Source organism: Caretta caretta, chromosome 9 (assembly GCF_965140235.1).
Source record: "Caretta caretta isolate rCarCar2 chromosome 9, rCarCar1.hap1, whole genome shotgun sequence".
In the NCBI taxonomy this organism is placed as follows: Eukaryota; Metazoa; Chordata; order Testudines; family Cheloniidae; genus Caretta; species Caretta caretta.
Window position 1 is genome coordinate 41,598,389 of NC_134214.1, and position 144,179 is coordinate 41,742,567.

General features: G+C 42.1%; 3 protein-coding genes across 6 annotated transcripts in view; all 3 read left to right on the forward strand.

The window, feature by feature from the left end:
* Nucleotides 1-2,578: 2,578 nt before the first annotated feature.
* NMNAT3 (nicotinamide nucleotide adenylyltransferase 3) lies at nucleotides 2,579-77,989 on the forward strand. Of its 4 annotated transcripts, XR_007358412.2 has the most exons (7): nucleotides 2,593-2,681; nucleotides 15,865-16,040; nucleotides 31,784-31,935; nucleotides 57,293-57,476; nucleotides 65,511-65,620; nucleotides 67,848-68,077; nucleotides 76,455-76,541. XR_007358412.2 is itself a non-coding variant. In XM_048863872.2 (6 exons), exons 2-6 carry the CDS (start codon nucleotides 16,006-16,008, stop codon nucleotides 76,802-76,804), a joined length of 831 nt encoding a protein of 276 aa, XP_048719829.1. In that variant the 5' UTR covers nucleotides 2,593-2,681; nucleotides 15,865-16,005; the 3' UTR covers nucleotides 76,805-77,989. The 4 variants fall into 4 exon arrangements, 3 of the variants coding, with proteins under 3 accessions (XP_048719830.1, XP_048719829.1, XP_074988334.1); XM_048863872.2 differs by lacking the exon at nucleotides 67,848-68,077 and having other exon boundaries at nucleotides 76,455-77,989; XM_048863873.2 differs by lacking the exons at nucleotides 15,865-16,040; nucleotides 67,848-68,077 and having other exon boundaries at nucleotides 2,579-2,681; nucleotides 76,455-77,989.
* Nucleotides 77,990-81,185: 3,196 nt separating this feature from the next.
* On the forward strand, nucleotides 81,186-104,788 carry RBP1 (retinol binding protein 1). The gene is made up of 4 exons (XM_048863874.2): nucleotides 81,186-82,000; nucleotides 82,671-82,849; nucleotides 99,453-99,554; nucleotides 104,480-104,788. Exons 1-4 carry the CDS (start codon nucleotides 81,928-81,930, stop codon nucleotides 104,531-104,533), a joined length of 408 nt encoding a protein of 135 aa, XP_048719831.1. The 5' UTR covers nucleotides 81,186-81,927; the 3' UTR covers nucleotides 104,534-104,788.
* Nucleotides 104,789-135,660: 30,872 nt separating this feature from the next.
* RBP2 (retinol binding protein 2) overlaps nucleotides 135,661-144,179 on the forward strand; it is a 9,465-nt gene continuing 946 nt past the window's right edge. The window contains exons 1-3 of the mRNA XM_048864342.2: nucleotides 135,661-135,785; nucleotides 140,026-140,204; nucleotides 143,072-143,173. Of these exons, the coding sequence (XP_048720299.1) occupies nucleotides 135,713-135,785; nucleotides 140,026-140,204; nucleotides 143,072-143,173 (354 nt within the window). The 5' untranslated portion in view covers nucleotides 135,661-135,712. The remainder of the gene's footprint in view (nucleotides 135,786-140,025; nucleotides 140,205-143,071; nucleotides 143,174-144,179) is intronic.

Below are 144,179 nucleotides of genomic sequence, written 5' to 3' on the forward strand. Positions count from 1 at the left end.
AGGAAGATGTGGAAGGCAAGCACCTGCAGACAGCTGCAACCCTTGGAGAGGTGATGCGAGCCAGACCAAGGACAATCAAACTTGTCAAGTGGGCTGACTAGAGAAGAGCAGACAAGCACCTTCCTTTGGGAACACCCTCTTTGCAGCATTGGGACAACCCCCAGTCCAGAGAAAAGCAGCAAAAAGGACCAACGGGGACAGTCCCAGATTTTGAATCTGGGAGATTTGCATAAGAGGGAAGCTGTTATAAAAGTGAGGTGTCTTGCGGAGAACCCTAGGTTTTGTCTTGTCAGCATCGGAGCATTGATCTGGATCTACAGAAGCCCGGCTCCACCACTCCCCCATCTAACTCATCTGGCCAGTGACGTTAAGGGAAGCAACTCATTGGTAACAACAGCAAGACGGAGTGTGTTTGTATGTGAGTGCATGAGTGTGATACATATCATATGCATAGGATAGTGTTGATTATTACATGTACTACTAATAAATGTGGTGTTTTGCCTTATTAACCCTGAAAAGATCCTGTACAGTACTTTAAGTACAACAAGGTAACAAAAATTAAAATACTGAAAATTGATGCCCCCCCTCCAGCCACCAAGTCGCCGCTTGCCCCTCAGCCCCCCTCCCCCGCGGCCAGCTCACCTGCCCCCCCAGCCACTGGCCTCTTCACCACCCCGCCCGCCGGCTGGGTGTGGAGCGCTTACCTGGGGAAGCTCGTGTTTGGTGCTCAGGATTGGGGTGGGGATGTGGGGGGGTTCAGGAGTCAGGGCAGGGGGCTGGGGAGATGTGGGGGGGTGCAGGGCAGGGGGCGCAGGGGTCAGAGTGGACAGAGGGCTGGGGTCGTGGGCTGGGGTCATGGGCTGGGGTCATGGGGGTGCTCATGGCAGAGGCTGGAAGGGGTGTGCCCTGATTCTAGCCCCTTCCCCAAGGCCACGCTCCCTCCTCTTCTCCTCCTCCTCCCCGGAGCAGCAAGCATGCTGAGGCTCTGCTCTTCCCCCTCCCTCAAGAGGCAGCAGGGAGAGGGGGAGGGGAGGGAATGTAGCATGCTGGGGGAAGAGGCAGGGGAGGAGCCCCAGCTGCCAGCAGCATCAAGCTTCTGCCCCCACAGGAGAGAGCAGGGGGACGGAGAAGAGCGGGCCAGGCCGGGGCCCCTTTGGACCAGGCGCCAGTGACGCCATGGTAAATCCGGTATTGCTGCCACTGCCCGCCTGCCTGCTTGGCTCGCCATCCCCCCATCCCCCTCAGCTCACCTACTCGCCTCCCACCGCTGGCTCGCCTCCTCAGCCTCCCTCCCCCGCCGCCAGCTCACCTGACCCCCAGCCACTGGCCTCTTCACCACCCCACTCACCCGCCAGCCGGCCGTTGGCTTGCCCCATCCCGCCGCTTGCCTACATCCCCCGCGGGCCGCACAGTGAGCCCACGGGGGCCGCATGCAGCCCTGGGGCCACATGTTGCGCAGGCCTGCTCTAGACCGCCCTTACGAGCTGTGTATTTATGAAGTGTAAATGTTGCTGTAACCCTGATCCTGCTGACTAGGAAGGGAGGGAGGTGAACACCTTCCCCCAGAGAGAAACGTAAGAGGAACCAGGACTCCATTCCCCCCTTCCCCACATTCACATACGCAAAAAGACCTGTACGGCTGTGTTAGGGGGCCTTCGGGCAAAAACTCTCCACACCCAGCAAATGCTACAGTGCTGCTGATGTGGGATCTGTGAAGCAGCCAGAGCTGCTACCAAACTCTCTGCCTGGACTCTGATCTTCCCCATTGACTCTTGCTACATTTTGAGACATTGGCTTCTCTGGCCTTTTGGAGCACCCCAGGAGAGATAGGAGGCATTGCCTTTTTCTCCCCACCCATGTCATATTCAATCTACGCCATATAAAGGCAGAGGGTGTGGAAGGGTGAGGGAGGTTAAACTAGACTAGTAGCAAGTGGCTCCTTTCCTGTAGTACTTCAAACGTATAGCCAGCCCAATTACAAGGAGCAGAGAACTTCAGGGAAGTCCTGCCCCTTTCAAAGGTGACCTTTTGAGGGAACTTAAAGGGCTGGTAGCTCATTCAGAGGAGTCAAATCGCTCAGGTCATATATGGGATAAGTACAGTAGCCAAGAAAAGTGTCAGCTCTCATTCCTTGATGAGGGTGTGGGGCATTCCCTGGTGTTTGGGGTCTCCCTTGGCTTGTATGTGGGGGAATCTCCCCAGGGCTTGGCTGTGATCCTCTGGCATGAGAGCTCTTTTGGTATGTGGTGGGGGTGGGGGGCAGGTAACCCCTCTGGCTGCATATCTTGCTGTAGCAGTGGGTGTTCCCTGTAGGGATGGCTCCCTCCATAGCTGAGTGTATGAGGGGGTTCACTGGGGGAAGTGTGGCATGTGTATGGAGGGGAGGGCTCCTGGGGGAAATGGGGTCACGGGGGGGTTATACAGGAGGAAGGGCTCCCAGGGGTAGGGGGGGTCGCCGGGGGCTGAGATGTGTAAACGTGTGAGGGAGGTCACGACGCGGTTTTGAGGGGGGCAGAGCGCCCCGGGGGAGGTTAAGCAGCTCTCAGCGTTGCCCCCTCCCCCTCGGCTCCGGGCCCGCCCCGAGCCCCGCCTCTCAGCGGCCGGGCCGGAGGAAGGAGGCGGTGGCTGGGGGCGGGCTCGTCCAACGCGGCTGACGCTGACCCCGAGTCCCCGCGCAGCGGGTAAGGGAGGAAAGGGATGGAGGCAGCCCCTGGGGCCTGGCTAGGCCCAGGCCGGGCTCCCCCGACCGGGCGGGCTCTCATGCGCGCCAGGTCCCGGGTGACCTGCCTGCCCGCGCTTGCTGCGGGCTGCACCCACCCGCCCAGCCCCTGTATGTGCCGGCGGCGGGGATGGGCCTATCTCCGCGCTGACAGGGCCCGAGCGCTGCGGCCTCAGCGAGCTGCGACCCGCACCCCTGCGCCGCGGGCCCTGCCTAGGCGGGGGGCTGGTCAACGTCCGTTCAAAGTAACTTCCCGCCCGGGCCAGGCTCCGTTCCCGGCCAGCGGGACTCCGCCGCCCCGGCCATGTGAACGCCAGGCTGCTCGGGCCGGCACAGCATCTTCCTGGAAATCTGCGTGCGCACAAATTGGGAAACTGGAAACATCCCCACGCTGGGGTGGGGGCTATTTATGGGCATTATCCCCACCCTTCACATGCTTCCTCCACAGTGGCCTGTCTGTACTGTCCGTTGTCCTTTGTAAAGCAGGTGATTGCAGTGTCCATGATGCGGTTGGCTGTAATCCATAGGTTACCTAGCATGGCGAAGCCTGGTGGGTTGCTCTGTAGGGTCCGTGATCAGGTTTTGATTGTTGACCCTGCTGCTTTTCTTGCAGTCTCTGCCACTTGTGTTTTGGTGACGGTTTTGAGAGCTTTGGGCCCCTAACTAAATGGGATTCCTGAAATTAAGGTGGCATCTTGGTGGGAGAGGGGGTGATTGGAGACTTTCATAGTACATGCATCCAATCAAGTGTAGCTCACAAAAGCTTATGCTCAAATAAATTAGTTAGTCTCTAAGGTGCCACACATACTCCTTTTCTTTTTGTGGATATAGACTAACACGGCGGCTACTCTGAAACCTTTCATAGTCATGCAAGTCTGGGTTTGACCTCCAAATCACAGAACATCTATGAATCCACTGTCTGTGTAAGATCCTTCTTTGGTGTTTTGATTCATTCCTTGTCACCAGAAGAGTGGATGACAAATCTGGTTATCTACCTTTAATGTTGCTTTTCAAATTTCCATATGAAAAAATAAGAGATGCTTCCTTTAACTGTCTTTGTGTGCTGTATGGGCCTGTGTTTTATTTTTACAGAGAATAGGCAGGGATAACATGTAGCATTGTTGGATATGGATGGTGTCAGTTGATCTTTCTCTACCTGTCCGATCTGTGCTTAAGCCAGAGGAGAAGGAAAAGGAGAGTAGTTCTAGGGGGGGAAAAGATGTATGTGTAAGAGAAGGTAAGGATGTATGTCTGATGAAGGAGTAGGTGTTTGGTCTGTGTTGCTGTTTAAATCTGTTTTGGATTTTCAAATGAAGGAAGATTAATTGAATTCTATGTACTGTAAAAGGCAACGTTTACTATCATTTTTGGTTGTAGTATCAATCAAATCTTCACACCAAGATAAATGAACACAGGCCTTTAAATTAAACGAGTGTAGAGTATATTATATGGAGCTGCAAAATACAGCCAAAACATTTTCTTTAAAAAGGCACCTAAAATTAAAATCATGGACTGGCCTGGATAGCTGAGGATGGCTAGATACAATGTCAAAAAAGTAGGGCTTGGTAGCTGTCCACAAGAGAATGCCTGTGAAGAAAAGGGGGAAAAAAACAAAACAGATTGCTCAACTTTTCTGTTTTGATTTTCTTGCAATGTTTGGCTGTGCCTCCTTGCCTTCAGCTTTAAGAATGTCTGTTCTGTGAAGTACAACGATTTCTGCCTACTTTTACCACCAGTACTGATCCAGTGCTCAATTGTAGAAGAACATTGAATTGTGTGGGGTTCTGTCCTTTAGTGATTCAATAAGAGACAAAACAGAGACCCTGATTGCTTGTGGTCACTAAGTCCTCAATTCTCCAAACATGCATATGATTAAAGTTATTGACATGCCCAAGTGTTTACAGGATCGGAACCTACAGATCACATGGAACTTTTTATAAGAGTAGAGATGAAGACCTTAGTGTTTGGACCGAATTCCAACTTGGGTAATGACGTTCTTCACACTCAAATTTCCCCTGTAGTTACCACTGGATAATCAATTTTTGCTTAGTGTCCTATGTGGTTTTGTGTCTTTACTATGTGCTGTTAAATGACTACTGCATTCAACCCAAAGGGTGAGTAAAGTGAGCCTTATACACAGAGACTGTAAAATGCTCTGGGATCCTTCAGGATGAAAGGTGTTAATATAATTGTTACTACTTCAGAAGTGAACCTGTTAGCAGTTTTTACTTCTAATTATTTTATTATTATTTGTATTGTGATAGCAGCTGGGAGCCTCATTGGACCAGGACCTTGTTGTTCTAGATGCTGTACAGACAAAAAAAGACAGGACAAAAAGACAGTTCCTGCTCCAAAGAGCTTGCAATGTAACTATTGCTTATCTATAGTTAGGAGTGTTTTTAACTTTTTGTTAGACAGTTGTCTAGGCGGCAGGTAGTACAGATAGTAGAACCTCATTCTGGCTCCTATTTTTGGGGAGCAAGTGTAGTTTGAAAAATGAAAGTAAATGATTACTAAGCGCTGTTTTCCCTGCAATCTTTGTTTTTTCTTTTTTCTTTTCTAACAGTAAGTGAAAGTAAACACAACCAAGAATCAGAACTGGGAAAGTGAAGAGAAAGTCTTAAAGCTTCTTTCATTAAACAAGGGTACTCCACTAGGGAAGTAGATCTCATCATGGAATGGATCACCCAAACACCCCTGCGAGAACCGGCTTCCATACAGAAAAAGTAACCCAATTGATCGCACTCCCCTAGTTGTCTCCTTCCACCTCATACTAGAATGCTTTCAGGGTATCATTATGCAGTTACAACAACAACCCGTAGTTGAGGGTGATCACATCCTGAAAGAAATCTTTCTCAGCCTTCTTTCCCCTACCCCCCATTTCTGTCTTCAAACAACCTCCCTCCCTTAGCTTTGCCAAGGTCATCATCAGAAGCAAGCTCTCCACAGATTAGGACACACTGACTCAAAGTGGTGCCAGAACAACAGATGCAAAACATGCAGACATAGCAATACTGCTATGATGATCAGTACCATTGCCACTCTCCCCAACACACCTTTCAAGATCCATGAGTCCTACACTTGTCTATCAGAACGTGGTATATCTCATCCAGAACATCAAAAGCCACAACAACTTTGTGAGTGAAGCTAGACAATCACAGTGCTCTCAAATGAACTCATGAAAAAAATACATCCTATCACCTGTGAGCAAATCCTTTTCATGAAGTGATCACTTCATATCTAACTTCTCAGTTCTCACCTTCAAAGGAAAGCTACACAATGCCTTCAAATGATGAGCCTGGAACTTAAATTCATTATGCTCCTGGACATTAAAAACCATGGACTTGACAGAGACAGGTTTTATAGCTCATTACAACACTGTATAACACGCCCTACCACCTGCTAACCCTTAATTGCCCACTTCATTTTAAGTGGTCTCCTACCTACAGCATGTGTAGATCCCCTTATGCTTAAGAATCTGTCCCACCTTCTATTTAGTTTGGACACTTCGGTTACCTTTTCCGGACCTAAGGAAGAGCTCTGTGTAACTTGCAGTGTTGCCCATTCCACCAATATAAGTTGGTCCAATAAAAGACATCACCTCACCTACCTTGGTCTCGCTGAGGAAACACTCAAAATAGTAGTGGGGGGTGGGAATTGAAGGTTGCATGACGTAACTACATAGCACGCAGTGGACAGAGAATGGACTGGGACTCAGAAAACTTGGGTTCTATTCCTGACTTGGCCTCTGGCGTGCTAGGTGACCACTCCACGGCTCAGTTTCCCCATCTGTAAAATTGTGATAAGGACTCCTTTGTAAAATGCTTTGAGATGTACTGATGAAAAGTGCTAGATGAGACGATATATTCAAACAATATTGCATTTTTATAGTTTATATTATTAATATGTATCCCAATTAATTGAAAAAGTTTTAAATATTTAGCCTGGTATTTTAAAAGAAGCTAAGGGAATTTTAAAATACAATGAGAGTTGGGAACCTAAATTCCTTAGGCTCTTTTGAAAATCCCAACCTTAATTATCTTAGTCAGCAGTCTGTGTGCAAATGAGCACACCGGACAGGCAAGCAAAATACGTTAGAACATAGATATGCCACCAAAAGGAATTTTTTTTATGCCGAAATTGTTTTGAAGTCTCTGATCACTTTGATTATTATTTACTAGTTGAAATTCTAAACATATAGACTTGTGTGCATGAGGTGGGGGAAACAATTTAAACTGTTGATTTGAACAGCAGGCTTGATTTACAAAATACCTAGCCCTAGTGGGAAAACTTTTGCGTGTTTTATGTTTTTGCATGGTGCTCTGATTACCCAAAGTCTTAATCACAAATTTCCTATTAATTGTGATATGTTACTTTCAGGGTCACCTAGGTGTTATTGAATTTTGCAATTTTGTTTAAAATAGCAACAATAATATGTACAATATTAGCTCAGACTCTCAAGTCTGGTATCCTGCCTCTGGCAGCAGCCAATACTTGAAACTTTAGAGAGTGATGAGAAAACCCATAATGCACTTAGCAAATTGTACAGTTCTGTATATGGGAGAATAATTCCTCCTTGGTCGCTAGTGGTGGTCAGTTTCCACCATGGAGCATTAGAATGATAACCTTTCTTAGATTATCTTTTTTCCATTCTGTTTGAATTCTTTATTTCAGTAGAAGACACCAATTATTTGACTGGGAGACTTTTTTTTAATGACTATAAAGTAAATAGGCAAGACGTAGTTTCTCCCAGCAGAACAGGTGCGTTAGCATTATCTGATTTTTAAAGGCTGAGTTGTTAGATGAATTGATCTCTCTTCTGTGTGTCCACTGTGTTCCTAGCATCTATTATCATCCCTTTTTTTCCTTTTATTCCCCTTTTGGTCATCGTATTCAACTTATTCATAAGTGATCTGGAGAAAGGGGTAAACAGTGAGGTGGCAAAGTTTGCAGATGATACTAAACTGCTCAAGATAGTTAAGACCAAAGCAGACTGTGAAGAACTTCAAAAAGATCTCACAAAACTAAGTGATTGGGCAACAAAATGGCAAGTAAAATTTAATGTGGATAAATGTAAAGTAATGCACATTGGAAAAAATAACCCCAACTATACATACAATATGATGGGGGCTAATTTAGCTACAACTAATCAGGAGAAAGTTCTTGGAGTCATCATGGATAGTTCTCTGAAGATGTCCACGGAGTGTGCAGCGGCAGTCAAAAAAGCAAACGGGGTGATAGGAACCCTTAAAAAAGGGATTGAGAATAAGACAGAATATCTTATTGCCCTTATATAAATTCATGGTATGCCCACATCGTGAATACTGCATAGAGATGTGGTCTCCTCATCTCAAAAAAGATATATTGGCATTAGAAAAGGTTCAAAAGAGAGCAACTAAATGATTGGGGTTTGGAATGGGTCCCATATCAGGAGAGATTAAAGAAGCTAGCACTTTTCATCTTGGAAAAGAGGAGACTTAAGGGGGGATATGATAGAGGTATATAAAATCATGAGTGGTGTGGAGAAAGTGAATAAGGACAAGTTATTTACTTGTTCCCATAATATAAGAACTAGGGGCCACCAAATGAAATTAATGGGTATCACATTAAAAACAAAAGGAAGTTCTTCACTCAGCGCACATCAACCTGTGGAACTCCTTGCCTGAGGAGGTTGTGAAGGCTAGGACTATAACAGGGTTTAAAAGAGAACTGGATAAATTCATGGATGTTAAGTCCATTAATGGCTATTAGCCAGGATGGGTAAGGAATGGTGTCCCTAACCTGTGTTTGTCAGAGGGTGGAGATGGATGGCAGAAGAGAGATCACTAGATCATTACCTGTTAAGTTCACTTCCTCTGGGGCATTACCTGTTAAGTTCACTTCCTCTGGGGCACCTGGCATTGGCCACTGTCGGCAGACAGGATACTGGGCTGGATGGACCTTTGGTCTGACCCAGTATGGCCATTCTTATATTCTTATTCTTTTATCCATTTGTTGTTTCTTGTTGTATTCTTAGATTGTAAATTGTTTGGGGCAGCACATAGCACAGAGAGGCACTGGTCCATGACAGGGGCTTCCAGACACTTCAGTAATAGAAGCAATAAATAATAATAATAATAGGTATAAGACTTGATTTACCACAAAATATTCAGACGCTAATGCAATTGGCCTGTTTTTTCAGTGCCCCTCATGTTACTAATACTTTGCATAATATATTAATGTAATGCTTTCTTTTCCTATACAAGTGTTTGGTTACTACTGGCAATGCAGAGCTAGTTACCTATGTTCTTTCTAAGGAAGAAATTAGCAATTAAAATGACATCATGTTAATAAAAAACCTGAAATGTAAAATGTGAGCAAACACTTATCACATTTTGAAACTGGAAAGTGAGTGAAGAAAGCACTGGGTTTTTAAAAAGTTTTGGAGTATAGCGTCCCCTACGAAAATCTGTTGGAAATCCTATGTGTTACTGTGGGATTTTTGTGTGTGTGCTGATAGGATGTGGAACGTTTGCATATGGTTTCCTTGTTGAGTGTTCTTCAGTAGAAATTCCTGCTGCTTGCATTAGGTTGCTCCATGTTGTAGCTAGATTCACAGGCAAAGCTGGTTTGGGTTAGCTGTTGTGCTGCTTTACCATTTTTTAAGGCATTATTTGTAAGTAGTTTGTGCTTTCATAACTAATTTTGGCTTTACTAGTGCTTAAAATGGGGGCAGGGAGAAAGGAAGAGGCACAAAGCATCACAGATCTAGCAAAGTGAATAAATAAACTCAAGCCTGTTACTGAAAGATACACTTTACACTCTGTTTTAACAAAAATGCTGCTTCCAGATTGGAATAACCCCTCCACTTTTTTCAGACCACTTTAAGTACTGGCTTTCACCCAGGGGTGCTGGAAGGGGGTAAGGGGGCACATGGCCCCATCAGTTTTTACTGGCCGTAACGGCAAGCAATGGGAGAAGGGGGCGTAGAGGAGTGAATGGGGAGCAGGGTCATGAGCGGAAGAGCGGGTGCGGGGAGAAGGGCCGCATGGCGGGGGGCATGGTTTGGGTGCTGGCACTCCCCCCACTTTTAGGGAGTTTCTGCCGCTCCTGCTTTCACCCCTAATAAATGAATTTTGCTAACTCTAAAAGAATTACAAGTTAGGTAATAGAACTGTTTTATTTCTGAACTGACCATTCTGGTGGAATTGTGGAGGTTTTTAAAATTGAGCTTCTAGTGGTTTGAAAATGGAGATGCTACTTTGGCTAAATTGGCTGATCACTTGGCCTGGGAATACTGGCATTGCAGATTAGTCATGCATGTAACCTTTTCCTCAACATTAATGATTGCTAATTTCAGGGCACTGTTCAATTGTGTGCAATGAACAAACTTACGTTTAGGAGTCAAGATAGATCTCTCATTCAGTACCCTCTGTGGGCTTTGTTCTCTAGTCCTTGTGCAGGCAAAACTCTAATGCTGCAGGATAGGGAGCTAAGTGAGAAGAATAGAAGCAGCTCTGGTTTAAGTGGGTGGGAATATCAGGAATTGTTGCATAAGCTGCAACTTGTGCACAGACTCCTAGCATGGTTGGTTTGATTGTTTGATTTTTGTGAGGCTTCAAGAACAGCACAGGGTCTGCCTATGGGCAATGCGTAGTGGGATCCAGGAGTAACCAAACTGCTTACATTGCCACCAAATGTGTAGATCATGGAAAGGCCCTTGTGGCTAGCCTCGTTTGACTCCTTTCGTAGGTAATTATGGGTTAGTGAATTTCCTCTAGTTTTGTTAAGTAGATAAAGAAGTGAAACTGTGTAAGTATACAGTAATACACAACATACTCAAATTATATTGCATTTTTATATTGTATATAATTACAATAAAAGGCATAATTTTAAAAAGTAACAATTTATTAGAGCAAATGTGTGAAGTGTTCCATATCTTTACTGAAGAAAAAGCAGAAAGACCTTGAGGAGTTCCTTTTTAACACTGAAAACATAAATAATATAAATGAATTGCGATAAGGGAAATATGATCTTGACAAAGGCCCTGACATTGCATATGCTTTGAAACATATTTAGTGCTATGCGCATAAGTTCCTTGAATTCAGTGGGGCTTCTCTTGTAAATAAAGCTGCCCACCGGCATAAGATTTTGCAGGATCAGGCCTGAAATCAGGAAATTCAGATACTTGCAACTGCAGCACCCTCAAGTGAGTGCACCTGTGCAGTCCCATTAATGGAATGCAGGGGTCTGTGCTGGAATATCCCACTGTGGATTTGGTAGTTAATTAATTTTTGATGAATTATTTAATGTGTGAATTTTTGTGAGCGAATACAATATAACTAACATGGATTAGTTTTAGTACATATATGCAATGATTTTACGAACCACATTGGCTGTTATGAGTTGCTTTGTCGCTGTGTAATGTCAATGAAAATTTGCTAGTTTGGTGACTTTGATGTCAGTTCTTTGCAATGGCATAAAGAGGATAAATAACTTAATTTTTTTAGGTTTCAGAGTAACAGCCGTGTTAGTCTGTATTCGCAAAAAGAAAAGGAGTACTTGTGGCACCTTAGAGACTAACCAATATATTTGAACATGAGTTTTCGTGAGCTACAGCTGTAGCTCACGAAAGCTCATGCTCAAATAAATTGGTTAGTCTCTAAGGTGCCACAAGTACTCCTTTTCTTTTTGCGAATACAGACTAACACGGCTGTTACTCTGAAACCTCTCATCTATATAATTATTTATATTATGCTAATCACCAAGGTATCTAGGTGTGGATGCACTGGTAAATTTTCATAACAGTTATGCAGTACTGCTTTGGACAAAAGCACACGCTGGCAGGAATATATTAGCTTGAATATTTTTTGTTGTGGAGATTGTCCCATAATTTTATGGTATTAGGATGGGTTGATCACCGATTGGCAGTATTTTTAAGGGGGTTGTGTATATCAGGATTTTTAGTCAAATTTTCCTGTGAGGTTGTGGAAGGATCAATGAGATTTTATATTCTTTAGCCAACTTTATTGCCTAAAAACGTAGTTTGGGGACATATTACCTGCTGGTGTAAATCAGTGTAACTGAGCTGGCTTCAGTGAAGCTGCACTGATCTACACCATCTAAAGATTTGGCCCTTTAAGTTCATTAGGTAGGTTGTGATCTCACACCTGTACAAATCTAATTTTAGTGAAGTTACTCCAGATTTGCCCAGTGCAATACGATCAGAGTCCTGTCCTATGTCTCTAGAATTCAATTTTTTCTGGCTTGTCCAGAAAATTTAATGTAACGTAAGGGTCAAACTGGCCCTTACTGTGCAAGCATCAATGTCTTGTCCTTCAGTTTACTAACTTTACTGCATACTTGAAGGGTCATATATTAAACTGCACTTGCTCAGCACTGTATTGTACATTCCAATAATTAATGAGAAATGGGTTGAGTTACTGATTGTTTCAGCAGAATTTACTGTGATCATCTGTAACATCATCTATTATTGATGTATTGCAGGAATATAAGCAATACAAGAAGAACTCACATGGATTCCTTAATGAATGTTATAATCGTTGTTTTATCTTAAAAGCTATTTGATATGGAGAAAGTGTGTCCTCCACATTTCTAAAGACGTCAGCATATCTTGTTTGTGCAGCCACATGCTTTACCAGATTTCTCAAAGTGACCCTCTCAACTTGTTCATGCGTAAATTTGACCTGCTGTACCACATCTCTTGAAGGATCCTGATGTGCTTTATGAACGTACAGCCTTGCCTATAGTGTAGCCACTTTTTGAGTGTAAGGTGGCATTTGGGGACAAGTGGCACACAGTGATAGAGAATAGGGAATTTTGGCAGAAAACATCAGGGAAAACCCCCTATGTTAAGTGCCATGGGATTTTTATTGGCAAACAGGACCTAATTGGCAAGGACTCATTCTAAAGAACTATGGGATGGAACTTAATCTATCTGCTGTAATCTAGTAAGGTGTGAACCTGTTGTTCAAGACAGTTTAGGTATTTCAAGCTTGATTCTTATGCCTGGTATACACTAAGAGTTTGTCGGATTTAGCAGCGTTAAATCGCATTAAACCTGCACCCGTCCACACAATGAAGCCATTTTTTTCGACATAAAGGGCTTTTAAAACCGATTTCTGTACTCTTCCGCAACGAGGGGATTAGCGCTGAAATCGACATCGCCATTTTGAATTAGGGTTAGTGTGGATGCAATTCGAAGGTATTGGCCTCCGGGAGCTCGCCCACAGTGCACCATTGTGACCGCTCTGGACAGCGCTCTGAACTCGGATGCACTGGCCAGGTGTACAGGAAAAGCCCCGGGAACTTTTGAATCTCATTTCCTGTTTGGCCAGGCGAGCTCATCAGCACAGGTGACCATGCAGTCCGAGAATCGAAAAAGAGTTCCAGTATGGACTGAACAGGAGGTACTGGATCTGATCACTGTATGGGGAGAGGAATCTGTGCTATCAAGAAGATATGCTATGCCAAAACATTTCAAAAAATCTCTGAGGCCATGAGGGACAGAGGCTACAGCAGGGACGCAACACAGTTCCACGACATGAGCCTGCCCCAGTAACACCATGATCTCCAAATTGCTGGGGACCGCGGTTTTAGAGCAATGTGTGATCATGTCCTATCACCGTGCTTCCGTCGCCTCCTCGCCTGTTTTTTCAGGTGCTGGTTCTGCATAAACTGCATGAAAGTTAACTTTCGTAGTGTAGACATGGCCTTAGAGCACTAAGTTAACTGCTGCGGTGAGCTGAACGGGCTCCATGCTTGCTGTGCTATGGTGTCTGCTTGGGCAATCCAGGGAAAAGGCGTGAATTGATTGTCTGCTGTTGCTTTCACGGAGGGAGGGTTGACTGACGACATTTACCTATAACCACTTGCGACAAATTTTTGGCCCCATCAGGCATTGGGAGCTCAGCCCAGAATTCCAATGGGCAGCGGGGACTGCGGGAACTGTGGGATAACTACCCACAGTGCACCGATCGGAATGTCGATGCTTGCCATGGTACTGTGGATACACACCGCCGAATTAATGTGCTTAGTGTGGATGCATGCACTCGACTTTATAGGTTTCAGAGTAACAGCCGTGTTAGTCTGTATTCGCAAAAAGAAAAGGAGTACTTGTGGCACCTTAGAGACTAACCAATTTATTTGAGCATAAGCTTTTGTGAGCTACAGCTCACTTCATCTGAGTGAATTCATACCCCCAACATTTTTTCCATTCCTCCTCACAAAATTTGACTTGCTCATGCTGAATAACTATTTTTTATTTCAATTTTTTTTCTTATGCACACCATCATGGTCTAATTGGGCAAGTAGATTTTTGTGCGTGGGCTGGTAAATTTTCGGGATGGTTTTGCAAGGCTGCCCTACCTGCAAAGTAGTCCAAAAGAGTTACAGATAAATGTTAATTGTAACGAATCGTAACTTTTTGTGAAGTGATTTTTTGAACATCTGAATTGGAATGCCCTGAAAAGCACATTTTTGAATGAGTATACAAAACCGTTTACTGTGGCGATACTTGAGCCTGTATATAATAATGATCTCTTAGCAATATTGTTACTCTCAAGTTTGCATCCTTATTTTTCTCAGTCGTAAAATATAAAGGTGTTTTCATACTACAGAGCCATCAGAACCAAATTATCAAAGCTATAATATCATCATAGACAATAAAGTACTTTAAAAAATCCTTTTAAACCTCAAACATGACATGCATATCTCTTCCTCTGATCTGTTGCTTTAATTACCCTTATTTCACAAATGCAGTAGAAATATTTTTTTCTAGCATTCCCAAGGCACATTTATTTTATTTTATTTTTTTACTAATGGGATTTCAGGCTCCGAGACCTTGTGATGCTTTGAGGCACACACATCTCCTATATATGATACCTGGGCAGTAAGCAGCTGAATGGGCTTATGCTCTGCTGTCTTGCAGTTTTTAAGCAATGTAGCAGCAAATAACTTTAAGCATATCAAGATGGTTTTGAAGCCCAGCAGTTATTTGGAAAAAGAACTACATGGGAATGTAACCTTATCTTAAATGATTGCCATTTTTGTCATGCAGCAGAGCAGAATTGAATCTGGTTTGCTGTGCAGTAATTGTACAATCATAAAATGCTACCATGCAACTTAATATTTCTGTTTCTTGCTGAATAAAATGGTCTGGCTAGCTGATCTGCAAATGCCAGGCTTTGTTGTTTGCGTTGCCTCTCACCTTTTAGCACCAACGGTTTAAAAGAAAAGTTTTTCCAGTGACAAGCCATAATTTAAAAAACGATGGATGCATAATAGAGTATAACAGCTAGAGATTTTTTTAGGACACATTTGAATAGTTCTGTTTCCCAAATTTACTGTAGAAAAATAGTAGAGTGGATCGACACTATATATTGCAATTCTGTAGTCATACCACCCTGTGCTCTGGTCCTATATGTTTTAACCAACTAATCAGGGCCATGCCGGGGTGCGTATTTGGATGGGAAACATGGCCACACTTGTGAGTTAGAGTGCATTGAAGCAGCCCTGGGCACCCTAACTCACGACACGTCCACGCTGGCAAGGCACCTAGAGCGCCCGGTCTCCACGGCTGGAGCGCTCCTGGTAATCCACCTCGATGAGAAGCATAATGCTTGCTGCACCCCGGCTGGAGAGCCACAGCACTGGTGTGGACGCCCTGCTCTGTTAATGCACTCTGATCAACGTCCAGAAGTGTCCCACAATGCCTCTTCTAGCCACTCTGGTTATCACTTTGAACTCTTTTGCCCTGCCGTCAGGTGACCAACCGTCAGACCTGCCCTTTAAATTCTCTGGGAATTTTGAAAATCCCCTTCCTGTTTGCTGAGCAAGATTCTCAGCAAATATTTCCAGGTGACCATGCCTCCACGCGCCAGGTAATCCCAGTATGGAGCAATAGCAAGGTGCTGGACCTCATCAGTGTTTGGTGGGGAGGAAGCTGTCCAGTCCCAGCTGTGCTTCAGCCGTAGGAATTATGATACCTTCGGGCAGATATCAAGGGCCAAGATGGAAAGGGGCCATGACCGGGATGCACAACAGTGCAGGGTTAAAGTGAAGGAGCTGCGGAATGTCTACCTCAAAGCCCGCAAGGCAAACCGCAGCTCCCGTGCTGCCCCTGTGACCTGCTCTTTCTTCTGCAGAGAGCTGGAGGCAATACTTGGGGGCAACCCCACCTCCACCATGGACACTTCAGAGCCCAGTTCAACAAGGCAGGAGGAGGAGGAGGAAAGTGGGAGTGAGGGTGCTGAGGAGGAGGGAGACACCCCGGCATCCCTAGATGCATGCAGCCAGGAGCTGTTCTCAAGCCAGAAGGAAGGTAGGCAGTCGCAGCAGCTGGTGCCTGGGGAAGGATAAACACCAGAGGAGGTGCCTGCAAGTGGCTTTTATTTTGGGAAGGAAGTTGTTCGGTGCAGGCTCTTGGGGCGAGGAGGGTTAGGGCTGGATGTGGAATAGAGTGTTGATGTGCTCTCTCACATTGTGGTAATCTGTCTCAGTGATCTCTTCAAAGGTCTCATACAGAAGCTGGGCAACGTACTTGTGCAGGTTCCTTGGGAGAGCTACTGTGCTCCTTGTCCCAGTCAAGCTTAACAGTCCACGCCACTGTGCCGTGTGGGGCGGGGGGACCATTGCTGCACGCAGGCAAGCTGCAGGGCCAGGGCTGAAGCCGCATTGTAGTAGAAGACCCTCCCTTGCTTCCCAGGTCACCCTCAGCAGCGTGATATTTTCCAGGACGAACTCCTGTGGAAAATGTGGGTACAGTGTTCAGTTCAGCAGACCCCTGCAGCTGTTAGCTCTCCCCAAGGCACAGAGCCCCAGAGGACAGTATGGCAGTGAAACAGTCTGTCCCCCTTGACCCTGTGTTCTTACTCACCATTTGGGGCTCCTGTGGGTTATGTGGGCTTGCTTTGGGACAGACAAATTCTGCTTTTGGGTAGACTGTGCTTGTCTTTGGGTATGGGCGAATCATTGCTCTGTCTGGTGTGAACAATGCTGCGTCTGTTAAGTGTTGCATTTTGGGTTTACAGATGCAACCTTTAGATCTCGGCCATCCTTGTTCTTCCCGGCTGAAAGACTCCAAAGAATTAGGAAGAGGCCACGTAGAAGCAAAGAGGGCATGCTGCATGAAGTAATGCAGTAGTCTCTTAATGAAAATCAAAAAGTGCAGGAGTGGCAGGAGAGTGAAAGGAGGGTCCGCCAGCAGAATGCGGATTGCCGGCACCAAAGCATGGAGCAGCTGCTAAGCATTATGAAGTGCCAAGCGGACTCGATACAGGCACTCGTAGCAATGCAGGCAGAGCACTACCGCGTCCTCTTCCCCCCCCCCCCATGCAGCCCCCTCTGGAACCACCTCTCAGGTAGTTGAAAGCAGCTATCAAATCCCCTCTCATTCTTCTCTTTTGCAGACTAAACAATCCCAGTTCCCTCAGCCTCTCCTCATAAGTCATGTGTTCCAGACCCCTAATCATTTGTTGCCCTTCGCTGGACTCTCTCCAATTTATCCACATCCTTCTTGTACTGCGGGGCCCAAAACTGGACACAGTACTCCAAATGAGGCCTCACCAATGTCGAATAGAGGGGAACGATCACGTCCCTTGATCTGCTCGCTATGCCCCTACTTATACATCCCAAAATGCCATTGGCCTTCTTGGCAACAAGGGCACACTGCTGACTCATATCCAGCTTCTCGTCCACTGTCACCCCTAGGTCCTTTTCCGCAGAACTGCTGCCTAGCCATTCGGTCCCTAGTCTGTAGCTGTGCATTAGGTTCTTCCGTCCTAAGTGCAGGACCCTGCACTTATCCTTACTGAACCTCATCAGATTTCTTTTGGCCCAATCCTCCAATTTGTCTAGGTCCCTCTGTATCCTATCCCTGCCCTCCAGCGTATCTACCACTCCTCCCAGTTTAGTATCATCCGCAAATTTGCTGAGAGTGCAATCCACACCATCCTCCAGATCATTTATGAAGATATTGAACAAAACCGGCCCCAGGACCGACCCCTGGGGCACTCCACTTGACACCGGCTGCCAACTAGACATGGAGCCATTGATCACTACCTGTTGAGCCCGACAATCTAGCCAACTTTCTACCCACCTTATAGTGCATTCATCCAGCCCATACTTCTTTAACTTGCTGACAAGAATACTGTGGGAGACAGTGTCAAAAGCTTTGCTAAAGTCAAGAAACAATACATCCACTGCTTTCCCTTCATCCACAGAACCAGTAATATCATCATAGAAGGTGATTAGATTAGTCACCTTCCCTTGGTGAATCCATGCTGACTGTTCCTGATCACTTTCCTCTCATGTAAGTGCTTCAGGATTGATTCCTTGAGGACCTGCTCCATGATTTTTCCGGGGACTGAGGTGAGGCTGACTGGCCTGTAGTTCCCAGGATCCTCCTTCTTCCCTTTTTTAAAGATTGGCACTACATTAGCCTTTTTCCAGTCATCTGGGACTTCCCCCGTTCGCCACGAGTTTTCAAAGATAATGGCCAATGGCTCTGCAATCACAGCCGCCAATTCCTTTAGCACTCTCGGATGCAACTCGTCCGGCCCCATGGATTTGTGCACGTCCAGCTTTTCTAAATAGTCCCTAACAACCTCTTTCTCCACAGCGGGCTGGCCATCTACTCCCCATGTTGTGATGCTCAGCGCAGCAGTCTGGGAGCTGTCCTTGTTAGTGAAGACAGAGGCAAAAAAAGCAGAGAGCACATTAGCTTTTTCCACATCCTCTGTCACTAGGTTGCCTCCCTCATTCAGTAAGGGGCCCACACTTTCCTTGGCTTTCTTCTTGTTGCCAACATACCTGAAGAAACCCTTCTTGTTACTCTTGACATCTCTTGCTAGCTGCAGCTCCAGGTGCGATTTGGCCCTCCTGATTTCATTCCTACATGCCCAAGCAATATTTTTATACTCTTCCCTGGTCATATGTCCAACCTTCCACTTCTTGTGAGCTTCTTTTTTATGTTTAAGATCCGCTAGGATTTCACCGTTAAGCCAAGCTGGTCGCCTGCCATATTTACTATTCTTTCGACTCATCGGGATGGTTTGTCCCTGTAACCTCAACAGGGATTCCTTGAAATACAGCCAACTCTCCTGGACTCCTTTCCCCTTCATGTTAGTCCCCCAAGGGATCCTACCCATCCGTTCCCTGAGGGAGTCGAAGTCTGCTTTCCTGAAGTCCAGGGTCCGTATCCTGCTGCTTACCTTTCTTCCCTGTGTCAGGATCCTGAACTCAACCAACTCATGGTCACTGCCTCCCAGATTCCCGTCCACTTTTGCTTCCCCCACTAATTCTTCCCGGTTTGTGAGCAGCAGGTCAAGAAAAGCTCCCCCCCTAGTTGGCTCCTCTAGCACTTGCACCAGGAAATTGTCCCCTATGCTTTCCAAAAACTTCCTGGATTGTCTATGCACCGCTGTGTTGCTCTCCCAGCAGATATCAGGAAGATTAAAGTCACCCATGAGAACCAGGGCGTGCGATCTAGTGGCTTCTGCGAGTTGCCGGAAGAAAGCCTCGTCCACCTCATCCCCGTGGTCCGGTGGTCTATAGCAGACTCCCACCACTACATCACTCTTGTTGCTCACACTTCTAAACTTAATCCAGAGACACTCAGGTTTTTCTGCAGTTTCGTACCGGAGCTCTGAGCAGTCATACTGCTCCCTTACATACAGTGCTACTCCCCCACCTTTTCTGCCCTGCCTGTCCTTCCTGAACAGTTTATAACCATCCATGACAGTACTCCAGTCATGTGAGTTATCCCACCAAGTCTCTGTTATTCCAATCATGTCATAATTCCTTGACATCACCAGGACCTCCAGTTCTCCCTGCTTGTTTCCAAGGCTTTGTGCATTCGTATATAAGCACTTGAGATAACCTGCTGATCGCCCCTCATTCTCAGTATGAGGCAGGAGCCCTCCCCTCCCAGACGTTCCTGCCTGAACTTATGATCCATTTCCATTCAGGCCTAGAACCTTCTCAGTAGTTTCTAAAACAAGCACATTTGTTTTTCAGTTCTTTAGCTCCATCAGTACAGCTGACATACTCCCCGTTGGGGAAAAGGTAAATTGCCCAATCTTGCCTCGAATCTGGGAGATCAAATCCTTCCTTTTTATAATAGTAGTTAAAGTTAACATTTCCCTTGCATTTGATTCTCTCAGGAGCTTAGATGAAAAGGCAGTTAACACTCTTCATCCTGTTCCCTTTGCTATAACTCTGCTTGATTTTAAGCCTTTAGTTAATTAATGTCATACAGAAAGTTGTGCAAATGTGTGCTTTGTCTACACCTGAGAATAACCTCATCCAGCAGTCAGTGTAGCTATACAGGGGGTCCCTGGTATACATCTCTCACTTATCCGTTGTTTCTGATATCCATCGCTCATCAATAGGGGAACATGTTCCGATTTATGTTGGTCCTGATTTGCATATCTGTCGTTTGCACAGATCGGGACTGATATAACTTAGAACATGTTCCCCTCTTGTATAGTATAGTACTGTACTTGCGTCCACCGGCCACGGTCAAGGCTTATTACCTACGGAGAACGTTCTCCATGCTAATTAAGGAGACAGCCGGTGAAGGAAAGCCCAGTGTAAAGGAGTTTTGGAAGTCCTACAACATCTTGAATGTCGTGGAAAACGTTGCCGCGTCAATAGAAGAGGTCACTTCACAATGTATATATGGCATTTGGCGCTGTGCATGGCCAGATGCTGTCCACAGCTTTGTGGGATTTGATGTCATTCCTGCTCTCGAGCAAGAAATTGTCAAGTTGGCGAAGAATGTCGGCTTCGAGAAGGTGGAGGAGGAGGGTGTACAGGAATTGTTGTAGTCTCATGCTGAGCAAATGAGGAACTGATTGAGCTGGACCAATAATGGATATCCGAAAAAAGCAAGAATGATGATGACGTAGGGCAGGAAGCCAGGAGTCTGACAACAAAGAAATTCTCCCGTTTCTTTGGATTGCTGGATGAGATGATGGAAATCATATAGAGCAGTGATCCTTTTCGTGAACGGTCTGCCAAAGTCTGAAGGGCTCTCAATAATGCAGTGGCTTGCTACAGGGAGATCTATCGTTCAGAGATTCATGCAGGAGAGCAAATGTCAATAAAATCCTTTTTTAAGACTTCTGCAACCAAAAGCCAGCCACGGAAAAGCCAGCCCAAGAAAACCTAGCTATCCTACCTAAGTTTAGTGTAATTGACGCTGTTTTATACTGTATTACTGTATTGTATTTACTATATTAAAATGTTCTGTGTGTTTGAACGGCATTAGTAGGGTTCTACATTATTTTCTTCAATGTTTTATGTGTAAAATGTGTACTGTAGAACCTGTCATTGTAAAATGCTACACTGTTTAAGCGAAAAGAACATTGTCATAAGTGGATGTGGTGAAGTTGTGAATGCATCCCCCTCTTATTCCATTATTTCTTATGGGGAAAAATTCCCTGGTATATGTCGTTTCAGTATCCATTGCCCTTTCCAAGAGCGCAACCCCAGTGTATACAAGGGACCCCCTGTATTAGTGCATATCTCTATGGTTAGACAGCTTCAAGAAAGGATAACACTATCTCAGTTAGTGCAAATCCTAACCTGCCTCGTTCTGTGTTTAGGGGTTGGCACTGGGTCAGGTACCCTGACTGCTGAATCAGGGCTATTCCTGTGGCCATATCTACACTACAAACTTTGGTCAGCTCACATTATGTCGGCATACATCTGCTGAAGTTTGTAAATCACTCGGGCATGTGCATACTTGACTACTTGCACCGGCACTGTGCATGCTTATCCTGAGTGCTTGTGCATGGCTGGAGCACCCATAGAAAAAAAATTAACTGGTGCTTAGCACCCACCAGCAGCCAACCTCCCCTTCCTTCCCCCCCCCCACTCCTGCCTGCTGATGGCCCTGCCAATCAACTCCTCCCCCTCCCTCCCAGTGCCTCCCACCCGCTGTGGCGTGGGGGAGGCACTGGGAGGGAAGAAGGGGGAGGAGTGGGGACAGGGTGTGTTAAGGTGGGGGAGTGGAGCAGGGGTGGGAAGAGACAGGGTGGGGACTTGGGGGAATAGGTGGAGTGGGAGCGGGCCTGGGGCTGAGTGGGGGATGAGCACCACTGGGAAAAATTAGAAGCTGGCGCCTGTGCTGGAAGGGACCTTGAGAGGTCATCTATTCCAGTCCCCTGCACTCATGGCAGAACTAAGTATTATCTAGACTATTCCTGACAAGCGTGTGTTTAACCTGCCCTTAAAAATCTCCAGTGATGGGGATTCCACAACCCCCCTAGAATGCCTTTGGGGGTCAGTTTACTGAGGGACAGCGAAAAACAATTCAAGGTCGTTAGTGGTGGTCTTGGAGCTGCAGATGGCGGAGTGCAGCTTTTGGGCCTGAGAAATGAGCACTGAATGGTGGGATTGGATCATAATGTAGATTTGGGTCAACGAGCAATGGCTGCAGAACTTTCAGATGTAAAAAGCCACATTCCTAGATCTGTGTGCTGGGCTTGCCCCAGCCCTCCAGGACAGGGACACCAAAATGAGAGCTGCACTAACAGTGGAGAAGGGATTGGCATTTTATTCCTTGAGGAATTCTGTTCCAAAAAATTAAAAATGCTGTGCACAATATTTTAAAATTCTGCATATTTTATTTGTCAAAACAACACAATGTAATTATGCCAGTTTCAATTATTTTGGTAATTTATTTCAAATATGTCAGCAAGTATGTCTGTAACAATACAGATAACAAAAAAGATTCAGGAAATGTTTTATGACAAATAGATTGCTTATTAATATAAAACTTTGAGTAATTAAGGCTACATTTTAGTCACTGGTATTTTTAGTAAAAGTCATGGACAGGTCATGGGCAGTAAAGAAAAATTCACAGCCTGTGACCTGCCCATGACTTTTTTACTATTTACCCTTGACTAAAACTTGGGGGGGGGGTAATCTGGGGAGGGAAGCCTGGGTGCCTGGGGGTCAGGGGAGCACCATTGTGCAGCCCGGGACCCCTGCAGCTACTGGCGGGAGGGGTTGGCAGGGCCAGCAGGTTCCCTATCTGGTTACGCACCTTCCTCCCACCCCAGCAGCAGAATTTGGGTGTGGGAGGGGGTTGGGATAGAGTGAGGCGGGGTCTGGGCAGTGCTTACCTGGGGGCTCCCCAAAGCAGCAACATCCCCCTTGCTCAGCTGCTAGGCGGGGGTGTGGCCAGGCAGCTCTGCACGCTGCTTCCACCAGGCACTGCTCCCGTTGGCTGCGGTTCCCTTTGCTATCCCAGGCCTTTATGCCTCCCTACCGTCTTTGAGCTCCCTCCTTTTCTAGCAGACCTATATTGGTTGCAGTTGTGAGTGCCAGCCTCCATTATAGTCAGTTGTGGCAGCTGCATGAGGGTGGGGTCAGGGTGCTTGCCTGTAAGCAGAAGAGGCTCTCCTCTCCCTTCTGCCTCTGCTCAGTGTGGGGTTTGTAGACCAGTTACACTGCTTCTTGTGTCTTGTTGCCTCGTAGGTATTATGGAGGGGGAAAGCTGCCACCAGGGTGGAGATAGAGCAGCTGATTCCTGACTTTGAACAGCCAGACACAAGGACTATTACAAGAGCCCAACTTGGAGTTGTGTGGTTGAAGAAGGTTGGAAAGAGCACTTCAGTGGTCAGCTACGATAGTGTTCTGTACTGGTGTTTTATGGGTGCTGCTAAGAACTGTGTAATGCTCGTTGTACGGGTTTGTAAATGTGACTAGGTGTTTTCCTGAAGCTATGCATTATGTGGTGCTTGCTATATGTTTACAAGTAGTGTTTGCTTTGACTACCGCTATGCATTATTGCAGTATTGGTTGTGAAGTAATAAAGATAATTTGATTCTCCAAAAATAGAACTTTATTGAGTGGGGAAAAAACAATATGGAAAACCAGTGTGCAAACCCCCAGGCAATGTTATACACATTTTTAACATAATTTAGTGGGTGAAAATATAAAATTAGAAAGGAAATAAACATTAGTACATTTGAGTATACATATGCCAACCATGCTTATAGTCCATTGTACGCATACGCCAACCGTGCTTCTCACAGGTCAGTGTATGTAAACTGTGTTTTTTCTTGCTGTTCCCTAGCATAGAGTGGAGGGGTAATGATGTGCACTGAGATACCACGTGGTATGTTAGAGGAGTGTAGGGAGCAGCGACCATGGTGTTCTCTAAAGCCTGCAAAGGGTGAAAACTCGGATTTTTTTAAGCCTGTAGGTCAACCTGGGTCTGCAGCATTTGGATTTGCTGCCTCAGAAGACCCATGTCCTGATGCATTTCCCTCTTCTTGTCCTGCTGAGACTTCTGGGCCTTTTTCTTGTCCTCCCTTTTTCCATGTTGTCAGACACATTGGCCTTCCAAGCCCTTTGGTCACGGTCCAGTGCAGCAGCAGCTTGAGAATCTTGCAGAACATGTCCTCCCTAGTCCTCTTCCTTCTGTTTCCCCTGCCCCCCGCCCAACCCAATAGGGGACTAAAAGGCAGATGTCGGCTCTACCTCTGTTTGTCGGCTCTACCTCTGTATGGCATGCAGTTCCTTGTAGAAGCGGCAGGTCTGCTTCATAGCATGAAATCTGTTGTTGGCCTCCTCGGCCTTGTTGTATGCCTGGCGAAGTTTCTTTGCTGTGACGCGGCACTGCTACTGATCCCTGTTGTACCCCTTTGCCCGCATCCCCCATGCAGTCTAGTTGTAGATGTTCACGTTTCTGTGGCTGGTCCGTAGCTGTGCTTGCACAACCCTTTCTCCACACAGGCCCAGGAGATCCAGTACTTCTGTTTACTCCAGGTAGGCGCTTGTCGCTGTTAGGCAGTTGCACGCAACAAGGGTGAGCTGCTAGGTGAACTCGCTGAGGAGTGATTAGAAAAAGGCATTTCAAAAACATGCGGGGGGACGGGGGGCAGGGATTACATCTGTTCTCTGTGACCTCGGGGCAGTGAAGTTTAACGTTTTGCGACCAGTCCAGAGCGATCACTGTCGCAAGGAATGGGGCATTGTGGGACAGCTGCTGGAGGACCTTTAGGGTCAACACAAGTTATATAGTATCTACTCCTGAGGGTATTCTGTGGAAAAAAAAAAATAAAAATTATGCGCAGAATATTTTAAAATTCTGCGAATTTTATTTGTCAAATAAATGTGGAGGCTATCTGGGTGTGGGCAGCTCAGTGGAGGACCCAGATTGGGGGGAGGGGGGATTTGGATCCACAGGGGCTTGTTGGGGGCTTCTGGGTGCAATGGTAATGGGATTCTGCAGCGGGGTCCAGGTGAAGGTGATTGGGGCTCAGCGGGAGGGTCTGGATGTGGGGGGCCTAGTTGGGGGTCCTGATGCTAGCGGAGTGGGTCTCAGTGGGGTTGGGATTCAGGTGCGGGTGGCTTGTCGGGGTGGTTCAGGTGCAGAGGGAGTGGGGCTTTTTGGGGGGGAGTTTTGAGTGTGGGGGCATGAGGCTTGGTGGGAGAGTCTGGGTATGAGGGGTTCTGGATGCATGGGAGTTGGGCGGGGTTATAGAGGGATCCCTCCCTCTGCAGCTGAGGAACTATGGATGCTGGAAGCTGGTGTGGGGGGAGTTTGAAGAGCTTCCTGCAGCTGGGGGAGAAATCTGGGAGTTGGTCTGACCCGGACCCGGACGCCATACAGGGGAAGAGGAAGTCCCATCCTCCCCCATCAAGGACTAGCAGCTGAGCCTGGTGCAAGGTAGGAGCCACCAGCTGGGTCTTCCCCAGTCCTGCCTACTGCCTCACAGTGATTTACCTCTCTGCTGGCTGCCCTGGGCACCCAAATCATACTGCTGGGGAGGGTTGCATGACTGTGTGGCTTCCCCATCAGAAAGTCATCTTTCTGCAGGGAAACAAAGAAATCTGTGAGGGACATAAATTCTGTGCATGCACAGTGGCGCAGAATTTCCCCAGCAGTAAGTATCCTCACTTACACTGTTGACCTCAGTAGGTCAACCATGGCTCTATGCAATTTGAGGAGGGGTTTTATTGCGTCGCTGTAGTGAGGTGCTTGTGTCAGCCAAAGAAAAAGTTGAATGTAGACATGAGCACAAATAGTTCTATACAAGGTGACTTACATTGTAGTGTAGACCAGGCCTGAGTCTTAGGTTCATTTTGAGGGTTTTCCTCTCCTGGCACACGTCTTCTTTAGATACTTAATCTGGGGTAGATACAAACGCTATGTCACACTAGGAAGCTAGAAATCTCCTCTTTCCAGTGGCATAAAGCTTCAGCTCCTAGCCATCTTGTGCTACAAAATATTGGGGTTTAAGTGGTCATGATTTAACATTACAGGAAAACTGTTGTGCCCTAGGATTTAATTTTGCTTGAATTGGGGTGCAATAAGTGGAAGGGGTGGGGGTCTCCTTCATTTCGGGAAGTTTTTTTTGTTTTGTTTTTAATGGCAGCTATCTAAAGCTGCTCAGGGGATTGGAACCTTTAAGTCCAGCAAAATTTGCCAGATTAGAGATGAAGGGAAGAAGATTATATTGGGTGCAATTAGACCAGCAGGGACTCTTGTGCTGTCCCCCTTCCCCCCCTTGGTTTAAAAGAGAAGGTGCTGACAGCATGAAGGCACCTCCCTTTTGGAATGCATCTCCCTTCCCTCCCCTGGTCTGAAATAACCTAAGCCTGCTTGCCTTCCAAGCACACTGCAAAGCCCATCTATTTGAGTGGGCTGTCAAGAAGGGCTAAAGCCCTTGGGGGTGGGTTTTCTGTTTGGGGACAAGGTGGGCTGGGAGGTTTAATTCATGTGGGGCCTGCTGAGTGTTGTTTAGGATTGTCAGGGTTCTCTCCCCACTCTGAACTCTAGGGTATAGATGTGGGGACCCACATGAAAGACCCCCTAAGTTTATTTCTACCAGCTTAGGTTAAAACTTCCCCAAGGCATCAATTCTTTGTCCTTGGAGGGTATGCTGCCACCACCAAGTGATTTAACAAAGAATCAGGGAAAGGACCACTTGGAGTTCCTATTTCCCCAAAATATCCCCCCAAGCCCTTACATCCCCTTTCCTAGGCGGGCTTGAGAATAATATCCTAACCAATTGCTTACAAAGTGATCGCAGACCCAAACCCTGGGTCTTAGGACAATAGAGAAATCAGTCAGGTTCTTAAAAGAAGGATTTTATTTAAAAAAAAAAAAAGTAAAAATCATCTCTGTAAAATCAGGATGGAAAATAACTTTACAGGGTAATAAAAGATTCAAAACCACAGCAGAACTTCCTCTAGGCTTAGTTTCAAAGTTACAAAAAACAGGAATAAACCTCCCTCCAGCAAAGGAAAAATTCACAAGCAAAACAAAAGATAATCTAACACGCCTTGCTTGGCTTTTACTTACAATTTTTGTAATATGAGAGACTTTTAGGATGGTTTATAGGAGAAGGAGTTTTCTGACCTGATGCTTCTCTGCTTCCCAAGAGAATACACACAACAAAGCCTTCCCCCCCCAATTTGAAAGTATCTTCTTTCCCCATTGGTCCTTTTGGTCAGGTGCCAACGAGGTTATTTGAGCTTCTTAACCCCTTACAGGTAAGGAGGAATTCTAGGCTACCCTTAGGTGCATGGCTATGCAAGGATGCAATGTGTTGGGTCGTAGGAGGAGTTGCTTTGTAACTCCTCGTTATTGTGCATTTAAATTGATGTCAGTGGAGCTTAGAGCTCTGCATTTTGTGTGGCACTTTTAAGTCAAAATGAAAATAAATACTTGGTTTGTACTAGCAGTGCTGTCTGGTTATTACCAATAAAAATGTACTTTTTGAGTCCACCTTTAGAGTCCATGAAGTATAAATATGTAAAACCAGGGACTGAGCTTTCCAGGGAATGTAGAAATCTTTCCCGGGGGGAAGGAACCATCCACTTCTGTGGAATATAAATACACTTTCATTAAAAATAAATTCCATTTATAACCTTCATGGGGGCAAAAGAAAGCTGTGAAGCATAAACCAAGTATAACCAATGCAGTAATGTCTTCCTAAGTCTGCAAAGAAACAGCTGTGGTGTCACTGCCTCTGCTGGCAGAAGGGAGTGTGGCTGCCACGGTTGTTCCTAGGAATAGGGAGCCCCAGGAGGAGTGGGGGACACAACCACTCCAGAGGAGGGCTCTGTGTGTTTGTAGTGCTGACATCATCTGCTGTCTGCACACAGGGCTCCGTGGAGGCTTGGGCTGGGGAGGAACAGCCTAAATTGAGTTATTGAGGCCAGGCGATCCCCAGTAACGACAACTTGGCCTGGCTTGAACTGATTTATTGGCCGGGGGTGGGAGGGGGAAGCTTTGATTGATTTGCTGCCAATATAGGGAGGGTAGCAGAGTTCATCCAGCAAAAATCTGGGGCCTTTGGTGAATGCTTAGACAGGCTGGCAATAGGGTGGATTGATTGAGATCAATGATTTTAATCATTTAAATCATGAATTTTAAATGTGTTTTGCATTTGTACTTTTTAGTTATTTTCCTAAAGAAAGGTTGATTCTTATTGGTCAGGAACCACTGACATGTTGATTTGCAACTAAATATAGTCTTTACACTAAATATGGTGCTTCCTTTTTGCTATGTCTATACTCTTTTACGCAAATATATAGCTTGATTTACGTGTATTCAGAATTTTACTTTTTTATTATGCTAGAAAATGGTGAATCTTATATCTTATTTACTAGATGAATATTTTTTTCCAAGTTCTATTTGGATGGAAATTAAAATTCAATTAAAAATACACAAAACCAGATTTTTTAATTAGGTAAATAGAGCCGCCTTAATTGGTCTGGATACATAAGAAAAATATTTTATCAAAATGTGGTTTGCATTTAAAACTAACTGATTCATTAAACAAGGGAAGTACTGTATTATCTGTAGTTAGTGAACTGAACTGATTGTTTTTGGTCACCATGTCATTCAAGATTTTAGAACTAGTAAATCTCATCATCTCACGCCTAGTTTTTATTCATAGATTGGGAGAGGAAAACAAGCTTTTCTGCTTTTTCAGTTGCCACTCAGTTTCTTGACTTTGAATGAACTAGTCACTGGACTGAAGTAGTTGAATAAACTGAAGTGAAAAAAAATACTCCCTCTCTGCACTGCAGAAGATGCTACTATTGTCAGAAGGTGGTTTAGCACTTCAACAAACTCTGGTTCCAGGTGCTTAGCTAGTGACTTCAGCAATTTGGCTTTCTTTAAAAATTGGCAGCAAATGTGTACTGCTTAATATATTTATTGCCATATCATTACATTTAAGCTGTTCTGAGTAAAAACGGGCGGTGAAGGGGAGAAGAGGCTTCCTCATTATGGATCATTAAGGGTCAACTACACTACAACAATAATCATGTTGGAGAACCTGAACACAGGTTTGACTTGCTGTGTAGATGGATCTAGCTGTGCTGTAACTATATCCCTGAATCATGCTACAACCCTTGTTGACAAACACGTCAAACCAATCATAGAATCATAGAATATCAGGGTTGGAAGGGACCCCAGAAGGTCATCTAGTCCAACCCCCTGCTCGAAGCAGGACCAATTCCCAGTTAAATCATCCCAGCCAGGGCTTTGTCAAGCCTGACCTTAAAAACCTCTAAGGAAGGAGATTCTACCACCTCCCTAGGTAACGCATTCCAGTGTTTCACCACCCTCATAGTGAAAAAGATTTTCCTAATATCCAACCTAAACCTCCCCCACTGCAACTTGAGACCATTACTCCTCGTTCTGTCATCTGCTACCATTGAGAACAGTCTAGAGCCAATCTAATAGCTTTCTTTGATAGGATAACAAGCATTGTGGATGGGGGGAAGCGGTATATGTGGTATATCTTGAATTTAGTAAGGCTTTTGATACTGTCTCACATGACCTTCTTATAAACAAACTAAGGCAGTGGTTCTCAAACTAGGGCCGCCGCTTGTTCAGGGAAAGCCCCTGGCTGGCTGGGCCGTTTTTTTTTACCTGCGTTGTCTGCAGGTTCGCCCAATCGCAGCTCCCTCTGGCCACGATTTGTCGCTTCAGGCCAGTGGGGGCTGCAGGAAGTGGCGTGGGCCAAGGGATGTGCTGCTGCCCTTCCTGCACCCCCCATTTGCCTGGAGCGGCAAACCGCGGCCAGTGGGAGCCGCAGTCAGCCGAACCTGTGGACGCGGCAGGTAAACAAACCTGTCCAGCTCACCAGGGTCTTTCCCTGAACAAGCGGCGGCCCTAGTTTGAGAACCGCTGAACTAGGGAAATACAACCTAGATGAAGCTACAATAAGTTGGGTGCATAACTGGCTGGAAAACTCTTCCCAGAGAGTAGTGGTCAGTGCTTCACAGTCAAGCTGGAATGGCATATCAAGTGGGGTCCCTCAGGGCTCAGTTCTGGATCCGATTCTGTTCAATGTCTTCATCAGTGATTTAGATAATGGCATAGGGAGTACACTTACACTGCTGACGCATATTTAACTCTGTAACATTCGTATATCCCAGAATGATGATTGATTTTTTGGTATTAGCAGGAGTTTTGTAAGCAAGGCACAGGAAGTAATTCTCCCATTCTAGTCTGCGGGTTTGTTTAGCCTAGAGAAGAGAAGACTGAGGGGGGACATGATAACAGTTTTTAAGTATGTTAAAGGCGGAGGGAGTAAATTGTTCGTGTTAACCTGTGAGGATAGGACAAGAAGCAATGGGTTTAAATTGCAATAAGGGCTGTTTAACTTGGACATTAGAAAAAACTTCCTAACTGTCAGAGTGGTTAAGCACTGGAATAAATTGTGTAGGGAGGTTGTGAAATCTCTGTCATTGGATATTTTTAAGAACAGGGTAGATAAATGCCTGTCAGGGATGGTCTAGATCAGGGGTTGGCAACCTTTGAGGTGTGCCGAGTCTTCATTTATTCACTTTAATTTAAGGTTTTGCGTGCCATTAATACATTTTAACGTTTTTAGAAGGTGTCTCTCTATAAGTCTATATGTTCTATAACTAAACTATTGTCATATGTAAAGTAAAAAAGAGTTTCAAAATATTTAAGAAGCTTCATTTAAAATTAAATTTAAATGCTGATCTTATGCTGCTGGCCCACTCAGCCCGCTGCCAGCCTGGGGTTCCGTTCAACTAGGCTAGCAGCAGGCTGAGCGGGGCTGGCGGCCAGGACCCTGGCTGGCAAGGGGCTGAGCAGCTCAGCCTGCTGCCACTCAACCCGCTGCTGGTCTGGGGTTCAGTCCACCGGCTCCTGCCAGCCAGGGTTCTGGCTGCCAGCCCCGCTTAGCCCGCTGCCGGTCTGGGATCCCGGCCCTACCCACATAGAGTGGGTACCTATCTTCTCCCTGGTTCTAGCCCATTCTCTTCCTCTCTCTCTGCACTGAGCGGAGGGTGGGAGTGCACTGAGCACAGGGCTGGGGGTTGGGGTGCAGGGTCTGGCCAGGAGCTAGAATGAGGGAGGGGGCTCAGGGTTGGGGCAAGAGGTTTGGGTGTGGAGTGCTTACCTGGGAAGCTCCCATTTGGTGCAAGGGGTGGGGATGGGAATGTGGGGGGTGCAAGAGTTAGGACATGGGGCATGAGGGGGCTGGGTATGTGGGGGGTGCAGAGTCAGGGCAGGAGGCTGGGGTGTGTGGGGGGTGCAGGGGTCAGGTCAGAGGGCTGGGTGTGTGTGAGCTCACGAAAGCTTATGCTCAAATAAATTTGTTAGTCTCCAAGGTGCCACAAGTACTCCTGTTCTTTTTGCAAGTACAGACTAACACGGCTGCTACTCTGAAACCTGTCATGACGCAAAAATGTATGTTTTGTAAAAAACATTAAGATCATGAAGGTTTTGGTGATCGCTCTCAAGAGCAATTATTTTGTTCAGAAGACCATTTTATTTTCTCGTAGCATTACTTTCCTAACTTTTCTGTTTCCAGAACATTATTAGGGGTGTGTCCATAGATTTAATTTCTGTACAAATATAGGGGTTTTTGATTTAATACTCACCTGGCATATATTCTGATGGTGCTGTCTGCTGATCTCTTGACATTTTACTAATGTTCCAATGATGAGCAGTTCTGAAAATGGTAATTCATTATTTATTATTGTGAGAAACAGCTGTGGAATACCTCTCTGAGGCAAGAGTTATTTTAATAGTTATTTTTCCTTTAGGGTGAAATGCTGGTCAAGATCTTGGTGTGCAGTATCGGTCATGATGAAGAGCCGGCTACCTCTTGTTCTCCTTGCGTGCGGCTCCTTTAACCCCATCACAAACATGCACATGCGTTTATTTGAGCTGGCTAGAGATCACCTTCATCAAACAGGTCAGTAGGATGGAGTTTGTGCAGCCCTCTTGGGGAACATGGAGTATTTGAAATGAAAGGAAGGTTGGATTTTCCAGTCTCGGAACTAAGGGCTGATTGGGTGTCATTTTAACATTTTCTCATTTTCATGGTATTATTTTTTGCTAATTAAGTATGAGTCTTTGATAACACACTTGATGGAATGTTCAATAAAGAAATCCTAATGTTGTTACCTCCTCCTGTTGAGTCTGGTTACCCACTGTGGAGATTTCATAACAAGGTGTTCGCACAAGTGCAGATAGTTTTGTAAACAGTTTTAAGATCTCATTTGCAGATTTGGAAATTTGCTGCAGGCTGGCTCCGGTGAAAGTGCACCGTTCTTTGGAATGGAGAAGAAGCATTTATGTTGAAATTTTGCAGTTTTATGATGATGTAATTTTATATGAAGAAATGGTATAGTTTGCAGTTTTGACTACCAGGCAAAACTGGGAAGGGGAAAAAAGTGAGTTTAATTACTCATTACCCATATTCGTTAAAGGGTAGAACTTTCCTCCTCTAGCAAAACAGTCTACATGAGGGACAGGAGGTCAAAATTTCAGCAAGCTAGGAAGTCTCAGCAGCTAAGCGGAAGTGGGTAGTGGCCTAGAGAATCAGCAGTCTAAAAGAAAGCAAGAATCTGAAGCAGCACAGTACTGCTAGGAAGGAAAGAATCCTAAAATTGATTAATTCTTAATTCCTGAGTGCTTTCTCCCAGAAATTGTCAGGGAGTGGGGATAAAGAAGTGTGCGGGAGGGAAAGAATGGGTAGGGAGATAAGGCATTTGAAAGTGGTTGGAGAATAGCAGTAGCAGGAATTGTTTGGTCAAACATGGGGATCCAGAAATGCTGCTAACCTGCATTGGTTAGAGAGCAGCAATTGCATGCTAATAGCATGCTTTAAGAGGAAACTGAATGGTTTTCTGGATGGAGAATTGCTAAGCTGCCTTTGTTGTACTAAAGGGTTTCAATCATCTAAGAGCACCAGAACTAAATAGTTAAAGGAGGTTTGAAGTGGGCTTCCCTTCTTTTGGGTTACTGCTGCCCCTGCTGTACAGTCGGACAGAGAGAGGTTGGGCAGGGGTAGGAGTGGGTCATCTGCTCCAATATGGCAGGCAGCACAGCTGAGGTGGTGTGAAGTGGGAAACAATCTGATACTGTAACAGGCCAGTAGCTGATTGCTTTCCCTGAAGCTAGGACTGAACCTGGAAATGAATTATGACTGTCTGAATCACAGTTCATTCCCTGGTCTTCTCTGGCAGATTGTTAAATAACAATTTAGCCCAAATTTTATTAGAAATGTACCTTTAGAAGATTGAAATGAAAGTTTTGCTTTGCAATGTGACAGTCAGTTCTTTGATGTGTGATAGTGTTGTTGAATTGAAATTGAATGAGTTAGGCTGTTGTTGTGTCAGTGTGATAAGTTGTGGGGTTAGTGGGCTAATGTTTGGTGATTGGTATTGTGAGGGTTGTAACTTGTTTTTTTTACTTTTTCATTTAATCAGTGCTGTCAAGGTTCCTTCCCCACTCTGAACTCTAGGGTACAGATGTGGGGACCTGCATGAAAGACCCCCTAAGCTTATTCTTACCAGCTTAGGTTAAAAGCTGCCACCACCAAAGTGTTACACAAAGAAAAGGGAAAGAGCCCACTTGGAAACGTCTTTCCCCCCGAAATCCCCCCCAAGCCCTACACCCCCATTCCTGGGGAAGGCTTGATAAAAATCCTCACCTTTTTGCATAGGTGAACACAGACCCAGATCCTTGAATCTTAAGAACAATGAAAAAGAAATCAGGTTCTTAAAAGAAGAATTTTAATTAAAGAAAAAGTAAAAGAATCACCTCTGTAAAATACCTTAAATACTTTACAGGGTAGTCAGATTCAAAACATAGAGAATCCCTCTAGGCAAAACCTTAAGTTACAAAAAGATACAAAAACAGGAATATACATTCCATTCAGCAAAACTTATTTTATCAGCCATTCAAACAAAACAGAATCTAACACATATCTAACTAGATTGCTTACTAACTCTTTACAGGAGTTCTGACCTGCATTCCTGCTCTGGTCCCAGCAAAAGCATCACAAACACAGACAGGACCCTTTGTTTTTTCTCCCCCTCCAGCTTTGAAAGTATCTTGTCTTCTCATTGGTCATTTTGGTCAGGTGCCAGCGAGGTTATCTTAGCTTCTTAACTCTTTACAGGTGAAAGGGTTTTTCCTCTGGCCAGGAGGGATTTAAAGGTGGTTAGCCTTCCCTTTTATATTTATGACAAGTGCCAGCACAGGTAATTGAGTAATGCACATTGTATAGTACATCTTTCTGTTAAAGCAAATAGACCTGTTGTTCACTTATTTAATTTACTATTATGATGGTGACCATCTAAGTGTATCTCCTGTTAATGCATACAGATTTTCTAATATAAATAGTCTAAGCAATAAGGGGGTAATCTTTATCTCTGTCATGGTTTTCTGTAGCACCATGACTGTGCTTTCTAAGTGCTTCCCAGGTAAATTAGATCTGCATACGAATAGCTTTGTGGAATCTTCTCCCAGGGCTATGGCAAGTTTTACTTGAGGTAACCAGATAGATAGATAGACATTTTTAAGTCATTCTGGCTGTGGTGGGGAACTCTCTAAGAGAAGGGTCTGGCAGCATGCCCTAGACACTTGTCACAGTCCGAGTTAGTTTCCTCCAGAAGCTCATTTCACAGTAGAATCCCTCTACCCAGAAAGCTTAAATGCTTTGTCCTTCACTTCGTCTGCTGCATTGTTCCAGAGGAGTGAAGATATCTGGGCAGGATGTGCATAGAGATGTGCTTGCTGAAGTAGCTGAGTCCTGATCGATTGATGGCTTGGAAGATGAGGACCATGACCTAGAACCAGACTGGAAACCTATGGCGGGGTCGGAGCTCAGTGATGCTGTGCCACAGAGGCCTGTTTCACTAAAGGGGGACCATGGTCTGCTGTATTTTGCATTGCTTCCATCTTCAGACACAGATACAGGAGTTGTAATAATGCTCTCTCTGAGTAACAAATGTTAAGGACTCTGTAGCATGGTCCTTCTTCAGAAGGTGTGAAGTTGTTAGCAAGCTGAAGGTAGAAGAAAGCATTTTTGGTTAATGATGCTACCTGGCTGTGTATGCTCAATGATGAGTCAGACGAGCTATATAGCAGTTATGCAATAGTATGGTTCAATTTCTCTTCACAGTCCCGCTTCACTGTTATGAATGGCATGAATCACCCGTGTAATTATGTAATCACTATGTAACATAACTGACATCATCTCTGGTAATTTTTTTCCATCTTTTTGCACACCTCTTCAGTTTCAAATACAGTCTCTATATTCCTATTTCGTATACTTTCCCACTTTAGGAATGGCATTTTATTGAGTTCCTTTTAGATCTTCAGTGATAACTGCATTCTTATCAGCAGATGTCAAGAGATTCATCCTTTCGTTAATATCAGTAGACAAGTCTTATGAAATCACTTCATAAATGCAGTAGATGTGTCTATACACCACTGAATAGCTATGAGAATAATGCATCTCTTAGTCTGCATTTTATCTTTTCTCATGTGAAACCATATTTGACTTGTCATGAATCCTCATACGTAGATTTTTTTCCATATGTGATACAGCTCCTTGTTCTGCAAGTGTCTTTTGGAACTTGTGCTGATTGTGAAAAAGGGTTTTGGCACAATCTGTTAATGCTAATTCTGTCAGATGCTCATGTTCCCCTGCCATCTTTATAGTTTGTATGAATTCACACGGTTTCAGTAGACAGTGAGAAAAGCCAATTCTAGAAGCTGCCTGACATTTGGTGTTTTGAAATATTTTTGATAGTATTCTGGTTTGTATATCTTCTGTTGGTTGGTGTCTCCTACCTGGGTGCTCCAGACAAGCTCAAGAGGAGTGGAGGACCAAAGAGAAGAACAGTGAAGATCAGTGAAGCTGCAGGGACCCCAGATCCATTCACCCAGCACATGCCGTAAACATGTTGTTGCATGGTAAAGCTCCCATTGTGGCCCCTAGGGTAACTGGCTGCAGGAGTAGCTGGCATGTAAAAGACTGCAGGCTTTGATGGCCTCTCATTTCTGCACATGTGACTTTCCTCTGGATTCCCCTCAGTGGATTCCCCTCTCACCCCGAAGCATATAGTCTTCAGGAGAGTGGAGGATTGAGGAGGAGGATTGGAGTTAACAGAGAAGTTATTGAGAGGAGAAGAGTCAGCAGAAAAAAAATGAGGAAGAAAGGAAAGAAAGAAGGGGCCGGGGGGAATGAAAGAAAATGGACTGAAAGAAGATGAGATGGTTGCTGTTGTGTTAGGACATTGTTCAAGAGGGAGGTGACACCCAAGAGAGAGTGCCAGCAATACCAGTTGGGAACCACTAGAGTTTACAACTTGTACACGTGTGTAAAGGCTTTATTGTAACCAGTATTACTTACTATTCACACCTTGCTGCTGCTTCTTGGCAAAGTGTGATTGCTGCCTTGTCCCCATTTTTCAGATGTACTCCATGCATGATGCCTCAAAAACTTTCAAAAAGCATGTCCATGACACACAGGAGTCAAATCAACTTGTCTCCTAGCTTTTCATGTTTATCAGATGATATTAGAGATTTTTTTTTCCTCTTTGTGTCTCTGATATATCCTGGTTTTTTTCCATATATTTTGGTGCAATATGTTGATTATAGAGGCCCTTCTTACATTTATTACTAGTAGCTAATAATCCATCAATAGAGGACTATAATATCATAATGTTGCTCTGTCCTTCTGTGACCGAAAGCACCCTTGTATTCACACACTACACACCTGTGACAGAGTGCTGGGCAACAGCAGCTGAGCCACTACAACTCTTAACAGATTACTAGAGCAGACCTTATTAAGAAGAGCTGTGCCTAATTGATGGGCTGAGAACTAAAAGGCCATATGGGAAAGGGGGTTGCAAAAAGATACCCTGGAGAGAGAGATCTCTCTCCCCTCCTTGCCTTAGGCTCCCTAGGACTGTAGGGGTTAAGGCTATTTGGTGTGTAAGGGTGGTGGAAACAAATATTGTTAATAAAGTGCATGGGGTGTTTTACCAGCAAAAAGGGCTCTACGCTGTTTGTGGGCTTGAGCAGAGGCAAGAGCGAGCTGGTCCTGCCACAACACCATTGTAATAATCTTTGTACAAAATATGGCTTGTGAGGGTATCGTTTGAGAACTAATAATTCAGTGGTTGATATGGTGATATGTAAAGTTATGAATACCCCCTGTATGATATTATTAGCAAACGTTCAAAATCAGACAGCCCTGCCTATGCAAATATTGTTAGACAGGTCCAAGGAATGTCTGCTTACTTCAATTTACATATAAGTAATAAATGGGATCTTCAAGATAGCAGGGGGAGGAGATCACATGAAACAGAACAATTTTCATTTTAGCAAACACAATGGGGTGAAAAGGAGGGCAGTCTCTGCTTAAATATACTTTACTTTCAAGGGAAACCCTCAGAAAAATCCACTTCAAAGATTCACTGGACTATAAAAGAAAGAGGAGAACTCCAAGTCATCTCTCTCACCTAAGAAGACAAAGGCACCAGCGCTTTTGGGTCTATGGAAGAGATCCTGGCAAAGAAAAAGGTCAGTCTCCATCTTGCTGGAAGACTGGGCATGAAAAAGGCCATCATAAACAAGACCTTGAACCAAAACTTGATAGATTAAGTTTTAGGCTCTTATATGTATTTTCACTTTTAATTGCTCGTAACCATTTCTAACTTTATCTCTTAGGCTTTGAAGTTCATTCAATATATCCTCTTTTGATAATAAACTTGATTGTTTTTTTTAATCCAAACCAGTCCAGTGCTGTGCATAAACTGAACTGTTTGGTAACTTCAGTTAAGGCAACAAACTGTTGAATATTGACTCTTTACGTGGGGCAATGACTCGTAATATCTGAATTGTCCAGAAGAGGGCTCGACTTTGCAGAACACACGTTTTGGGGAAAATCCAAGACTGGGAGTGTGTTGGGATTACCCTGGTAACCAAGGCTTGTGGAAGCTAGAGTGTGACTGGTGTGTTGTTTGCGAACTGCAGAATCAGGGCTGCAGCTATACACAGACACCCAGGGTGTGACCTGCATCTTAATAGACTAGTTATGAGCAGCACAGGTCGGGAGCTACAGGAGCAAAACATTGTGTGGTGCCCAGAGTTACAGGGCAGCTGGTGACACAGCCCCACACTGGTCTGGATTGCACCCCAGAATGTGACGCCTTCTCTCATCTAGTTCTCTCCATTCCTAGCTCTGTTCCAAAAACAGCATCTCATCACGCACTGAATTCAAAGTTTGGAGACTTCAAACTCACTGCCCCTTCTGTTCTCATTACTCCCTCATCTACCTTGTGCCACTTTATTGTTACCTACTGTTGGGTGATGAGACAGTAACTATGCCAGATTGTGGAACATGTCTATGTCATCTTATGAGTTCTATTTTGGGTTAGTGAATGTCTTGTTACATGTCAGCCTCCAGTCTGAATGAAACCTGTAGTGTGGCTTTCAGTGTTCATTCTTGACACTTGACACCTAATGGACAGTCTGTGTCTAGGAAGCAGTGACAGAGTCATTAAGGGCCATCAACACTGAATTGCTCTACCCCAGCTGAACAATGGGTTTGTAGCTAGGGTCAGTGTCTTTGAATGACTCTGCCCAGAAGCTGATGGGCACTGGAGCCTAGAAATTTCCAAGTGGAAACACAAGAAGAGAAAAGGCGTCAGAGACTGTTTTAAAAGAGAAATGCTCTCTAAGGTTATGGCTACACTGGCAGAGTTTTGTCACCGAGAGTTTGGTCAATGATCAAAAAGCATTTAAAGAAAATCATTGTTGCATGTTCACACTGTCATACGCTGTCAGCATTGCACATCCACACTTGGGGCAGTCACATCGATAGTGAGAGCAATACACGGTGGGTAGCTATCCCACAGTTCAGCTCTCCACTTTCTGCCAGTAGGTGTTGTGGGAAGGCAGAGAGGATCGCAGTGCATCATGGGTCCGGGCTCAGTGTCCCACAATGCATTGCTTTCTGTCCCAGCATTCCGTAAATTTCTGTCTTCGGTTCATGTCTTCGGTTCTTCCCACCCCCGGCCCCGCCTCGACTCCACCCCTGCCCCGTCCCCATTCTAACCCCCTTCCCCGCCCCAACTCCACCCCCTCCCTGCCCCTATTGGACTCCTTTCCCAAATCCCCAGCCTGGCCCCACCTCTTCCCCTGAGCGCGCCATGTTCCTGCTTTTCCCCCCTCGTTCCCACAGCTTGTTACATCGCGAAAAAGCTGTTTTCGGCAGCAAGTGCTGGGAGGAGAAGCAGGGACGCGGCGCGCTCAGGGGAGGAGGCGGAGGTGAGGTGAGCTGGGGTGGGGCAGGGAGCTTGGCTGCCAGTGGGTGCAAAGCACCCACCAGTTTTTCCCCGTGGGTGCTCCAGCCCCAGAGCACCCATGGAGTCAGCGCCTGTGGTGAATGGCAATGGAGTTAGTATTGAAGCTCCAAAGTCAACAGGAATCACGGTTGTCTGAGGTGCTGTCCGACATGGATAGGAGCAAAATTAGATTGCTTTTGACATTCATGCAACAAGTGAATATGGTGGAATGTCAGTGTTGGGCTCGGGAAACTAGCACTGAGTGGTGGAATCACATAGTTATGCAGGTCTGGGATGATGAGCAGTGGCTGCAGAACTTTTGGATGCAGAAAGCCACCTTCCTGGAACTGTGTGCTGAGCTCACCCCAGCCCTGCGGTTCAGGGACACCCAAATGAGAGTTGCCCTCACTGTGGAGAAGCGCATGGCGATTGCAGTGTGGAAGCTGGCTACTCCAGACTGCTACCGTTCGGTCATGAATCAGTTTGGAATGGGGAAGTCAACTGTTGGGGCTGCGTTAACGCAAGTGTGCAGGGCCATTAATTGCATCCTGCAGTGAGAGACCATGACTCTTGGCAACGTGCATGAAATAGTGGAGAGCTTTGCAGAAATGGGTTTCCGTAACTGCAGAAGAGTGATAGACGGCATGCATATTCCAATTTTGGCTCCGGATAACCTTGTGATGGAATACATCAAAAGGAAGGGGGACTTCTCCATGGTGTTGCAGGTGCTTGTCCATCACCACAGCCGTTTCACTGACATCAATACGTGGTGGTCCGGGAAGGTGCATAATGCACGTATCTTCAGGAACACCAGCCTTTACAGAAAGCAGGGGCTTTCTTTCCAGACCAGAAGATCACCATAGGGGATGTCAAAATGCCCACAGTGATCTTGGGAGACCTGGCGTACCCCTTAATGCCATGGCTCATGAAGCCGTACACGGGAAAACCTAGATAGCAGTAAGGAGCGATTTAACAATAGGCTGAGTAGGTGCAGGATGACCATAGAATGTGCATTTGGTAGATTAAAGGCCCGCAGGTGATGCCTTTATGGGAGGTTAGACCTCAGTGAGGAAAATATTCCCATAGTCATTGCTGCATGTTGCATAATATTTGTGAGGGGAAGGGCGAAAAGTTTGCTCAGGGGTGGACTGCTGAGGCAGAATGCTTGGCTGCTGCTTTTGAGCAGCCAGATACCGGAGCTATTAGAGGGGCATAACAGGGGGCAATTCAAATCAGGGAGGCTTCGAGGCAACACTTGGAAGATGAGAACCAGTAACATTTTTTGCTATGCTTGGGACGGCAATGCTTAATGAAGTTGAGTTTTGCTAGGCCAAGAAGCACTTGCAATTGTTGAGGCTAAGGATTCAATGTAAGCAAAAGATTACAGTGCTTCTGTATTTGCTGATGCCTTTTGCTAGCATAACTTGCATGGAAACAAATAAAGAGTGCTTATCTTTCAAATAACTTTGCGTTTATTGCAAAACAAAAAAACCACAACAGCACACACATACAGAAAAATGCACATTCTCAGGGGAGAGGAGGTACTAGGGGAGGGCCGACTTTCAGAGCTGAGCGTAAGTCCAACTATCGTTTGTGAAGATGTCTGCGGGGTGGGGTGCCCGGGAAAGTGAGAAGTCCCAGAATACAGAAAGGAATGCACGGGTGGAGTTTGGGGAGGGCATGGGAAAGAGTTCTGAATGTGTTGAAGGGGAGGGCTTGCACACATGTGCTCAGTCTGCAGCATTATGAGGTACTGCAGCATGTTGGTTTGCTGCTCCAAAACTTTTATCATCCTCTCTATTGCAACCCTACTGTAGGCCTTATTTTTCTTTTCTTTTTCTGCCTGTCGCTTTCCTGCCACTGCCTGCATTCAGTGGTTCATAAATGGAACCACAATACCTTATTATTCACAGTTATTTTTAGGATGGAGGTTTCATGCTTCATTCCCAAACAAAACACTGTTTTTCACAGATCACAAGATGCTGCTTTTCCTTTCTTCTGTCCAAATCCAAAAGACCCTATATAAGTGGGGGTGGTGTTTTGAGAAAATGTGGTGTGAAAATTGCGATATGAATGGAAAATAATTTTTATTTTATTATAAACTTGATGTGTGAAAAGCACTCTGTTTATCTAAGGACTCTCCCCTTAAAAAGATCTTGATCTTGTTCATCCTCAACTACAAACGAGTTAAAGGTAAAGAGGCTTCGAAGGCCACAATAGCCAGATGGATTAAGCCATATAGTGCTTGGAGGATTCATGTCTGACTAGACTCAGTATGGTGATGGGCACCATGTAGAACTTTAAACCTCATGTATGTTAATGAATTTATTCTAACACCCATCTGTGGTAGTTAAGGAGTTCCCACCCAACCTGTGAAGAGATTTGCAAGGTTGCAGTGTAGGGTCTTCCACTACCATTTTTATCAGTGGCTCAGTAGTTTACTTCCTTTTCTAAATGTGTAGATGACACAGCTATCTCAATGTTTTTCTTCACATGGATTGCTGTTTCTTATTTCCTCCCAAAGGATTATCTGAAACAAAAGTGAAAAATGTTGTCTTGCCTGTTAATTTTTTTCTTCCTCCCACTGTCTTTTTTTGTACTTGACAGTCTCTTCCTTTTTGGTTTTATGAGTATAAATCTGGAATGATATCCCTTTATAACACTTTTTAATTTGTAAAGAGTATTGGGTGACTAATATCTGAACTTTTGCAAATGGCCGTAGGGCCAAAACACTGGACATCTAATACTGCTTGACACAATTAAATATAATCTCTACATAAGATAAAGAATTTGGTTTAAATAGAATGTTGAAAAAATACTGTTTTCATTTCACTGACATTAATATGCTAAAAGGTCTCCAAGGAACATTACTACTCTTTTGTGGATTAAAGGCAAACTATAAACATTACTTTAATGTAAATCTTTTATTTTGTGATTTAATGTATGCGTAGTCATACACAGACAAAGAATAGTTAGAAAAATTAAATAATCCAATTAAGTAACTAGGTTCTGAAAACCAAGCAAGTGTCTTAGTAGTTTGTTTTTTTAATGAAGAAATAAAAATATTTTTATAAATATTCACTAAAGTGTGCTGTGCATCTATACTTTGATCATTAAAACACAAGATTACCTCTTTATTATTTCCAAATGGACATGAGTATTCTTCACTATGAGGTGTTGAGCAGCTGCCCCCCAGAAGGTGATTGCATTTCAGTTAAAAAAACAGGAGTACTTGTGGCACCTTAGAGACGAACAAATTTATTAGCGCATAAGCTTTTGTGGGCTATAGCCCACTTCATCGGATGCATAGAATGGAGCATATAGTAAGAATACACACACACACACACGGTGGAAGTTGCCATACAAACTGTAAGAGGCTAATTAATTAAGATGAGCTATTATCAGCAGGAGAAAAAAATGTTTGTAGTGATAATTAAGATGGCTTATTTAGACAGTTGACAAGAAGGTGTGAGGATACTTAATATAGGGAAATAGATTCAATATGTGTAATGACCCAGCCACTCCCAGTCTCTATTCAAATCCAAGTTAATGGTATCTAGTTTGTATATTAATTCAAGCTCAGCAGTTTCTCATTGGAGTCTGTTTTTGAAGCTTTTCTGTTGCAAAATTGCCACCCTTAAATCTTTTACTGAGTGGCCAGAGAGGTTGAAGTGTTCTCTCATCGGTTTTTGGATGTTATAATACCTATATGTTCCATTCTATGTATCCGATGAAGTGGGCTGTAGCCCACGAAAGCTTATGCTTTAATAAATTTGCTAGTCTCTAAGGTGCCACAAGTATTCCTGTTCTTTTTGCAGAGACAGACTAACAGGGCTGCTACTCTGAAACCTGCATTTCAGTTGTGAACAAAGGGTGTTTGTGTGTCTGTGTGTAATAAAAAAAAAATTGTAAAATTTTGATATAGGCTGTTTGTGCAAAGATTTACATGGGATTAACTCTACGCACTGTGAGTAGCCTCATTGAAGTGAAGAAAAAAAAATTGACTCTGTGCTCTCCCTCTTCCCAAAATCACCCAAATCCTCCCAAACCCAGCTCCTGTCTGCTGTGATCATGCACTATGCTGCATTAATGTGAATGGACAAAGTAATCTCAGGTGGATTTTAAATGAATAGGGCGACCCTGCATCCCACCAAAACCAGGAATGTCCTTGGGCTGCTCCTAGAGGGATTTACAGGAATTCTTGTTTTGTCCTGATGCTGTAAACCCCAGCAGACTGGCCACCTCAAGGAGTTGCCAGCTAGCCGAGCTAGTGAAAAGAACCGTAGGCTGTGTGCATACGCATGCATCTCAGAGACCACTCTTAGATCTGTCACATGTTAGAGTGATAGGCTCTTCTGTGTAGCTCCTTGTGGTTTAGGCAGCATGCAACTTTCCAGCATCTCACTTGTCCTGTCTCTCTTCCGCCTGCTCTGCCACCAAGTGACCAAGGGAGTGAGGAGCACTCACTAAATCTGTTCCTTCACCCGTTCAGGTTAGGTCCTGCCTGCTGCACTTGCAAAAGGCCTCTGGACATCAGTCACCAGCTGTCCATTGCCTACTAATAAATTTAGGGGTCCTTTCCTGTACTAAACCTGTATCCCAGTGCACAAGGAATTTCCCTTAATTGACACTGAGCAACTCTGGATATTTAGTGGAAATTGCCCACATCAGGTCTAGGGTGAAAGAATACATGTTGCCTGAGAGAGGTTTGTTTTTTTGTCTGGGAGTTGTAATGTATTTAAACCAGCAGCCGTAATGCAGTAAAGGAAAATGTCTGCTCCCAGCTGTCGGGTCAGTGTCAGGTTTAATTAATGTCACAGCAGTTACTGCTATGAGTTTAACTTTGATTTTCCATTACAAAATGTAAGTTGGGAGAATTAAATACTGCATGATAAAGTATTTCAGTCAAATCTAGAGGTGAGGTTGAAGTGTAATCTGTAGTAATTCTGTTTAAGCCTGCAGCAGTGCGATCTTCAAAACTCTGAAGTTTAGAGAGGTGCCAAGCAACATAAAACAAATATATAAACTTTATGTTTTTAATGTTGGTTTAATTTAGAAGATTTATTAATCAAATGAAACCATTTCAGTAGAGAGAAGTAAATTTTCCACATGGTGAGCTAGAAGTAGGGCACAGAACCCTTGGACCTGGTAATAACTAATATAGTATGCATTTCCACTTCGCATCTATCCTGACACACTGCTAATTTAAACTCTCCGGTGTTATTGGGAAGGTTCTATTTTTGTCAATTAATGTGGAAAAATAATTGGTTAGATTTAAACTGTGAGGCCTAATCCTCTACAGGCATATGCAGGTGTAACTGCATGAAATTAATAGGAATTTCATTAATTTTGTCAGCAGTGAATCAGATTCCTAGAGACTAATCTAGATGATGCTAAATGAATACCAGCATTTAGCACCTTTATATTTTCAAAGTACTTTACAAAGATTAACTGATTTACTCTAATCCAATTAAACAAGTGTTTTATCGAGATAAAGGTGGTAGAGCCCTGTGTGGGACTTTTTTTTTTTTTTTTAATCCCGCTTCCATCCCACACTGCAGTTCCCACTCCGGCATTTTTATCCCACTCCCACCTGAAGAAACCTTAGATCCCACAAATGCTGCAAGAGAGGCAGATTCTCCCCATCCCGCTACTTAAAAAAATAATAAAAACCCCACACAGACTCACAACATGGTTGATTAATATTATATAAACGGAATTCAGACACAGTTTTTACCACTAGAAGGATAAAACAAATCTTGCTTAAACCATATAAAAATACTTGCCTCCTGTTCTAATAGACATCAAATCTTTCTTTCCCTCATTTAAATGTAAGTACTGAAACCTTTAATAAAAAAGAACAATATTGCTGAAATTCTATTTGACAGACTACTGTCGTGTATATCACAGAATGTCAAAACAAATTTCACCACAATTTTGCCTTAAAGGTGCAGATTTTTTTAATGATTATAAAAAGTAAGTTGTTTTTAAAAATGGAAATATAGTTGAACTTTCAAACATACCATTCAAGTTATTTATATGTCAGGATTATTATTGCTTTTTGAAAAACATTTAATGGAAAAACTGCTCATAACACTAGGTTTTTTGATAGAAATAAATTTTAAAAAGAGGCTCAAACTAAGTGATCAGTAATAAGGTCAACTTAAACAGCCAGTGTACTTAAACTTGCATTTTGTTTTTCTGCAAATTACTGCACTATGTTTTGCCTGCAATCCTCCCTGCAACAAAGTACATTTTATCTACTCTTGCTATTATGTTAGCGGGTTCTCTGGGACCCCATTCCCACTACAGGGCTCTAAAAGGTAGTTTTACAGACCCATACAAAATTCCTTGCAGAGCTGCTGTCTAAATTCAGTGTTAATTAGACTAGTGTGCCATTGCTTTTCCTGCCCTTGTGCCCATCCTAATGAAGTCTTGTACCATTAAAGTGACTTTTAAAAGACTAATTGGAATGGACCTGGTGACATCATGAACTAACACACCTCTCTAAACATGGCACTCTGCCTTTCTAATACCGTTCTGATCCTTATGGGAAGTGGAGATGATCCCAAGGACCCTAGAAATAAGCATACCTATGATAATAAAGAAAAAAAACACCAGAAACACTTGAAAGCAACAGGAAGAGGCAAGAGTTTCTAAGTTGGCTTTAAGCGTGAAGATTGGACATGACCAGCACTATAATCCAAATAATTAACAATAAATATGTTCATAGTCTAGGGTTAAGAAACAAACAAGGCAAATGAAAGTTTAGTTTTTTTGTTTTTTTGTTTTTTTGTTTTTTTTTAGAATAGGAAAGTATGAGTGGATGGAAATACCCTCTTTCCAGCCTCCAAAAATGCCTCCCCAATCCTGATGAGCTGTCTACTTAGATTGTAAATCCTTTTGGGCAGGGAGCTGTCTTACAGAGTATTTATAAAGTGTCAAGCGCCATATGAATTAATGACACTAATATTGCCAGGGGAATAGGCATGCATGGTCTGCAGGATTGAGCACCAGGCGCGGAGTCAGGAGTAGAAACTCCTGAGTTCTAATCTGGCTCTGGTATGGATTTGCTGTGTAGCCTCAGGGAAATCACCTTTTCCCTGGCTGATAAAATAAGTTGTGCTTAAATGGCTGATAAAATAAGTTGTGCTGAATGGAATGTAGATTCCTGTTTTTGTGTCTTTTTGTAACTTAAGGTTTAGCCTAAAGGGATTCTCTATGTTTTCTGATAGTGATTGTCAGCCTACAGAAAAATCCTTAAATAAAACCCTAACACCTTTGTCTCCAGGCAAATAGGTAAAAAAAACAAAACAAACTTCTTCAGGTCTTGTGAAGACTTGTGAATTTCCCTGCAGGAGGTTAACTACCCTGCCTTTAAATATAGAAAGCTCCAGGTCACAAAAGAAAATTCCCTTTTGTCTCTGCTCTGGCTCCCAAGCGGAGACAAAAAAAACTTTAACTGCTTTCAGCTGAAAACCTGCTTTCCAGCAGCCCAAAAGAAAAAAAAAATTCCTTTCTAAAATCTGTGCTTCTTGTTAAAAAAAAATCTCAAATTGATCTCAAAATGATTTCAAGTTAATCCCACCACTCTGCCACCATGTCAAGGTTCCTTCCCCACTCTGAACTCTAGGATACAGATGTGGGGATCTGCATGAAACCCCCCTAAGCTTATTTTTACCAGCTTAGGTTAAAACTTCCCCAAGGTACAAACTGTTTTACCTTTTGCCCTTGGACTTTATTGCTGCCAGCACCAAGCGTCTAACAAATATATAACAAGGAAAGAGCCCGCTTGGAAACGTCTTTCCCCCCAAAATCCTCCCCAAAGCCTACACCCCCTTTCCTGGGGAAAGCTTGATAAAACTCCTCACCAATTTGCATAGGTGAACACAGACCCAAACCCTTGGATCTTAAGAACAAGGAAAAAGAAATCAGGTACTAAAAAAAAGAATTTTAATTGAAGAAAAAGTAAAAGAATCACCTCTGTAAAATCAGGATGGTAAATACCTTACAGGGTAATCAGATTCAAAACATAGAGAATCCCTCTAGGCAAAACCTTAAGTTACAAAAAGACACAAAAACAGGAATCTACATTCCATTCAGCACAGCTTATTTTATCAGCCATTTAAACAAAACAGAATCTAACGCATATCTAGCTAGATTACTTACTAAGTTCTAAGACTCCATTCCTTTTCTGTTCCCAGCAAAAGCATCACACAGACAGAGCGAACCTTTGTTTCGCCCCCGTTCCACCTTTGAAAATATCTTGTCTCCTCATTGGTCATTTTGGTCAGGTGCCAGCAAGGTTATCCTAACTTCTTAACCTTTCACAGGTGAAAGGGTTTTTCCTCTGGCCAGGAGGGATTTTAAAGGTGTTTGCCCTTCCCTTTATATTTATGACAGGTACATTCTGACAATAAGGAACCTAAGAGTGTGGAATCATGTGCGCTTATGTTTGTAGCTCTCAGCCTGTCCCCAAAGCCAGAAATTTACCATAAGAAACTGTGAGGGAGAAAGTATCAGCTTGGTGACGCAGGAGAGGCCATGGAGAAATGACCTCTGAATGGTGGCAGTTAGCCAAACTAAGGCAAGGTCACAGGTTAAAAAAAGGGGCTATTAAAACACACATGCACACCCTGAGGTAGTAATTGGGGTAAGCAGTAAAATGTGACTAAAGATTCACTGACAAAGGCCCTTATGCTGCCCCCTTGGGACTTGGCTATTTACTTAAGCAATAACCAGGCTGCAAATGACTACTAAGTGATTAATGGGACTTGACATCCATAAACTAAACAAAAGAGTTGTGAACCTAACCTTAAATTGCCTTTATTATGGTGCCAGAAGGAAAAATATTTACAGTTTCCATAAAATTGGTACTTGAAATAATTACATTAGAACATTTTACAAGTAATTTGTAGTAATGTTTATTAATTGACAATAATTTATAGCTACTTATAATAAATGAATACTAAGCCAAGGCACAAAACAAGACAGAACAGGGGGACTCAAATCAGTATCTTAGATGTCTGTATACTAATGCAAGAACTATGGGAAATAAGAAGGAAGAACTCGTAATGCTAGAAAATAAACACAACTATGACATAGTTGGCATCACAGAGATTTGGTGGGATAATATGTATGACTGGAATATTGGTGTAGAAGGGTACAGCTTGCTCAGGAAGGACAGGCAGGGGAAAAAGGGAGGAGGTGTTGCCTTATATATTAAAAATGTATACACTTGGACTGAGTTTGAGATGGAAATAGGAGACAGACTAGTTGAAAGTCTCTGGGTAAGGATAAAAGGGGTAAAAAACAAGGGTGATGTTATGGTAGGGGTCTACTACAGACCACCAAACCAGGAAGAAGAGGTGGATGAGGCTTTTTTTAAACAACTAACCAAATCATCCAAAGCACAGGACTTGGTGGTGATGGGGGACTTCAACTACCCAGACATCTCCTGGGAAAATAACATAGCAGGGCACAGATTATCCAACAAGTTCTTGGAATGTATTGGAGACAATTTTTTATTCTAGAATGTGGAGAAAGCTACTAGGGGAGAGGCCGTTCTAGATTTGATTTTGACAAATAGGGAGGAACTGGTTGAGAATTTGAAAGTGGAAGGCAGCTTGGGTGAAAGTGATCAGGATTCTAAGGAATGGTAGGAGGGAGAACAGCAAAATAAAGACAATGGATTTCAAGGTGGCAGACTTTAGCAAACTCAGGGAGTTGGTAGGTAAGATTCCATGGGAAGCAAGTCTAAGAGGAAAAACAATTGGAGACAGTTGGCAGTTTTTCAAAGAGACATTATTAAGGGCACAAGAGCAAACTATCCCACTGCATAGGAAAGATAGGCGGAATGGCAAGAGACTACACTGGCTTAACCAGGAGATCTTGAATGATCTAAAAATCAAGAAAGAGTCCTAGAAAAAGTGGAAACTAGGTCAAATTACAAAGGGTGAATATAAAAAAATAACACAAGTATGTAGGGGCAAAATTAGAAAGGCCAAGGCAAAAATGAGATCAAACTAGCTAGAGACATAAAGGGTAACAAGAAAACATTCTACAGATACATTAGAAGCAAGAGGAAGACCAGGGACAGAGCAGGCCCGTTACTCAACGAAGAGGGAACAACAATAACAGAAAATGTAGAAATGGCAGAGGTGCATAATGACTTCTTTGTGTCGGTTTTCACCAAAAAGGTTGGTGGTGATTGGACACCTAACATAGTGAATGCCAGTGAAAATGGGGTAGGTTCAGAAGTTAAAATAGGGAAAGAACAAGTTAAAAATTACTTAGACAAGTTAAATGTCTTCAAATCACCAGGGCTTGATGAAATGCATCCTAGAATACTCAAGGAGCTGACTGAGGAGATATCTGAGCCATTAGTGATTATCTTTGAAAAGTCATGGAAGATGGGAGAGATTCCAGAAGACTGGAAAAAGGGCAAATATAGTGCCCATCTATAAAAAGGGAAATAAGGACAACCCTGGGAATTACAGACCAGTCAGCTTAACTTCTGTGCCCGGAGAGATAATGGAGCAAATAATTAAGGAATCAAATTGCAAACATCTAGAAGATAATAAGGTGAAAAGTAATAGTCAGCATGGATTTGTCAAGAACAAATCATGTCAAACCAACTTGATAGCTTTCTTTGACAGGGTAACAAGCCTTGTGGATAGGAGAGAAGTGGTAGATGTGGTATATCTAGACTTTAGTAAGACTTTTGATACAGTCTTGCATGACCTACTCATTAACTCACATGATCTACTCGAAACTAGGGAACTACAACCTAGATGGAGCTATTATAAGGTGGGTGCATAACTGGTTGGCAAACCATTCCCAGAGAGCAGTCCTTAATGGTTCACAGTCATGCTGGAAGGGCATAACGAGTGGGGTTCTGTAGGGATCAGTTCTGGATCTGGTTCTTTTCAGTATCTTCATCAATGATTTAGATAATGGCATTCTGAGTACGCTTATAAAGTTTGTGGATGATACCACATTGGGAGGGGTTGCAAGTGATTTGGAGGATAGGATTAAAATTCAAAATGATCTGGAAGAACTAGATAAATGGTCTGAGGTAAATAGGATGAAATTCAGTTAAGACAAATGCAAAGTACTCCACTTCAGAAGGAACAATCAGTTGCACACATACAAAATCGGAAATGACTGTCTAGGAAGGAGTACTGCGGAAAGGGATCTAGGGGTCATAGTAGATCACAATCTAAATATGAGTCAAACACTGTAACATTTGCAAAAAAAGCAAACATCATTCTGAGATGTATTAGCAGGAGTATTGTAAGCAGACCACAAGAAGTAATTCTTCCACTCTATGCCACGCTGATTAGGCCTCAACTGGAGTATTGTGTCCAGTTCTGGGTGCCACATTTCTGGAAAGATGTGGACAAATTGGAGAAAGTCCAGAAAAGAGCAACAAAAATGATTAAAGGTCTAGAAAACATGACCTGTGAGGGAAGATTGAAATAATTGGATTTGTTTATTCTGGAAAAGAGAAGACTGAGAGGAGACATGATAACAGTTTTCAAGTACCTAAATGGTTGTAACAAGGAGGAGTGAGAAAAATTATTCTTTTTCTTAAAAATTATCCTTAACCTCTGATGATAGAAAAAGAAGCAATGGGCTTAAATTGCAGTAAGGGAAGTTTAGGTTGGACATTAGGAAAATCTTCCTAACTGTCAGGGGGGTTAACCACTGGAATAAATTGCCTAGGAAGGTTGTGGAATCTCCATCGTTGGAGATTTTTAAGAGCAGGTTAGATAAACACTTGTCAGGGATGGTCTAGATGGTGCTTGGTCCTGGCATGAGTGCAGGGGACTGGACTTGATGACCTCTCGAGATCCCTTCCAGTTCTATGATTCTAATGACCATTATCCATTTCCCAAATTATATATATTCTTTATGATGTTTGGGTGTTCTTTTAGCTTTTAATTACTTTAAATAATTAAAATATGCTAAGTAATTATTACAACTATTTTTTGATTATAAGTAGCTCTTAGAGAACACAAGTAAATAACAAGCAACTGTTTCATTTTGGATCAGCAGGAACTTCACATTCAAGGTACCTTTGAAAATCAAGCCATTTATTTAGGTGCTGAAAAGGTTTTGGTGCAAAACATTAGGCACCCGACTTCAAAAACATTGGCCAATGTCCATTTAACGCAAAGGGATTAACCCATCTAGCTGAGACAAAAAAAGTGGTAACTAAATTTCAGAGATTAGCCATGTAGATTGTTTATACAAAAGAGACTTCTGAGCAGGCCAAGAAAGGGAAATTGCCATAGGGGTATTTTCAATCAGAAATTCTCTATTTGCCAGGAGTCAGAAGACAGAGAGTAGTAATCTCAAAGGTACAGTTCCATTCTGAAAAGTGACAACATAAAATTAGCATGTTCTTACCTGATTCTTATTTATATTATAGTAGTGCATAAAGGCCCCAACTGAAATCTGGGACCCATTGTATTAGGTGCTCTCCCAAAGAGGTTGCAGTTTAAGTAGACAACATAGACAAAGGAAGCCTTATTTTACCTGTAGCTGAGGCAGAGAAAAATTAAGTGAGCTGCTTACAGTCACATAAGAACTGTATGGGAGAGCCAGGAATTGAACCCAGGTGGCTTGGGTTTCAGTTGAGCTCTTTAACCAGAAGACCATCCTTTCTCCATTTCAATGTATGTATTCAGAGTCATATGTTTACTTTATTGCCTGACATTAGTTTTTAACTACTTGTTCTACCTCTTATCTCTGCAGCGCCAATATAGCTAAGGGCAACCTCTACACTCTGAGCTAGGGGTGTGATTCACCTGCTCGTGTACTCATACTCACACCACCTCTTATCGAGCTAGCATGAATATAAATTGCAGTGTGGCCACAGCAACCCACGTAGTGGCAAGTGGAGACACAGCTGAGTCAGGTTAAGTATTACCCACCAATTTCAGGCAGATTTATACTTGCCACAGCTCAACCGTGGCTTCGCTGTGCAATCCTTGCTACTGCAGCTAGACTTCTACTCAATGCGAAAGCAGAAATTTGCCTTCAGGACCTTTATTACTGGTCAGGTTTTACTGGTGACAAAGCCAAGGAAGGAAGGAAATAACCCAGTTTAGCTTTCATATCCCAGGTTGAGTTTATATGGCTGGCAGTAAGGAAAAGCTCTTTGTATTTGTAAACTGAACAATATCACTAGACAATAAATATGGCCATTTTTACAGTGTACCTTTAAGTCATGAAGGCCACACAGTTTAAATCTGCTGGCATGAAGACAGCTGGGGAGATCTGTTACATTATTTTTAAAAGGAAAGAAATCTCATTGGGCTTAGTACATATTCCCAACAGGGGGACAACAGCCTTTCTTTGAGACCATCTCCCATATACTGGAAGAATTTACAACTCAGTACATTATAACAGGAGATCTCAATTTTACAATATATCCCAAACTAGACAGGTCAGATTGCAGCTGGAGAGAGGATAAAAACACAGGATAATACCTAATGCAAATAAAAAATGACAAAAAAAAATCAGTAAGATTATTAAAGAGTTGGGTGGAATTAAGAGCAACCATGAACACCTTTTCTCCCTCATTCACATCAGCTATACCACATCTGAGAGTACATAATAGTATGCATTCTTGCTTGCAATGCATTCCGTAGTGTAGGCAGAGATGAACCAGATTGTAGGGCCAGGCGATGCCCAAGTAATAGTAAAGATAAATATTGGTCAGACTTCAGGGGCACAACTCCCAATCAACAACCACTGATTAAGACATGATGTGTTTTTGAATTCAGATAAGTTAGGAAGATATTTTCAAATCATGATGCAAGTGGGCCAGAGGCTCTGAAATGATAAACTGTATGTTATAATATCAGGAAGGGTGGAGGAAAAGGCAGAGAAGCTAAAAGAACTAAGGAGAACAAAAGAGAACATTCAAATAAAAATCCTGAGGAAACCTGCAATCCTAAGAGGCCAACTAGACACGATTCTGTCTGAAAAAACCAGAGACTTTAATAGGCTAGAGCAAAACTGCTGTGGGTAAGGAGACAAAGCAAATGAATGACTCATATCTGAGGATGGAAAGAGAGCAGAAATCCTTTATATCCGAGATCAGAAGGGGAGTCTACAACTCCAAACAAAAGAAATATCTGGAATCTTTGAAGATTTCTGTTTAAAAAAACTTTACCAGAAAAAAAAAAGGTAGTATGAAGACACTGGCACTAGAAAAAGTAGGATTCTCATGCTCAAGAAAAAAAAAATCCCACCTCCGAAGTCTTTGTTATTTTGTAGTCAACTAAACTTTGTTAGTTTAAAGTAAAAATTGATTTTCAAAAGCCCATGTTAAACACAAACACCACGACAAACAGTAATTGTAAAGATTCAGGGTGACCACAGATGGCACCCAAAAGAAATTGATTACTAAAGACAAAGTTTGAGTGCTCATTTGAGGGAGGAAAACCTGGAGAAAACTGAATTCTGGTTATTTTAAGGATAATTATTATGGGTGATAGGTATCTTATTGTAAGCTCCGTTTCAGGAGAATTGTAAGTGATAGTTGGAGTGTCAAGAATATTTGGTATCAATGTACTAAAATGGAACTGAAGTCTTCTGATGGAGGTTTGGGAAAGAAACAAGAATTCAAGTAGAAAATATAAGTGCCAATGTTGAATAAATGCTTGTAAATCTTAAAAATGTAGGGCTCAAGAAGTCATGAAGTCCAACCCCCAGCACTGCAGCTGGACCAAGTAAACCTAGACCATCCATGACAGGTGTTTGTCAGGTTTGTTAAAAAACCTCCACGGATGGGGACTCCATGATTTCCCTTGGGAACCTATTCCAGAGCTTAATTACCTTTACAGTTAGAAAGTTTTACCTAATATCTAACCTATATCTCCCTTACTGCACATTAAGCACATTATTTCTTGTCCTGTCTTCAGTGGGCATGGAGAACAATTGATCATTGTCCCCTTTAAAATCGCCCTTAATATATTTGAAAACTGTTATCACATCCCTCCTCAGACTTCTTCTCTTAAGATTAAATATGCCCAGTTTTTTTTAACCTTTCCTCATAGGTCAAGTTTTCCAAGCCTGTTATCATTTTTGTTGCTCTCCTCTGGATTGTTTCCAATTTGTCCACATCTTTCCTGAAGTGTGGTGCCCAGAATTGGATACAATACTCCAGCTGGGGCCTCACCAATTGCCTCCCATGTCTTATATATGACAGTCCTGTTAATACACCCCAGAGTGATATTAGACTTTGTTGCAGTTGCGTCACATTGTTGACTCATATTCAGTTTATGATCCACTATAGCCCCAGGTCCTTTTCAGCAGTACAACTGCCAACCCAGTTATTCCCCATTTTGTAGCTGTACATTTGATTTTTTTTTCCTTTCTAAGTGAAGTACCTTTGTACTTGTCTTTATTGAATTTCATCTTGTTGAATTCAGACAAATTCTCCAATTTGTCAAGGTTGTTTTGAATTCTAATCCCATCCTCCAAAGACCTTGCAACCTCTCCCAGGCTGGTGTTATCTGCAAATTTGATAAGCATATCCTCCACTCCATTATCCAAGTAATCAATGAAAATATTGAACATAATACCGGACCTCAGACTTGACCCCTGTGGGACTAGATACTCCCAGTTTTACACTAAACCATTGATAACTTGTCTTTGAGTACGGGCTTGCATCCACTTTATAGTAATTTCATCTAGACCACATTTCCTTAGTTCGCTTTTGAGATTGTCATGTGGGACTGTGTCAAAAGCCTTACTAAAATCAAGATATATCACATGTACTGCTTCCCCTATTCACTAGGCCAGTAACACTGTCAAAAAATGAAATTAAGTTGGTTTGGCATGATTTGTTCTTCACAGATCCGTGCTAGCTATTCCTGTAAACCTTATTATCCTCCAGGGTACAAATTGATTAATAATTTGTTCCAGTATCTTTCCCGGGATCAAAGTTAATCTGACTGGTCTATAATTCCCTGGGTCCTCTTTGTTCCCCTTTTCAAAGTACCAATGTGTGTGTATATCATGCAGTGGAAGGTCAGACCTGCTAAAATGTGTAAGTTACTTCAGAGGACATAAGACCTAATTCTGTTACAGCTAATGGAGATTCTTCTTTACCTCTGTGGTTTTTAGAGCAGAAGATTCTGATTTTCATCATTGCTTACCCCACTGGAAAGATGCAAATCTAGTTCAGACTAAAGATTCAGGTGTGTACATCTAACAAAGACACAGTACTTTAAGGTACTGCAATTAAAAGTAATTTCCCCTTACTTGGATAATGTGACCACACTCCAACTTGAGCTTTTAGTTCTTTTATTAAATATATTTGCTGTGGTATATAGTTATAAAAGAACAAATATATTCCGCCTTATTTTTATAGAAATATTGAAAACTAATTAACTGAAGCCCCAAAATGAAAATTGTTGAATAGTATGTTATAAGCAAAGTACGTTATATAATGTAAATACAATATATGAATCCATACTGTATTGCAACTCCCTCCCTAACTGGGGATCTATTATAGCACTATATTATCAAAGCAGTTGATTTATTTATCAGTGTTATTAATAAAAATCTTATAGGTAGCACTGTAAGTTTACACAACAATTAAAATATTTTATGTACCTGTCATATATTGTTCAACACTTTAGATGAACCTTCACCATATGTAAGTGAAAATGTTTTCACTTTCAGACTGAGGTGGATTTAATGACACTTTCCAGCTCCACAGGCTGCATTGCCTATATGAGGATGGTTTAAAAGAGAAGATACTTTAAGCTGGGTTTTTCAAAGCAAACAGGCATGCAAATCCTGTTGAATTGTAATGGGATTTGTGTGCCTAACTCCCTTAGACTCTCTTGAAAATCTCACCCCAATGTATAAAATGAAATTGCAAGCTATTAGATTACGGTGTCATGTTCAAGTATCAGAAATGAATTATGAGGCTCTCAGGATAGCCCTCTTTGTAGAATAATAGAGATTGGCTGCAGCAGGGTGATTTCATTTTTTTTCTTTATTCAGTAATAAGTAAATTATAAAGAGATCTGTTTTTATTTTATTTTCTCCCCATATACCTTAGAATACCTATGTTAGATTCATAAAGATCTTAGCGTGATCATTTGTATTTATTGAAACATCTCTATTCTGCACTCTGTTCTTATCCATTCTAAGGACGTGAAGCTCATGTTGGAGCTGCCTTTCTCTGCTGTTTCTATTTGGATGAATGCTATAGCTTTTGTGGGAAGATTTTATCTGCTTTTATTTCCTGACTTGAATTTGGGGCTGCAGAATCTGACTATGACAGCTTATAGCATTAATGATTTCATTACATTACAGTAGTTGGAAAAGACGGGCATATTTTCACATTTAGTTAACATGATCAACCAGATGGAAAGCTGGTTTCATGGCAGATAAACTCGGCAAGGATGTTTTTCCACAGTGTTTTAAGTTTTGTTTTAAAACACCTTCATCACCCGTCCTGTGCTATACAAAAAATAGATTTTTTGAATCTACTGATTTGACTGGTTTGTGCTATTAAACAATACAGCAGAAAACTGCTCCGATTTTACATAGTGTAATTCTTGTTTTAGCCTGATGAGGAAGCACGATAATCTTGTTAAATGGTATGCGTGAGATGCTTGGAAACAAACTTTGGTCAATTAAAACATTCGTCATCTAGGCTGTCTGAAAGCTGCAGTGGTACAGTTACTTGAACTAAAAATTCATTAACCTTTTCTTCAGTGAGCTTGACAAACATTTCTGTTTGCAGGAAGTTATATACTCATCCAGCTTTCCTTTTAATATTGTCCAATGGAGTTAACATATCAATAATAGAACTCAGATCACAGAAGAACAGGAACATTGCTTTTCAGTGTTTACATAAATTCCTTTTTATCACCATTTTTAAAAAAGATCTAAAATGCTGATTTTCTTTCTTGTCTTCCAAAGGAAGGTACCAGGTGATTGAAGGTATCATTTCTCCAGTCAGTGATAACTATGGAAAGAGAGGCTTGGTTTCAGCAAGGCACCGGATAGCAATGGCTCAACTTGCACTGGAGACATCGGACTGGATTAGAGTGGATCCATGGGAGAGTGAACAGGAGAAATGGACTGAGACTGTAAAGGTGCTGAGGTAATTGTGTTTATTTTTATTCATAGAGTTGCCAGAGGCCTCAACAGCTCACAAGGAACAGCATTTGTCATGTCTGCATTTTAACAGGGCTACAATGCAATGGAAAGGGCAAAGTATGCTCACTAGGACAAAGTACTAGTTGAGTAGGCCTTTTAGACCATTCACTTAAACAGAAACAAAGGGATGTGATTCATCTTTGCCCAGAGATGAAAAGCCTCTTACGGATTGTTCATGAATCATCTGCTTTGTGATAAGGATGCTAGGTCTGTGGGCTACGAACACTCATGAACTAAACTTTTTTCTCTGAGCAGGATTCTCTCTCTGGAGTCTAGTGTTCCCTAGTGCAAGGTGGGTGGAAGTCCCCAAGCTCTCAGGCTTTTTAGTCTATAAGAGTAGTAGTATTGGGTTGTGGCACAAGTTCCACTATACACACCCTTACGCTAGTGGTCACACACCATCCAGGACATTACCTGCCACCATGGGAACCTTTCAGTGAGTTCCTTCTTGATTAGAGTCACTGAAGAAGCTCCATGCCAAAGTCCATGTCCCTTCACGTGTTGCTCCAGTTCTTCAATACACTCAGCACTGATCTTGCTTTGGGGTCCTTTTCTGCTGTGTCCCTCCCCTGCCTTCCAGTCAGGTCCAGTTCTTTTTGCTTTTAATGTGTGGCTGGCCTGAACTCAAGAATGATGTCAAGGCTCATTTGATCCAAGGTAGGGTGGTTTCCTCTGTCTGCCTCAGGGCTGTTTCCATCTTACACAAAGCAGTTATGTAGTCCTCACTTCATAAGCTTGCAAAGCACTGTTCCTTGAATTCAGTCTGTGGGGAAGAATCCTACTCTGGTCGTTCAGTACTGCAGGGATGTAGGGGAGCCCAAACTCTCCCACCTGCTAGAGTTCTGTTAGCATGCATCTTGAAAGCTGTCAAAAGGTGACGGGTTTTGGTGTGTATCTTACCTCTCTTTTATATTCTTCTCATTTCTTGGCCTCAGCCTTGTTCTTGCTTCCTGTTGCAGTTATTTATGGTTTCACTTTTGATCTTTCTTCAATCTCTGAGAGGGAGAATTCTTTCCAGGTGCTATAGTAAGAGAAGATTACTGTGTAATTTTGCTTCTCTAAAGATATCTTTTTGGCAGGATTTCTTCAGGGTGGCGGTGGGAGATATCATTTTCTACTTAACCAGGAACTGACTGGACAGTTCCAAGAGAGGCTGGGGGTGGGTGGAGTGTGTGTGGTGTGAGACCACCAGTAGTAATATGACATGTGCCTCAGTGTACTTCTGCTGACATTGGGGATTTAGAATTTGAGATCTTGGGGAGTTTCCCATCTCACATTAGGGAGCACAAGAGCCAGCTGTGAGACTCTGACCAGAATAATGCTTTCAGAGAAGCCAAACTACTAGGTAAGTAATTCTTCCATGTTGGCCTTGATGACCGTTCTAAAGTCTGCCTGGCATGCTGGAAATGCATATCTCTGGATTCTAGTAGGGGGGAGGGAGAGAAACAAGAAAGAAGCCAACAGTTAATCTAGAAATATCTTTTGAGAGGATTTTTATTGGATTTTTAAACAGTTGATTTTGGTGCATACAGCTGATTAAGGAACAAGTTTTCAGCCATGGTCTCTGAATTTTCATGGGCAAAATATGTGTATGCATATGTTCACAGGTGAAAAATTGAGTGAGTTGTCTGAAAATTAAAGTACCTGTGCATATTTAGTCTACATGTTTCTGTAATGACATACCTACATGAGTTTAAGAATACTTATAATTTTCATTACTTAAAGATCTTATCTACCCAGGAGGATAGAGATTAAGACTATGAAAGCACTAAAACCTTTTGATTGTGGTCCTGATCATCACTTTTAAAAAGGAATGCTATCGTGTTATAGGCCAAACATCTACTACTAATATTTACATACAGTACCTATAAATGACACATACCTTTACCTATGATATCACTGTTCTCACATGCAGTGTGTGTCCCCTAAAGATGAAACCAATATCAGCCCTCCAAACCTAGAGCTTGAATGGTCTGATAACCAAAGTGTTGATTCTGAATGCCCTACATATTCTGCCTCTTAGTCTTAAATTTTCAAAAGCAAACAGTAATTTTGGATGCCCTACTTTTTAGATGTCTGACTTGAGACCCATTAAAGGGGACTGGTTTTCAATTAAGTGCACACAACTCAAATTGTGCACCCCAAAATTGAGGCACACCAAGTCACTAGTCACTCTAGAAAATTGTCCTTAATTTCACCAGGTAAGTTTAAGAAATTAAGTAATATTAAACGGACATTGTTCTTAGGTCACATGGTCTAAATAGGTTAGGAACCATGTGGCTGTGAGAAAAAACTCTCCTCGCCAAGGCCTTTCTGGATGGATTAGTACAAAGAAACAGGAGGCTAATATAACTTGCAAACCAGTCTACTTTCTTGAACTTCCACTAAATTGGTTGAGATATTTTTGCCCTCAGTACCATTTTTTTCTGCATGTTTATCAGTTCAAACCAGTGCTTTGAAGGATTTCTTACTGAAACTCGCAACTAGTAAAACCCAACTCCATGGCAGCTGCCGTTTTTTTAAAACCACCTGAACTTGCTGTGTCCTTTTGTCTGAAACCTTACAACTTCAGCTATACACACGCACACATACATATAAATAAATACATTATGGTGAGTGTATCACAACATGTTTTACTTCTTGTCCTATTTCTATTTTAGAACATAGAAATTATGGAAGGTTTAGCCTGTATTTTATGAGAGACCTCCAAGGAACATGAGTGTGCTATAGCTATGTTGTTGATTCAACATTTTCAGCCACAGCCATCTGTCCTCACTATGGGATGTGCTTTTTCTCCCTCTGATTAGAGCCAGTTTCTAGACCTGTTGCACAAAGCTTAGAGGCTCAGACAAAAACCTTCAAGGATTGTCCGGAAAGTAGTGTCAATTAGGCATGTTATTCTTCTCTTGTTTTCCTAAACAATCATGTTGCATCATTCCTAAACAACTGCTGCTTTCCACCAGAGAAGCAGCTGCAGTTTTTCAAGGTGAAGTGAGCCCTGTGGTTACCCAGGGCTTGATCCTACAAGCCTTCTGTACTCACAGCTCCCTTTGAAGTCAGTAGACATGCTGCTTGTAAGCATTTGGTTTGTAAGATACTTTTGAGTCCTTTGGGAGAATAGGTGCTGTATAAATGTAAACTATATATGTATGTATTTTGTCAGTGATTATAACCACAGTCTCATGTGAGCAACCAAGTGCACAATCTGTACAGAGAGGGTACCTAAAGAGAACTATGAAGAGATTTGAGGCACCAAGAATTTGTGCACTAACAGTTCAGGTGGAGAGTTCACTTATTAATGTGATAAACTGTGTTAATTCTGATTTCTTTGTAGCTTTTTACCCATCAAAGAGTTTAGAGCACACTAATAACCAAGTTTTATTGTGACAATTTCTCATGCTTTCTTTTATTAATCAATTGTTACCTAAACGCTAAAATTAAAGCAGGTAATAGAAAAGAAAAAGTGAAACAAGCATTTTAGCAAGAATAAAAGTAACAGTTTCCCTCAAAGCAGTGACTGAGCTCTCTGCTTTCTAGCTGAAATAAGCACTAATACCTGATGCCTTGTGCTTAATCCAGCCCCTTAAATATAAATTCAGTGTTTTGGTAAAATGGCATGCCAAGCAATCTTAATTGTCACTTCCATTTTTGTTAAAGAAACAATAGGGATGGAGCCTCAGCTAGCATGAATTGGCATATCTTCATTGTAGAGCTATGCCAATTTATACCAGTTGAGAATCAGGTCCATACAATATACTCTTATCCTGCTTACTAAATTAAGGACTGATTGCTTTCCTCACTGTGTGTTTCTCTATAATTTTAGTAGCAAGCTGAAAGATATTCTGATACCGGAAAAAAGGGGTAAAAATCAAGCATTATTGTACATAGCTCTCTCTTCTCATCCGCAATTTGAATCACACACTTTACTGTGTTGGTATATTGTGTCCTGTTAGGGGGCATGGGAATAACTTACAGTTCTGTGTGGGTTTTTATTTTTTTATGATTAAAAATGTGGTAGCAAAGCAAAATTCTAATTTGCATAAACATGATTTACATATGCTGATTTTATGCAGGCAGTGTAGATTATTTTGCCTGATGTTTTGGGGAACGTGTCCCTGAAATTTGGTGAGGGATCGGGAGGCACAGTGAAGATAAAAATTATCTGTTTAAGGAATTTTCGTTCCTCATTATGGTATGATTCGACAAAACATCACCCTGGCTGCTGTGCCAGTCAAAGGCTTCCACAGCTTTGCATTGCCTTGTATAGGGAGAAAGATTAATAGATTTTATCCCCCTCACCCCATTCCTGAATTACGTTCTGTGAGCTTTTCTCACTGTGGGTCACAGTAAAGGCATTTTTGGTGGATTGCTAAAATCTCCTCTGGTTGTGAAATAAATTCTAACATGAGTAGCAGGTCCTGCAATGCAGAGGGGAAATGAGAATTGTTCTTTGTGAGTTTCAGGTTTTGCATGGCAGTGCAATATGTTCCTCATGCACCATGAGCTGGGGAGGAAGGGACTCACTGGATCTAATTCCAGTCAGTTACGGCATATTGTGTATATTTCTGAGTATAAAACAGCATTGTTAATAAACACAATGAACTAAATGTTGTATCCCTGTTGTGACTGAGGCCTGGTTGCAGTGTATTTACACCAGGGATTAATTTAGGACAGAGAAATTAGGTTTGTATTGATATTAATGATCAGACATAGCAATATTTTAATTCCACCAGTAATGTAGGAAGCATTCTCTGGAAGAAAGAGAATAGATAAATTTAAAATTGCTGCCTTTTATCCCCCATGTTTTACTGTAGTGTTTATAATATAATATTGTGTGTTTCTCTATAAAACATGATACATATGTATCTAAATAAAGTTGTATATATAAATTCAGAAGCCTGGGAATTTGTAGATTAGTAGGTACATTGTGGCATTGTTTAAATGAAAAGCTAACAGCCTTTACAATGTACACTGTACAGAGTCGTGGTTCAGTTTTTGTCCTATACAAAACCCCGGTCCGCAATTAACTTTGTGCAATGGGTTATTGAAGGATTCTGGATTGCATTGCATTGATTAATGCATTGAAGATTGTGTTAATATAGTAAGAGTTTCATACTGTAGATTGATGCCTTGCATTATATATTTCTTCAACTCTTATATGTTTATAAAAAAGGGTTTGATATTTAAAAAAAATTTACATTGTAAAATAACGGCAGAAACCGTTACAACTGTGTTTTATATTGTTTGAAGGGAGGAAACTTAAGTCACCTCTCGGAATACCACCAGGAGAGATGTCGGGGATCATCAGTGAATTTATACATAACATATAGCCTGAGTTAAGGAAGAAGTGTTACCCTTTAGTCTTTCTGGCCTCACAGCAGTGCTTTTAGATCTTCTGTGCTCACAGATGGAGTCGGGTAGTAGGGCTGGAGGCAGAGCGGGGAGCTGGAGCTGGATAAAACCAGGAATTAGGAGTGGAGAGTGAAGCAAGGGAGAAACAGGACAGGTGAGAAGGAGCAAAACCCAAAAGAGAATGCAAAGAAGTAAAAGACTGACAAAAACAAAGTAGTAAAGGAGAAGAATGCAGAAATATTTACTTGTGGCCTCACTAATATATTGTGAACTGGAAAAAAAAAATTCTATTGGCCATCAGGGAACTGGACTTGGCAAGCTGGGGATTGGGAACACTGTGCGTTGGGATTTACAGAGCCAGCAGAAAGCCACTGATGACCCATTTATCCAGGCCCTCATCTTCCCTCTAATATCTTAAACCCCTGCATCAGGAGTCCCATTCCAGTAGTCCTGCTAATGTCCATTGAAAAGGGTCTTAGCTCTAATGTTCATTAAGAGATTTCATTCAGTGGAGAATCTGTCTTCTCAGGCAACTTTGGCTAAATTTCTTTCCCTCTCCTTACTCTCTCAGTGCTACCAGTTGGTAATGGGGACTAACACAGGGGTGGGCAAACTTTTTGGCCCAAGGGCCACATCAGGGTTGCGAAACTGTATGGAGGGCTGGGTAGGGAAGGCTGTGCCTCCCCAAACAGCCTGGCCCCCGCCCCCTATCCACCTCCTCCCACATCCTGCCCCCTGACTGCCCACCTCAGAACCCCTGACCCATCCAACCCCTCCTGCTCCTTGTCCCCTGACTGCCCCCTCCCAGGACCCCCCCGCCCCAACCACCCCCTGAGACCCCACCCCTTATCCAGCCTCCCCTCCCTGTCCCCTGACTTCCCCGCCCCCTATCCACACCCTCGCCCCCTGACAGGCCCCTTGGGACTCCCACGCCTATCCAACCCACATCCCCTGACCACCCCCAAGAACCTCCACCCCATCCAACCCGCCCCCTGCTCCCTGTCCGTTAACTGCCCCCCCTCCCAGAACCTCCGCCCCATCCAACTGCTCCCTGTCTCCTGACTGCCCCCCGGGACTCCCATGCCTGTCAAACTGCCCCCTGCTCCCCAACCCCCAGAACCTCCGACCTATCCAACCACCCCCACTCCCTGTCCCCTGACTGCCCCCCAGGACCTCCTGCCCCTTATCTAATCTCTCCCACTCCCTGCCCCCTTACCATGCTGCTCAGAGCGGCAGGACTGGCTTATTGGAAAGCCTGGGAGGTGGGTGGGCACAAGCCGTTCTGCCCGCGCAGCAGTGTGGCTGCAGGGGAGGGGGGACAGCAGGGGAAGGGGCCGGGGACTAACCTCCCCGGCCAGGAGCTCAAGGGCCAGGCAGGACAGTCCCGTGGGCAGAATGTGACCCACGGGTCATAGTTTGCCCACCTCTGGACTAGAACATGGTCAGAGGAGGATTCTTGTAGGCCAAGTATATTGAGGAGTCGATTTTGGAGCTCTATAAAGGCAACCTCTCAGTCTGGCATACCTCCTATAGATGGGAGTCCCATTCTAACAGACCGTAGCTGGTCTGTTGGATTGGGACTCTCACTACTGAAGATAGTCAAGTTGCAAGGAGACTGGTGTCAAGGAAGCACAGAGACAAGTAGGAGTGGTAAGGGCTATTGCCTGGAGACAGAGCAGGAGGGCTGGCGAGGCAGTGAGGGCAAATGTAAGTTGCTGGTGGATCTGGGCAGCTACGTCAGCCTGTCTTTGTAGGGTTAAACTCAGTTATGACACATAAGGCAATAACTCCCTTTGCATTTAAATTTGAAAAGTAGCCATATCTGGAATCTCATGAGAATTATGTGTTTGGAGTTTCTGGGGACCACCTGTTGATCACTTTAGATAAGCTATTACCAGCAGGACAGTGGGGTGGGAGGAGGTATTGTTTCATATTCTCTGTGTGTATATAAAGTCTGCTGCAGTTTCCACGGTATGCATCTGATGAAGTGAGCTGTAGCTCACGAAAGCTCATGCTCAAATAAATTGGTTAGTCTCTAAGGTGCCACAAGTACTCCTTTTCTTTTTGCGAATACAGACTAACACGGCTGTTCCTCTGAAACCTGGGGACTGTGGCTCTTTAACTAAAGGAACGAGGAAAATAAATAAATAAAAAGGTAGACTCTTGGGGAATAAGCTTTGGAAAAAAGTATCATTTTTAAAATCTCCTCTCCAAGATTGAATATATTAATAAAATAATAATAATGGAAAGTCTGTGTTTAATATGGAAACTAAATGTAACAATTAAAATGAAAAATGGAGGGATTTTAATTCTGCTTTAAGCAAAAATCTCAACGATGCTTTAAATGTGGAGTTGCTACCATAGCTGCCGTAATAAGTAGCGGGCTTTAAAAGGGACTGGGGACTGTAACCAGTACATGGAACTTTTGTGTATTGTGCATGAATGTTAACTACCATTGATACTAATCTTGTGACGTAGAGAATGAATATGGTGAATTCTTCACACATCTCATTAAAGTCTAAAGTGCATAGAAGCAGACTGTGTTCTGGAAGCTGAAAGTGCCAGGTAATTGCTTTGTGTATCTCTGAGAGGATTACCTCATACCAAAGCCTTTATTTTAACACAGGCACCATTATAATGAGTCGCTCAGATCGCTCCAGTTCAGGAAGGAACTCATGAGAAACAATTGGCCTATAGAAAGAGCTACTGAGGATTTCCTTTCTTCATTGGACCCAGGTTTGTTTGTTATGGTAAACAGTGATCGTTGTTTTAGAAGTGAAACCAATTCACCTTTACCAGATTAACCTAACTGTGGTGGGAAAGTTGGACATAGTAGCTCATTCTTCTGATGGTTGGAGCTTTATGCCAAAAATAAACAAATCCAAATGCCTTCAGAACTGCAGCTTCACCTTTGGTTGTAGTGATTGCCATATTGAGATAAAATTGTACTCCATTTTGGGTTGGTATTTTCAGGTTTTGGGTTTCTAATCCCTGATAAATCTTTTAAAAATCTGAAATATTTTCTCTTGAAGCTGTAACTGTGAGAATATGAGTTGCTATCGTGCTGATCTTACATAGAGGGAATAAGCCAAAAAATGAGGAAAAGGTTCAAAAAACATATTGAAAAATATAAAATTACTTCTCATTGTAATGCTAACATTGGACTATGTGCAAGAATGATTCAAAAAGTGCATACATAGTGCCCCAGTAGTATGTTAGTTTATTATTTATTTATTTTATTACTACAATTTTGGGTAGGAAAACTCTAAAAATACTGAATTAAAAACAGAAGAAATGCTCTACTTGGGGATTTTCTATTTCATCATTCTACTCCCTGGGTCTGTGGTTTGTTGAGACACTACTAGATTTCTGAGGGCATTTACTTTTGCCCCCACAGTACTTGAAACATTTTTAGGCATAGATAATCTCTCTTCTCTTACATTAAAGTTTCTCATGATGACATAAGGACTTTAAAAGCTCCCGCTCTTCCAATGAGCGCTGCCTAGAGGAAGGTTAAGTTACATGTTGACAGATTGCCCAGAAGAGAGTCACAGTGGATCTGTTTTTCCTCATCTTGATTATGCACAGAATAGGAAGAAGTTGCTTCCCTCTCAAACCATACACTGTAGTTAGATGAATTCATCACTCGTATTTATGACTATGAAGATATTATAACTTGGCACTTCCAAATGATATTTCTTGCTGCCAAGAAACTTCTGGAAAGCAGTTTTTTGTGCTGCATCTGACTTTCCACTTGAATCTTGTCATTGTCACTTGCTAAGGCAGCCATTAACCCCACAAGGAGAGACTGCAAACTTCTGGTTATTGCATCCACTGACTGTAACATCCTTACATAGTCTAAGAAGGTTTAATTAACCACTGATGTGTGACGGATTCACATCGGTAACTGCCACTGGTGTAAATGGGTTAATAGACTGCTGAATGCAACTGTCTTTTGACAACTGTAAGACTATGCTCTGTAGCCATTGTGAATTGAATAATGATCTGGGTAGCACTTTATGTAACAGTAAAAGGAAAACACTAATTTTCAAACTGATCATTTAGTTTCCCATAAAGTCTTTCTCAGTTTGTAGGTGATTTACAGTCGACAGGCCAGATTTACACCTGCAACCAAGATCCACTCAATGCGGCACAGACTGAGTGGGGCAGTGAGGGTATGTCTAAATTACAGCTAGAAATGAGCCTCCCAGCCTAGGTAGACAGACTCAGACTAGCTGGGCTCCGGGTAGTGTGCATCTGACTACTCAGGTTGGTAGGCTTGCTCCCAGCTGCAGTGCAGACATACCGTCAGGGAGCTTCACGATTCTCTGCCCATCTCCAGACACGAGTTAGAGTAGCTAAGGATTGCTCTAATCTATGCCAGCTGGAACTATCTGGAGATAGTGGGAGCACAGTGTGATCTTGTCACTCACCCTCCCTTCCCTCTACACTGGGCTGCTGTGGAGGATGGCATATTTGTTGCCTGTGTCGTCTCTGCACTCTCTAGGAAGATGCAGGAAGTTTCTGCTCCTTTTGTGCCACATGACAAAGAATCTGGGCCATTGTCAGCATTTGCCAAGATTTGCTATACAACCTAGACCAGGAAGTTGCTGCAGTGTCTCAGTACTCCTGAGAGAGAGGTTAGTAAATGCTGACTTTTTAGTGGCAAGCCAGTGCAACTATAGAATTCTCAGAGCCGTATGAAAAAGTAGAAATGGGTGAATTTGGGCTTTTCACCATCTTTGCAAAAAGGCTTAATAATCAGAATCTAATAGCAGGTTTGTGAAGCGTGATGAAATTAAGTTTAATTTTGCATACAAAAAAGTTGAAGCAAAATTCCAACAAATACTTTGTTTTTTTGCAAAATGTACGCAAAGTGACACCTAGGGTTTTTTGTACAGCCTAGTTGTCATAATTTTGTCCTTCACTGAATTCATCTGTACTTAATGTACATTTTAAATAGAAGGGGCCAATGAGGACAGATACAGACATCTGGATTTTAGACCAAATGACTGCAGTTTTATTAATTCTGCAATGGTATTGCTACTCGGTGCAACCCATCCTGGCAGCAATGGAAAGGAGGAAGGCCATCGATGCTCCTTATGTCATCTGCCTTCCCCCTGAGCATCCCAGCCACAGGACTTTACAGCCACCTGAAAACAAGGCCTTATCAAAACCTGCATTATTCTCAAGGTATGTAACCTATGATGATCTGGAAAACCCTCTAGCCTCATAGGATGCCTCAGACTTATTTCACCTCCAGCCCTTTTTCTCAGGGTTGTGATGATGTAAAATGAAGATAATAGCTGCTGAAAAGTTAACTCGTTGAGAATCTCCAAATTATTTTTCCTGATGGCACTGGAACTTTTTGCTATACTTTAATTATTTATTTAATGATGATAGTATTCTTTTCAAAAACTGCAGTAAATACTATAACAGTATTGTTTGCTAATAATTTGGAATTTGTTTGCTAATAATTTGCTTTGAAAGGACTTAGAAATGATTTATGGTGGCTGATTCCACGTTAATTCTTCCCTCAGTCCCTTGTATGATATTCTGGCAGGGTTTCACATTCTTGATAGATTCACTGAATTAAGCTTCACATACAGTATTTCTTTTTCTGCTTATGAGACACTTGATCTTCGTTTTATTTGAAATTGAATTCCTTGCATTTCAAGTCTCCAAGTTGCCTTACATGAATAAATTTGGCACCTTTCAAATGCTTTTACATGGCTTAGTCCAACAGCAGTCTTTCTTAATTAAAGCTTGCTGGATCTTAAATCCAGCTCCTTTCTTTGTGTTAATGATTGTTTCTCCTTTGGCTAACCCTGTCCTTCTTCCCTGAATGACATTGCAGAGTATGGTAGTTCATTTCTGTCCATTATTGATTCAGTCACACCAATCAAAAACTTGCAAAAATTTTCCCAGTCTTTCTTCTTTTTGGATTTATAGAGACATGGCCTGAAATAAAGGCTGTTGTACTCATCAAAAATTGGAGCACAGGTCTGTGGGCATTTGGGCTTTAGATCTATTATCAATTGTGAAAGGTGGAGATCATTATTTTGCAGGATGTCCTTGAAAGTCTAAGGACATTATTTTTTTCCTCACTGTATTGCCTTTGGGGGAAAAATGTGCTGGTTATATTGGCAGCCTTTTGTAAAACTAGCCATTTGTTAAATTTGGACGATAGTCCAAGATTTGCTTCCTCTTTCAAAGGATTTCTTATTCTGTTTGGATATTTTCTGTGAGGATGGATAGTGTGTTGTCTGTAGTTTGAACTTATGGCAAGCTTGGTTGTTTAAAGTAATCTATCAAAGGGCAGTGCATGTACCTTCAGAGAGAGAATGCTATGCACAAACCAGCTAAAGCTATAAAGCATTTTGTGATGTAGTATTATGTAGTATCTGGGACACAGGCCAGAGTCTACTTCAGGATTTTTTAAAAAAAATATTTTATTTTGGCCTTTTATAATGAAAAAGCCATCTACCTCATTTTAAACAGAAAATGTTGCTACCTTCTAATGAGCCACACACCAACTAGAGACTCTTCATGGAAGCTTTATTGTCTCATTGCACGGTTATTCCTTTTTCAATTGTGCTGTTAGCCAAAATTCAGAGACTTTCAGACAGGTGGAGAAATTGATGATGGAGTTGGATATTTCTTTGATGAGTCCTGTTTATTTACAAGTGTGACTGGCGTCCCAGGGGAACCAACTGAGATCACTCAATTAGGGTGAACTGCAAAGAATGGGTCAGGCAATCCCCAAAGCTGGTGGATATTCCAGTACTTAGATTTACCAAGCCAGCACTAAACAGCTTCTATAACTCCTCACTGGTTACCCAGAAGCCAACAACACAGTTCCCTAAAAGAAGCTCAGCCTCAGGCCTCCACCCAGACACCCAAGTCAAAGATGATGAGGATTACTGAAAATCTTATTCGTCATATAAGAAAGTTCTACGAATCCCAAAGGATCAGAAACATTACCTCCCAGGTTAATAAATCTTCCAGATCTTAGCCAAATTCACGCTTACAGCCAATTCTTATTCACTAAACTAAAATGTATTAAAAAAGAAAAGAAAGAGTATTGGTTAAAAGATCAGTATACCTACAGACATGACTACAATTTCTGAAATTCAGATTCATAGCAGAGATGGTGAGCTTTCTAGTTGCAAAGAGTTCTTTCAAAATTAGTTCATAGGTTATAGTCCAAATGTTTATATTCAGGGTGGTCCAGCCTTGTGGCTGAAGCTTCCCCTGCATGAAGCATCAAGCAGATCTGAGATTAAAAGGATTGGGACCCATGGCATCTTTATACAATTTCAGGCCTTCTTGTGACAGCTCAGAGTCCTTCGGCAAACAATAGGCAATTATGAGTACTTTTGAAGTAGATCTACTTCCTAAGCATTGCCGGTAATTATCCACACAGGTTAACATAAGGCAATTGCCCATTTTCCATCATTCTCAGGTGATTTGCTATACATTTCAAAGAGAGACGAACACAGCGATATTCTGTTTACAGTTAATTTAAATGTTAATATTCCATTTTTATCTCTGAATCAATAGCTATAGTGACAGATAGCCATGTAAACAGTCAGTTCCTAATGTTTGACAAGATGTAAATATACACATACAATTAGTATCACCTCCAATTTTCTAACAATACAGGTTTGCATTTCAAAGTTCTAGCCTATCTAGCATGGAGTGGCCCTAATTACCATTCACATACTTTTCTAACTTGTCTCTAATGATTGACTCTGGGTCAATTAGCCTGCAAGCTGCTTAACCCTTTCTGGCCATACATCACACTTTGTATAAGATTTGTTGCAATTATATAACAGTGGGAGCAACAATGATTTGCATGATCATATTTTAATTAGACAGCATCACAAGAAGAAATTACAAAGTCCTGTTTCCTTGAACACAGAGGAATTAAACAACAGGAGATAGTTTCATTGCTCATAGTCCAAGCCTCTGTTAACCAGCACTCAGCCCAAAAAACTCTCTCTAGGTTTTTACTCAGGACTGTGTTCCCAGTGCTTGTTCTGATATCTCCTTGGCACTTTGCTCCTTTCCTTTGTGTGCTTCTGAGGGGTTTCTTCAATTCATCTCTCTCACACACAGATACACCTCTCCAATCCAATCAGTCCCTTGCCTCTGAATGATCATAGTCATACCACCGCCTCTTGTGCCACATTAATCTCTCTCCTTCTCCAGACTTGTGTGTGACTTTGTTTTAGGTTGAGGCCCCTGTTGTTTCAGCTATCTATTCCATAAAGGACCTCTGTTGCTTTTTACATTTATCCTGTAATGAAAGGCAGCTGTGAGACCCAATAGGTCTACCGATAACATGACCTTTTAGTTGTCTTTTTAAATAAGCAATGGAGCTTCTCAGCAAGCTTTCTGTTCCTTGTGTACAGTGCTGGTGACATCACAACAGTTCTGGAGAAGGAGACAAGGTGATACTGTAGTTTTCTAGTATGGCACAATTCCTGTTTAATATTAAATACTTCGAGTATTAACTACCTTTGAGAACTGCACAGTACCATATTAAAAAATATCCTTTCTTATAATGCTGAGAGACGTTCAGACTTTTCTTAACTGCATGGAAAACATGCCAAGACTCTAAGGGCTGCACCTAAATCACCTAAAATGGAGCAAGTTTCCTGGCTGCCAGAATCAAGATGGTGCATTGCATGCTGGGTATTGCAATCTCTGCAGGCCATACTTCCACATTAAAGATGAGCGTGGCTACTGGTTGCATTGAGCTAAACTTGATTGCCCATCCCTCTTTTATCTTTGTGGGCAGATTCTAGCTCCGATTCTGTCCAACACCTGCACCATGCATGTGTAGAGTTTTGGTGCTGCTGCTGTTTTTCTTTGTAATATTGCAGAGCCCCTTTTAAATGCTTTGGGCCCATTTTAACCGGCGCATGTGCAGGGGTTGAAAGTTGCCAGCCCACCCTCCTTACTGTGATACAGCTGGTCAAGAATTTTTGATTTTAGAAATTTAACTGACAAATGGCAAGAATTTTCTGACTTTTTTTGACCAGCTGTAGCACATAGAGACATTGACACCCCGAAATCCTCAAGGGGGGCTGGCAGTGGTACTGTCCCCATTCTCCTAAGTGTGTTGCCAGGGGGAAAGTCACTTGAAGTTCTGTCTGGGGCTTCATAGAAGCCTGTCAATAAAGGCTCCTTGGAGATGTGCTGAATCAACTTATCTCTTGCTTTGCCTGGCCCTGCTCCCTCCTATGCTGCCAATGCTTACTTTTTGGTCTGCATCTATTGTCTCCAGGTTCCTTGGAGGAGCAGGTGTTCCAGGGGGATTGTGCTGGTGAATCTCTGATCCCTTTGGACTTAACACTGTGAGGGGCCCACATATTTTGCTCTATTGGCAGATCTGGCCCTAAAAGTATTATTAATTAGTACTTATATCTTTTTTCATCTTAAGAATGATGTGCATCAGCTCGATGTAAGAGTGATACAGCAGACCTCTGTGTAAAGTTCTCCTTGAAAGTAAGTTACATTTCACCCATGCAAATAGCAGCCTTGCCTATATAGGGTGTATGGAGGCTGGCCAGCAATGGCTGTAATTGGGTCAAATCCCTACTGCAGGCAAAGTCTGAGACAGACACAGGTTGAGACTTTCCCAAACGCTCACTGAGCGTCTGGGTTAGAACTTATGAATTTCTGTTTCCCAATCCTATGCTTAGTCTATCTGGGCTTTGTGCCACCTTGCCTTATATTATTAAGGTTGTCTGACACTTCCCATTAAAAGTTTTTGGTTGCTTTTAACTTTGCCAAGCTTTAAGCTTTCAGGATGAAATTTGCCATGCCAGGTACCTGTTTCAGGCTGAACTTTGCTGGAAAATTACAGGAAAAAAGAACCCAGTCATTTCAAACAGCATTTAACCCAGTTTTAAAAAATTCTGGTGACCTTTTCTTTGAGACACTCTTGTGCCTCCATGCTTTGGAGCAGTGACTTGATATTTGGCAGGGAGGTGATCTTTATGTCATGGATGTTCCTTTTGCCACCCCCATGAATATCTGCCTAAATTTGGCTAAGTTATAAGCCCCTGAAAAATTGCTCAGTACTCAGTAGAGACTTGTTGGAGCTTTTCCATTCTGTTTCCCAAAGATTTTATCCAGCTGAGAGATGAGCAGGTCTTTCCCTGTAATTGCTCCTCCCTATGATCGCAGACAGCGCCCGGTTGGGCACCTGAATTGAGAGCAGGGAGTCTGTTTCTCCTGTCCTCTCAGTGTGTCCCGGGGTCAGTACAAGGTTTACCATGGCGCCATGGCGCCGGGCCCACAATCAGAAGGGGCCCCAGCCAGCCCGATCCCCCGGCTGGCTAAGCTGGCCAGGAAAGCTGCCCCTGCTCCGCCCCCGCCCTTCCTCTTCTCCAAAGCCCCTGCCTCTGCTCCGCCCCAGCCCCACCCCCACCCTGCAGGGTAATCTCCCACCTCCATGCCACCAGTGGTCGTGCTCCCCACTGCCGTATTGATGCCTCCACATTTATTTATTGACAAATAAAATGTGCAGAACTTTAAAATATTGTGCACAGAATTTTTAATTTTTTAGTGCAGAACCCCCTCAGGAATATGGGGTGCTGTGCAGCTGTGATGGTGGGACTGTGAGGAAGGGGTGGGCAGTAGGGAGGTCTAAGGGTGGGGGGCACTGAGCGAGCGGTGTGGTGTGCAGGGTGCTGTGCGGTTGTGGTGGGAGGACTGACCATCCTGCACCTTGCCCAATGGGGGACCACAATTGTGTTTGGCGCCAGTCCCACAAAAAGTTAATCCGGCCCTACCCAGGGTGCCCAAGGAGGAAATTGCCTGTTTCAAATGCAGAGGGACAAGAGCCAGATCTAGCATCGAGGGCCGGGGACGAGGGGCAGGGAGAGTAGACTGGGACAAGAAATCTGGGGTGAGGGAACTGGCATGGAAGTTGGTAAGGGATGAAAGAGGAAAACTGGGAATGGGGTAGGAGACTGGGACTGGTTGGGCAAAGTGACTAGGACTGGGAGCCAGGGAGGGAAACAAAGTGGCGGGGACTGGTTGAACAAAGAGAGTGGGACTGGGAACCAGTAGGTCAAGGGGAAGAGAGACAGATCTGATGAGGGGCCAGAAATCAGGAGAAGAACTGGGAGTTGCTGAGCAAAGAGAGAAGGAAATGGGTGGTGGGGGTGGAGAAGGTAAGAGGCTGAAACTGATATTTGACAAGGAGCCCAGGGAGGAAGACTGTGGGTTTGGTAAATGTGAGGTTGGGAGTCACTGGAGGCCAGTGGGGTGGGGAGGGGAGAGACAAATCAGATGAGGAGCAGGGAGCAGAGACTGCTTGGGCAAAGAGATATTGGGACAAGGTGCTGGTGGAAGATAACTGGGAATGGCTGAGCAAGGAGATTGGGACTGAGAGCAGGAGAGGGAGTCCAGATGGGAAAATTGGGTCCGGGATGAGGAGTAGGAAAGACAAGATTGGGCCCAGACAGATTGGAGGAGATGGAGCTGCAGGGGTCAGTGTTTGGCATCCTAGAGCACACTCCTCTGAAGAGCTTGAAATGGAATCCAAAATTCTAAGTCTCACCATTCCTCTGCTGTCAGCCAATGTCTGTGAAATCCACAGGCAAAAAGCATGCCATCCCCCTGTAGTGCTGGTTCACATGGAAGATGGCAACCTACTACGAAAGTTGGAAGGTGTGTAGTGAATGAGATAGAAGATTGTAGGAAGAGAAAGGATGATCTCATGGTTAAGGCAGTTGAATGCTATTCTGGAGAATTAAATTCTATCCCTACCTCTGCCACAAAGTTCCTAAGTGATGCTAGGCTAGTCACTGAAACCAGGTAATCACTAATTGTGTGTTCCTCATTTTCTGAGTACCTGATTTGAGGGAATGGTGTCAGGTTTACAGAATTGCTGAGCACTCACTGTTGCAACTGAAGTCAATGGAAGCTATGCTTTGAACATATGAAACACTATATAATGCTACATATGGTCCTAGGCATCTCAAATTGGAAACCCAAAATTAGTAGATACTTTTTAACTTAATCTCTCTGTGCCTTAGTTCTCCAACTGTAAAATGGGGATAATGTCTCCTCAGCTTACAAGGGTATTGTGAAATAATTTATTGTGAAAAAAATTAATGTTGGTAAATCACTGTCATCATTTTCCACTGTCTTTGGAGCAGGGTTTGAATAGAGTGCAGTAAATAAAGTATGGGGCCACACATTGAACAACTGGGGGGGGGGGGGGGAATGAAAAGCTGATGATTAGATGAGCCCTGTCCACTCTGTGTACTGAATGAGACTGTCCTGTGGGAAAAAAGTGTGTATGAACATGTAATTAAAGACTGTGTCATAAAGCATGTGCACAGAGGGGCTACACTAAGGTTCACAGGCAACCTTAATTTCCTAACTTTTGAGTGCTTGACTTTGCAACCTTAATAATGTCCTTTTAACATGGTTCTTGTGTGTGTAATTGTGATATAAACCTAACAAAACATAGCAGAAATGTAAACCATAAACACTTACTTTGAGAATAATTGTAAGGACGTTCTGAGATAAACCACTAAAGGAAGAACATCCACATTACAGTAATTCTGGTTTGTCCTGAATTCACCACCTCTTGCATGTATGGTTACCAGGTACTGGAAAAATATGTGATCTTGCCTACTGCGAGGACTGATGTACTCCCATGGAACAGGGTGAATTAAGGGCAGTAGCAGCCTTAATGCTGCATTTCCTGGTCTCTGGGTTTTTGTCCATTATTTTTCACTTTTTAAAAAAGGTTGATTTAATATTACTAGATTTTATTACTCCTAACCTATATTTAGGAGATGATGCTGAGATAGAAGAAAGGTCTCTAATAGCCTTACTTTACCAGTACACAACAGTAATATTAAGTTTGGTTGCTCTGGGAAAATGCTGGAAGCTGCCTCGGCTCGGTCAGAAGTACTCTGGAAAAAACAGAATGACTTCACAGCTGAGAGATATCATCACTCCCCAGTGCATAGATGAAACGGCTAAAATGCTCGTGGGAGCTGTATGCACCCCAGCTGCCTGATCCTTCATTGTGGAAATCAACAGGATTTTTCCATTAACTTGAATATAAGATCAAGCCTACATCGAGTAGTGAATAGAACCTCAATGGGTGGACTACTAGTTTCTCAATGTATGGCCTATTATCCAGCCTAATACCCTATGAGCCAAATTCATGCCCTTAAATACCCCTTGATTGTATTTCATCTTTGTTGCTTATAAAAAATACTGCAGTAACTGTCCTTTACAATCATACAGATCACCTTTCAAATCCTATGGGCCAAGATATAGTTGGCCAATGGAGTTTGGGTTCTTTTGGGATCTGATTAGACAGTGGACCTCTGATTTGGTGATTAGACAGTGGACCTCTGTCTCAAATTCCTTACCCTTTTTCCAAGCAGAATATTTCATGTAACTTTTCAAAAGAAATTTGGGTAAAATACCAGAAATAAGTGAAAAACTTAATGCCATCTCATCAGCTTTTTTTCATGTTTAATAAGGATCTTCATAAAACTTCCATTTGTTTTTGCTTTTCCAGTTTCCCCAGAGTTAAAGCTGCTTTGCGGAGCTGACATTCTGAAGACGTTTAGTACACCTAATCTCTGGAAGGAGGAGCATATTAAAGAAATAGTAGAAAAGTTTGGTTTGGTGTGTATTAGCCGTGCTGGCTCTGACCCTGTTCAGTACATCAGTGAATCAGAACTTCTGACTCGATTCCAGCACAATATCCACCTGGTCACAGAATGGATTCAGAATGAAATCAGTGCCACGCATATACGACATGCTTTATGCAAAGGACTAAGTGTGAAGTACCTCATTCCAGATTCTGTCATTTCCTATATTAAGCACTATAATATCTACACAGAAGAGAGTGAGAGGGAAAAATAAAGGGGATTTAACTTCAGCCTCTTAAACTACACAACACAATGATAAACACACTAAATGATTGACGTCTTTATTCCACCAAATGGGGAGAACACAATGGCATTTATTTTTGGAAAATCCCTGCAAAGGCACAATCTTTGTGTATGGAGGAAAGTGAAGTAGGTTGTGGGGAGATGCAACTAGCTATACTTCTGAACATTTGTAGAGTAATTCAGAAAAGTTTTTGTATTATATTACTACTGAGGTCATGCTTTCCTAAGCTGTTATGTGCAAAGGGCTATCAGTTTTAAGATCTCCACTAAGAGTTAATTTACATTACATTTCTTCTATTTTTAACACAAATATTAAAATCTTTAGTAATTGTTGAGGGATTCTTGTGATGACTTAAATGACCTCAAGGGCTGTAGTTAGTGCTTTCCCGTATTATAATCTTCTAATACCAGGAACTGTTTCAGTGGTCTTGGCCATTCGCAGATAGTGAGAGTAAAATTATTGTCATTTTCCTTCTCAGGAATAGTTTCAATAAACTGCTAAAATGTACATAGTTATTACCACATTTCTACTTTATAGGATCCTGAAAAAAATTATTTCACTGTATTACTTAATACCGTTCAGTTTTGTGCGTATATATGTTGGCAGATCAGAAATAAAACCCTGATTCAGGAAAGCACTTAGGCATGTGCTTAAATCCCATTATTTTCAATCCAGCTCATAATGAGACCTTTAAAGGGGGTTCTTTGCTTTGCTCTTAGTCCTATATGCTAGTCCAGTCCCCTGGAGTAGTTTAGAGCAACTAGCTGTCAAAACCCTGAAGCTGTTGATATGGCAGCCCAGCTATAAGGGAGCCCCAGCCATGCCCCCTATGTCAACATCAAGAAGAGTGAGCAGCACTGGAGATTCTACACTCTCTTTCCTTGCATTCAGGTGAGAATTATCTGAACTACTCACTTGATTCTACTGTTCTTGTTCCCTTTCCTTCTTGCATGAATAGCCCCTAGAGATGTCTCAGCAGTTCTGAAGCCTAGTAATGCCAGCCAAAGTTTTGAAAGATTTTGTTAATAATTTATGGGAAGTGGTGAAATTTATCTGCCGCTTTCCCTTAAGTAATCTTTGAGTTTTCCCAACTCAGCAGTCTGTGGATGTCCTGTATAAAATCATACAAATTCAATACAATGATTGTTCACACTATATGCTCTTTTGGTGTCATGGGATTCATTTCAACAATGAGATTGTGTTTTGCTTTGGCTTTCATAGCACACACATGCTGCATTCTACTTTGTGTATAATGCTTAGAAGTTGCAATAAAAGAGGATATTTTCCAAAAACCTGTTTTCTCTGGGCCTGATATGGGAAGGCCTAATTCAGCTGTGTCCTCTGGATTACTGGACAGCTGATAGTTGAGAAAATACTTTTAAGGAAAAAGAATAAAAGAAACAACAAATGCAGCATTAACTGGTGATATGATCAGATATTGTTGGTTATAAAGTGTTTGGATAGTCAGGTGGCTATATATATTTTCAATCGTAGCAACATTTTGGTTGCCAGACACAATTATATAATTCATATAGTAGCTAGATCAGGGTGGGCAAACTACAGCCCGCAGGCCAAATCTGGCCCACCAGCCATTTTAATCTGGTCCTCGAGCCCCTGCTGGGGAGCGGGGTCTGGGGCTTGCCCCGCTCCGGTGCTCCAGCCGGGGAGCAGGATCGGGGGCCACTCCACGCGGCTCCTGGAAGCAGCGGCATGGCCCTCTCCGGCTCCTATGCATAGGGGCAGCCAGGGGCTTCCTCTCCACATGCTGCCCCCGCCCCAAGCAATGCCCCCGCAGCTCCCATTGGCTGGGAACCGCAGCCAATGGGAGCTTCAGGGGTGGTGCCTGCAGATGGGGCAGCGTGCAGAGCCGTCTGACTGCGCTTCCGCGTAGAAGCCAGAGAAGGGACATGCTGCTGTTTCCGCGAGCCGCTTGAGGTAAGAGCTGCCCGGAGTCTGCACCCCTGAGCCTCTCCCCGTGCACCAACTGCCTGCCCCAGCCCTGATCCCCCTTCTGCTCTCTGAACCCCTTGATCCCAACCCAGAGCACCCTCCTGTACACCAAATCCTTCATTCCCAGTCCCACCCAGAGCCCTCCCCCTCCCTCCCCACACACCCTACTCCCTAGCCTGGAGCCCCCTCCTGTACCCCTCATTTCTGGCCCCACCCAGGACCCCCAACCAGAGCCTACTCCCCGTCCCGCACCCCAATCCCAATTTTGTGAGCATTCATGGCCCACCATACAATTTCTATACCCAGATGTAGCCCTAGAGCCAAAAATTTTGCCCACCCCTGAGCTAGATACTATGTTAATGGGCATCTTGTTTACTAATAATGAGAAAGTCTGATGTAATTTGAAAGGGATATGATTTGTACCTAAGACAGTGGGTTATTGCTAGTGTACCTGTGTGCAACTTGAACTGTAGTGTTTCTGTAATGAATAATGCAGTGAAAGTAGTTAAGATGCCTACCGAGTAGCTGTTCCTTACATGTCACAACGGACATGGTAAACCATTCAAATGTTGGGCTAACATCTTACGGATCCTGTCAAATTCAATTTTGATGTAGAAGACTCCACAAAAGAAAGGGAGGGAGGGAGGGATTGTGTAAGATGCATGCATCGGATGAAGTGGGCTGTAGCTCATGAAAGCTTATGTTCAAATAAATTTGTTAGTCTCTAAGGTGCCACAAGTACTCCTTTTCTTTTTGCCTCAAGAGTGGACTCTGGAGCACTGTGGCTTTGGCTGTGTTTCAATGCATGTTAAGCATGGGGTAGGTAGGTAGTAGGTAGGTGGGGTAATTTAACTTGTGGTAGCCTAACCTGCAATAGTGCAACCACATCTCTATTTTGTCGTATCCCATCTCAGCACTGGTGTTGTATCCTGTGACAAGCATTACAGCTATCTGGGCACATACTGCAAGATTCATATACACAATTTACTGTGCCAATCTATGCTCACATTGGCAGGTGTTGTGGGACAACTTGTCTGCCCTCTCTGGTGACTGCATGCTGATACATGGGTATGTTAGTAGGCATTTTTTTCCTATATCAGACAGCAGACGTGAAGATGGAGAAACTGCAAGGCAAACTGCACATAGGACACTGAGCGGGAGCTGAGCAGAGTGATAATCCACTTCCAGTCACAAGGCTAATGGGAAGGTACTGGAGGATCATCATGTCTTGATTGTTGTCCCTGGCTGCACATTTTCACTGCACTTCCTTCAGTAGCAGTATGTTATCTCAGGATCTGCCCCATAGCTCAGGGAGTGGTCGCTACTATATGATGTAGCACTGATAGAGACGTGTAGCTGTTTAATTTCCATATTTACTTAATCTGAAATTACAAGGTTATAAATTAAAATGACCTTTGGGTGTTGACATGCATTTTATACTTACAATAAAGCTTGGTATGTACTATGGAGATTTGTCTGGATAGGTCATGTAGCTCTTCATTAGTTCAGCTCTTTGCAGCAGGATACCCTTTGCAACATGAGTCAAGATAAAGGGTCAAGGAAGACATTTGTCATGTTACTTGCATCTGATTTCAGATGCCGTTTTCCCACTCCAAAATCAGATTGACTACACACCCTTTGTCTCTGAATTGGAAGATTGGAGCTGGAGCACACATGTCACCCTTTTGCATCAGTATGTTATGCACAGTTACATTTTATTTACTCCACATACATCTTTTCTGAAGATCCAAGAGAATATTCATCAGTTATCAGTGAACTTCCAATGCTTGATGGATCAAGAATGATGTCAACCTGGTTGTCCCTGCCCACTGTTGCATTAGGAACATACGAATATAGTATTTGCAATACTGCGTCATATCACATTGGTACATTGTAATGTCAAGTACCTACTTTTACATGATGCTTTCCAGGTGACATTCCACCTTCTCCCACTATACATAACCCACTGAGCTTATCATGCAATGCTGGATATGTAGGGGAAACATTTCTTACTGGCCCTGTGGTGATTTAGCTTCTGTCCAAAAGCATGAGATTTGATTATCTGTATCTCAGCTTGCACAACTATCACTGGTATACTTGGTCATCAAATTCTCCAGCCCCTTTTCAAATCTAGCTACGCAGTTTAACTTTATGAACTCTTGCATTAGTGGATGCCACAGGCAGGTTACAGCTTGTGTGAAGTGTTTTATTTGCTTTTAAATTGACAGCCATGACCTATCCCTAAGTGTAGGAAGATTTTACAATCTCAGGCTCAATAATATATCATTGCTTGAATAATCTGGTACTGTAGCACTAACTTTTCACTTGCTCATTTCAGCAGTATTTAATGTCTCCTGAAATGCTTCTTGTTCCAGTGTCTGAACATGGTTTGCATTCCCTTAACTAACAGCACACTCTGATTAATAAAGACATGCAGCACTGATGAAGACATAAGATAACTGGAATTGGCCATTACTCCCTAATAATAACCTCTGCTGAATAATGACTGGCTTTTCCTGAGCCATCAATTCACCAACCAGTCAATATCTGCTGGCATCACCCCTCGCTTGAAGATGACTGTATAATCATGGCTTATTACTAAACTCTGAAACAGAACACACAATTACTTTCACTGGTAGAGCTTGTGTGATCCTCTTCTGAGGGGAAGAGATTAAAAAAACCACTGAAAATATTCTCAAATACTCCAAACAAACAGGATTTCAATTGTCTGCAGAAGCCACCCAATGTGTCCACTACAGCCAGCCACTTATTGTAATATCCATCCATATGCCTAAACCAGCCATCTTATTTTCTAAGCAGCATAGAAGGGGAGGAGTAATGTGGATAAAATGGACACCCGGATAATCAGTGGCCTTACAGCCATTGTATTGAAGGTGAATGTTCCATTCCATTTAAATGAAGCCATCCTGCTGTCATTATAAATCTAAAAGGTTCAGCTTTGTGGAAGGATTTAATGGTAACCCTTCAGCGGTAATCGGATTAGAGGGGCTCATATAACTGCATGGTCTGAAGAACAGATAAAAGAAACCAGAGTTCAAACTCGCCACAGAGGACAGGCATTGAGCTGTGTGGTGCAGAATCAACTCGCTGTTCTGAGGCTTTGGCTATCATATACCCCAGAAATGCCTGCAAATTTCAATGGTTACTGGAAAATGCTTAGCAATGACAATTTTGAGGAGTATCTGAAAGCACTGGGTAAGATTCCTTTCATGTTTCTTTAGCAAATAATCAATAAAATGCCACCTCTCTTAGTCTTGGGTTGGATTTGATTTCTTCTGGGATAGTCACAACCACAATTTTAATGCAGTCTTTAAAAAATGCTTTCTTCAAAAAATATGATTACTCTGTGTTATGCAAAGTTTTGTTTGATTTGCTTTAAGCGACCTGTTTGCTTTTTACCTTATTACCACTAATCTATGCAGAGATTCAGCTACAGAACTTTAAAGAGCAAGCAAAAATTACTCTCTCAACATACATGTAGGTGGAAAGAAAACAAAATGTGCTTGATGTAAAAGTTTGTGTATATGCAGTTGGCAGGGAGGTACGTAAAATGCTTATTTCTATAGAAGTAGCATTTTTAAGTAATCAGAATGAATTTGTGTCAAATAGCTCAGTAGGAATTAGTAATGTCATGTTTCCTTTCATCTGTTTGTTTAGAAACACGTTTGTTGTGGTAATAAATGTAAAGGGTACAAGGTTTTTTCCAAGTAAGCAAATTAATTCACTTGTAATTAACTTTAGTAAAACAGCCAGGGAACTATGTACTTGTATTTTGGTCCATCCCAATCCTCTCAAGTTGTACAAGTCTTGTATTGTTGTAGATTTGTGGCTTTACTGCAAATCTTTTTTTCTGTTTTGCTTTCAGATGTAAACATTGCTGTGAGAAAAATTGCCAACTTGCTAAAACCTGACAAAGAAATCATTCAGAATGGAGATCATATGATCATTAAAACGCTAAGCACTTTTAGAAACTACATCATGGAATTTGATGTAGGAAAAGAGTTTGAGGAGGATTTAGCAGGGGTAGATGATCGCAAATGCATGGTAAGTATTAGAACTGTTACTATTGCATGACAAAAAAAGATTAGAAATAATTAGTAATAATCCTAGGTCTTGCAGCAGGATGCAGAGGCAAGACATTTTCATGTGGTTATTCTTAGAATTTTTATTTTTGTATTTGACAGCTTCATTTAGACAGGGCTGTAAACTGTTTTTAGCTTGTCTTTACAATAAGGGAATGTTAATGTTAAACTTGAATGTGAAGTTATTTCTTTTATTAAAGAACAGGCACTAGGTTTAAATTGTCTCTAGTATAATGTAATTGTAGAATGACATTTGCTATTCAAAAAGTCATTTACAGCCAAATTGTGCCACCCTTATATTGAGTAGTGCTTCACCACAGAAGCAACCCTGTTGATTTCAGTGGGGTAATTTACTACTTAATATGAGCAAGGGTGACAGGACGGAGGCCCCTAATCTTTAGGAACTGGTGCTTTTCCTCTCTCTCTCTACCTTCCCTCACTTCTGTGGTGTTGAGAAGTTGTATAGTCAATTGCTTGACCACACTCTGGTTTGTTATGAAATATATACAAGAGGCCATAACCAATGCCAGTCAGGTTTATTGCTCTAGGCCAGTAATAATATAGTACAGGAAAAAGGATCTATATGGATGATACCATTTTCCATGAAGCTGTCTCATGCAGCGTTGTTACATTCACCTTGCGCAGAAGGTGTGCTCCCGCAGTTACACCCTTTTTATCCACTACCTGTTTACCAACGAAAGGTACTGTGGATGTCATGTGAAACTAGATTTCACTATAAATCTTCCCACTGTATTTTCCACTGAATGTATCCGATGAAGTGAGCTGTAGCTCACGAAAGCTTATGCTCAGATAAATTGGTTAGTCTCTAAGGTGCCACAAGTACTCCTTTTCTTTTTGTAGATTTAACTGATCAGCTTTCTACCTGGCTTTTCTGGTAGCATGGTGTACCCCTTATATTTTGTTCTGAACACATGTGTTTGAGGTATTAAAGAACGTGAAGACACCTCCTAGGTTTGTCCTAGGGTAGTTAGCCTGTGAGGGGAACTCCCGTTCTGTTGCTATAATAAAATAATCACATGTCCTGATCCTGACAGCTTTCCTATCTACTTAAGCCATAGCTTACTTCGGGTATGCAAAGTGTTATGGAATACTGAGCATAAGTGAACAGGAGTATAATAAAGATATAGGCCAGTTTAGGCTATTTAACTGCTATATTTATGTTTAGTAATATTTGTGCTTAATGCTTAATATATATGGTGTGGATAATACATGTTATCAATATAATATATATGCAAGTAGCCAGTATATACTGGTCGACAATGGAGAGTTTCGCTACACTACAGACAGCAGGCTTAGCACATCCATTTAACAAGACAAAACCAGAGCAAACCTTACAGTAAGTAAGTGTCTCCAAGTGCTCTCCCTTGTGAGCTTTTACAAAATATTGTCTCTGGCAAGAGGTATCTCATGACCAATAATACCAATTAGCAGAAAAGGCTCAAGACTATCAAGCTACTTAGATAAGTCTGAGACTGGATGTTATCTCTCCCATTAGTCTTAGGGCATGCCATCTCTGCAATCTCCTAAAGCACAGGAGTTGCTGACGAGCTAAAGAAAATTATTTTACCAGCCATTGTAGCAGGGAAACAAAGCAGAAATGAAATAATAGACTCCCATTCTTAAAAAAACCTGGCCATCTCTATGACTGATTAATATTTTTCTCTGACATCAGGATGTAGAAGTTTACTTTTGATCCAGCAATGGCAGGAAAAGGAAGGTTTACGAGATCCAGTGAAAGGGAATGGCTAGATATGTGTCAAGCCACTGCATGGGCTAAACCTTCAGTACTCTTTGCTTCAGAGCCCAGACACCCGGACGGGAAAAAAAGGCATTTTTCCCCTCCTTCCCTCTTCTCTTTCCCCCCAAAAGGTGGTATAGTATAGTACAGCATTTCTAGTTACTGGCAGCTCCTTAAATCAGGGCATAGAGGCTCAATAGAGAGATATACAACTATTTAAGCTTTATTGACCCTGTGTGGTTTGCATGAGTCACAATACTGACTGAATTCTCAAAGACTTGTCCCAGAATTCACTGGGCTTGCTCTAAAACCCAGGATGGATTACCTGGGTGGCATCATCTGCTGCAATTGTTCCAAAATTCCGGTCAGGAATCTGGTGGAATATACCTGAGATATGACACTTTCACCAAGTCTGATCTTACATCTTGGTCACCAATGCTATAAACAATCTAGAACTGCAGCTCTGCAACTAAATAACTACATTAGTAATGTTAGCCTCATTATATCTGCCAGAATTGCCTTGGGTAATAGTGTAGTTTATAGTTTAGTGCTTCCTATGGAATTATAAATGGATTATTTTTTTAAGAATGAGATCCCAGCTCTCCTACATCATAGGAGGGTTGCACACTGGAACTGTCTCAGGTTATTTTGCTCTCCAGACCCTGGGAACAATATGCAATGTGGTGCTGTACCAGTGCGATGACTAACTGGCGCAGCACCTCCTGCTGGTTGTCCTGGGAATTAGCTCTTTTCCAGCTTTGGAGCACTCTCTGCAGGCCGATGTCTCGCTTGCCGCTGGCCCCGTGTCCCTCCTGGACCCCGGTGCCCTTTACCCTGGGGTTCTGCCCCAGCAGTACCCCCACACTCTGGGTCTCCCCTCCCAGGGGAACCCCCAACCCTCTAAACCCACCTTGCCCCAGTGGCTACTGCCAGTCATCATCTAGCCCTGCTCATTGGGGCAGACTGCAGTCTAATGACCACTCATCATTGGCAAGGGGTTAGGACCTGCTGCCTTTGCCTAGTCTTGGGCTGCCCCTCTGCAGCCCCAGTACCTGTGTAGGCCTTCACCAAGGCCTGCAGCCTGGGGGCTTATCAGGCTGGAGCTCCCCAAGCTCCCTTTGCCCTTCCCCAGCGCTGCTCAGCTTCAGGTACCTTGCTCCCAGGCAGCTAGCCCTTCCCGCTCCCAGGCTAGAGTGAGACTCTTTCACCTTCTGGCCCACCACCCTCTTATAAAGGCCAGCTGTGGCCTGATTGGGGCATGGCCGCAGCTGTGGCTGCTTCCCCCAATCAGCCTTGCTGTTCCCCGCCACAGCCCTCTCCAGGGCTGCTTTAACCCATTCAGGGCCGGAGCAGGGTGACCACCCCGCTACAGGTGCCCATAGCCTTTGAGTGACTAATCACTAGTTTCTGACCCTGGCACAAATAAGGGACGGAACAAGAAGCACAGGGACTGTTCCTGCCTAGTGTTCCTGGGGGCAAGTCACTCTGAAAGGAGCAGGGAGAAGGTGGAATTTGGCCTTGATTCCTCCTCTCTTCCACACTGGCATGAGCTGGGAAAGTGAGAATGGCTTCATCTTCCAAATAGATGTTGCATCTTGCACACTTCCCCTCTGTGGAGGGAAGTGTGATTTTGAGTATCCTGAGAGGAAGGATGGTTCAGTGGTTATGAAACTGAACTGGGACTTGAGATAACAGACTTCATGTAGGACCTTGGGCTTGTCACTAAATCTCTCTGTGCCTCAGTTTCCCATCTGTAGGCTGGGGATAATACCTCTTTTTCTCACAATCTAAATAGACAAGGCAAGGAGTGGAAGTTCTTCAGGGCAGACACTGTTACTATGAGACATTTACTGGGGCCTTTTGGCGTTATGTTAGTACTGTTAGTAAATGATAATAGAAGCACAACCGGGCCTTGTATGAGTGCTTCCAAATGAAGTACAATCAGGAAATTGCTGCCTTTTCACATCTGTGAAACTAGGCAGAAGCCCATTCTGTGAGTCACAGTGTAGAAGTAAATATTGTTTTGATAGAAAAGTGGTTCAAGTAAATCCTACACTGAGTTGATGTACTAGAAGCATACTACAGAGATATTGCCTATGAGGTATCAGGAAGTTCAGTTTTGAGAAAATTCTTGTTGGCAATATACATAACTGTGTTGGACGTAAGCATCTAATGTAAGACCTCAATGTTTTGATGATACCGGTATAAATAACTACGTAGTTGCAGAGGTTGTGAATAACATCTGTACAGCAGCTCTCCTTTTAACTAACAATTATTATTTTCCTAGATCCTATCTGCTTGCTCATTCCCTGACTTCTCAGCAGTGTTGCCAACTCTTGCAATTTTACCTCACAATATTTCGTGGTTTTTTTAAAGCACCAGCTCCTGGAATCATAGGTTTATATCAGAATACCCTGTGATGCCACTAGTCCACTGTGTGTAGATTATTTTTAAAAAGCAGATGAATTAATAGATAATACAAACAGTAAGTTATATCGATACAAGATAAAAAATTGGTGACTCTTCATTGTGTACACTTAGTTTACATTTTGGTCATATTTCCATAGGGAAAATGTAACCTTGACAGGTTGTGGGATAGTTAGAATAATTCCAAATATCAATAGCACCTGTGATGAGGAAAGACTAAAGAGATTGAGCTGATTCTTATCAGAGAACAAAGACTCTGATGTGGCTTAAAGGACGTACAGAATGTCACGAGTGGGGTTGGTATTATTGAGCTAGGTGCTTTATCAGGGTTTTTGTCCTTATACTCTGCTAAAGCATCAATACTGATCACTGCTAGAGGCCAGACAGGGCTTGTTGGACCTTTGCTGAATTAAGTTTAAGTATCTTTCAAGTCCATTGTTTTAAAAGAATGGTTTATGTATGATGTGTTCTACACCACGGGGGAGGGCTACTACCCCTCCTCCAAGAACTAAAAACAGCATGTGGAGATTAAGGCAAATCAGCCCAGTTGTAACCCCACCACAAAGATACCAACTCCTGGAAAGGCTCACATATACTGATTCTCCAGGGACCAAGAGCCAAATAAATGACTCTGGGATAAATAGTCTGATGGACAAATGGACAGGACCTTCTGTTCAAAGAAGGGCTCCAATCCTTGAGAAAGGATTGGAAGGATTGACACCTACCCGAGTCCTTGTTGGAGTTGGTTGATCTCTGGTAAGCTTTTTAGAAAGTGTTTCTTTTATTGTTTTTAATAGGTTTTCTCTGCAATGCGTTCACCTTAAGAATAGAGTGCTTGTTTAGAAAGAGCTGTTATAACATGTAATTTTATCTTTTTGAGAAATGCAAGCAGGATGCCTGCATTCATATCAGTCCACAGCAGTAATGTATATTTTCACAGTATTTTCCCTCTGCTGTTGAGTTTTATTACTTGGATTTGACTTTAACTGTGTTAGCCATAGAAAAATTCTTTACCTTTACTAATATCCGAGCCTTAAATTTGTGAAAGGATGTGTCTATTCTGCATGTACATTCAGTAATGGAATAAGTAGACTTGATAGGACTGGTTCTGATCTCTCTCCCACCAGGTACAAGGCTACCTGCTTCTTTCAAGTCACTTCTGCTTTACACAAGTGTGAGGTCAGAATTGGGCCCATTATAACATTACATAAGATGTGAAGTTAATTAACAAGTATTTAGGGAGGATCTAGTCCACGGTATTACTGGATTCTACAAGAGGAATGAACTGTTGCTAATCTATTTTATATCAGGAATCATAATTAAGACCATGTCTACCTGAAGAGCAGGCACCCTGTAATTATAATCACAGGGATTTCCATGGGACCGCTCAGAGAGAAAAGTAGTACTCAGCACAAGTCTGAGGCCCATTATCAATTGTGCCATTTTAATGAGATGTGTTGAACAACCTGCCTCTAAATCCGCAGCCCTTCCACTTGACCCACAGGTTGATTCATGTGTCTTGTGTTCCTGCCTCCTTTTCTGATTCTGTCCTCCTGTAACAGTTCTACTTCCTCTGGGCTCTTTGCTCTGTGCTTTCAAGTATGCCCTTACATCCCCCATCTCGAGGATAAAACATCCCTCAGTCCCTGTCGTCTCTCTACCATTCTATCCTCTGGGCTTGTTTCAAACAGTACTACATTGAGGTACACTAAGGAACTTTTGGTGCATACCCACAGTGTCCATACAGGCCAGTTAGTGTGGGACATGCTAGTGCACGCTAGAATTTACAGCCTTCTGCTGTGGAGCCCACAAATTCTGGCGAGTTTGTCTTTCAGTAGAGATTTGAGCAGGCCTATAAGGGTATGTCTATGCAGCAAAGAAAAACCCACGGCTGGCCCGTGCCAGCTGACTCAGGCTCGGGCTGTAGAGCTGTTTCATTCCTGTATAGACTTCTGGGCCCTGGCTGCAGCCCAACTCTGGAACCCTCCCTCCTCGCAGGGTCCTAGAGCCCAGGCTCCAGCCTAAGCATTGAAGTCTACAGAGCAATGAAACAGCCCCACAGCCAGAGCCCTGAGCACCCGAGTTGGCTGGCATGGGCCAGCTGTGGACATCTAGTTGCTGTGCAAACATACCCTAGTTGAACAAACATGTTCCAGAGTCCTATAGTGGCATATTTCTGTTGCCAGGTGCCAGAACTCAGAGGAGCACCCACAGCAAGAGAGGGACATTGTGGTACACCCTACCAACCTATTTGCTTTGAATTAACTTTTGGTGCTGCAAAGTGAAGCAGAAGACAGGACACCGGGGGCCGGATCATGGTAGCGAGAGTACAAGTGTGAGTGTGGGGGAAAGGATGAAATAAACAGCTCCATTGTGTACATACACAATGTATGTAGATGCTCACCCTGCTCTATCTAGTGTGCTAAAAATAGCAGTGCAGCCTCACGAGTACAATCCTGACTAACTCCTGCGTATACACATGGGAGGCTAGCCCAAGCTGCCACCCATGCCACCACAGCCACCATCCTATATTGAGCATGCTAGCTCGAGCATGTGTGTCTATCCATGCTGGGAAGCCCCTCCCAGCTGCTGTGTAGATCTACCCAATGTGGCTAGGAAGCACAGGCTCAACACACAGATAATGCCACCAGTGGGATACCTTAATCCTGGCCCCATTCTCCCCTCCGCTCCTGGGAATATTTGTTGCATCCTTTGACAGGGTGGCAGAGGTGCGACTGCCACGTACACCCCAGGAAGAAATCTGTCTGAAGAATCCTGAGGATTCACTTTCAATAGGAAGCAACTTTGCAGCCCTTCCAGCACAGGCTCCATCTCTAAGCCACATTCCAGCTCAATGGTCCACTTTTCCAAACCCAGTGGAAGAGTCTCCAGTGGAATGGAAGACAATTTTCAAGTGCATTTAATTTCTATAGTCAGATCAAAACGCAATACATTCAGATCCATAGTCTAAATGACAAATGTTTCTATAGGCTGTGCGTGGTCCTTCTGTTCACAAACAGCCAAGCTCTTGGCACCACTTCTTTAGCTACAGTTCCTGCCCACCTGGATCATTTCCAAGCTGATAGGAGAAACCAAACATTTTAAAATTCTTTGTAGATGCTGAAAAGCTTTGTATACTTGGGATGAGTCATTTGCGGAAGAAATGTATTTCCCTGCATCAAACTTCAATTTTTCTTGGACTTCTGGCAAGTCTGTCATGAAACTCATTGAACATGTAGTAAGAGCATCTCTTAGGATACAACATTGTCTTACTACTGTAGATCACTTGCATTTTGAGAACCTTGTTGGAAGCCAGTTTTGCATACTTTCTCCAGCACAACACTGATGCTGTTCAAGAAATTTTATTTGTCTCTGGCTTATCAAGGTTCATGATTGTAAAATAAAACAAACAAAAAGCCACACACAGAGACAGGCAAATAGGAAACATGAAGGAACTGATTTCCTTACACCTGGTTCAGGCATCATGTTCTTTAGGTCATCATCTTCTTCTTTTGCTGCGTTTCAGAGCCTGTAGCACTTCAACAGTTTGGGAACCTAATAGCTTTGTTTTCTCAGCATTTCCATAGCGGATTCAGCTTCCTGGATTTCATGTGCAAATCCCAACTGCAGCCGGAAAATAAAAAGTGCACACATTTTTGATTCAGACGGTCCACTGAGAGAAACTGCATTTTCAGGAGAGTGGGTTGCTTCATGCACTACCAGATGGAACTCTTTGTTACAAAGTAGATAGAATGTCTTGTTGAGCTTAGTTCACTTGTTCAGCTCTAGGCTGTCTTTTTGCTGACATTGTCCTATTCCTGCTTATGGTTCTGAGTCACAGTTTGGGCAACACTTATTATGAGTTTGATGTTCAGTGAGCTTTTGTATATTTATTGAGATATCCTGGATCTCCTGGATTTTTGATTGTCCACCTGTACTCGATATTACTGTATCAGACTTTGCCATCAACTAAATCTCATCCTATGATTCCTGTTGTATGACTAGAGAAGTGTCAGAAGAATGTCCATGTGACACTAACTCATACTGTGTCACTTTAATTGTACTCTGTTTTTATTAGCTTGTCTTTGTGTCACTAGTCCGGTGGTGACTATATCACCCATGTTGTCTTTTATTTGCAGAGGAGCCAGGTCATGGGTTCAGAGGAGGCCTACCATTTCTTCTCCTCACCTGAGTCAGTCTTCCAACTCCTGTAACTTTGCATTTTTCTCAAACAACTTGTAGATGTAAAGAACGACTATTTTAATGATTGCTTCAGTCCCACTGTGTTCACAATTTCTGTGTAGTAGTTGAAATATTGTTAAAATATTGTACAAGAAGGTAGATTAATGGATTGTTTCAGCTAACCTGTCATTGCTGGAGACATAAATTCAAATTCTGACATAGGTCAAAAGGGAAAGATGAATTTTCTGCTCCATGTTTGATCACATCAGATGATGACCATAATTTTGTTCATTTCAGCAATAAACTGTGGGATTCCTGGTACTGGGTCTGTTCTAAAGCTCTGTAGAGAAGAGTGAAAGGGCAGAGGTGCTGCAAACTTTTGTTACCGTAGCTAACAAAACACAGAACCTCAATCTAAGCTTTTTTTCCTGATTAAGGCATATTGCCTGTGTTTGTCACTGCAGGGCCTTTGCCCCTAGTTTTCTCAGCTTCAGACACATACCCTTTTTCTACTCTTGGGGTCTGGTCTGGTGAGTCAGCAACAATAACTCTGCATTTCTCTGTAGTGCCCTGGAAGTTTGCGCAGTTTTTCCTTGCAGTGTTCTTGGCTTGCTTTAAATGACACAAAAGGGGCTCATCCTGCAAATTACTGAGCACCCTCAACTATTATTGGCTTCATTGAGTAAGATACGAACAGAATCACTGGATTGAGAAGGACTATGTTCGGGAATGTGGCATACAGTCTTGGGTCACTGCAGCCATCTGCTGCATGGCAATATAAAGACACTTCTCTGAGTGGTATTAGGAAGAAAAACAGAAGTGCCTATGCTGTAGTCCCTAAAGGAAGGGAAATCAATAACACATTTTTGATGAAAGGCAGTAGCTACAATTCACATCTTTAGATGCTACAAGGTGGGATTCTTCTTAAACGTCCATTGTTGTTCTTGATCAGTAAAAAAAATAGTTCTTTAATTTTTGAACAATTCATGTTATTGTCTTTTATTCATCAATAAAATATGCTAGCAGGTTTAGATTATATGCTGCACTGTGCATGTGAGCACATTAGGGATAGTACAGCAGGAAACATTCTGGAAAGCCAGCATCAAAAGCTTTTGCATTTGGGCCACAAAGGGAAAAATACCGTTTTCTGATAAAACAGTTCTGATGAATACTGGAGTAAATCTCAGAAGTCGATATTTGTGACCCCGTGTCAATATGATTTATCACTAAATGTAGGAATTGTGACTGACCTTACTTCCATGAAGACTACACTAGTGTGGTTGCCACTGGGGGAAATGCAAAAGGATAGTCAATAGGTTTGTTTGGTTTTACTGAATGTTCCATTCATAAATTTTCGTTGGCCCACACTTGAAGACAATAGTGTTACTGCTGAAATGGGCATGTGTAATGTGTATTCTGGGCTTTCCTTTTCAGGAAGATGCTGCTGCTTTGGATGCATATTTAAATTACAATGTTCATAACTCACAAACAGATGAGGCAATCAATTTTTTTTAGTGAATTAAACACCCAAGCAAAATAAAGACACCTGAAGAAAAGCAGTTTAATTGAGACCATACAGCTCAGCGCATGAAGAATATGTATAATATAAGGCAAAAAATGATAAAACAAACCTCAGAGATAGAAGAAGAAAGATTTATTTGCTGTCTGAGTGTTTAAAAGCTTGTGCTTTCTCAGACTTCTCCAGGATACCTATTTGGGGCAGTGGATACAGTACAATCTATTTTGTAGAGTCACCTCACACCTGCTAACTAAAGCACTCAAGTACTGTACAGTTAGAATTAAAAACATGGTAAGTAAATTAATAGTATTTACAACCACCTTCTTGTAACTTGGAAATAGAAAACCCAGAGAGGCTTTAGCACAAAAAGGTAAAAGGAAATGGGGGCAAAATAGAACTATTACAGGTGAATAAGTTGTTGGGGGTGACTTTAAAGATCCCAGTGTCAAATAGAGGCCTGAAATACAAGCAGCTATTGAAGGTTGTGGCTTGTGTGTGGAGAAGGAGCTATGTGATTGTGCACAGACACAGTACTATCAGGAGGACATCACTACTGGTTTCCCTCTAAAATTTCTGTGGATATTGTACCCGCTTTAAGCTGCATTTGACCCACAGAGGTTTAAGTGACTAGTCCAAGGTCACATTGCAGCTAAGTGGCAGAGTCAGAAATATAAGCAAGAAGTCCTGGCTCAGTGCCCAGCTCCCATCACAATACCACTTAATTTCATGCATCCTAACTGATTGTTAATGGATATACTGAAATAACTTTAAGCCCCTTAACAAGCTCTTTTGTCCAGTCTATCCTTTTTTGTGACCTGCAAAAATGGAGTTTAACTAAAGTTTAACAATCAGAAGTGTTGTGCAATTTTCAGGACCGGTGGTATCCCCCAGGTAAGCACATGTTGCTTGCTTGGGAATTCTGTAGGTCTGCAGCACATAGATCTATAGGTCTTGTCCTTTTTTTTTTTTTTAAAGATGTCAATGTGTTTTGTATTTGTCGGGAACAGGAGTTACAGCGAGCCAGTAAGTAATCCTAACAGGCACACAGTGAGACACAATCATCATGCCAAATGCCTGCCTGCCACTGTCATGTGTTTTCTGCCTCAAACTAAAGTCATTACAGACTACACAAATATTCCACTTCAGCACTGTATTCTGTGCCTTAGTTAATGTTTACAATAATTTAAGGGGGTCTTTTCTTTTAAGAGAATGAAAAGTGTAAGGAAGGTTTAAAGGGTTTGTTTACTGTTTGAAGTAGAAGCGGCAGCACAAGCAGTTATGAATCCAAAAATCTACATTACATTTTTGAAATAACTGGGTGTCTCCCAGCCAAGAGTCACTGAAATATTCTAAGTATTGCTGTGATGCTTGGAGTTCCTTCCCTGGACCTGAAGAAGAGCTCTGTGTGGTTCAAAAGCTTGTCTCTCTCACCAACAGAAGTTGGTCCAATAAAAGATATTACCTCACCCACCTTGTCTCTCTAAAATACTCTTCTTCTTTGTATAACTAATTAGTTTATAGCGGAAAAGAACTGTTTTATCTTCCAATGTAAACCCCAGCAGGGTACTTCCATAGCTTCCTTCTGAATGTCTGAATCATAGACATAGAGCCTTTTCCCAGCATGTTTAATCTAAGATTTAAATGTTTTAGAAGTTGTGTAATGCACTCCAATAATATAGTAATATTATGGTGATTAAAGTGCCGTGTTTGTGCTGAAGTAAAACTGTTTATACCCTTTGGATGTTTTTTTTTTAATGTCTCCTATATTATTTCCCTATAATATGCCCTATTCATGGGAAGGATGTCAAACTGGCAGAAATGGAAACTGAAATATTCACTTTATCCTCCAGGCAGTGTAAGATTTTCAAGGAAGCAAGGAATCCCAGGCTTCAGTGAATTGTTATTAATTTATGACATCAAGATTTTAACAGATGAACCAGGGTTAAAATTTTTCACTCAGAGACCCAAACTCTATCTCCACATCTCTCTCTTGCCTATTTCCTCTTGAGTCTTAGTTGTCTGTTCAATGTATGTGGTGTCCAGCAGATGGCATTATGCAACAGGCAGCAGCGCTGCAAGCTTTCTTCCTGCTTGTCCATATGGTGAGTAATGTACTCTACAGGGGAGAGATTTCTAAAGTGCATCTCTTGGTATTGAAACCTCCCCCTCAATTACTGGGAGCGGATCACATCCACCCTGACTAAATTGGCCTTCAGCATTGGTTCTCCACCTGTAAGGTAACTCACTTCTCTTCATGTGCCAATATATATTTATGCCCGTATCTGTAATTTTCACTCCATGCAGCTGAAGAAGTGGGGTTTTTACCCACAACAGCTTATGCCCAAATAAATGTTAGTCTTTAAGGTGCCACTGGACTCCTCAGGGTTTTTGTAGCTAGCCTGGTCACATCTCATGGAAAATAGAAATAGATCTCTTCTGTTCCAAAAATATTGCCCTATTTCCACTCAGTAGTATTTTCTCAGTTGCTTTTTTTTTTTTATCAGCCATTAAGAGTTTGAGCTAAAGGGAAAACCCCCAATGATAAAATACTACTGATTAAGATTAATTCTCCTGACATACCAATTTCTGCTACCTCTGGAACAAAGATGAGGAGAACACTGTGTTCTTCTCTCATAGGTTCTGTTCTCTTTGAATCCTGTAGGAAAATGAGCACAACATAAGGTCAGAAAAGATTTGATTTGCTTGCACCATTCAAGTGTGTATGTATATCCATGCATCCAAAGAGAAGGCAAAAAAGACTATTGGGAATTCTAGGTAATAAAACTGCAGAATTAATGCAATCTCTTGCCTTGTGCCTCTGGGGGGTCATGCTAAATCACTTAAAGGAATGTCTAACCTTGATTGGTAAAAAGGAACATAAAAACATTGCATTTTTCTGAGCTCAGACAGCATTTTAATCACCTTAGAAAGCTGAGGGGGGGAATAAAGTTGTCTCCCTGTGCTGCTAGAAAGATTTCTTTATTTTCCCCAGCTGAACTAGACTAGAGAGGAGTTATCAGACCTCTTACAAGTTAGACAAAGATGCATAAAGTTTATTATTGTTGATATGAGCATTGGATGAACATAACCTGATTCTGATCTCACACTGGCTTTACACCTACATAATGCAACTGATTTAAATGGAGTTATTCCTGGTAAACAACAGTGTAAGATCAGAATAGAATCAGGCCCAGTGTGTTGCTGCTTTGTGGCTTATGATTTACATTATCTGTGCAAACTATATGTAGTGAATTATTTACTACATACATTTAGCTTTTTTTTGTGTCCATAAGTTATCTTCACATGGAGGGGGGGTCCATTTTTACAGATTTTTTTCATTATTCAGAATTGTTTGACAGCTTTATATGAATTTATTTCAGACTATGAATTGTGGATACATTATTCACTTTGATTAGTTGCTATTGGTTGCCTAAGTCACCAACTATTGTTTACACTCTGGGATTGGATGACTGAAGAATTTATAAACGGATAAAAAGGAATCAAATACATTTTAAGATGGATATATTCACCCTCCTGGCAAAAACCATGGCACCAAATGCATTTTTCACAAGTATGTTTGAGACTTACCTAATTTGTGAATAAAAACCAAAAACAAATCAATGGTTCAGTATTCATAGGAATGAATATAAAGTATTGTGAATGCCACAAAAGTGAATTTACAGGCTTTATTAGGACAAATATTTGGAAACTTATTTTTTGCCATATTTGTCCAGTTTTAACTAATATTCATAGGTACTTGTTCTACAATTAGCTTTCATGGGGACCACTCCCGTTCCACTTGCAGTCAGTAGAAAATGCTCCGCTTGACTTCATTGGGGAAGGACTGAGCCTTTTATTTGTAAATGTTTCTTTCACTGAAGTGATTTTTCCATGCTGTATTCAGCATTACAGGCCAAACAGGCTTTAAGTTTCACTGTGGCTGAGCTTGGCAAAACAGTTATCCGGTCAGTTCCGTTCCCCGCTACCCACTATGCAATGGGAAGAATGCACTTCACTCAGTTCTCTAGGAAGGTGAGTGGGCCAGATTCTCAGCCAGTGTAAACCAGTGTAGCTTCAGAGTCGAGCTCAGTAATGTGAATGAATATTTCTTCTGTTTTGAAATTACCCCCCTCCCCTCCCCACACACACTCTTTGAATGCCTTGATATTGACCTTCTCTAATTTTTCTTTTTTATAGAATATTTATGGCCTTTATATTTATGTAGATAATTAGGGTGCAGATCTTGCCCTCAGTTTATGCAGCCCCATTGTCCTCCCTCTTTGTCACTTAATCTTGTTCATCACAAACTGCTTTTGATTAGTTCCAATACAATTTGATTAGTTTCTTCTATGGTACAAAGACTCCTGAAAACCTGCAAAAGTCAAGGTACGTAGTTAAAAATAATAATGGGAGGTTGTTGATGCTTTTTCCTTAACAAGTGTCCCTTGAGTATGTCCTGTATATTCACCAACATTTCTTAAACATCTTGCTTTAATCATTTCCATTAGTATATTTCATGAGCCCACATAGCCTTCCTGCTCTTCATTTACTAGTGCGTATGGGGGTGGATAGAACAATATTGCTGATTGCCATGGCAGCATTGTGCATATCTGCAGCTATCATTAATTCTTAATGGAAGGGTTCAGGCCGTGAGGAACCCACCAGTAAAGGAAGCCAACTTAATCTTTAATGGAAATTGGTTTTAAAATAGACATTGCAAAAAGAGACAAATGAAAACTAGTGTTACGCTTGTGAATCTTATGAATGGCTAGAACATCTACATCTTAGAAGTTCGAATTTTCTAACTGGCCATTTTAACCCTTTGTGACTTATTTCACAATAATTTTTATGCATATCTTCTCCTGTCAGATGAATGTGCTGAACATGTTGTAATCAGTAGTCCTTCATGTGGTAAGGTATTAAGACAGTAAAATGTAAGTGGTTCTTTATGAATGTGATTTGCTGCTGAGTTTATTTTAGAGGGAAAGACCAAAACATTTCTGAATGCATTGTAAAAAGTGGAGAGACTTTTAGCAAGGACAGTTGAATAGTTTGTCTTCAGAGACTCCATATGACTGACAGTGCCTCACTTACAATTATTTACCCTGGCAATCTTTCTCATGATTCATTTTCTATGCTTGTTTAGTTGGAAGCTTCCCCTGGGATTTATAGATGGTGGCTATCATGGTTATCATTTGAGAATTAATTGTTTGTAACATACACATCCTCAAAAAAGAATAGGGATGAGTAGTACTTAAGCCCTATTCAGTGTTCAACTCCTGAGCATGACAAATGTAGGTTGACTTCTTTTTAAAAAAAAGCAAGATGGAGACAAGTGAATTTCCATAATGTCTGTAGAATTAAACCTTTTCTCCATTTTTGACTGCTCACAGAGGTAATGTCTTCAAGGCTTTCAAGATCTGCACAGTAATTCCTTACTTTTTTATTCCTTGGACTCAGTTCTCCACTCTGTTACACTGGTTTAAAACCAGTATTATTCGACCAGTGCTCAGGGTAACACTGGAGTAAAACTAGTGTAATGGAGCCAAAAATCAGGTCCTTTTTGTTTTTATATCACAAAATAATATTTCATTTCAATCCATCGTACATTGTTACAAGAAAAAAACCTAGTCATTGCTTTTAAAAATAAATAAGCTGTACTGCCTTAGGGCCTGAGCCTGCAAATGCTTACACATGTGAGTTGTTTTACTCATGGGAGAAGTCCCATTGAACTACTCAGGTAGTCATGTATAAATGTTTACAGAATTATGCCCAACCCAGCACAGCCACTGGGACTTACACCCTTTCTTAAAGTTAAGGGCATGTTTGAGTGCTTTGCTAAATAAGAAAGGGTTGCTGAGCCAGGGCCTAAAAGGGTATTTAATAAAACCAAAAATGTAATGAAGGAAATCTGCCATAGTTTCAGCATCTCCATAACTAAAGAAGGGTCTCCCAGGTAGAGATGCTACTTCCACAGAAAGTCTTGATCGATGATGTCAGACAGCCTGGGACATGAACGGCAGCTCAGCATTTGGATGCACAGGAAAGGCCTAGACAGTTATTGTTAGGTACAGCCGATTATTATTTTAAGGCAGGGTGTAGTTGGTCCCAGGCATGTGTAGGATCTGAAGGAAGGATTGGGGAGGCCACCTATTGATGGGAAACGTAACTTTTAGAAGGTCAAAGTTTCAGGCCCTTTTGGAAACATACTACTAATTTGAGCACCAATGGAAAGAGTGCATGTGTGTATAAAAAAGGGAGAGCGGTCATACATGTGAATTAAGGCAGCTTTTTCTCCTGACCTCGAGGGTCAGCATTTGTGAAGAAATCATGTAGAGTGCTTACATTACCAAAAAATCATAGATCTGACTATACCACATGGATTCTTACAACAGCTTTAAGAGTCTCCTGCTTTTCTGGTGTATTGAGACACCCAGCTTCATTTCCTGTGGCTCAGGCTTTGCCATCAAACTACATTTAATTGTTCTTTTTAATGACTTCAAGAAGTTTAAAAAAAAGTGTGTGTGAGTTATACTCTTCTCAGTAATGCGATAGTGTGATTAAAATATCTATTGTATTACACTGAAGCTTTCCTTTAAGGAAATTGACTCCACCTAAGTGTAATAGATGAAACTGAATGCCATAATACTGCTGAATAACATGTATATATTTTGCTAGACTAACGTGAGTTGGGATGGAGATAAACTTCTTTGCGTACAGAAAGGAGAAAAAGAAGGCCGTGGTTGGACCCAGTGGATCGAAGGAGATGAAATGCACCTGGTATGGTCATGTAACATGTTTTAGATGCCATAATTTTTTTTTATTTATTCAAATGGTGAAAGTAACAGCACACAGCTTGCCGCACCTTATCTTGGCTTACTGTGGAGTAATTAAACATTGGTGTTGCATTTGACTTGCTTCTAAAGCAATAATTTCATGCCGGGCCATTATTCTCTCATGCCCCTTCTGCAAAGAGCAATGTTCTAAATTCAGGCAATCTTTGTGTTAACTGTTTGTTCCCAGATCTATCCATTTAAATTGTGTGCACAGAGGAAGACGTGTCATAGAAATATCCTTCATGCACTCAGTGATATAAACAGTATGGGGACTGAAGAAATTCTGTATCTAGCAGCATAAGCCAGAGGGAGAAAAAAATACCATTGTTCTTTTTAAATATGGGCCAGAATGAATGCTGGCTTAGAAAACAAAGAGAGCAGTTTTGTTTGTAAAACGCCATGCTCTTTCTGACTGTTGTCTCTATATTTCCTAGTTAACAGCAACTAACATAAGTTTATAACATTTTTTTTCTAGATAGAGGTTCATAACATCCTCTTTGAGGCTTACCTGATGTGGTAAAATGTTCTTTTCCCACTGAAGGGGGCAAATCAGATCTCTAGTCCCACTCACCGTTCAATTCACGCAGCACCTAGGAGTTTTCTGTTTAGAATACTGAATCCCTGTCTCCAGATCAGTAGCACAATGCCATCAGAGACCTCTGCAACAGCACCCAGAGCCAAGTGAATTCCACTTTACTGCATAGAAGGGTCTGCAAAAGGTTAGGAGGGAAAGAGGCCCAGAAACACATTTAGGTCTGTCCCATGTAATCAATTTTTTTTGTCCACACACTGCCTAATGCCTTTGTGTGTGACCTCTATGGATGATACTATGGCCCCAGTGAAGCCAATGGTAAAACTCCCACTGACTTCAGTGGGGTCAAGATTTCACCCACACATGTATTTTTCACAGTCAGTATAGCCTCATTGTCCCCAGTTTTACATCACTTGGCACACTGGCCTTGAGCTACCATCATTGCATCAAGAAATAATGGATAGGAATCCCCTTTGAGCCTGCTAATCCTGCTTCTGAATCAATCTGCGTGACAGCTCCTTCGTTCAGTCATTCGTTCCCTCTGTGGAGCTGAACACGTGTTGTCTCAGTAATGCTCCCAAACCTTGCTGAGGAGAGAAGTTAATGAGGGGGGTCAAAAGTCAAAGCTGGATCTCCCACTGACATTGCAGAGCACTTATCACAGGGAAAAGCAGCCAGTTCTTTTTAAAAAACATTTCTTCTAATTGCTCTGTAGCCTTTGCTAGTTTGTTCTGTAAATAGGGTGACCAGATGTCCCAATTTATAGGGACAGTCCCACTTTTGGGGTCTTTTTCTTATATAGGCTCATATTGCCCCTCACCCCCGTCCCGATTTTTCACGTCTATCTGTAACACATATCTTTACATGTGTTGTTGTTGCTGTCCAGGTCCCCATTCCTACATATGTCTGGCGTATTCAGGTTCCAGGCAGGGGAAGTCTGCTAGGAGCCATGGAGAAAGTAATCCTTGTCACAATGGCAGCACAGATGTGGAGTCCCGCTATGTTTAACTTTAAGGACATGTATTTCTCCATCTCTTTTCAGCAAAGCAATTACATACGTGCTTAAGTGCCATTGACTTTTCAGCATCCAGACCTGCTGCTTCAAGGGCTCTCTGAAAAAAGGCCACTGCGAGGGTTCCTATTCAAGCAGACACATAACCAACATTGCCATTTCCAGCTCAGCATGACATGTGCCAAATCACACTCTTTTCTACCAGCCAAGTACTGACACTGCTGTATATAAAATACTCTGGGTGGAGAAAGTCTCTAAACTGCTTTAATGCCCAGCCTTTTCTGATGTACATTTTGTCACTTCTTGTATGTTTCACTAACTCAAAAAGGCATCATCAGTCCCATTGGAATCCTCAGTGTGGTCTCCTCTCCTTTGACCTTATTTAAAACTTGTAAAACTTTTAAATAATTGAGATCGTCAGGTCTCTGTCATTCTGAGAGCCCTTTGGTGCCAAGGCAAATTACCATAAACACATTTTATGATACTTCAATAATTATTTTATGATCCTATTGAACTTTACACAATGATCCAAATATTTATTTAAACATTTGCACAGTTTTATAATATATTGAGTGTTATGCCTTGGAGTTTAGTAGTTTCCCAACCTGCTAGTTCTCCTGGTCTGAATTTTGTAGTATGATGGTCTTCTTTTTCCTTCTTTTTTTTCCCCCCTTCCTTCCTCAAATTCTGTTTCACAACAGTGACTTAAAACAGGCACTTATCTGGCCATTCTCCAGTTCCTTCTGAATTTTATAACCTTTTTCTTTTGTATTGACTGCCTCTCACAGTTTGTGGTGTTTTTTTTAATCAGTAGGTTTCATAACTTTACTGCATGTTCCTTCTTCCAGATTGATATATCAGAGTGAACAAAATTGGTTCTAATACCAATCCTTGTAGAACTCTACTAGTTGTTTCCATTCATCCTGAACTGTGTCCTCTTACTAGTATCTTTGAAATCCAGCCATCCATTCAAGTAGCTCAGCCCAGTAATATACTTACTGTCCTAGATTAGTCTTTGTGTGATACTATATCAAAATTTTTCCTTTAGTCCTAGCAAACTATGTTCATGGCTTCCCTGTCAATTTTGTCTCACGCCCTGAAAACGTTCAGTAAGACATTTTCAAAAATTTTCTCCAAGTTAGGTCTCTAAGTTCAGTTAAGTCAGAAATGTCAAAGTTCAGCCCTTTCCTATTCCTCAGGAGGTTTTCTCAGTACTGTCCCCACCGCTGAAGTAAAGTTTGTGAAGCTGTAATTGGCTGGATCTTCTCCAGAACATCACCTACAGTGGCTCTCATTTTTCAATGACCATGTACCACCTTGTGGTATTTATCTTTATTGCCGTATTTCCTATATTTAATGTGGAAAATACTGCAAATAGCATAGTAAATGTAACTACTGCTTATGGGAGATGTCTAGTTTTTAATGATATCCTCTCCATCTCTCTTGCTACATCCTTGATGATTCTGGAACAGATCCTCTTTGCTTGTTCTGTGTCTTAGGTCCCAGTCTTGCAAGCTGTTGTGCCTGGGTAGAGCTCTGTGCGGGAATAAGAGTCTACCTATGCAGAGCAGCTTGCAGGATTGGAACCTTAGTCTTCGGGGTGAAATCCTGGTCCTGTTAAAGTCAGTAACAAAACTCCCGTTGTCTTCAGTGGAGTCAGGATTTCACTCCAGATGTTTAATGTCTTAATTATCTGTTCAGGCTTTATCTTGATTTTCTTCAGTAGTGGTTTCCTTCCTAACCAATGTTCCTTTGCGAACACTTGATCCAAACCAATTATCATCCCCATCTTTCAGAGGCACCAGTGTCTCTTTTATTTTACTTTATGTTCCTTGTGTACTTGAAGGCTTTTTTATCTGTTTCTCTTTTCCTCTATCTACAGTATTTAAATAATTGTTGAGTTAGATAGAAGCTTCCTTTTCCTTCGTTTGTCTAATCATTTTATACGATTTCTATATACCTTCCTTTTAACTGCAGTCCTATTTTGTACATGCCTTTCTTTCTTGATCATTTTCTGCTCTCTTTCCTTCACCCTCATTGGTCTTTTGTATTCCTGCAATATCCATTGCTAGATCATGGGCATTTATTAATTTATCTTTGAACACATTTCATTTCCTCTTCTTTTGTTTTATCATATTGATTTAATTTCTTGCGTTCTTTCTAAGTTCGCTCAAGTAAAATCAATGAGCAGATTTGAAAAAGTAAGTGGTGGCTGTTTCCTAATCTCTGCTCATTTGTGACCCCAAAATGAGGAGCTACTTGCAGCATATTGTGCAGATTTTCATAAAATGGTTCTTCTTTTTTAGGTGCTTTGATGAGCAACAAAAGTGTTATTGTGTTCTTATTTGGCTTCAGCACGAACATTCGTTAAGATAAACAATATGTTCCATACTTCTCTCAGAGCTGTTCTCTCAAGATGGGTACACCCTGAAGTGCATCTGTTTACGTGCTGCAGTTCACACTGTGAAGTTTATCTCTGCAGCCTCTACTACCAACTGATTTTTTTTTTAAAGTCTTAGATTATGAAACGCAACATGGCAGCCACCAGACAAAAGTGCTGGATATCCAGCCAAGCATGCTCCACTCAAATCCAGCCTTTGGGTAAAATCCTCTGTCCTACAGAGCACTGCAAAATGCACTGGATCACTTCTAAATTGCTTCTTCTCTGCCCTGTCAGTTCTCCATTACCAATTATCTTCATGGAGCTATCCAAACATCAATTAGGGATTGCACCCTTCTTGGTTCCCTCTTTTACATAATGTGTAATGAAACAGAAAAGTACCAGGTCCACTCACTGTTCAATATACTTCTTCCAGTTAATTTGTCAGATTCTGAGGCAATTTTTCAGTGGCCTTCTGTTTTTGACACTTGCAACTGGTTACCCATGCATCAGTGAGGACACAGTCCTTATGCAGATGCAAAAACTTATTTTTGCACATGTAGCTTGGGTACTGTTCAATTTGCATATGCAGATATGCTGCTTGTATGCCCACAATGGATAAATGTCCATTTAGATGTGTGCAAAAAGTAATGTGTCCAAAAGTGAGAATCCTTACAACAGTGGAATCCTAGGCTGGATATTTGTCCCTTGTACTAATTATTAGCTTTTTTCTTTCCACAGTTCTATCCAATTTCAGTTATTGTTGCTGCATCATCATACATTCCTATTATCAGATTACTCTAACACTTGTTCCTTAATTTGAATCCACCGATATTGTCCATCTAATATTTGACTTAACCATATAAGTAGGTGTTTTAGAAACTGACATTTACACAGTACATCCATGTGTGTAAGTCTCACTTCTGACTCATATTTTCCTTTCAGGAAATCAGAGTAGGCGGTGTCAAATGTAAACAAGTCTTTAAGAAGGTACAGTGAACCTAACCCGCCCATTGCTGATACAGAGATGAAGAAGAACAGAACGGAACGTGTGGACTTGCTACCAAAGCACCACCTGCTCTTAGTGCCCAAGTGTATCCTGAACATCTAGCGAGCAGACCCCCTGAACATCTGTGCAAATGAAATTAGAACTGTGTAGCGCTGTCTCTGCAAAAAGGATTTTTTTAAAGAAATCATTCTAACTAAACACAATCATTTTTAGAAATGCCAATTAAAGATACTGAAAATCATAAATCACGGTGTGTGCCTTACTTTATGGTAGATCTAAGTCTAAAGTAGTTTAATATAAGTGAGTTTGAGGGTTTTAAAGTATTGTTATTGCTGTTTTTCATTTACACTAAGGCCACTTTACATTGCAGTAGTCATGTGAAGCATCCTTAAGGTGGACTTTCTTTGTAATATCTTGTGGTGGGGTGTAAACCACATAGATAAACAAAGGGGTTAGCAGGAGTCAGATTAGTCCACCTGGCTGTAACTGGAGGGTGTCTCAGGCTTGGGGAGGAGCTGGGTGGTCTTCTGATGGAAGGAAGTGAAAATTACGGGGAGAAGGTCCAGGAGAGAGACCCAGGACAGAAAGGCCCAGGAGGCAGAGGAAAGAAATCACAAGGAAACTAGCCTCAGGGGTAGGCCCTGGGAAAGGGTCTACATTCTAGAGAAGTAGTCCTCGGGATCAGTTTTCCACAACAGGAATGGAGCTGCGGAGAACCTGGAGGGATTGAAAGCTCAAACCCAGATAGATGAAGGTTGCTTTAGCAGTAGTTGGGGCTTCCTGAGTTCTGTTGGGAAGAAGTCTGGAACCCCACCCCCAGCCCTGGAAAAAAAGAAATGGGACTACAGAGGAGCCCAGGACAGATGGAAGATGCCATGTTGATAATTAGAGTTGTGTGGGACATTCATACCCGAGAAAGGGTGAGACTTTAAAGTGACCTGGCAAGAGGATTGAGTAACAAGAAGATGTAGACCACTGAAGGGGCAGAGGGATAATTGGCAGAGGACGCCACAGGAGAAGTCCCTACCACACCACATCCTGCCACAAAGGGTCACTCTAGCTGGTGAGTCCCTCTTTGACAGCCCCTTTTTCAGTGCTGGAGAATGTAAAGGGCCATTCGTGTAAATGTGGATCAGATCCAAAGTATTTTGTTGTTTTTAAAAAAAAACAAAGATTGAAGTCCTGACTCCACTGAAGTCAATGGCAGTTTTGCTGTTGTCTTCAGTGGAGCAGGATTTCACCTGAACTGTTGTAATAGAAGAGAGATTGTAGTTTCTGAAGTTAAGCAATGTTGTGGACCAACAGTCAGCAAAAATAGTACTTAAAGCTTGTGACCAAGGGCCAATCCCTTTTTAAGGGTATTATCCAAGGCTTTCCACATTGATTTTGTTTCTTATTTCAAAGAGGCTAGCAGGTAAGTAGATAAAACTACAAGGAAGTTTTTACTGTGGCTGCTAGAAATTGTGCATAATAATCTCCTGCCGTGTAGAAGATTTAATGCACAGGTAGTATTTGTAACTTTAATTGACATACCAGAATATTCATGTTCTTGTGCTGAGGGAGGAGTAGAGCACAGCATCAATCTGACAGTGATTAAATCTGTTTAAAAATAAGCATATTAAAAGTAATTGAAAACTTATTTCATTGTTGGAACATCAATCAATGTACTGAAATGCTATAGTACAGCATTTCTCAAAGGGGGGCTCCATGGGCCCTGCTGATCAACTGCTTACCCCGTCCCTCAACTCCTCCCACTCCTTCCCAGTGCCTCCTGCATGTCTGGAAACAGCTGTTCAGCCGCGTGCAGGAGGTGCTCGGAGGAGCGGGATGGGGCGCGCTCGGGGGAGAGGGCGGAAAGAGGCAGGGAAGAGGAGGGCCACGGGTGAAGAGAGAGTGGGAAAAGGTAGGGTGGGGTGGAGCTTTGGGGGAAGGGATGGAGTGGGGGCAGGGACTGAGCGGGGGGCTCAGCAACAAATTTTAAATCAAAAGGGGAGTCCTCAGGTTGCTAAAGTTTGAGAACCACTGCTATAGTAAATTAGACCCAAGTGGGCAAGGTGCTGAGTATCATCAATTCCCATTTAATTCAGTGAAAGTTGAGGGCCCTCGGCACATTAAGCATCAGACCTGTAGTACCCGATATATAGCACTAAGTGTTCTTTACACAAAAACTACTGTTATGAGCTGTTTTCATGGGACCAACCAAGGATAGACCTGAGATAAATAATAGATGTGAAACATCTTGCATATTTGCGCTGAAACGGGCTGTTTATATTCTCACTTTCTGAGCTCCCCCTCTTAATTTATTTTATCACTGCTGGCCCGTAATAGCTATGAATATAGAAATGCAGCACAGATAATCAACTGTTTATGTAATTCTCTAGCCATAATTATAGCGCTATGATATGGAAGTTAAATAGTAGACAGGTTGTAATGTGTACATGACATGGTCATGTCATTCTACTGTACATTAAAATCTACCCACTCAAGTTGTCCTATGTATCTGTGAAATTAACAAAGGGGCATGATGAAATACCCCCTTTGCATGTAACTTTTTATGGAGGTTTTTTTGTGTGTGGTTTAGGTCTCTGTATGAAAAGTTACAAATTCAGTGTGATATTTCTACTTTAGTCCTCTGTGGTTATTTAATGACAATGCACGTGCTTAGGTTTTGGGAGTGATATTTAGACTCCTACTCACTGGGCTTGTGGGCTTTAGACATGTAGAGAAAATGGGTTCACACACTGTGCAGAGGGTGTTAATTGTCTGTCTCCTTTGGTTTCTATATTTTGCCATCACTGCAGTATCTGAATCCCTAAAGAGTTGTGTCATTCTTTTAGCATCCCTATTAGCTGATACATGGAATGGTCGTGCCACATGTTCTGTCTTTCCTCTAAAATGGAGGTAGGACAATGCAAAGATGGCTGAAAGTGAATGGAGTACAGGCATTCTATAATGAAATGGGAGAGGGGAAACTCAAAAATCTGGTTAATCTCCTGGTCAGGATCTGGTTCTGTTAAAGGAGAGCCCTTGCTCAGTTGTTTAAAATTATCCATTAGAAAATGGTCAACATCACCTCAGGTCAGGATTGGTGGAAGCCCTAATCTTCATAATCCAAATCATCAGACGTTTCCTTCTCTTGGATGAGTTACTGGTGTAGGAGCTAATAATTGCCTTTTAGCTATCCAGGCTATGGATTTTACACTGCAAAATTTCAGACATCTCTGACCAAGGGAAATGTAATACAATGAGCAATAATGACGGATCTCCTTGCCTTTTATTTATAACCCAAATCTCAATTCATTAAAGGATCATGATTATTCCTCTCAGGTGAAAATTAAGATTGCACTGTAACAAAATGGTTCACAAGCCTCTATCTGTAATTAAAATTTGCATAATTCTTTTTAATGCTCCGCTCCATTCAGATATTTTTAAAAAATTAGTTTTCCTTCAATAGAGCTTGACAGTTCATAACCCTTGATTCACCGAATCTCTTCTAATTTTTGGCGCCAGCTCCCTGCAATCTTATGCAACATTCACAGACTCTTTTGTGGAAGGTTCTAAGTGCATCAATTAACATCTAGCTAAGTAAATCCAATTGTTAGAGACTTGTTATTATTGTAATCAAACAGACAGCTTTTCTCCGTGGGGTCATTTGGTACAAGGGCAAATTTAGTACTGTAGTTAATAACTAATGGGTTATCAAACAGGGGTATTGTAACCTGTTTACAACTATAGAGAAAAGGCAGACTCAAGAAATGCTTTGACATTTTATAGAACCTATGGAAACTTTTCAAATATCTTTACCTTTCAGTAGATTTTCTTTAAATCACCTCAGCTACTCATCATTACAATCTCCATCTGCTATCTTTACTCCCACACCACTTTTTCTTTGAAAGAGACACAGAAAATTCAACTTATTCATTGCTTACCGGGCAGTGCCCTCCAAACAACGCATACAGAGCTAGCTATGCTTTTATCCCTTTTAAGACCTTAACAACAAGGCATCAAAGTAGAATTTTAACTTCCTCTGTAAAATACCTTGTTGGTTTGGATGTTATGCAGTCAAAATCTTTATCTATGACTTGACAAACAATACCAGCTTCCCCTACTGCTCCTAAAGCTACTTATCGGCTAATTTTAAAACCTTCATGGTAAATTCTTGCCCAGCAGTTTGCTACTCAGAGATTTCTCTTTGACACTGATTATTTCCTTGATCTTCCACAACCATCCAACTCTGGTTAACCAATACATCCAGCTTTCCTTATTTTTGCACAATGCGTTCCTTCTAACCACTGGATTAGATTTTTGCAGGGAAAGAATAGATGATATATTAAAACAGCAGCAGGGATAGAAGGAGTAAAGCATGCTTAATTTGTCCTTGTTTCAAGAAATTAAACCCAGTCTTGGTTCTATCTTGGGTCTAGAGAAATCTGTCACAAAAATAAAAAGTAAATAAAATGCAACCATTTCCCTTTAACAATTGCACATCTGTTCCATTCGCCTCCTTAGTGTTTATTGATCTCCTTTCCCCATCCTCATTGTGCTTAGATCTTCAAGGGGTGACTGGCTTACCCACTGCCTTATACAGAAGTAGTGGGAGTCATATACTTTAGCATTGTGTCCCACTGCTCTGACAGCAGGTGAATGGATGACTAGCTCCAGATTGATTTAGAGTCTATGTGGGGAGGTTTCACAATCCCTTATGCTTTCTATTCAACAACACCTTTCCACTTCGGTATAGGTCTTCATAAGTGGCCTCAATATTAGAAGTAGAACTAATAAAAAAAATCTTCATCACCATTTGAGAGAAAATAGCTATTTCTTCTACATGGAAATTTCCAGGGAAAATGGCCATGTCCTGCGTCATGTTTGAGCAGAGGAGTTAGTGAAAAACCTGAAAAACTAAAAAAAAAAAATTATCATTGCAACTGAAAAACAAAAAATGTTGGGCAAAGATGGTTTGGTGTTGCTGAAACTTTTGCCTGACAAGTTGAAATTTTCAGTTTTTGATTGCTGTAAAAAGCAGGAAAAATTTAGTTCGTTGCCCAAAACTGACAATTTTGTGTTTTTCTGCAGTTTAATAACAACCCAGACATTTTTGTAGAAAAACTCAAAAAATGTTCTTTTTGTGGAGATTTGTTGGGGGAGGGGGGATAATTTCCCAACCAGCTCCAATCTGAAGCCTTTTCATAAAGTATTTGTTCTGTAGGTGGGTAAGCTTCCAGGAAACTAAGACTACTATGCTTCTAGCATAATGTCTCCCAGAGATTTTCACCTGACCTATCTTGTGGTGAAGCTAATTTTGGCCAGCTGACAAGTCAATTTCAGCATGAAGTGTCTTAACTATAGCACCAGTGGTGGGATATGCTGTACAGACATTTCCAGAATGAACTTCTCAAGCTTAGAAGTTTTTAGCTCAAACTCTGACATAGTCTCCAAAACCCTACCTGTAAGTGTGGCCTTGGGAATACTTGGCCTGTTTGTGACATAATTTAGCCTGTGATCCACCAGAATCATAGAATATCAGGGTTGGAAGGGACCTCAGGAGGTCATCTAGTCCAACCCCCTTCTCAAAGCAGGACCACTCCCCAATTTTTGCCCCAGATTCCTAAATGGCCCCCTCAAGGATTGAACTCACAACCCTGGGTTAGCAGGCCAATGCTCAAACCACTGAGCTATCCCTCCCCCCTTAATATGAATTTTAGAAAACATTAAGTGTATGAGAAATGTGTTTCCCATTTTGAACCTAACACTTAACATCGAAGATATTAACAGCATGCTTTACTATATCATAGTTCCCAGATTTTCTTAGAGGTGACATTTAAAAAAATCTTTGGTCTTTTTATAAACTAGGAAATATTATTTACTAAGCGCTGGCAAGGTAGTTGGTTCTGCAAAAGTCAAAATCAAAATGCATGGCCTGATTACTCCCACCCTGCACACATCATAGTCATTTATTTCTGCCCAAAGTGAATGCAAAATGGATATAAAATGCAACCAAATCAGAGGAGGAGCCTAGCCTTCAATTCAACAATTTTAGCTCATGTTAAAATCTACCCTGCCTTGTCTATGCTATATGCAGTATAGTTGTAGGCGTGTCAGTCCCAGTCTATACAAGTCTATTAAGTACAAGGTATTAGCGAACACATTCTAACAAAATACTTCTAAATCCACACATTTCAGTATATCATGCTTCTCTTGCCTTCCTCTTCTGCATGGCTGTATACGGAGTATCAGCAAAACCTGGCCTCACTTAAAGTTAGGAGCAGTAATCTAGACTTTCCTCTACCTCTGTTTTGTATTCCCTAGTCTTTCAGGTGGTGTTATCTGTTCTGAATATTTGGCAGAACGGGTTTTGCTAACTTTAGGCAACCAGGACTTGGAAAGACAATTAGCACTAATTATAAATAATACTACCTCACACTTCTATAGCACCTTTCTTGCAAGGATTTCAAAGTATGACGTATTGAAATATCTGGAGGAAATGACTTAACCAGACAAAGCCCTCTAATGAAAGGTGTATGTGTATTTGGAGCATTGATCCATACCTGTCACTCAGAGGAAGAAAAGTGCTTACCTCTATATAAGTTAGGAATAAGGGAGAGATTTCATAAAGGAAATGTCAGGCCCCCTGCATGGTGGCAGAGAGATAGAGACAGATTTCCTTCTGAGGAGAGACACAGGACATACCCTGTAGGATCAGAATGAACCACAGAGCCTAGAAACATAGTTCAGATATTTTTAAATTATTAATAATTATTTTCCTCTTTGGAACTGTGAGCTCAGCCTAGCATCACTGGCTCTCTAGAGAGCATGTTGAATGATGGAGTTAATGGTTAAACTTTTGCCTTTTCTGCATATTCTCTTTTGTATCCAAGTTGATATGAAAAGCCCATTTGGTCCAAGTGACTGGTGGTGTGTATTTGAGGACAGCATTGGCTGAAGAGACTCTGGAACTCCTTGCCAGGGGATGTTATGAAGGCTAAACCTATAACAGGGTTCAAAAAACAACTAGATAAATTTATGGAGGATAGGTCCATCATTACTATTAGCCAGGATGTTCAGTGATGCAAAACCATGCTCTGAGTGTCCCTAGCCTCTGTTTGCCAGAAGCTGGGAATGGGCGATATGGGATGGATCACTCAATGACTGTCTGTTCTGTTCACTTCCTCTGAAGTATCTGGCATTGGCAACTGTGGGAAGACAGGATACTGGGCTAGGTACACCATTGCTCTAACCCAACATGGCCGTTCTTATGTTAATACTGTCCCTGACCAGAGACAAATCAATGTAATACGGTTGGGTTCCTGCTCGCTCATCACAGGTAGTGAGTCAGGGTGTGTGATTTTCCCTTAGAAGTGCCATTGGGAAACTTCAAAGCACAGCCAGGGCAGAGTGGTATAAACCAGGGTTCTCAACCTTTTTCTTTCTCCCCCCCCCATACTATAAAAACTTCACAGCCCACCTGCGCCACAAAAACTGTGCCAGCATTAGGGGGTAGCAAACAGGGCAATTGCCTGGGACCCCACACCACAGCAGTTCCAGCAAAGCTAAATTGCTCAGGTTTCAGCTTCAGCCTCAGGTGGCAGGGCTTGGCACCCCAGGCCATAGCAAGTCAAATACCAGTCCTGCTTGGCAGACCCTCTGAAGCCTGCTCACAGACCCCTGGGGGGCCCCAGACCTCTGGTTGAGAACCACTGGTATAAACTTCTATATTGCCTCATGCACATAAGTCACTGGAAGGGCAGGGAAAACTAGGACTTGGTCAGCCTCTTGGAGACTGGGAATTGAAAAAGCCTGGAATGTGAGGTTTCCTAATCCACTTGGAGCTACTGAAATGCAGTGATTTTCATGGGATTAGATGAAGAGTGAGGTGCTACTTAACATGAGCAAGTGGTGCAGAATCTGTTCATTAGTTATGCATTGCATTTGAATACAGTGGCTGACATTAAAAGGAAATATCTCATGTGATTAGTTGCAATGTTGTTTTAGGCTGTATTGGTTTGCACAATATGACAAAAACTTCCTTTTTAATGTAAACTACTGTAAATTCAGTATTCATAGTCACAGCCTTCCTCCTCATACACTGGATGTATCATTTAGGAACCTGCAAAGGGAAGGGGATGGGGGGCAGGTGGAGGCTGTGACTACAACTATTGAATATACACTTTTTTACAGTAAAAAGAAAGCATGTCTGATTATGTTCACTGACTCAGGATTAAAACAGTGTTGCAACTAATTACAAAAAGACCAATACTGTGATAAGAACGATGATTCCTCTTTAATGTAGGCCACTGTATTCAAATATAATGTGCCACTAATTAATGGAAAATGATATGGGTAAGGGTGAACAGTTAGCTACTCTACAATTGCCTATGCACATAAAAATAGTGCACCCCCCAAAAGCAGCATTTGCTATGCAAATTGGGTAAATGTGCATATAAAACTACCTTTCTGTGGACAGTTGCAGTATCTGCAGCTCCAATGGGTGTACTCACCAGTTTTGTGGGCTCAATTTTAAAGTACCTGCATTTGAAAATTTAGCCCTTATTTTGTTTTCTCCTTTTAACTAAATAAACTAGTTCTGAGAAGCAGGGGGAGAAGGCAGAGAGGAAAGGTGACAAGGAGGCTGTAATAGAGGAAGTGCTAAGCCTAACTCTAGTAAAGCTTACTTACAGGTGTTTGGAATTGTTACCTCCCCGCTGTTCCATGCTGGATGAGGAGAGTCATTTATAACCGCATGCAGTCACCGCTATCATTTGTTATTACTTAAAAATACAACAGATTAGGCCAGCCCACTGATACTTAACATTTCATCAGGTTCAACATGACTCATCGCTGGTTCCTTTTTAATTTTTGTAATCCTAAATTAGCATGATCCATCATAATTGTTCCATACTGAGTAATTGCTGATCACTAGCCACAGCTGTTATTCTTTCCAGGACTTGCTTTCACCTGTGGCATGCTAAGGGAATGAATAAAAATTAACACATTTCAGTTCTCTTTCAGTGAAATCTTTTTACTGTCCAGAAGCATGTTTCACTCTTGACTCTCACATTGTCAGATTTATATGGGGAAGAAAATGTTGCAGAATACAATAGAATCTTCAGCAGCCTAGCAAAGCAGCCAGGAGACTGGCAGTCACAAACTTCACAAAAATAGTAGGAGGCTGTCTAACTAAAAGATCTAAGACTAGTTTTCATACCACACACACTGTGTGGTTGTGAAGAAATCAGTCAGCCCTCTCCACTCTACCTCTGAAATCAATGTCTGTTACAGACACGAAAGAGCTGAAAATACACTTTCTAAACACTATATGGGTTTTAAAAGAATAGCCATCACAACTGCCTTATCCCAATAAATACAGTTCATTATCCCAGATTTAATTTCCAGCCGCTTTCCTGATGCCACAAACAGATGGTAGCAGAAAAGATTAATCTGAATAAATTGGTCCAGGTGAGTCAGAGACCTGCTATCACTTGAACAAACCACCCAACATTTACAAACCAGAGGCTAGATTTTCATAAAACTCTCCAGCTGTGACATTTCACACCAGTTTCAGATGGGAAAATACACTCCTACTGATGTCAGGATTAGAGACTAAATTAAGAAGACTGAAATAAACAAGAACTAAAGGCCAGACATTCTGCAGTCCTAAATGGGGAAGAAACAGATGAGACACAGAATATGGAATCAAACAGGAACTAAAATGCCGAAGTTCCATAGTCCAATATTAGGATATGTTCTGAATGGATCAGCTCACCAGCTCCACACCATATGTTAAAGTTTCCAAAGGAAAATAATCACAAATTTCCGCAACTCACTTGTTATTGTTAATTAATCTGACCTCCCCTTTTCAAATCACTGCTGAAGGAGCTGTGAGCAGACAGGTCACTGAACACATGGTTTCTAAAACATCCCACAACTACAGTATCACCTGAAAAGTACCTTAACACCAGTGTGTGTCTGGCTGCTGCATATTTGCAAATTGACACTGCACCAAACCACATGCTCAGTGTAGCACTGGATGCTTAATCACACAGATTTTTCAAAGCTATTTAGGTTCCTGAAGATGCAGATAGGTGCCTAGTAAGATTTTTCAATGCCTCGGTCATTAACTCTCATTGAAACCAATGAGAGTTAGGTGCATGTCCAGCTTGGGTGTTTCTGAAAACCCCACTTTGGCACCTAAATCCACCATTGAGGCATCACTAACCTTTTCACAGCTGCTACCTGATCCCCAAGGCACCTAAGTTTCAGTTGGCCTGCAGTTGCAAAACTACCTAAGCCTTGATGCCACCCCACAGCCAGCAGATTGCTTGGAGGGCTGGAGGCAGGCTATCGCCAGGTGGAGGTGCAGCAGAGCACCCATGCAAAATACACACAAGGGAATGGAGAGTGAGAGCGCTAGCAGGCATGATCAAGTGAAAGAAAGAGAGATGATTTTGGCAGCTAGGGCAAGGGCTGGCGTAAGTGTCTAACTCCAGGAGGGGGTATGTAAATGAGGCTGCAGAGCGAAGGGAGACACCTTTCTTTGGCCTGTCAGCCAGCCACACTAGGTCAGTCACTTAGGGTATGTCTACACTGCATTTAAAAACTGCCAGCTGACTTGGGCTTGTGGGGATCAGGCTGCGCTGCTGTTTAAGGGAAGGGTAGACTTCTAGGCTCAGACTGCAGTGCAGTCTGATCTCTGGGACCCTCCCACCTCACAGGTTCCTAGAGCCTGGAGTCCAGCCCAAGCCCAGAAGTTTATGATGCAATTAAACAGCCCTGCAGCCCGAGTCCAAGTCAGCTGGTCCAGGCCAGCCATAGGTGTTTAATTGCAGTATAGACATATCCCCAGATGCTTGATCCCCTCTCCTCAGCATTTCACTCCTAGCTAGTTCAGGTGGCTCTCTGCTCAGCTGGCTGGCATCTGAACATCCCTTTGTAAGGTGTTCAGCTCTCCCCAAGCACTGATTGTACTGGAAGCCTGGGGGCCGAGCATAGGGCACAAAATTTCTCTAGTTGGCAGCAGAACACCTGGGGTTAGGTGTTGCTATGCTGACCGAAGAAACATCCGAACATCTTTAAGGCACTGGGCCCAATATCTCTGTTACTTCCTCTTTACATTGCTCACCTGTATTACCTCAGGTATTTTCTGTGTGTCCAACAGTTTTCTCAGGCATGCATTTTCCTATAATATCCCTCTGATGCACAAATGAATGATTGTAAGTACACAACACAGGTCAACTTATTATCAGTCTAAAATAAGTTTTAAGGGACCTGTATTTAGAGGAGAGATTTCTAAATCTCATCTCAATAAAGGGCAAATGTGAATACTTCCCAAATCAAGACAACTAGCTTCCAAAACACTTCTAAGTTTTTTAAAAAATAAATAAATAAATAAATAAATAAAGGCCACGTGTCAATAGGTCTCATGCTTCTGATTCAGAGATATGGATATTCCTGTTTTTGTGTCTTTTTGTAACTTAAGGTTTTGCCTAGAGGGATTCTCTATGTTTTGAATCTAATTACCCTGCAAGGTATTTACCATCCTGATTTTACAGAGGTGATTCTTTTTACTTTTTCTTCTATTAAAATTCTTCTTTTAAGAAACTGAATGTTTTTTCATTGTTCTTAAGATCCAAGGGTTTGGGTCCGTGGTCACCTATGCAAATTGGTGAGGATTTTTACCAAACCTTCCCAGAAAGGGGTAGGGGGGTAACGTTTGGGAGGATTTGGGAGGCGGGGGGGGGGGTGAAGACGTTTCCAAACAGACTCTTTCCTAATAATAATACTGGTTAGACGTTTGGTGGTGGCAGCGAAAGTCCAAGGGCAAAAGGTAAAATAGTTTGTACCTTGGGGAAGTTTTAACCTAAGCTGGTAAAAGTAAGTTTAGGAGGTTTTCATGCAGGTCCCCACATCTGTACCCTAGAGTTCAGAGTGGGGAAGGAACCGATGAAGTGAGCTGTAGCTCATGAAAGCTTATGCTCAAATAAATGTGTTAGTCTCTAAGGTGCCACAAGTACTCCTTTTCTTGATTCAGAGAGTGGCTCAATTACCCAAGAGACCATTTAAAGTGGCTTCAGCCTTTCTTCTCAGCTTCTCCCAATACAAACACCTACCTTTAAATATGGTGCTTAGGCAGAAATCTCCAGAGGAAAAAGTGTCACTGGTGTAACAGAGCAGAATGCAGTCTGGAATACCCAGCTTTATCAATGGAATGCCAAAAGACCTACTTGAGCTGAGCACTAAAGAAAGGCATAATAGATATAAAAAATATTATACTGAGGACCAGTGGCTTGTCTTTCATACCTGGCCACAATCCAAGGCTGTGATCTTCGTTTTAAAACACTGCCTTCTGCAGTGTTTCTTGCACTTTCCTCTGAAGCATCATGTACTGGCCAATCATGTACTGGCAGATAGGATACCGGACTAGATGAGCTTCACAGGTCTGTTCCAGTCTGACAATTCTGATGTTCCTAAATACAATATACAAATATAATCTGAAAGGAAACTAAAGCTCTTAGGTATCAAAAAGAGGGGTATATCCTGAAGGCCACTGTTTTCTGACAGGAAACCTCCCTTGGACTCTTACACCCTGTCATAAATATAAAGGGAAGGGTAAACCCCTTTGAAATCCCTCCTGGCCAGGGGAAAGCTCCTCTCACCTGTAAAGGGTTAAGAAGCTAAAGGTAACCTCGCTGGCACCTGACCAAAATGACCAATGAGGAGACAAGATACTTTCAAAAGCTGGGAGGAGGGAGAGAAACAAAGGGTCTGTGTCTGTCTATATGCTGGTCTTTGTCGGGGATAGACCAGGAATGGAGTCTTAGAACTTTTAGTAAGTAATCTAGCTAGGTATGTGTTAGATTATGATTTCTTTAAATGGCTGAGAAAAGAATTGTGCTGAATAGAATAACTATTTCTGTCTGTGTATCTTTTTTGTAACTTAAGGTTTTGCCTAGAGGGGTTCTCTATGTTTTTGAATCTAATTACCCTGTAAGATATCTACCATCCTGATTTTACAGGGGGGATTTCTTCATTTCTATTTACTTCTATTTTTATTAAAAGTCTTCTTGTAAGAAACTGAATGCTTTTTCATTGTTCTCAGATCCAAGGGTTTGGGTCTGTGGTCACCTATGCAAATTGGTGAGGCTTTTTATCCAACATTTCCCAGGAAAGGGGGGGTGCAAGTGTTGGGAGGATTGTTCATTGTTCTTAAGATCCAAGGGTCTGGGTCTGTAGTCACCTAGGCAAATTGGTGAGGCTTTTTACCAAACCTTGTCCAGGAAGTGGGGTGCAAGGTTTTGGGAAGTATTTTGGGGGGAAGGACGCGTCCAAACAGCTCTTCCCCAGTAACCAGTATTAGTTTGGTGGTGGTAGCGGCCAGTCCAAGGACGACGGGTGGAATATTTTGTACCTTGGGGAAGTTTTGACCTAAGCTGGTAAAGATAAGCTTAGGAGGTTTTTCATGCAGGTCCCCACATCTGTACCCTAGAGTTCAGAGTGGGGGAGGAACCTTGACACACCCCTACAATACATCTATAGAGGACATTATGGGTCCCACGAGAGTTGGGAAATGCGTCACTGGATCTGGGATAGAGCAAAGAGCTTTATTCTTCCTTCAGTGTTTCTCTTATCTTTTTAACATTCAGCCCTATGAAGCTATCACCTTGTCCCATATTTGCCAATAGTTTGACCTCTTTGCAATAAGAGTACTTGTTGAAAGACTTGCTTCCCGCCCGCCCCCAAAGGAAAATAAAACCTCCCATAATTGCAGTGGAACCTAGGAGATTCAAAGGCCAGACTCCTTCATGGATCAAATTGATATGGTATTTTTTTCTTATAAGAAGACACCTAGATACTTGGGTTTTATGGTGATGTATGCATTAGAAATGCTTAGGGCTTTGGTCCTGCGAAGTGCTGTGCACTCTGACCCCAAACCACAAGCATTTAAACACATGCCAATGATATCAAAGTTAAGCATGTGCTTAAGTGCTTTGCTGAATAGGGCCCAGACTCGTTGGTACATTGCTGGATTGAGCCAGACAAGAGAAAACATTTTTATGTCTTTTTTGCACCTATTAAGTCTGAACTTCCCAAGAGTGCAGTTATTGGTTCTACTTTAATGTGAGTGTGCAGTTATAGCCACCTTACAAAAGGTTGCTATAATGACAGTGTCTCAGACTTGGAACATCTCTCACTTCCACGTAGTAACATAACCTTTAAACAACCAGCTAGGGCATATATATTTGACAGAAGATAGGAAATCAAAGATAATTGGCATTTTCCAATGTAATTGGAGACATAAAGAGATTACATGATTACCCAATCACAATGCTTTTCTGGCCTCCTACTATTTTGCACTTTGCCACTGTGACCATTACAATTCATGATAATAATCAAGGTTGTGGCAATGATGGCTGGAAATGTAGTTATGAATTTAGTTCCAAAAATGGAAGGATATTTTGTTCCATTTAACCAGCTGGATATTGTCCCTTTCAGCCTCTGAAATGGCCCCTTCCTTTTGCTGTTTGTCCATGCTGTGAATTTGGTTGTGTCCATTTGTAGCACCGATGCTATTTGGGGATGGGGGTGTTGGGAAACAGCTTAAGAAACTATATTGAGCTTGGGGTACTAATTACACCGGTCTCTTATTAGATGCTGAACAGCCTCTAGCCCAAATTCTTAGCAGTGGCCAACTTCCAAGAGTGAAGCTGGGAAGGGAAGCCAGAAGGGAACTAGCTGCAGCTTCTTGATTGTGGGGCTGGTTCTGGGGCTGGCCCATCTTCCAGTTGGGGATTGCTGGAGCACATCATTCCAGAAAATCCCTTCCTAATCCCAAGAGGCACCCTTCACTGGAGGTAGGCATGGGAGAAGACACAGGAGCTGGCTATGCTATCTCTCTGCTGGCTGGGACTCCCCAGGGCTGGAGAAATCCTCAGTAAGAGAAATATGACTGCTTCTGCTCCCTTCACATTGTAAGAGTGGAGCAGAGTGAGAGGAGTGAAGCTCAAGGTTGACTCCACAATCTCTTCTCCAACAGTTCCAGGATTGAACCTACAATTTAACATCAATTAAAACAAATGATAGACCTGGGATACTTGGTAAGCCCCTTATAATCAATACTTTACATGACATAATACACAAAACATACTAATTATGGTCACAGAGTTAAGAAAATAATCACCCAGCTACCTACAGTTTTTCATACATAGAACTTCAGTGTGGGATCTCCTCCTGCTTGGGAATGTCGTACTTTCCTTCCTTGGAAAGACTCTGATACTCCTACGGAAATAGCTCCTACATTATAATTTCCTTTGCTGGTACTAGCCATACAGAAACCCAAACTGACAAATTATTTACCAATATCCCTCTCAGATGCCTGATTTTCTGTTCCATATTTAGAAAGCAGATTGTATTTATTCATGTATAGGATGTCCCTGGAGATCAAACACTACAGCACCTGAGCACTTCACAATAATTAAAGCTGCATCTTAAAATACAAACAGAAAGTGGTGAGAGGGTAAAACCTTTCCAGTCTCCAGCCTGGGCTCCACTATATGCTGTCCTCCATACAGTCCAAATGAGTTTTAGCAAAAGAAGCTCAACCATTTGAAGGCCTGTCATTCTCCTTTGGCTTCCTTAAGTTGTAACCTTTTCAGCTCAGTTATTGGCAGGCTGTTACAATGATTACTATGATTACACATTAAATTTATCTTTAGTAATTCATATAGGTCTGATTATTCCACTGATTAGTGTATTAAGAAACTCATTGACATACTTCTCACAATTTCTGTGAAACTTTTAATGCAAAGCTGGAAAGATAACCCTCAATTATCTGTTAATCAATGGATTAATCTGCTGCCCACCATATATAAATTAGAGAAAACTGTCACCAACATCTATTTTCAGCTAAATTTGCAGTAGCCTGGATCCCTGTGGAATTCTCTCAGACTTCTGCTTTCAATTTTTACTTGAGACCTCATTCTGGGACTTGACCATCATCTAGTTCATTTAGTTTCCCTTTTCTTTTTCCATTTGATTTTCCAGTGAAAGACCATTTGCCATCTTGTAATATAACATATATAAAATTTACTAAAATATATCCATTCTGTCAAGCAGGGCATGCATTTATTTATTTTTATTTATACGAACTTTTAGAAGGGGGCACCCTTGACAACTTTTTACAAATATACTAAAATAAGCAGACCAGTCAGTTCCCCAAGTTGAACGCAAATCCACAGCAATATCATCGATGCACCTGAAATTAGTTGATCCCAGCACACACAAACCCAAGAGCCCCATGCCACCACTACCTATCCCTGGTCTTGTCATGGACAAGGGAGAAAGGGTGAGTGGAGCAGTGCAGCCTGAAGGCGCTTGTTATTACATTCCAGCTGCCTATGTATCTTTCATTTTATAGCTATGGCTCTCATCCAGGGAGGTGCTGAATACCTTAAACTCCCATTCATGTCTGGGGGACTTTGGAGTTCTGAGCAGCTTTCAGGTGTCACTCAACACCACAAAAACATCACATCAATGAGACCCAATTCTGCCCTAGAATCCACTACCACAGACCCTTTGTGCCTGTGTGGTGTTCCTGTACATGGCTACAGGGGGTCTGTGCCAGTGGATCCTGAAGCAGGATTGCAGCCTTAATTAGTGCATTTATCTCTGATTTAATTTCATAAAGTCATAGAGTTTAAGGTCAGAAGGGACCACCAGATCATCTAATCTACCACCAACACCACCTGCACACTAAACCCAGCAACCCACATTGGACTAAAGTATTACAGCTCACAGGAGACTAAACTATTGTGTGTCACAGGCAGAGAATGGAAGGGACCGAGGTGCACCAATGTCCAATGCCCGGCAATGACAGGGAACTAATTCAGTGAGACATACATGGACAATCCCAGCAAATGACCCACACTCTATGCTGCAGAGCAAGGTGAAACTCCCTCAAGGTCACTGCCATCTCTGTATTCCTTATAACTCCTAATAAAAGCTCTCACATTTGATGTATTTGGAAATGAGCTCCTTGCATTCTCTTCGGGGTCTCTCTGAAAAGGACCTGAACATTTCAGACAGCTGATCAGGAATTTGAAATCCCTCTTATCCTGGCCCCCAAAGCTAGAACTTTTAAATGTTTATCAATGGCCTCTTAACTACAACAATAAACTCCCATGCTGCTAGCACTCCAAATCGTGTTGGTCATCTTGCTAAACTCATGTCTTGGTATCATAATGTTGAGCAATCATATTTTTTAAAAGATCTTTAAATAAATAAAAAATGGTTGTTTAAAATTGCCAGCTCTTCCAATCACAAGAGCTCTTTCAGGACCATACATATTGCCTTCCCCCCATTATTAGTACTGTATATGGGTAGCTCTTAGTCAGAGGTGAAAGTAAACCTGGTATGCCCTGGTATGGCGTACTGGCAAGAGCCGGTGCGCCGTACCAGGGTGAATCGGCTTCCCCAGGCACAATTTAAAGGGCCTGCGGCTCCCAGCACTGGCTGGAGCCCCCGGCCCTTTAAATTGCTGCCAGAGCCCCACTGCAGGAGCCCTGGGGTAGCAGAGGCAGGGCTGGGGTGGCGATTTAAAGGGCCCGGGGCAGTAGCGGCGGCTGAGCCCTTTAAATCGTCCCTGGAGCCCCGCCACTGCTTCCCCAGGGCTCCGGCTGGCTCCGGGGATGATGTAAAGGTCCCTTAAAGGTCCCGGGGCAGTAGTGGCGGCCAGAGCTCCATCCCCGGAGCCCTGGGGAAGCAGCGGCGGGGCTCCGGGGACTATTTAAAGGGCTCAGGGCTCCGGTCGCCGCTACCGCCCAGGGCCCTTTAAACCACTGCCAGAGCCCCTGGCTGCCGCTGTTACCCTGGGGACGGGGAAGGAGGCACTTGCCGGTACAGGATGGGCCGGGGCTGGCTCTGACCTCCTCCAGCCCCGCCCCTTCCACCTGAGGCCCTGCTCTTTTCGGGGGCCAGAGCTGGCCCCAGCCCAGCCCCATACCGATAAGTCCCTAGACTTACTTTCACCCCTGCCCTTAGTAGGCGAAGACCAGACTTTCATGCTATAGTTTTGAACTTTGTTAATTAACTAAGGGTAAGTTTTGAAAAGGAAACCTGTCAAGAACTTGTATTTAGGATTTTTGTAGGAGATTGCTATTTTTTACTTGCTTGTTTGTTGACAGACTTGCGTGGTTCTACTTTCCCAGTCACCTTGGACAAGTACTTTTTTTTTATAAGTAAAATATTGCTCATAATTGTGGTCATAGTGATTAGGAGCAAGAAAATTTAGATTGGCCTTGGAATGGAGCGACAGTGGAGCACTGACTGGCAAAAACAAAAGTCAGCACTTGTGTCCCCAGAACTGGCAAAAACCCAATACAACCCACCTCACAGGCCCCAGCACAGAAGCCATGGCTAGGAACCTAGCTGAGGAGAAGTTTAGGGAGAGTACTACTGTGCTCCAGCAATCACTTGAGAGCTGCTGCAGTTGCACCCAATTTAGAGCAGCCCTGAGGTACTGACCCTGTGTGAATAAAACTCTCATTAAGAATATTTGTTGGCTTTTTCTATAGGGGAAAACACTGGGTTTATTTGTTGCCTGTACAGTAACGGGCATTACTGAAGGTGGTGTGACTTTTTCTACTTTTGGGCTTATAGATTTTAAAACAAGAAAATATTTAGAGCGTGGAGAATTTTCCTCATCAGATTATAACAATGATAAATTACATGAAAGGGTAAGGTCTAGGATATTTGAGAGAGCCCCATTAAAGTGATTTCCAGTTGAGTTAAAGAAGACCCATTTCTGTTTTTATTTGACAAAATCAGTTCTTTAAGATGTTCTCTTAATGGATGAGCCTGTAATAAATGACATTATGGCACTTAGGGTGGTCAGGCATGAACAGGCTAAGTGGGATATATATTCTTTTAGTTAAATTATGCTTGTCACAGGGAAAACAAACCCACATTGCCTTCTAGGAAACCTTTCCATTCAAAATCCATCAATCAGTCCTCCAGTTCAAAGTCTGAATAATGTAACCTTTATCTGATGAAGATAAGAACTGGCAATGGCAGTTAGAAAACTTTGTCACACAATAAATACAATTAAGTTATAGATTAGACATATAGATATTAATGCACAACTCATAAGGGGAATTCAGACAATACAGAATGCTTAGTAGGGAAAATTCTGGTCCCAGAGAAGTCAGTTGCGAAACTTCTCTTGGCTACAGTTGGGTCGAGATTTTTATGATACCTATGTTTGAAATCAGCAAGAATAGAATTAAAAGGGATGGGAAAAGATGGCAAGAAATTGACTGAGGACACAGTGTCATTGATCAGATGAGGAAAAAGCCAACTATTTTATTTTTTAAAGATTTATTTAAAATGGATTTTTATGTATTTTCATTTAAAGTAAATTTAAGTGCTTGTGAAATGTGCCAGACTGATAAAATTGAAGTGCAAATCCCCTCACTATAGAGCATGTCCAGCACAGTGCTGGCAATGAAATCTACTCTGTAGAGGTCTGCCAGTGCACTGCAGAACTGTCCTGGAGGGATCACCTCTTGGGGAATGAATATAATTAATTCTCCAGGCTACTTGGGGTCTGTGCTGAAAGCCACTATGTTGATATTGCTGATTTTGTTTTCATGCACAGCTAGGTACAAGTCACTTCACAAACCACTGGGCAGTTCAGCCAACAGCCACATACATGATTCTCTAGCGACAGCAGCCAGATTTGAACCAGTAACCTAAAATAAAGGTAAAAGACGTCAGATCTTGTTACCAATTCCCCAAGCTCTCCAATCTTTCTGTTCTCTCATTCTGAAGCCAGGATGACTTAGCTCAAAGAATCTCCAGAGCAGAGTTGATATGAGCTACTTTCATTTGTTTTTGGTTTGACAATAAACAGTACGAATTAGGAAAACCGACAGTGGCCAGTTCCATTTGTGGTGGGGGCTGACCAGTTTAGGTTTGCTATGTCCCTTTTGAAGCTCCTTCCCGCTGTGCATTTCTCTCCCACCTTCCCTCCCACTGGTGGGCAGATTCCTCCTCCCAGTGGCTAGATCCCTCCTTCCATCCCATCCCCTGATGCCAGCATCCCCCTTCCCTTCACTCTCCCATGAACTGGCTTCCTCCCAGTTGCCAAGATGTGATTCTACTATAATTGTATACTGTTAAATGACGACAAAATGACGAAGGGCCAGAGTCTTGGGGGTAGAGCAAAAAGAGCATTCGGGCTTGTCAGATTCCACTGGAGAGCACAGGAATGCTCCCTCCGGAGGTCCCTGGGCATGCTAAATGATTAAAAAGGGAAATCAAAGGGCATGCTAAGGATTGGGAGCATGCTACACCATCTCCAAGGGTGGTGTAGTGGTTGTGTACTGCCTGGGAATCTATAGGAAGAATTCTGTCTGGTTCCAGCTGCTCTGTACCCCTCCAATGCACCCAACAGTGCCTACAGCACAATCTACCCAAACAAAATGGGGAAATGAGTCCTTCTGAAGAGCAAGGAAACTAAATACCCTTCTTACTGTGATACGGGATCCTTGCGCAGGGCAAGTCTGAGATATAGTGCCAGAAATGGCTGGGCAGCATATGGGGTAGTTTCTATGACCATTGGTTCTGTAGAAAGAAGACTTGAATCTCAGTTTTCAATCTGGCAGCTTCCATGAGCCCTTCAATATACATCTATTTTATTTCACACAATTACCAATCAATTTTGTTTTACAGGAAAGGGCTTTCATTAGAGGCCAAGCAAACCCTCTTTGTTTCTTCGTATGTATACACAAATACAGAATAGGAAGGCAATTTAAACCTTAAAAATGAAGGGTCTTTCTGACTTCACATGGTATTGCCTTGTTTACTGGGTCTTATAACTCAGCAGTAAAACTTTGCTCTTGGCTGAAACTTGACACAGAAACAATTGTTAGCTCAGAAACAATTGTTTTTAAATACTGGAAAACCAGAAAAAGAATCAACGTGGCCCATTGTTGTAGTCCTGCCACACATAAATCCCCATTGACTTCAGCTGGAGTTCCTTTTGAGGAAGGAACACTGGAATTAAAACAACAAACAGCACTGGGCACTTTTCCCTTAATTTCCACAATGGCATATTGTCAGTTCAGAAATTAAATTAACTTTGCCATATGGAGAGTATGTATATAAAGCAACGGGAGCTATTTTCATTTGGGAATGAGTTATTAGCATGATTATTTAATCCACAATGTCACCAGGGACAGATGATTCTAGTTGGCGGAGCACTGACCCAACAGACCATCACAAGGCTACTGGAACAATGACCAGCAAACTAAAAATTTTCCATGTGGGGCTTGAAATAATATTGTGTTAACAGAACCTGCATGAAGCAGTTGTCACTGTTTATTTCTGAATTACATATTTACCTAAGGAGCTGTTACAGATTGTTGGGTAAATAAAGACATGCTTAGGGAGTTCCTACAATGGAATTTATAAAAATGCTATTTAAGTAATATTAAGGATCCGACAAACAGAAACCTCATTGTAAACATCTGTGCTACAATTCACGTCCTTGTGAGAAAAAGAAAAATATCTTCTTATCTGATCGTTTATTTTCTTTGAATTTTACTAAGTCCAGCTACCTTCAAATGGCCTCTTCTATTCTTTATTAAGCAGTAGGCAGATCGGAAGAATCAGCAATCACTGGCTCATGTGACTTAGCTCTACCCACTCTGTCATCTGCCAGAATGCCTTCCAAAGATATAGTAAATTACTTCAATTCTCTGTCCATGAAGCTGGTCTCTCTGTCTTGTGGAATGTGCTCTGATTTTAGAAGGTGACTGTAGACACTTAACCTTATATGTTTCTTAAATGCTCACCATTCCCCATGTGAAGGTGCAGAGCCAAATTCTTCTCTAGGTCAAACCTTTGTAACTCCATTGACTTCAAAGTAGTTTCTCCAGATTTACACATCTGTCACTGAAAATGGATCCAGAGCTTAAAGACATTTTCTGCCCTCATCTTTTTATAAAAGGATATTAATATTATGTTTATCACAGTAGTGTCTCAGGACTCCAACCAAGATCAGGGCCCATTGTGCTAGACACTGTACAGAGGGGAAGACAGTTTCCTGCCCTGAAGCTTTACAATTTGAAAGGCAACACAAACAGATATAGACAGATAACAAATAAGCAACTGGTCAAAAGTTACAGTGCAATTTTGCTCTAATTATCAATCACTCTCTTAACAACCTCCTATCTTGCAGACAAAATGAAGCTCTTCACTTTGGTTGTGCTATATTAATATTAATCATCAGAGATCTTCTGACATCTACATTTTGTGCCAGTGCTTTCTTTTTGTATGTGCCTGTGCTGCACTAAAAGAAGGTAATATTACGTTTGGAGACCTCCACAAGCTAGAGATCACTAGGGATTTTTAAATGAATCTGGAGCTGTGTTTACTCAGCACTCCCGCTAGCTGCTCTGAATGAAAAGGTACAAAGTCTTTCTTTCATTTCAAAGCACAAAGGTGCAAAACTGTTCTTGCTGGTGTTGTAGTCATAAGAAAAGCTACTTTGTTAGGAAGTACATTAATACACAGGATTGTGCCATTTAGCACTGCCTTAAATAGGGAGCCATGCATAACCATGTCATCCCGGAGGGGCTCAGCAAAGGATTGTTCCTCAAGGAGCTCTGCTGAATCATCCCCTGCCAGGAATTCATCCCTAAAGCTCCCTAGGGCAAATGACTTGTGCATTTTGCACCACTATATTGGATGGTTCAGTCTATTCCCCTGGCATACCATGGGTTGGTGTAGAGACAACAGGGCCAAGGCCTTGCCTCCGTCCTTCCCACTTTGGGGTGATGTGTATCTCTGGGCAAGCATGGTGTGTGCAGTCCCCATGCTTCCCAACCACAGGAATTGTGATTGTCCCTGACACTTGTGCAAAGGCACAAAGGAGGTGGAAGTTTCTTTCCGATAGTTGCCTTCTCTCTGCACTAAAACACGAGTCCCCAGAATGGTTTGAAAAGAATATTGCACAGGAATCCTGCAGGTCTGACCTGAAAAACTAGCCATTAGACAATGAATTGCAAAGCATCCTGTTCACCCATGAATATACCCTTTTCCCTATAGAGAGGTAAATCTATTATAGGCAGGGATGGTAGCACTGCCTATTGCTAAGACTGCCCAACACTTTCCATTATAAGGCCCTGTTGTAAGTTGCTTATAACTTTGCGAAATGCTAACAGCCAAGCTATAAACCTTTGAAAAATCTCAGCTCACACATGCTCAGTAGTAATTTAGAATTTAGCAGTTAAAAATCTCCAAAGATTCCATCCTCACAGAGCATGCTCCATCCCCTCACAGCTCTTACCACTGACCAGACTGCACATACATCATACGCACAGTGACTGGCTGAGCAAGGAGAATGGGCGCCAAGGTCAGTGTAGGGGTAGAGGCAGGAGAATGAGATTGGATGAACAGCCCGAGGAGGTGTTAGGGGCAAATTCCTAAAGTTTGTGTTTGTATTGTTCATATCATTATGAAATCCATTTTGTGACCCAACATGGAGAATTTGGTCATGTGATTAGAAGGGAAGTTGGAGTGTTTCCCGCCCTTTTTAATGGTCAGTAGCGGCGCAAGTGGTAAACAAGTACCAGTCTGGACTGGATTTAACCGGGGATTCTACAGGGCTTCCCTAAGCGGTTTGGTGCCATAGAATCTATATAAGGCCGGCAGTTACCTCAGTTAGGGGCTGCTCATCCGAGAGGCAGGTGTGCAGGTTTTGCTTCCACAGGGCATCGAGACTCTGGACAGTGCTCATCCACAGCCATTACCATCTACAATAGTCACCATCCGTCGTTGTTATCCGCCTGTGAGCGCCCAGCTGCCATTTCGGGAACCTGCCTCTGTGTCATCAGGAGCCGGTGAGAAGGATAAGTCAGCGAAGGATCACCTCAGCGTTCCTCTCCTGAGGCTCTGTACAAGCCAAAGGATAGAGGTCCTGAGTAACCATCAGAAGGGTGATATTTTACGTTATACTTACCTTATACTCCACGTGGGACTAGTTTGGGCCTTGGCTTCAGGCCACACATTCACTGAGTTACTGTACCTGTAAAGCAAATAAGTTTTAGTTAATGTTTATGCATCTTTCCATTCCCATTTATGTACCTCAGTTTCCCCTAAATAAACACACCTTGTTTGGTTTATATACGTCTGCTTCCATGTGCATTATTCCATCATAGGGTAGGAAGGGAGGTTACATAATAGAGGGTGGCTGCCAACCAGCTGACAGATGCTGGTGTTGCAATAGAGGACTGTGAGCTCATATATTGTTAGGGGGCTCCCTGCTGCCATTCCATTTTTTTTTATTTCTTGTACCTAACAGAGGGAGACTAGGAGCTGGGGATGTGGGGAGAATGACTGGATGCCAGGGGGAGGGGAGACAGGTTGGATGAGGAGCCAGGATGGGAAAGTGGTACTGGCTGGGCAAGGAGCATGGGAATGTGAATGTATATGTGGGGTGAGGGGGAAGAGACTGGGAATGGGAGCCCGGGGGGGGGGGGGGGGGAGGAAATTATATGTGATCATGTAATTAAAGATTGTATCATACCCTATGCATCAGGGGGATGAATTTAGGTTGTACAGATAGGAAATGCCAGAATTCAGACTAACTTCTGAGTGCTTGACTTTGCAACCTGTTCTTTTAACCTACTTTTTGTGTGTATTATATAAGTAAAATGTATATATTCATTAATACAGTGTGGAGGCTGAGAAAGGGAGTAGACAAAGGAAAGAAATTCAGTTTAAAACTTATCCTGCAGCATAAAACTTGTCCTTGTTAAACACCCTGTATATTTCATTAAATTTATTTTAAAATATCAACAGAGAATCAGAGCTTAAGGCCAGAGAGACCATTATCTAGTCTGACCTCCTGCATAACACAGGCTATCAAATTTCACCCAATAAATTCTGCACTGGAAGAAATTATTCTTCCCTACTACTTAAGTGCAATATCCTGTCTATGAATTAGAACATATCTTTTAGAAATATATCCAATCTCCACTTAAAGGCTTCAAGCAATGATGAATTTACCAATTTCCTTGATAAGCTGTTCCAGTGATTAATTACACTCACAGTTAAGAATCTATGTCTAATATTTCAATTTGAATTTATCTAACCTCAGCTTCCAGCCATTGGATCTTTTCAGGCCTTTGTCTGCTAGATTAAAAGGCCCCCTAGTGTCAGGAATCTTCTCACCAGAAAGGTACTTAAACCATGATCAACATCCCTCTTGTCCTTCTCTTTATTATGCTAAATAAATTGAGCACCTTAAGTCTCCCATTGTAAGGTCTCACATAACTCTGGTGCTTCTTGTCTGAACCATCTGCAGTTTTTCAGCATCCTTTGTGGAGATTAAGATTGCCTCTCAACAAAGTAAAATAGGATGAGAAAGTATTACACATGCACAACACAGTGAAAATCTTTGCTTTCAAACTTCCTTCTCTGTGTGCTTGATTTCTCGATCGTAATATTGGATTAATGTTATTTTTTGTATTTAAGTTCCTGTCACACAGTGGCTGACCCCTTTAAATGAATCTGGACCAAAACCCCTGTTCCAGAACAGGTGCTCCCAATTTGGCCAGGACAGCACATGAGTCTGTAAAGGACCAGAGAGAAGGAAGATGTAGGAGATTCCTGGGGAAAGCTGAAGAGGCTTGCCAGCTCTGCTTCCCAAGCTAACAAGAGCTGAAGGCAGCAAGGGAGTTTCTGATGACTTCCAAATGGAGAGCTGAATTGAGGGCCGGGGAGGGCTGAAAGCAGGGAAGCAGCAGAGGGGTTTAACTGACTTCTGTACTGGAGAGATGGGCCAAAGAAGGCTGAAGGCCGGTGAGTAGTGGAGTGCTGGAGTGTGAGAACCAGAGGGCGGGAGAGAGCTGAGAGCCAGGAGACCACAGCAAGGACCTAGCTGCTGGCCTGTCTGGGATGTGAGAGGATAATCGAACAGGGGAAGATGGATGTTCCCCTAGTGATGATAACCTGACAGCAGAAAGGCTGGGGGAGTTTGTGTTGGCAAGAATGGTGATGCGCTTCATCTGGATGATCTGGGATGGCTGTCGTGGCTAAAGGGCTGGAGAGGACTTAAGAAGAGCCCAGGTACGGTGAAAGATGCGAGAGTGTAGTATGTGGTGTGTTGACAGACTAGATGGTGTAGAATTTTAAGGACTACGTGCACAGGGGATGATGGACCTTTGTTATGGATTATTTGCACTATGTTTGTAATAAATCAGCCCCCCAGGAGGGTACTACTGAGGCAAGAGACCCTGTCATAGAATCCTGCGAAGCCTGAGAGGGCAAGTGGGACAGTAACCATGGTGTTCGGGTACCAAGTGACAAGAGGAAATCATTCACAGTTCCCTGTTTTAAAAAAAAGGGAGTAAAAGAAGAGAGGAGAGAAAGTTGAGTGTTGAGTCCTCTTCAGTTGCCTTAACTGATCAGTCTTTAAGACCTTAGGTCAATTAAGTTGCCTTAGCTGTGTTAAGCTCCTTAAGCATTTAAAACTTTAATTACAGGAAATTGTCTTATGTCCATACTAAAGCACTTTAAGTTCTCAGAAAGTTCCATTGCATAGGCAGTTATTTTTAAAATTTTCATGACTTCACATGTCTCTTCAAACTTGGATTGCTTTTCATTGCTTTTTGATGACTGCAAGGCTTCTTGTCCACTGCAGCACACACAACCGCAAGAACCCTGGATAACATGGCAAGGTGGAGCTGCTGAGTATGGCTTTCTTAATTCCAAAATCCAACAGGTGATAGTGTCATAAAGGATATGTCTTCACTGCTGAGTTAACTCAGGTGATGAGTACCCAAATTAGTCTAGCCCAGGTGGGAGAAGCCACATTGTAAATCCATCCCTGAGTTACTGTGTTCTCACAGGCATTGCATTCCCCTGAGTAGCATACTGACCCTAGCAAATGTCAGGGAGATTGATGGATGGAGATAAGAGAATCATAGAGACATAAAATATGGGATTGTGATATCACAGGAAGTGGCAATGCTAGCTATGATGTCACAGGAAATGACAGTATAACAGAAATTGTTATGATCTAAACCCTTGCCCTTCAACTGCCTAAACTAACCCTTCCAGCCCCTGACCCCTAACAGGAAGTCCTCCCTTACTGAAAGAGGAAAACCAATAGGATTTGATGTTTAGCCCAAACCCTTTAAACCACTGCCTGATAACTAGCTTCATCTCTGGAAATGATAAACACAATGAAAACTAAGGAATAAAACTAAAAAAAAAAACAGAGAAATGTTTTGAAATTATATACAAAGAGATTTGTTAAAGGAAAATTGATGTTTGTAAATCTAATTGTTAACTAAAAACTCAGCAACTGAGTGATGCAGTGAGGAGAGCTGAATAGGGGAGATATAGTGAGCCCAGTGTAAAGTTGTGTGGATGGGAAGCCAGGTTGGAAAGAAGTGAATTGTACAAAAGGCCTATTGAGGGGACACCAATCTGCACTGAGGCATTAGCTCTTGAAGGGCTCCGTCATTGCTGCTACCTTGGCTCCTGGAGGCAGCAACACCATGTAGAGCCCTTGGTGAGGCCCTGTCTTTATGTGAAGACACTCAGCTCCAACAACTGCTGCCTAGGCTCCCTGCCATACTGGGGTAGCACTGCTATGGGAGCAACTGTCTCTGCACTGAGGCTTTGTGTACCAACAGCTCCCCACAGCTCTGCAGCTTAATAGACAGAAGACACCAGCACTAGGACAGTCCTTCCATCAGTGATGCCTCAGCACGGAAGCATTGAACTCCCTCTGCCCCAGGCCATCGGCATATCTGTGATTCCCCTCGCAACCTCATGTCACCCATCCACTAAGGGAGCGGGCTGCCATGGAGTAGGAGATATGGAGAACGAACAGATTGGTGGAGAGACATGGAAGTGAGATGGCCCATGGGAGATGCTAGGAGTGAACAGAGATCTGGCAGGCCGCAAACTATCAGGGATGTGGAGGGCGGAAGAATCCATATGTGACAACATCAGGCCAGATGCCAGTTCTTGCCCAGGCTGCAGGCATTAACTAGGAACTGACAACTCGTAGCTGGAAACCAGACCAGTTGACTTGTATATTAGTTTTGCTCAAAATAGGTTTTAGTCATGCCTGTATTTAGTGTGTAGATGCTATGGAATGTTTGTAAGTTGCTGCAAGCATTAATCTCACTTGTCATGTCAGTATTTCAGGCTATAAGAAAATATGTAAATTTTGCTTTATAACTTTGAAAATGTTTGGTCTGAACTTGTGAACCCAGGTAACGCATTCCAGTGTTTCACCACCCTCCTAGTGAAAAAGTTTTTCCTAATATCCAACCTAAACCTCCCCCACTGCAACTTGAGACCATTACTCCTTGTCCTGTCCTCTTCTACCACTGAGAATAGTCTAGAACCATCCTCTCTGGAACCACCTCTCAGGTAGTTGAAAGCAGCTATCAAATCCCCGCTCATTCTTCTCCTTTGCAGACTAAACAATCCCAGTTCCCTCAGCCTCTCCTCATAAGTCATGTGTTCCAGACCCCTAATCATTTTTGTTGCCCTTTGCTGGACTTTCTCCAATTTATCCACATCCTTCTTGTAGTGTGGGGCCCAAAACTGGACACAGTACTCCAGATGAGGCCTCACCAATGCCGAATAGAGGGGGACGATCACGTCCCTCGATCTGCTCGCTATGCCCCTACTTATACATCCCAAAATGCCATTGGCCTTCTTGATAATAAGGGCACTCTGCTGACTCATATCCAGCTTCTCGTCCACTGTCACCCCTAGGTCCTTTTCCGCAGAACTGCTGCCTAGCCATTCGATCCCTAGTCTGTAGCGGTGCAATACTAGATCCAAGGAATCATGTTCTGCAGACTTGGAAGCTGAATGAAGGAAATAAAGACACAGGAAAATTTTCCATCTCTCTTCAATCTTTGAATTCTCACAGGGCTAGAGACACCGAACTGAAGCCAAAGCTCCCCAGGGGTTATTTCCTGGGTCCACCCTGAAAGACACTTTGAATTGACAGATCACTGCAACTCTGTCACTTGTAGGATTTAGATAATAACTCATTTGTGTGTATATGTTTGCTCGCTTTAACCTGTAAATAACTCTCTTATTTCTTTTTTCCTAGTTAATAAATCTGTAGATAGCTTATTACAGGATTGGCTACAGGCATTGTCTTTGGTGTAAGATCTAGGGCACCAACTGATCTGGCGTAAGTGACTGGTCTCTTGGGACTGGAAGTAACCTGAATATTGTGGGATTTTTCGTGTTAGTGACTATGTATCACTAAGTCTAGTTTGTCTGGGTGGCAAGATAGACTAGAGAGTCTAAGGGGACTGTCTGTGATTTCCATGGTGAGATTGTTCGAGTGATACAGGAGTTCACATTTGTTACTGGCTTGGTGAAATCTAATAATACTAACTGGGGTGTCTGACTTGCTTTTGACAGTCTGCCTTGAGGTAGACACTCATGGTCATGAGCCGTTCCAGACAGCATGACACCACATTCCTTATGTCCATCCTCCCCAGGCTCCAGGGAGGTCTTTACTGTCCTGTGCAGTAGTCCTGATTTGACAGCCTTGTTGTTGTCCACCAGACTGCGACTCCCCTTCAGTGGGCCTCACTGGAAAGACAAGGTGCCTTCAGAGTACAGCTGTGAGGTTTGCTGAGGTACCATCAGCTACACACTTCCATGAAAGAAAAGGAGTACTTGTGGCACCTTAGAGACTAACCAATTTATTTGAGCATGAGCTTTCGTGAGCTACAGCTCACTTCATCGGATGCATACCGTGGAAACTGCAGCAGACTTTATATACACACAGAGAATATGAAACAATACCTCCTCCCACCCCACTTCCATGACTCATTGTGATCCTCCCTGCCCCTGCTATGGAGTAAAAATTGTACAGTCTGTCTTCTGTTCTGAGTAGGTGCATCTTGTGAGGTTCAAAATTGAAAAACAGACTTTTGATCTGACTCTGAAAGAGTCTAACCCAAAGCACCAAAAGTCAGGCTAATAGAAGTGACTGCCTAAAATGCACCCTAGCTGCATTAGTTTGGCCTTTTCCTGCATTTGTAGGACTTTCTGCAGATTATCTCAATATCTTCACTGTAGCAGAGTGTGAGTTGTTGTACCCTGGTCACTGAGGTTGCTGCAGCACAGAGAAGGCTGAAGGCTTAACTGGAATCAACCAAACCGTTACTGGAGGAGATTACTAACACTTGGAAGCAACTATTGGGTTAATGAGGTAATTGGCTTAGTAATGGGGATGATATATAACTATGAAGATGAGGTAAACAAAGAGGGAGAATGCGGGGGAGAGAGAAAAATCCTGTGAAAAGCCCCTCCTGCTGTACACCTGTGCTGTAATCCTGCCCCAGTTGGAAATCCAGGATTAAAGATGCACTTGATGAAAAAGAAACAGGCTTAAAAATGGGCTAGACAGTGCTGCTCCCAGGGTAGCTTGAGGGGCGCCCTGTGACTTGTACAATTAGTTAAATGAAATGTATTCAAGTGAATTTATGCCTGATGCATATTTGCCAACATTTGACATCTATAAAAAGGGACATTTGGGGAGGGAAAACAGGAATATCTTTGAACTCTATTTTAATACATTGGAATATAAAGTTGAGAAGTAAAATAAAATAAAATCATAAATATTCTCTCTTTTAAAAATAGGGATTTCCTCTTTAATGGACCAATCTTGCATTCATTATACATCCAAAACTTCCACCAACTTCACATGGGAGTTAGGGCGCATGAAATATGCAAGGCCAGGCTCTTAATTGGGGCTTATTGTATGTAGGAGAAGTGAATTGAAAAAGAGAACTTACATTGGGTTGCACAGTTTGACATTGTGGCACGTTTCAAAGGAATGTCTATATGAGATTGCTGTTCTTTACAAAGGTCACTGTAAAATACCTTTCTCTGTTAGTTCTTGCTTCAGAAACCCATTCCTGGCCTGTCTGCTGTCCTCCTGAACTTTGTTAATGAAGCAAAGTTCTGTCGGGTTATATCTCCGACCTTCAGACTTTATTATATGGAAAATCATAAACTTTATCCAAGGAAGATATAAAAAGGACAGTTATAACACATTCTCTCTGCAGAACTTGCTTCCAGGCTCAGCATTTGATCTGCCCTTCTTAGCCAGCATGCCTGCTGATTACAATGGAACGTGGGAAATGGAATCCAATGAAAACTTCGACGGTTACATGGTTGCCTTAGGTAAATGAAAAAAATACGATATTGGGACAAGAGCTTTTATTTATCAATCATGCCTATTTTAAAAAAAATAATAGTACAGCGGTCTTACTCCTTTGATATGTTTTGGGGATAAGAGTTTCTGGCAGTAATATTAAAAAATCATACACTTGCTATAATATGTCTAGATAAAATTGAGTGACTTCCCGAGCAAGTAACAAGATACTCCATAGCAGTGGAGCAAAAACTGTAACTGAACTAACAGGTATAGTAAAAAGTTTACATAGTAATGAACCTTCTAATAATTTTTATGGGAGCATATTTCCACAGCAAGAAAATTAAAGTTATTAATAAATGGAATCCTTATTTAGATGTTAAAAGAACACTGAAAGAAAGTTAATTTAGTGCAAGCAGCACATTAAGAGAGCTGGAAATGTGAATGGAGACCAAGCTCCTAGTAATGCCAATGTCACTCTATTTTCCCCACATTAGTGTCTTCAATTATTATAATGACAGTGTAAAAGTTTTACAAGGGATAATTGTCTTCTGTTAATTTGAGGACCATTTTATATTTGATCTTTTCAATACAAATGTAATTTCAGATGTTTTAGTTTGCATGCAGATAAAACTATCTTAACCCTATAGGACATTATGGATATCTAAGGGGTCTGACTCATGCGAGTTTCATGATATTTAGTATTTTTCTTAAAGTCTTAGCTACTGGATCTGAGAATTTCAGCTTTAATTTTTGGGGGGTGGGGAAAAATATCCCTCATTTTTGCAGAGGACAGCCTGAAAATGTGAAATGAGAGCACCCCAGAGGCTCAGAACCAGGAGGCTGACAAAAAGAGCCCAACATTTATTATTATTTTAAAATCATGATTATAAGCCAATCTCATTATTTGGAGTGGGTGGACTCATGACTTTTGAGTGCTTGATGCTGGCAAGACTACACGAGGGATGGAAAATCCTTTCCACTCAACTCAAAAGTGATCTCTGAACAAATGTACTGTTGGGAAAAGCAGCTAAAAGAGCTCTAATATTGTTGTCATTCTTGGTGACTGACAAATTCTCTTCATTGTTTAAATGTCCTTCTTCCTTATAGGCTAGTCTAGGCATGCACTTGAAGAGTATGAGTCTCTCTTCCAACAGGACTGAGAGTTTTACTAAGTCTTTTAATCTGGTTGTAATGTCACTCAACACTCTGTTCCTTTCTCCTCTCCTAAACTCTCCCTTGGGTATCATCTGCTAATATTGTTGTATTGATTCTGTCAGTTGGGTCATAACTGCTCATATCTACTCTTCTTAAAAACTTTTACCAAGAAGGCCAGCAATTGGTAATAATATTATTAATATCTCTCTTTAGATTGGTACTTCCCCTCTAAAATTTAGACTGAAATTCAATAGGCGCTTGGTGCCTCACTCCCATAGGATGTGTATTATTTCATCTTTAAACATTCTAATCCCGATCGTGCTACAATAAGCAATGGGCTTCCCAATTCTCTGCTTCCTTTTGTGTCATAACTAATAGCAGTGCTTTTGTCACATCTCCGTTCCATCCTCAGGACTATTTCAGTTAGCGATGACAACAGGATACCTGACTGAAACCATCCTAAAATTATCTTACTGGATTTCTCTGGGGTGTTTGACACATTAGACTATAAAATAAAGGGCTTGATTCAGCCCCTGGGCCCCTCAGGTGGAAATAGGACCACAGGAACCCAGCACTGAGAAGTCCACTTGAAGAAGGATTTGCAGAAATTTAAGCCACCCACAATTCCTGATCTGCTGGGTTGCTCAGAGGCGGTTGGTGCAGCACTGAGAAGCCCACTTGAAGAAGGATTTGCAGAAATTTAAGCCACCCACAATTCCTGATCTGCTGGGTTGCTCAGAAGCGGTTGGTGCAGTACAGTGAATGGGCAGGCCCAGACTAGGTGGGAACAGGGACATTTTGCCTGGGAGACAGGCTGATTCATTACATCTCCTGTACTGCCTCCACTGGAGATGTGCCTACTGAACCTCCTGATGGAGTTTAAAGATAGCCTCCCCCTAAGAAACTTGGTGTGAGGTTGCAGAGTGAGAGCCATGTTTACACCAATTGGCTTTGGATCAGGCCCTTTGTTCTGTGGGTTTTCTGGCCATGTTTTATGCACTGCACTTCAGTGCTAGTGAAAAGTGCCTCACCTAATTTGCCACAAAGCAGTATCTAGATGTGTATTTCTGTGTGTGGTACTGAGAATTTGTCCCTCACTTACTGTGTTATCAATGAAAAAGAAATTATATGGAAATAGTGAAAAGAGATTTTTCTGCTCTGTTTCTCCCGATTTTACATTTGGTTGGTATTCTAAGAATTAAGAAGTTCAGGTCCAAAGCACAATGAAGCTGAACTTTTTGAGGTTCATTCATCCTTATAATTGCTACATATGCATTCATATACTTTAATTAACAAATCATTTTGCCCTTTAAGCCAGAAACTTTAACTTTTTCATAAGCATGTTACAAAGTATTTCAATCTAATCTAATAGAACCATGTTTCATCTTTATTGCTTGTATTGTTCAAAATGTGTTATGTGTTCAAAATGTGTTTAATAAAACCTCCCCTGATTTTCTGCAGTAGTGCAAGATTAATAGATTAGTCAGAAATAGCATTCCTTTGGAAAATTAGACTTCTTTCCTCCGAGAGACCTAAACTTTGTTACCTGGCTGTAAATCAGACCCAGAGATACCTTTAATCCACAGCAACAGAAAAAATATACTTGAGAACCCTTGAGTATAAATACTTGAATATGAACATCATTTCCTATGTTAAAGTAACATTTTTTGTTTTGTTTTCCAGCCAGTCCTTTCACTCAATTCAATTACTGCCTTAGCAGTAGCATAATCAATCCACCAAAAGAAAATGGGCTCCATTTGTACAAGGTTGTGCCGAGACGAAAATGATTAATTTGTATGTGAAAAAGCTCAAGGATGGTTAACAAGCCACACTATTTTTCAGTCTCTGAGAGAAACATGTTAGATTATTTCATTTGCATATAACACCATAACAAGATTCACTGCCAAATGGTCAGATATTTATTGTACCTGGCAATGCAGCTGGCATTAAGTGTATTGTCTAGAGTAAATTGTGTCATGATGGTAATATATTTGACATATCTTTCAGGGCATTCAGTTGCAAATAGTTGTTTATATTATGTTAGTTTTCATCACGAACAGAGTACGGAATGGTAAAGGGGATCAGGCACAAAATGCTGACTGAATATTAAAGAGGGCGTCAAATGCAGTACTCTTTGGCTATTTGCCTTTTTGTTTTTAACTTTCCATCCTTTACCCATATGGAAGCTGCAAAATAATCTTTTTCTATCCATTTTTGTCCTTTAAAGTCTGACCAACTTTGATTTTTGTTTCTAACATTCTTTCCTAGGGACAATTAGCGAATATAGCTCTTATTTGTTTACTTATTTACATGCAAGCATCATTTCTGCAAAGGGTTTCCTAATTAATATGATTCTGATTCAAACTACTTTACAATAAGGGGGATAATGGCTTTTACAGATGGCTGTTAAATCACATGCAGTATAGTCCCAGTGTCAATATAAATGCAATCAGTTCCACATATTACACACAGTCCCAAACAATAATCTGTGATTATGGTGAAATAAAAGATACATGCCAAAATTCACTGGATCAGACACATCTACTGCATATCTACTGCACCCATTCTGAGATCCTTCTATAGATGTGAGGAGACCTGGTCAAAGAGTAGTACTGGAGCGGTACTGTTTTCTTGAAAATTTTCACCGAAAGCAGTGGAAATTTTATTTTTTCCAAAAACATGAATATGGAAAATCTTGGAGATTTTCAGTTTTTCTCCCACTTCGTGCCTCCCCTTGCCCTTCATTTTGTCACTGAAAAAAGAAGAGGGGTATATGAAGGTGGAAAAATACCCAAAACTGAAAAAAAACGGGCTTCTCATCAAAAAATTAGAACACTTTTTGAAAAAACACAAACTTTCCTCAATTTTTCATTAAAAAAAAGACCTTTTTTGTCATTAAAAAAAAGTTTCAAGTGAGAAATGTCAGCCAATTCTAGAAGAGAGTTACTCCACCTTGTTTTACCTGTAATTGAGAGGATTATATGTGCAAATGCTTTTCATAGTGTAGTTTTCATAGTTTTGGAGTATATATAAAAGTATCTTTTGCATCTTTGTACCAGAAGTTGGAATTTGGCTAGGTATATCATACACTTCTGTTTTGTTTGTTGATAGGCATTGATTTTGCCACTCGTAAGATTGCAGGACACTTGAAACAAACGAAAGAAATTATTCAAGATGGAGTCAATTTTAAGACAAAAACACTGAGCACTTTAAGAAACTATGAACTGAATTACTCTGTGGGAGTGGCATTTGAAGAATACACCAAGGGGCTTGACAACCGAGTTGTGCAGGTATACACTTAGTATTTGATTTCCATGTACACTGCAGTTAAAAACAGGGCAAGCAGTTCTGTAAATTTCCTGACTAAAAATAATGGAAAGCAATTTACAGATATTGGAGAATGTTTGTCTCTAAAGTGCAGGTAATTTGCATTTTTCTTTCACATTGCAAATATTTATTTTATAGGCAAATCAGGAAGGTTTCCCAGATTTGTGAGGGCAATAACTCATTACATTTTTTCTAGCAAGGAATCTTTCCTGTCATTCTATGATAAACCTCTTTGTAGTGTTCTATATTTAAAAGTAAAGAGAGGAAGTATATTTTGTCACTTATAATTTAGCTGCTGCTGAAGTTGCACTTTAAAACTACTAAGACTTTTTTCCCCTCCACATTATTTTAAAATTGCCAGTTCTATCTGAGTCTGTTCCTGTAAGCCCTCTACATGTGGAATTCCCATGGAAGTCAGTGGGAGTTCCGCGAAAAGACCTCTTAAGGGATCATGGCCTGAACAATTTGGTGTATTCATTTACTGAACACACCCTTGCTTTCCTCTACCAATACTGCCATCAGTTTTATTCCCCTAACATCCCCTGAAAACATGTAACAGAGACTTTCAACAATGCAAAGGACCTTTGAAAACCTGCCCCAAACAGCCACTCACCTCTCTTTCTGTTATCATTTGTTGATCCTATCAATGCCAACTCTTCAGCTGGTAACCAGTTCTACCCTCTTCCTCAGCTCTTGGCTAACTTGCTGCTCTCTGACCTTACACCTACTTCTGCATCATTAACTTATCCCAACCACTCACCTCTCTTTCTGTTATCATTTGTTGATCCTATCCATGCCAGCTCTTCAGCTGGTAACCAGTTCTACCCTCTTCCTCAGCTCTTGGCTAACTTGCTCCTCTCTGACCTTACACCTACTTCTGCATCATCAACTTATCCCAGTAAACAGCTTTAATCTCTGAACTCAGATCCTGCTGTCAGCCTCTGGAGAGATGGTCGCACAGCTCAAAGCTTACTGACAGCAAGACCCACTTTGTCTCATTAGTCCTCACAGAGGAAGTAGGCAGCATATAGAGATTAATCCTGTCCTTATCTGCGTTCATGGAATCCCCCAGAGGAGCTGCACAGGTTTAACTGAAGGCATTTTTTGAGCCATAGGCATGCTTTTGTTCTCACTTGCCCCAGTTTCACGTGAGGTAGCTCTTCTGGAGTTACTTCTGATTCACAACACTGTAAGTCAGAGAATAATCAGGCTTATAATGTCCTTTCTAGGCTTCCAAATCCCCTGCTTTAACCTTTATCACTTCTCCCCAGCCCTTTCTACAGTGAGCATGGTGAGGTACTAAACAGCTTTACTGCTTTAAAACAATGCACACAAGTCTCCACTGATCCATCTATAACCTGGTCCATCTATAACCTTCCCCACTCTCCTTCCCCTGTGTCAAAGCCATCAGCAATCTCATCTGTGAACAAAATTGTCTTCACTGAACTCTCTGTAACCTTATTTTTCTCCTCTTATCTTGGGACAAGTTGGACTTCCTTGTTGCAACATTATAATTCCACCTGATCTCTTATCTAAATGATTGCTACCTGATATCATTTCCCCTGTATAAATTGTTGTGTAGTGGAGAAAACTTTATTGCTAGTCTTAGGCGACATTATCCTTATCTTGATTCTGACTGTACTGTGCTGTAATTTTAGTCATGTCTTAATCATTTCCTGTTTTGACGAATGATGTTCCATCTTCACAGTCTCCCTAAATCCCTCTCTCAACTTTAGAGAGTCCAGAATGCTGTGGATATGCCATTTTCTCTCTTTCCCTAAATCTAGAGATTGTGGAGAGTCACGTTCACTGGTTTCCTATTAGTCTCCAGTTCTAATTTAAAATTGCCCTTGATTTTTCCAGAACTCTGCTTCTGGATTCATTTCCTCTTCTCTCTCCAACTACATGCACAACACTTTCCACTTCTCCAGTTTTGGCTTGTCTCTACCCCTTCTGCACTGTGGGAGGTGGAGGAGGCTTAGGCCATTCATTCACCCCTGCCTCTGGTGCGCATTCTACCTGGAACTCATTGATTATTTTTTTGTATCATCATAGTACCTAGGAGCCCCAGGCCTGGACGAGGACCCCATTGTGCTAGGTGATGTACAGAACAACAAGACTGTCCCTGCCCCAAAGAGCCTATGCTCTAAATATAAAACAAGACAATAGATTGTTTCCTTATACACCCCCATCAATGAGACAATATTTGTCAGCATGATAGGGAGTGGTACCAGCAGCCAAGCCATGCCTCCATTCTCTCCCTTTAACGAAATACTCAGTTTAAATTTCATTGTGAAAACATATGACTGCTCTGGCTTTAAAGCTCTTGGTTACAGCGCCTGAAGGATGCTATAAAATAAACTATAACTGTGTTGTACCAAGTGTCATTTACATACTTTTTCTCTGTCTGTCTGTTTTATGTACAGACAGAGGCGGTGTTAATGCTGCACTAGTCACTATGATCCATAGCATTCCAGTTATTGCACTTTATAGAATAGCACTGCATATGAAAACTGTATTTTTCTTTTCTCGCTATATGAAAGCATTAATAAAAAAAGATTATAAACAGCATCAGAAATTCAATTAACTCATTCCCCTTCCTTTGCACACATATGGTCTGTATCATGGTATCTGAAGAAATAATTACAAGGTGACAACATAAAGAACTTTATACTAAGTGGCATTTGGGCCACTAGTGTCTTCAGACAAGCAGGTGGGATTTTCTGATCACACACTGCAGTTATGCTACCTCATTGTTAGTTCTGGTGTATTTCGATGTTTTCCAAAATCCCTAGTTAACTTACTGGATTTAATCCTTTGATCGCTGCAGACGCTCGTGATTTGGGATGGTGATAAATTAGTATGTGTCCAGAAGGGAGAGAAGAAAAACAGAGGCTGGACACATTGGATTGAAGGGGAGAGACTGCATTTGGTAAGAGCTGACTTTCAACTATAGAATGTAACAGAGACTGTGGAATAGTATAGTTACTATAGTTCCAAGGATTTTTTTCATTTTACTCACACAGCTCTGATACCTAAACTCTAAAAACCCCTTTCTACCAGAACCGCGGCTGTTTAATTTGTCTCCACCTACTTCCTAAATAAACCACAAACCTACAGTGACTTTTGGTCCAGTTCACTGCACTGCAGCCCTTCCAGTTACATAGCACATCCAATTCCTTCCGCATTTTGAGTAAATACTAAAAATAAACCACAGTGTTTATGTGCTGAATAAAACCTGTAAGAAAAATATTTTTTTGTCATTCCAAAAAATGAGTTCTAGCAAGAACTATGCAGTTATCCAGATGAGAAAAAACTCTCCCAGAATACACAGGGAAAGCTAGTGAGCAATCTATAGTGTAGTTATCTTGTGCTACTGCTCCCACTCCCGCTCCCGCCCCGCAAAAAAAAAAAAAAAAAAAAATGTCAAACAGTTGAGTTAGTAAACGGGGATGCAAAGAGAAATGCAGCAAGCCGTAGAGATGCCATATGGGCCTGTAAAGAAAATAAAGCAGTCAATGACATCTGGAAAGAGAAATGAGAGCATATGGAGGAACGCTGGAGTCCCAAGAAGAACAATCGGTAAATTGTGCATGGTAATGCTGGATGTTAGGGGCTCAGAAAGAGACAGTAACAGGCAGAATCACACAGCTTTTAGTGAGTAGTTTAATACTAACTTCACCAAATTTGGATCTGTATAGATAGTTAGGAATTATTTTGCCTATCAGAATATGAATTTCTTCACCCTAGAACTGGATTGCTGGCTATAATACAGAGCTCAGAGTTATCTATTTGATGGACAGTATGCATTAATATTTTCTTTTTAGCATGTCTCCTCTATTTATCACATGAACAGCCAGATCCTCAGCTGGTGGAAATTGGCACCGCTCCATTGACTGAAGTGAAGCAATGAAAACTTGCACCAGCTGAGGATCTGC

What these genes read in the sequence shown, in the direction of transcription:
- NMNAT3 (XM_048863872.2), top strand. Translation starts at nt 16,006, where the DNA reads ATGCAGCCAGGAGCTGTTCTCAAGCCAGAAGGAAG. An exon ending in AGATCACCTTCATCAAACAG is followed by an intron (nt 31,936 to 57,292) that starts GTCAGTAGGATG and finishes TGTCTTCCAAAG; the next exon opens with GAAGGTACCAGGTGATTGAA. An exon ending in CCTTTCTTCATTGGACCCAG is followed by an intron (nt 65,621 to 76,454) that starts GTTTGTTTGTTA and finishes TTGCTTTTCCAG; the next exon opens with TTTCCCCAGAGTTAAAGCTG.
- RBP1 (XM_048863874.2), top strand. Translation starts at nt 81,928, where the DNA reads ATGCCTGCAAATTTCAATGGTTACTGGAAAATGCTTAGCAATGACAAT. An exon ending in GGAGTATCTGAAAGCACTGG is followed by an intron (nt 82,001 to 82,670) that starts GTAAGATTCCTT and finishes TTTTGCTTTCAG; the next exon opens with ATGTAAACATTGCTGTGAGA. An exon ending in TAGATGATCGCAAATGCATG is followed by an intron (nt 82,850 to 99,452) that starts GTAAGTATTAGA and finishes ATATTTTGCTAG; the next exon opens with ACTAACGTGAGTTGGGATGG.